Below are 143274 nucleotides of genomic sequence, written 5' to 3' on the forward strand. Positions count from 1 at the left end.
GTTAGAAGTTGCACACGTTTCTTGGTTTTGCATTCAGGTGCTGCACAGAGTCGGGGGCTTTGGATGTGGGGAAAACCAGGTTTTTAAATTGAAAGTTTCAGATATTTAGGTATTCTTTAAGGGGAAAAAAACCCCACACCTTCCTTTCTGAAAACTGAGAATATACTTCAGGGTAGGTTTCTGCTTTCCGTTCTGTGCTCAGATCACTCTGTCATGCCTGTCAGCAGTTCACTGACATTCACTGGGAATGGTTCCCAGTCTTCACTGTCAGGAAGATATGAAAAACAAATAAATAGGCCCCATATCCTGTTTACTTCTAGACAATTTTGCAGTGTGGGGCTGTTATAAGTATCTTGTAACCAAATACATTCATTTTATCTGTATTTGTTATTCAGTTCTGATGTAAAGGGGAATTTTCAGTGTGGTGAGTTTGAATTTTGAAAATGAATAATTTTCCAGTTATGAAAAGTAGTGGGAGACAGCAAACTGGGGGTTAAAAATACGCTTTTCATATCTGCAGTGCTTTAATTCTCAAATCATACCTTACAGAAGTTTGTAAAGACACCTGCCTTTTTTCCACCATATTACCATTTCCTCATAATTTCAGAGTAGGGGGTTATTCAGTAATGACATTCCCATAAGAGATAAGCTCCAATCCCTGGCCCTGCACTTACACATATAAGTATTTCCGTATAACTTGGTTCTATCTCCTTTGCTAGGAGCAAGTGCAAAGGCTGCTAGTTATTTCCAAATCCAAATATCCTTCAAATCTTGTCTGCCCTTTTCACTAATTTAGCCCCTGCTTCAGGAGGAGTTCAGTTCAGATTCAGTCTGTGCTGGATGCAAATCTTTGGCTTAATAATTAAGCTGAAAATGCAAGTCCTTCTAGCAGCATCCAGGTACAAGGGGACCTCAGTCTGCGCTGGAGGTGAGCTGGTTTTATACCAGCATGCTTGACTCGGATTTCTGAAAGGGAGGGCTTTCAGTTTTCAGGGAGCTCGTGTGATGACGTGCCTGCACTCAGCTGCAAGCTGCAGTGACACTGCAATGGCTGAGGGGCGGCTGCTGGATCTTCGCAATGAGCTCATTCTCCCCGGCGGGAGCAGGATTTACAGTGCATCACCCAGCAACTGCAGCCTTCTTGTGAAATTCATCTTTAGCTTCTCCTCAGTTAGGCTGGTCTGATTCTTCACTTTGGGGGTGTGTACCTGGTGAGCAGATTTTACTGTATGGTTGATTTTTTTTTTTCTTTTTCTTCTCTGTCCTCTAAATGCTTCCCCGGACTGATTGATGAATCATTTCTCATCCGATTCCACTATTCAGAGGATAGAGATGGAAAATATAATCTTATGCAGCAGGGATGGATTTTTTTTTTTAGCCTTTTGCAGCGTGAATTATAAAAATCCTTTTAAATCTGTCTGCTAGGAACAGCCTACAGGTTTTAAAATGAAGTGCACTGCATACAAGGAATGGTACTATCCTCAGGTAAAGCAGACAAGCAGTGTGCATCATGATGGAGCATGCCTGTGAGGTTAGTTCCTATATGTGTTTATGCATAAATAAATATGTACATAATGTGTGCTCTATATATATCTATATGTTACACATGAATCATCTACTACCTAAAGGATTTGTATAATCCATTTTCAAATGTCCTGTTTTGCATTCTATGTTTGGGATTTTTTCCCCCCCTAATACCTAGTTTCGCTTTGGTGTGGTTAATAAACATACCTCTGATTTGCAACAGCTTTGCTTTAGGACGCCAGCAAGCCCATGGAAGATAATGTCTCTGCCTTTCATTGGTTAAGTGGGCTGAACCTTCCTGCTCCATTTATTCATCAGGATCTTCATAGAGTCTCTGTCATACGTGACTGAGTTGAAATGTCAGGGCCTGTAATTGTTGATAAATGTCCTCTACAGCTGTAAATGTCGGTGTTTCAGGGTAATACAAGTTATGATGAATTACTGTAACAAAGTAATCTGGTTTCTGTGCTCACTGAGTAACTGATTTGGACATTTCCTATGTTCTGAACTCCAAAGCATATACTGCGTATCTTGAGAACTGCTTCCTATTCTGTGCTCTTTAACTTGTTAGATCAAAAAAAGAAAGATGAGGGTTTTTTTCCAGCTGCGTGCTCCCTTGGTGGTTTTAAATGTCATTTATCTCATTGAGGTTTCTTTTCCCTTCACTTAATATAGCTGTGCCCCTCTACTGACACTGTTTAAAATGCAGAAAGAAATTAGAAAACAAATACATTGGAGTCAGATTGACTTTTGTTTGTTATTTCTCACATCATGATACTTCCAGAGAAATGTGTATAGTATGAAATAATAATTTACTGGCAGGAGACATTCACTGCTGTCAGTCTAGGCTCACAGCTCTCAGCTGATATACAGCATTCTTAATCTACCATCTATTCTACACTTTTATTCTTCTCTGTAGGTTTAAGTGCATGGTACGTGCTTAAAGTATGCTCAGAAATGGAAAGTTTGGTGTACGGGCTGTCTTAATACTTTTGCAGTGGACTTTCTGTCTGTTTTGTATTGGCTTTTGTCAGCTTTCTGAGTAGTAACTGCTTGTTCTTCACCTGGAAATATCAGACTGGTAGAAAGTTTAGCTTTTGTAGTGGTGAATTAAAAGGCAAGTGACACTGGTATGAGGATACAAGAACGCCTTGACTAGAGGAAGTTGCATTGTCACTAGGGCCCTGATAGAAAAAATAGCATCCCATTTTAAGATGACATTTAAGAATGTGCTTAAGGCCCATTGGTTGTCTTGAAAAGCACTAGTCTTGAATATATTTGTGGAACTGTGTGCCTATAAATCTTTCCCTTATTATATGCTCTGAAAGTGACAGTTGTCAACACCTCCTACTTGGTGAAGTTTCAGAACATGCACTGTCAATTTACATGAAGAATAAAACTTTGCTTCACTTCCCCCCCCCCCAAATGCATCTCTGAAATATTACCTTTTATTGTGGATGGCTCAAATTCAAAATAGTGTCAGCAAATGAATGGAAGGCCTTTAAATAATGATCTTTGTTAACACTTTCCTTTAAAACATCTGTCTTCTAGGTTTATTACCTTTTCTGGTGCAGCTCTTCACGTACAATCAATAGCAGATGTTCAGCTTAAATGGAAAAATAAAAGAAAAAGAAAGTTCTAAAAATTTTACACAAACCAATGGACTGGGATGTAGGATTTGAACACAAAGCTATTCCATCCAACTACTCTGGTTGTGAGACTCTAACAGGACTGAGTAATTTTAAGACAGATAACAGCATTTGTACTAATATATGTTGTGGTAAAAGCAGCCAAATATTAGCCAATACTTCAGAACTCCGAAGTAAATCATCCCTGTAATCCTATCTTTATTTGACCACAACTGGTTAGTAGCATTTACCTGCACGCAAAGGAAAAGGGGAGCTTACTTGTCCCTAGAGCATCAAGCGTTGGCTATTATTGGTAGCAAAATACTAAGCAATTTCTACCAGAAAGATAACGTAGAAAGATAATTCCCTGATTTTCCTTTGGCACTTACAGCCAAGTGCTCTTTAGTCAAATAGACCTAAAACCCCAAAAGATCTCAGGAATTTAATATAGTTCTGTAGAAATTATTCTAATGGAGATTTTTAAAAAACTTTTTCATTCTATGCAAATCCACAAATCGTTATTTCCAGGAACATGTGATTAGGGATTTATTATTCACTGATGATGCAGAATCAAGATGTAGGATCAATAAATTCCATCTGTGTAGCTTCCTATATCCTCCAGCGTGACCCTCCCTTTTGTACTCCATAAAAACAGAGGCAATGTCTGAGGAGAAGTAGTTGGGAAAGACTTGAGAAAATGTCTGGAGGACAAAATTTGTTTCCTCAAACACACACGCAGGCGGCAGGGTGTGGAGTGTTGTCTTTAAGCCCAACAGATACCCTGTTGTGCTGCTTTTTCGATTTACTCCACCGGTGCCATGGTCGTTTGACCTTGACAAGGTCATGTGCAAACAGGGACCTTGTTTTTCATGGAGCTCGGGTGAAAAGAAGAGTCAGTTTAAGATGCAGCATGTGTATTTTCTATCCTTTTAACTAATGTTTCTGGGTTCTCGTTTTCTCCTGTTGTTGGTTCCAGGCTCCGCTGCCATTTCATAACACAGCTTGGGAGGCCTGGCTGCTTGGTGAGGCTGGCTGCACGTCTGTGTTTTGAAGGAGGGCAATGCCCCCTGAGCTTTCCCAGACTAACTGGGATGAGGTGTCCCTGAACTAACTGAAACCTGCAGCTGGGCCGGAAAGCTGCTGCCCAAATGTTGTTGGATATTGCACAAGGCTGATTTTGTCAGAGTCCATAGCCAGAATTTACTCATCTGGAAGTAGGTTGGTATTGATTGCAGAGCAAACTGTTAGCTGTGCAAGGCTGCTGTGGTGTGAGATGCTGTTCAGACTGGCCATCACTCTGTGGCAATCCTGATTCCTCTATTTCAACCCTTTGAAAATCAGCACAGATGGAATTGATTCAACTTGGGCTTTTAATACCAAAGAGACTTCTCATCTTTTTGCTGACTGCTCTGTTTCATCTCGCATGACCCTTAGTTGCATAATAGATTTGTCCCCTGGCACATACGGTAGGTAAAGGACACCATTAATGAACTCCAGATGGCACATACTATATTTTACTGGGATGTAAATCTGAAACAAACTCCGTATTAATGGTGTTTAATTAAAAAAGATATTGCACACAAAAGGCCTGATTCTGATGCCACCGAGTCAGTATCAGAAATCTTACCGACTTCAGGGATTCAGGATATGCCCAGAGGGAGAATTTTACTAAATATCTAAAGTGTCTGAAGATTTACTGATTTGCACTAGCTTCTAGTAGGATTCTTACACTAATATTCCCATGGTCCTCCTGAAGAGTTTTTGTTACATTTTGCATTTTAACTAATTCTACATTAAAATAATTATTTGATTAATTTGATATTGGATTATTTTTCTAGCTGCCTCCATAACAAAGGAATTCTAACCATGGTTTATAATAAGAATGAGTCTGGTTTGGATGAGGACAGTGCTTTTAAAGCAAATCTCTTGATTATACTCATTTGCACTTTGGTTTGCCTGATGGTATGGTCTCAACATCCACAATCTGTGTTCCTTTTGGATAAAACTAAACCAGGTGTTTTCCAACCAGTAACTGGTGCTCACACCACAGGATAACACTAGATTTTGAAGTTCCATCAAAAAGTTCCATAAGATTGGCTTTTTATAGATACAGGGTTCATTCTTGTATGTGGTATTTTCTTACTCTATGTGAAAAGAAATATTGGCAAAGAAAGTTAGTAAGAAACTTGAAGGCATAGTAGAAATCTAATATAACCATCCAAACCACAGATTTTTCTTTACCTCAAAGGCTAAGTTTCAGATTTTCACATAAATAGGAAAAAAAGTTCACTAAATATAGTTGATATGGTTGTATGTTGAAGTAGACAGTAATTTATAGCCACAGCCTTTGTCACTTTGGAGAATTGCAGAGATTTGTATACCACAATGTGATATCTGAATTTTGCCCTGATTCAAAAACAGGAGCTAGCAAATACTGAGTATTTGGTCCATAGCAGTAAATATCCATAGTAATTTATGGGACACTTGTTGGCATTTTTATCTTCACATGTTGCTTGTGTTGTTAGCAAAATAAAATGATTAATCACAACTCATTATTTCATTATTGTCTAATTACTTCTTGCATGCTAGGAAAGGCCAGATTATCCTGACAGTATTTCTTGGGAAATGCTTTTTGTGTTGGATGGGAAGGCAGATTATACGTATGGTTCAGTTCAACAAAAAATGGTTGGAGTACACATTAACGTCTAAGGGAGAATGAGGCAGAGCACGGAGTACGTGTCTGTGAACACGCAGGTGCCGGTGCAGGTGACCACACTCATTGCTCAGGTCTTCCACCCACTTTCCACAAAGCCTTTCCCTGTCTGGAAAATGGTGGTAATACACTGAGCACGTTGAAGCTTGCTGTCAGTGAAAGTTACATGAGAGTGACTCAGATCTTGCTGCTGTGACTTGTGATGATCACTGGAAGTTTCAAGATCTCTAGTTTGCGTTCAAAGCAAAGTCAGAGGAAGCTACAGGCGAAGGAAGTATTTGCATGGGGTTTGCAAAGTAAAAATGCAAAGGGTCTTAAAGGAAAATTTATTAGCTTGATCTGTAGTAATAATAAAGAAAAGGAAAACACACTGACTTAACGGTCAATATTAATCCATTTTATCTCAGATAATGCTTGCAATTGTTAAAAGCCTTTTCTCTCCAATCAAAGCAGTTTTGGGATTTCTGGTGTTTTGTATGGCTTCTTAAAAACTTCACTGGTGGATCACATCTTTTTACTGCATAAGCTCTCTATTTTACCAGTTGTCCTTGAAGGAATCATTATGGATTTTGCTTATGTAAACAAACATCTAATATTTCCACAAAGACATTCGCTCGCAATGGCCACAACTCAGAGCGCTGCTGGGAGCTGCAGAAGACTTTCCTTCGCTCCAGTGGGTGCCTGCAGGTTCTGGACCTGGAAGGGCTAAGGCAGTCTTGTCACACTGGGGTGAATGACTTATTGTTTATGTTGCTTGCAGAAGGATTCATTATACGTTTTGACACTTTCACCTTTTACTTGTGTCTTCCTTTTTCTCAGTATTTTATGCAAGGCTTTGTCAGGTGCTGTTTGGGTTTGCCTACAGAGGTTGTGAAGGGGACAGGGAGAGGATCGCTGTGCTTATTACCCCATCAGACACTGCTCTGCGTCTGTCCTTTTCACCTCCTGGCTTATTTTTTTCCTGCTCCATAATACAGACTGTAAATTCTTTTGGCATTTGTTGTTGAACAGCTCAAATAACAATGGGTTAGGCATTGAGAAAGACTAGTTCACTTTAAAAAGTATAGTAAAGGCTGATTTTTATCTCCCGAGATCACAGATAGCAACATTTAGCAGCACAGTTAGAGAAAAATCAAAACAAGGTTTTGCAACAAAGGGAGGTATTTTGGTTTAGTTTCCTCTCCTTTTCCCAAGCTTTCCTGAACACGTGGCTGGTTCCTGCATTTGCACATGCAGAAATTCCAATGCCACATACTGCTCATACCTGTTTACGCAATTTATAGGGACAAAACGATCACTGCCAAAGCTTTGGACTTCACTGGTTTGCAAGCTTGTAGTGGAAGGGAAATCTCATTATGCTTAACTGCCCTTAGGATACATTCAAGCTTAGCAGGAGTTAAAAAATTAGTTGTTTGCTCACAGGTGCCCCTCATTACACTGTCAATTAGCCCAGCAGGTTGAGAAGTGCTGACCTGGTTTTAGGTAGAGCCCAGCAGGGATGTCTGAGAGAGCTCTGCCAGGCAGCTTTTCCCAAATAGAGGCAATTTTGTTGCTTTCTTTGGTTTGGGATTTTTTTTTCCCCTCCTTGAACTAAAATATCTGTGTGTTGCTTAAGACTGGCTTATGGTTTTGGTCTGATAAGATTCTCTAAGCACAAATTAAGCAAAAACATAGTGGAGAAGCAAGCAACCCAGAAAATGGGAGTTACCATGGATTTGAAGAGGAATGGAAAAGAGAGGAATGCTTGATACGCTCCTGGAGTTGTCCTGCATGAAGTAAGTGGTGGGTAAGGATGTCTGAACCGGCTGAGACAGGCAAAGCAGACAGTGCAGAGGACAGAGAGAGTAACTGAGTTTGTCAGGCTCATCGTCGAGAGTAGGAGCAGAAAATATAACTGCGCTCTTTTTCTCTCAAAGTTTGTTTTGTTTTGGTTTTTTTATTATTATTATTTTGTTCATTCAAAGGGAAAATCTGATATAGGGAAGTGTGTGAAATGACTTTCTTCAGAAGTGCTGGGTAACCAGCAGGATGGCAGTAGATGGCCGGAATCAATTTGGTATTGACAGAGATGGCACATCCAAACCCACAGGAGAGCAGGAAGATGAAAAAACCCCTCAGAACACCCACAGGCAGCTGGGAGTGAGCTCTGCTGCTGTGTAATGTGCCGCTCAGTAAAGGACTTGTAAAAATTTGGGAAAAAGCTCTAAGCATAAAACTTTTTTCCCTCCTTTGCTTGTAAAATACATACCATTATGAGAAATACAATGTGAGATTTTTTTTTTTTTTTTCTGCCAAAAGTTAAGCTGAGGTGGAGGAATCCCCATTGCCCTTCTATTAATGGTCTATGCTGTGAATAATGCTTTACCATGTGAAAGCCCTATGAAGGCCTTGGGGATGGCAGAATGAGTTAATGCTCTACCTGGTGCACCGGTCAGTGCGGGTGTGTGCAGCTGTTGCTGGGCTGGTGTCTTCTTTGGGTAGAGCCTATGCCATTAACAGCCTGGGAGAGCTGAGAATCTATAATCTCAATGGAAAGTCTGGATTTTGCTTGGGAGAAGGAAACCATAGATATTATACTTTTTTTCTGTTTTCATTCCATTATCACCATCTATATTTGGCAGTGGAAAGAGGCATGTATGGCATGGGAACGAAGTAGGCCTTGGGGATAGGAGCTGGCCTTACAGCATGGCTTGTATTTGTTCTCCAATGTCTCTAGCAACCTCTCATGAGGAACATCAGGAGTGTAGAGCAAATGATCTTCACAGCCCACGATGCATTCCCTTTCCTAGATAAGAAGTTGGGCATTTTCTGTGTGTACAGAGTTCATGTGGGAGAAAAAGATGTAAGAAGTTTCTTCCATCAGTTAAAGCTAGAGGCTGGAGAGCCAAGATACTCAGCAGGAGCAGACTTACACCAGCACTGCGTGCTTTTGAAAAATCCAAAATGGCTCTGAACAAGCAAGACGCTTATTCATTGGCATTGGCCTATTTGTTGGTATTGGCAAGGGACTGGGCATCATTAACAGGTCCGGTTTAGCTGTAGAATCATAGAATCATTAAGGCTGGAAAAGACCTCTAAGATCATGGAGTCCAACTGTCAACCCAACACACCGTGCCCACTACACCATGTCCCTAAGCGCCTCATCCACATGTCTTTTAAATACTTCCAGGGATGGTGACTCCACCACTTCCCTGGGCAGCCTGTTCCAAGGCCTGACCACTCTTTCAGTAAAGAAATGTTTCCTAATATCCAATCTAAACCCCCCCTGGCACAACTTGAGGCCATTTCCTCTCGTCCTATCGCTGTTACTTGGGAGAAGAGATCGACCCCCACCTCACTACAACCTCCTTTCAGGTAGTTGTAGAGCGCGATGAGGTCTCCCCTCAGCCTCCTCTTCTCCAGGCTAAACACCCCCAGTTCCCTCAGCCGCTCCTCAGAAGACCTGAGCTCCAGACCCTTCACCAGCTTCGTTGCCCTCCTCTGGACACGCTCCAGCACCTCAATGTCCTTCTTGTAGTGAGGGGCCCAGAACCGAACACAGGATTCGAGGTGCGGCCTCACCAGTGCCCAGTACAGGGGCACGATCACCTCCCTGCTCCTGCTGGCCACACCAGTTCTGATACAGGCCAGGGTGCCGTTGGCCTTCTTGGCCACCTGGGCACACTGCCGGCTCATGTTCAGCTGCTGTCGACCAGCGCCCCAGGTCCTTTTCCTCCGGGCACTTTCCAGCCACTCTTCCCCAAGCCTGCAGCGTTGCCTGGGGTTGTTGTGGCCCAAGTGCAGGACCCGGCACTTGGCCTTGTTGAACCTCATACAGTTGGCCTCGGCCCATCGATCCAGCCTGTCCAGGTCCCTCTGCAGAGCCTTCCCACCCTCCAGCAGATCAACACTCCCACCCAACTTGGTGTCGTCTGCAGTTGTTGTCCATGTCAACATAGTAACTGCTTTCCATCCCCTGATGCTGTCAGAAATGTTTGGATGTATTTTACTGTAAGAGCAGTAACAGTTATGTGAGGGGGAAAAAGTTGCTGATTCTCAGTGTTGTGAATAAACATGTGAAACTAAAGAAAAATAGGTGCTTCTGCTAAAAATATCATTACTGTCATTTAAAAATAAGTCACTCAACAACTGTATTTGACACTGAAGAATATTATACAGACATGAATATTTTTCTTCTGCTTATATTTCTATGTCAGTCAACAAACAGTGGTATCAAGTAGTGCTAGTCAGCTCAAGAGTAGACATACCTCCTGGGAAGGAATGTCTACATGGAAATAGATGTACACGTAATCTCCAAATCATGAGTGAAAGATAGGGAGCAAAAGATGCAAGGATTTGTTAAAACAACAAATGCATCTTTGGAACAGAGGTTGAAGGTATTACTGTATACCAGCACTAAATGAAACCAGGTAATTCAGTTACTAATAAAAACTGTCCTAGAAATGATGAAATACATCGCTCCTGCCTCCAGCCAACTCTGGGGCTTACCGCCTCATCTTTTCATTTGCCTTAGCATCCATTATCTCTTTATCATTTCTTTAAATACTGCTGTTTCTAGGAAGGTATATAGTAACTCTGCGTGTGATTTAAGAGCATTGGAAGTATCTTCTGTCTGTTTATCATCATTTTAACCCTGTGTTGCAGTACTCTCAGCTCCAGGCACATCGTGTCACATATGGACCTAACAGTTTAGAGGTGGGGCAGGCGTTTTCAGTAGCACTTTCTTGACTAACTCAGGATATGTAAGCATATGCTGAAATGGCCACTCCGCGTAACCCCAAACAGGTAACTCCAGCTGCCCCCAGTGCTGGGCTTTGCCTGTTTCAGCAGTGGCACAAACTTGCTGACTGACTTTGCGCTGAAGCTGCTGAGGGCCTCTCAGCTCTTGTTTATTGCCTCTTACTGTTAGTAACTTGCAGCACAAAGCCTGCTGCCACGCTGCTGAGCATGCGCCTGCATTGCATGTTTAACACAGTTACCAGCAGGATGAGCCATCGACTGATAATTGGGTGTATGTTTTACTGTCTCAGGCTTCCCTTGGTGCTGCTGCCATCCAATGCTGCTCTTCGAGCATGCTACTAATTAATTAGAGTGAATTTTGAACAAAGCAACTGGATATTTAAAATTGTGGATCAGAACCCACTTCTAGGCATGTAAACAAATGCAGAAGCAGCCTCAAGGCATAATTCCCTGGGGTACCTGAGAAAATCTTGCCTTTTGAGATTCTTGTAAAAATAATCTGGGTGTGACCTGTATGTTTCAGATTGCTGTGATTGATTTATTAAGTAATGCCATACCAAAACCCAATTATTTTAATATATATTTTTATATATGCATACACACACATAAAAATATGTGTGAGTTTATATCTATATAAGCTCTCTATAAAGAGTATAAACTCTTTAGGAAAAGGGAAGTCCAACTGTACAAAAGAGGAACTAATTTTTTCTCACAGAGGTTTTTTTTCCCCACTATCATCAACACTAAGGATGTTAGGAGCTGAAATATTTTATCTTGTTAAGAGCAATAACTACTATTTTGCCCAAAGGACCTAGACATACACATCAGTTACATTCACTGATATAAACAGAGATGTTTCCTTACATGGAAAATAGGCAACAGACCCCTTTTCCCAGGTGAGCACTTCAGGTGCAATAGGTGTTAGCATGCAGAATCTTTGATGCTATTTTAAAGAAAGGCTACTTTTGTTTGTCAGTAACTTTTCATAAAACTTAGCTTTGGTTCTCTAGTTCAAGGTTGTGATTATGAACATCATTTCATGCATGCTTATTTCATATTCATGTGACTCATCTATTTAAAGTAACATAAGTGCAAGCTTAGGTCCCTCAAGTTTCCTTGGAGTTTTGGATCCAGGCATTATCTTGACTCACTTTGAGTCAAAATTTTGAGACATTATTTCACGCTATTTACAGCCAAAATCAGTTTTATTACATCTAAATTTAGGCCATCAGTCATGCAGGTGGGATTAGTAGCAGTTATTTGTTACAAAAATATAGTTATCTCATTATTGTTGTGTTTTCATACGGAAGTTCAAACCAGTTTCTGGATTTGGATAGTGTCCTGCCTACCGCCTGTCTATAAAGTCTGTATTAAACTTCAGAAATATGAAGGAAGTAGAAAACTGAATGGCCCCAACTTGCCCCTGGAGATTAGAATATTGCTTCTTACCTCTACAACTCATAACAGTTTTAGGTCATTGTTTTCAGATGTTTTCATTGTTTTCTAAAAATGCCTTTGTGCAGTAAATCATAAGCACTTTATGACTGCTTTTCAGAAATGTGCAGCTATCTTAATTGCCGTCTCATTCATGAGAAGTCGACTAGAAAGGACCTTATAGACCCAAAGCTGTATGTAAAATATCACATTTGGCAGACTTACAGTACCTCTTCATAAAGTTTAATTTGGATTCTGAAATACTTATAATATTCTCTCTGGGATATAGGTTTTGGGTGTGGTGGGTTTTTTTAAGCATTGTACCATATCTACTTTGAAGATGAAGCATGAAAATTTATTTTTAGCATTTGCTGCTAAGTCATCAGAGGTGATGATAAAGGACAAAAAAGAACAAAATGTATAGGTCCTTTCTCTTTGGCAATAGCAGGGAAAAAAACATCCTGCTTCCTGGTTGAGTAAGAAGCTTTCCTCTCCAAATCCCTCTTGAATCAGTTTGCTGGAGCTGACTAGGTTAGAGCAGGAAGAGATCCATTCCTCATCCTGCCTGGGTTTTAGGGAACAGTTCAGGGTTTGTGTGTTTCTTTAAAAAAGAAATAAAGCACAAATTGCATGTAGACTGTTCTGTGCTTTGTGGATTTGCTCCTAACCTTGAGCTCCTCAGATGCAAGCTACTGCCACGCAGGAGGAGATGGCATCGTTCACGTGGTGGTGTGCCTGTGCCTCTGCTGCTCTGTGCCAGCTGCAGCACCAGGATCCAGCTGGTCTTGCAGACTTGCTGGGATCAGGTTGGATTTTTGTCTAGATTCCTTTGAGATTTTGGTTTTCCATAGAGGGATAGCCTCATCTAACACATGACAGTGAAAACTATTGGCTTAGTTCATGCACTAGCCTAACTGAAACATCTTGGAAATGTTTTTCCTTATTGGGAAACTTCTTTCACCCTTTAAGCCCCTCTCAGATAGAATAAAAACTTATCACCTGACACAGATGCATTCTTCTTGGAAGAAAATGTTTTACAATAGGGCTTTAATTAAATGTAAGCAATTCTAAAAATTCAAATGTCATTCTAAAACAGTTTAGTTTCACTTTTTACATCATCATTGCAATTTTTTTATCTTAATATTTTGACTAAAATGATTGAGAAATAAATCCATCATAAAAATTCTTCCGTCAGCAAAGTTCATCACAGTAGCTGTGTGCTTCAGATATTGCCTTTTGCCTATGGCCCTTTGAGGTCTTACTGTAAATATAATTTACTGATCTGCAGCAGAGTTACTGCTCTTCTGTTTAAAAAAAAAAAAAAGAGAGAGAATATGAAAAGGGAAAGTACAGGGCAGGGATGCAGTCGCAGTCTGCTACAAGACAGGCAGAAGACGGTCTGAAATAAAGCAAAGCACATCAAGGGCACGGCTGCGCGGGCAGCCCGGGCTCCATAGCAACTGCAGCTGCTTCCATCAGGAGGGATACGAGGGTTCTGCTGGGCTTGGGGTTTTTTAAAGCTGCTGCGTGGGTAAGTTGTTCCTGAGTATATATTTGTTTTCAAAATCTTGTTGGCTACAAGCCCATTTGCCAGCGAAGAAAGTAGTCTTTTCTTTCAATCCAGTTGAGCAAGAGTGATGATATTGCTGCAAATGGATTGAGCGAGTCTTGCTCAGCCCTTGCAGATCACATCGGCTGGGCTGTGTCTTCCAAATAATTCCACTGGGGAGGAACACAGCTTCTTGTCCAGTGGGGAAGGATGGGGTCTACTTGCATCTTGGGATATGAAGTATGAGGTGAGGAAAGAAGAAATAGAAATTTCCAACTGGTAGCAAGGCACTAATACTTGTGTTTTCAAAGGCCCATGATAAAACTTGTTTTCTTTTTCCTTTCATATGGCTGTATGCTAAAAAGTTGTCGAAGTGTGGGTCAAACCAAAATAATTTTTTTTTTTTTGCCTTAACCTGTGCTGTAAAGAGAAGCAGGAGGGGAAGAAGGGTAAGACAAGGCAAACTTTGATCACAGAAAATGCCTAATTAGCTCAAAACAAGATATTTTATTTCCATTTTAAGGATATTATAACAAAAACAAAGCAGTGGAAATCAGGAGCCAGTCTGCATACAAAATCAATAAGGAAGAAATAGAGATTTTCTCCCTTTCCTCCCATCTTTCTCACCCCCTTTCAGAGACATTACCATAGTTAGTGTACAATTAGGGTGAATCTGGTGGGATTCTCTCTCCTTGTGGGAGGATTCAGACTGGTGCCTCCCACTGCTTTGAAGGAAGGCCAGTGTATTGACCAGCTGTGAGCAGAAACTTTTGCAGCAGGAGCGGGCAGAACAGGCTGCCCAGGGAGCTTGTGCAGTGTCCTCGGGGGTTTCGAGTCTTGCTATTTTAAATTGTGAGTCTGTAGTGCTTCAGGCTAATACTGATTTTTTTTTTTTTTTTAATTTTTTATTCAAGTCTTCACCTTATGTCTCCTGTTCTTCTTTTCTTACTCATTCACCCATTTAATCCATTCTAAAGCTCTGAACTACCTTTTATTTCTCATTTTATACTGGTGTCTGCATCAGCTCTGGGCCAGTGTTTCTATCTGCAGAGTTGTTTAGATCTACAGAAGTTGGTGACAGAGCCAGTAGAAGATTTATGTGGCTATAGGCAGGTGTTCTATCCACTGAAGACAGCGGGTGACGCTGCCCGTGCTGCAGCCTGCCCCATGCAGCACTGGGTGTGTGGCACAGGCTCTGCAGCACAGTGCTCCCAGCCAGCACTTCCCCTCCCAGTAAGGGCCTGTCATCGCCAACGGGCATCTCTTGGTTTTCTCTTTGAAAAATGACACTTATAAGTACAAGACCTGTGGCGGTGCGGCTGTACGTGTTTTTTTGGTGTTCTCCATGATAGTGTGCTGGTGTGGACAGATGGTCCTCAAAGGCTTCCTGCTACCCCCCTTGTCCGTCTTCGTGCCCTGTGGCACTGGTGTGTCATCTCTGACACAGTGTTGGATGTGGGTCACAGTGAGAAAGTGCCAACTTTGGAAATACTCACTCCTGGCAGCAGACAGGGCCCAGCCCCAGGGCAGCAGCAGCAGAAGTTTTTTGGAAATCCACAGGTCTCGGGGGGATTGTGAAGTTTTCCTTGCTGCTTTTTTACTCCACATCCCTCAACCATGGACTATCCCATGGTATGTGCAGAGTCAAGGCCCTTTATTAGAAGAAATATTTGAAGTTCTCACTGGTAAACACCTGCCAAACTATAGCTGATGATCTTTAATATTTTAATGATTTAAACAGATTTATGGCTGCGGGTAGATGTAAAAATTGTATACATATCTTTTCTGCACCAATTTTTGACTGCTGCTGCAGTACCCTGTACCTCAAAAGCCTGATGGTCAGAAGTTTTGTAACCCTGAGGACTTTATTAAATCCATGGAGATTTGCAGGGTATGATTGGGATTCAGTTGTACTAGCAGTGGAAGAAAAACAAGAAAATCCTTGTATGTAAATGACATCCCCATTCTTGCTTCTAATTAAAAAATTGAAGGGAAAGACTTTATGTAATTAAAGTACGTTTGCTAATTTGTCACAGGCTGAACTCTCAAGCACTTCTTGGTTAGATGCTTCTGGAAGTAAACTTTTAGCTTTCATTCTCCATAGTAATGGGCTAATCATTCATCTGAACAATTACACTTACTCATGGTTTTAAATTCCAAGGGCCAGGTCTCAGGGAGTGGACAGGGACAGGGCTCCCCCTGGCAGCGGTGGAAGCAGGGCTTGGGCTGCAGGCACCCCTCTCCTACGGGCACTTCCCAATCTCCCTGCACTGAGCATCGTCCACGAAATCTGGCAGTGATCCCCTGCCTGCAGCACCCAGAGCTGAACAGGGCTGGACCCCTGAAGCCTTTGCTTTCTCTCTTGTGCTTGCTTTTGCGAGTTATTAGCAAATAGAGTTTATAGTGGCAGTGACAACATCTTTCTTGCCTTTGTTTTAAAGTGAGATACTAAAAAAAAAAAACATTGGAAAATAACCCTGGGGAAGAAAAAAAAGTCAGTCAGTTCTCTATTATCTGGTGTAATGGGGAACTGGGACATCTTGGGTAAGGAAAATAATCTTGTAGGATCGATACAGTGGCACTGGGAGCACCCCAGATCCTGCCTGGGAGCTGCCGTGGGTTCATGGGGCTCAGGGGAGCCCTGTGCATCCCGTGAAGTGGCATCCTCTTGGCAGGGACCATAGAGGGAGAGGAATACAAATATGAGATGAATGATTATTGGGTTTGTGTCTCAGACCTGATGGACAGCTGGCACTTCAGCTGGTTTGGAGCTGTGGATGTTCAGCATTTCTGAAGACAGTTCATTATACCTGAATGCATGTTGCCATGTGTTGCCTAATGATGAGGTAGGCTGCTTTGGTTAGTGTAAGAGGTGGGATCTTAAAATATTTATTAGCTTTTTTGTCCCTGAGCTGTTGGGGTTCACAGTTTCTTAACAACGAGAGCAGCACAGCCGGGGCAGTACACCCTGTACCTGCAGCACCGTCGAGGCACTGCCGCCTCACGTAGGCTCGGCCTAACAGAGAGCGATCTCAGTCTGCACAAATCGCCCGAAATCCTATGCAGAGATTTCCACGTGCAGTTTCTCCATGGTTTCGGCAGTGCAGAGCAGAGAGAGGCAGCGGGGTCTGGCCTGCGAGCAGGGGCTGTCGTTGAGGTGAAAAGCCCTTTCCCTACGCACTCCGTTGCCCTGCTGTGTGCCAGGGCTCGTGTCCAGCCCACCGACAGGGTACGAGGTGACCACCGACCCTCCAGCTGATCTGTGTCTGTGGAAGGGCCAGAGGGATGCTTTCAGTGGGCAGAGACAACAGGGCAGGAATGGAGGCAGCTGCCTTGCTCCCGGGGCGCTTCCCACCTCCGTCAGCCTGCCTGGGGGCTTCTCGGGCAGGAGGCTGTTCTTCCGCCGAGCTTCAGCTGTGTCGCAGATGCTCGCAGATCTAAGGATGTCTGACTAGGAGCAGCATAACTCCTAGGCTAATAATAAGACGCCACCTTTTCTTTTAAATACAGTGTAGCTAGACGTTGGGAATTTTTTCTTTCTCGCTCAGCCTGATTCCCATGCAGGCTTGCATTTGATTTTTCCCCAAAGAAACTGTTTCCTATTGTCATAACGTAACCAGATGGGGAGGGTTCAGTGGAAATATCGCAGGAGAGGCTGGCAGAGAAGTGGATCCAGGAAGCAGATCCTCCCCGTAATATTGGCACGGTTTGGTAAGTTCCATCTGAAAAATAAAAAGCTGCTCCCTTTGCTGAGTCACAGCCCCCTCGGAGCTGGAGCTGTGACAAGCCGGGAGACGCGGCGCTGCTGGAGTTGAGGCAAAGGTGAGGAAAGGCTGTCCAGAATCCTTCTCAAGTGCATTTCTTGTCTGAAATGATTTTTAAATCTTATTAAAGTATATTGTAAGTTTAATTCAGTCTGTAGAAGTGTACAGTTACATTCCTGCCTTGCAAGGCTTGGGGTTGCATGGCTCTTCTAAGGCAAATGCTGGTCAAATCATGGTGGTGGCTCCTTCCCTCTCTGAAGGCACAGTGCAGTCCCACATCGGGAAACGGGCTGTGGCTGTCACTGCTTTTGTAGTGCCTTGTTCTGGATGCAGCACTGCATCTTCCCGTATCCCCTGGCATGGGCATTAAGCACCGCAGGTCAGGGAATCCCGTACCTGCCAGGGTGGGGAACAGGAGGGGCAGTAGCACACAGAGCGGATCTGCTGCTTTCATGGCTGGAAAGCTTTCTTCTTGACGGAAAGGGAAATTCTGTTTGTTTTCCTCTGGCAGATCGAATGGTGAGGTGGTGGGTAGCCAGGTGCATTGCTTCCTCCACTGCTTATATATATCTTGCAGTAAAGCAGTAATGATTTTCTGTTTGAGCGGCCTCTTTTAGTGTCCCAAGTCTATTCTGCTTTCCTTGCATTTATAAATCTCTCCATAGCTAAAGCCTGGTACTTTTCCAGGCTTTGCATTGTTGTTTATTTGCTGGAGTTGTAACAGCTTTGTTTATACTTGCTTCTATACGGTGTTTCAGTGGTTCAGATGCACAATCAAAGATTGTTTGCTTTCTGAAGCTTTTTCATCTTTCTAAGTCTACAGAACCGGGTGTCAAATCCAGAGAACAAGTTTATGTGGGGAGGAGGGAATTATGGTTGTTGGAGGAAAGCCAGCTAGGTTTCCTTACAACAGAGAAGCTGCAAGTAGTACAGGGACACAGGAGCATTCACTGATCACCATGAAAGTGTAGCTTTTGACATTTGAAAGTAATTCTGGTTTTGTTGAAATGCTGCTAAGGTATATATTATCTAGATGGAAAAATAATCTTTGGCTATTATTTCAAATATATACATGGACATTTAATTTGTGGTCACTTGTAAATTGCAAATTTTTTTTTAAGAATAAGAACATTTCAAAAGCAAATATTAAACTTAAGATGCTATGACTGAATATATGTTTTCCATGTACTTTTTAATAGGTTTTTAAAAAGTAAACAAAAAGCTCAGCAATATCTTTAGGGGCTGTGATTTTGCTGCTGTACGGGTAATCAGCCTCGCTCAAACTTCCTATCCACTGCGCAAGGCACCATAGCATGAGCTGATATCCAGTGTGTGCATCAGCACAGGAGGTGGCAGAGATGCGTTGGGCTCCTGCATTCTGCAGGCAGAAGAGCAGCGAGGCGGTAACCCATCCAGGTCCAGAGTATGTGTTTGGAAAAGCAAACAAACTTTGCTGCGGCTGCTGCACCATGGAAACCTGCACCTCTACTCTTTCGTCCATATAATCTGCAGTTTTGTCCCACCAGCTCCACCTGTATTCCTCAGCCAGGTCTCTGCCTGGCCTCTGAAATCGGTCTCGGTGGGATGCAGTGCATTTCCTGCACTTGCCCGTCAGTATCGGCCGGCTCCTCCACTTGGCCTGTGCCTGCTCCCCTCTGCCGAGCTGGTGCTGCCCCGCTGCTGCTGCCTCTCCTCCTGGCCCCCTTTCCCTCATCCCTGAGTCCCTGGCCTCCTTTTCCTCTCCTCCGCACCCAGGCGGGTCCACTCCCAGGCTATCTTACCAGGATGTCTGTCCTGTCCCGCTGGCTTTTACACAAAGCAAGATGAGAGAAGAAACTGTGCGATTTCAATACAAAAATTAAAAAAAAGTAAACCAGAAGGGCAAATATTCTCACTAAATGGAAGGGCCAAGACACCTCATTGTTTCAGTCCTAATGCCTGGCCTCACCCTGCCAAATGTAGTTTGTGCAAGGGAAGTCGGAATCTAAACAAGGAATATAGTGCTGCTGTGCGGGGCAGAGGTCACATACCACTTTGTACTGGGCACTATGACCTTCTCTGAAAGTTCATTGAAGACAGATTTTTTTGATGTATTTTGCTGCTAAAATGAATTTCCTAGACTTTTTTTTTTTTAACCAATCAATTTTAGCAAAAGGAAAGGCAGAGCAGTGCATAGGGGCTGTCCTGAAGCTGCCCGCTGTCAGAGCGAGTGAGAACGGTGTGTTGGAAAGGGCATGTGGAGCTCAGGGTGGATGGATCTGCATGGCCTGACAGCGTTTGTGTCACGGGGGTGCGCTCTGCTTCCCATTCTGTGGGGCTGTTACGTTCGTAATACATTATTTATTTTATTGTGCCCACGGAGAGGGGGGATTTTGTCACTGACTTCAGTAGGAACAGGATCATAACTTTAATTACATTGCAGTAGCACAAAATTGTCAAGGAAAAAATACTGTCTTGGACATAGCATACATATTCTTTATGGCCATGTAAATATTTTAATTCTTTCCTAATTATAGCCTGATTCAGGGCAATGTTGAGGTAAACTTCTGAGCCTGATTCTGTGCACATGGTGTTCTTTTCTGTCCGCGTGTCAAAACAAAATGGGCTTGAAATACCTGTAAACTCTGTTCATATTCACATTCTCCCCTCCGTCACGGAGTTCCATGGCCCAAAAGTGAAGTGTGCATCCAGCCTATACTTGGGTCCAACATTTGAGATTTTAGTATAAACGTTTTTAAATGCTATTCTGAGTGTCGACGCTTGTCTGAATCTGGATGGGGAACTCTGAGGTGATGTCGGTGCTAATTGGAGGCCAGAAAAGCAACTGATCCAACCCAACTGCAGCTGGGATGCTCCTGTGCTGCTGGATAGCGCAAAGAAGGTGTAACGTAATGTTTTTTCTGTTGGGTGATTTAATTGAATACAAGTTTAAAAACAGATGTAGAGACATGTTAGCTCTGTAACGCACACTTCATGAGAGCTGGGATTAAGGTGAGGCATTACCAGAAATGAGGACGATCTCACTGTACTCCTCATTGCGTCGTGGTTAGACTGTGAGGCTCCACAGTCCTATTTATAGACTGTAATAAAGCAGAATATTACCCTGCACAGGCTCCACAGACTAAGAGTCAGCTTGGGTCAGAGGGGCCATTGTCCATCCACACACATCTGAGCTGAACGGGGGGGGTGGTCGTGCGTCATCCGTGGTGGGTGAGAAGTAGAATTAAGAGTGAAATGATAATCCTGATTGAAACAATGAGGGAGGCTGCAGATGGAGCACCTTGATGAGCTTTGCATTCAGAGTTATTTTCTGGAGAACTCTTGGTTATGTGGGGAGAATGCTTTAAAGAAGTGAAGCAATGTGGAAGTTTAATTGTATGCCCAGAACTGTGTAGAAATGATAGCTAACTATGAGAAATGAAGCTGTATTTTACTAATTATATGTGGCTGATAATAAAGTGAAACTGCAGTCATTTTTATTATAGGCCTGTTAAAAAAAAAACACGAACAACAACAAACCCTGTGCACTACAAAGACAGGCTGTATAATTTTAATGATATTTCTTTTATTTCTTTTAGCATCCTTCCACAGTCAGAGTATGTAAAAGCCAGAACAGATTGGAATCTCCTAAAGCTTTGCCTTTTAGGGATGATATAGGTGCTATACCTGAAAATTAAGATAGTTCTTTCTTCCATATTCTGCTTTACTGTTTCCAGCAGGTCACCTTGGAGAGTTTGTATTGCAGGATGTTTTGTGATCAGTGTAGCAGAGGCTCCATTGCTAACCCCACGCCAGCCCAGGGAATGCTCTGGTTCCTCATTTGTAAAGAATTTGTGCAATGTATATTCAAAGCAAGGGTTTCAGAGAAATACAGTCCTGCTCTTGACAATACTTGGGAGGCATTTGCAGCAAAACCTGTTGCACTGCTGCTTTAGTTACTGAAACTGAACCTAAGGAGACTACTAGTAGTGTTGCTGTTGTACCTTTTATAAATGCTGTTACTGGTCATGTTGGGGCTGGGTGCTGCCAGTTCTCTCGCTGTCGCCCTGCACCTTGTGACTCAGAGTGGCAGCATTTTATTCCCGCATTGTATTTGGCTTGTGGTGGTTTGACACCAGAAGCAGCAGAATGATGGAGAACTGCTGCCAAGGTTTGTGGTGTGTGATACAAAATGGAAGATTCATCTTTCCACTGGGAAAATCGTGTAACTACTTCCTGCCAATGCCCCATAGGGCGGCTTCTTATTCTTGCATTAGTGTGAAAAAGTAAATGAAACATCCTTTTCGCCTACACAATATCAATCATTTTATAACTGCCTGTTTAACGTCTCTTCAAAAAATTCACAGATCCTGATTCTTTTATTACCTGGTTGTACCTATTATGTTTCTTTTAGATGAATATGAGTGTAATAATAAGTACTTACCACTTATCTTTCTGCAACATTGTAATGCTTTTCATCTTATTTCCCATCTCCTGCTATTACAATCTAATATCTTATTTACCTAGCTGCGTACACAACAGATGTCCTCAGTGATGACTTGATCTTTCCTTCTAAATATCTATGTGTAGGATATGTCAAATTGTATTTTTAAATATAGATTATCTTGTACTTTCCCATATTGAATTTCATGTTGCTTAGTTACCTAATTTTTCTAGTTTGAGGTTATTGTTGGTTTTTTTTCTTCCTTTTTCTTGTTTTATATTCCTCTATTATTTTGATTGACCTAAATAATCCCCTATTATCAGCAGATTTTGATATTACTCTTTACTCTTTTTTACAGGTCGCTAGCAGAATATCTGGTCCTCAGAGCTCGCAGCTGTGAATTTCCCCATTTTAGTAGTAATTCTTCCTTTGTTTCTATCCCCCATCCGTGACTAGACTTTCTTACACATCACATTACTAAATCTTCTTAAGCAGTTAATTACATAAGCATCCAACTCTTAAGTGTACACTGAGAAACTGAGATTCAGATTTACATTTGCACATCCTTTACACATTTACGTGCAAGGTTTCATTGACGTCATGTCTGCTAGCCCAAATGCAGCTCACATTTTAGGCTATGAAACCCTTCTGCCTGCTGGCAAGTAGCTATCTGTGCAGGTGGTCACAGGAGCATCAGCGCGTCTGCTTGGGCATGGACTTCTCTTATGGCTTTAATGATCTGTGTCTATTTTCACAGTTCTTACATATTTTTTGTCAAAACTTTAACAAACTCAGCTGTGGCTGCTCTGCTCCAGGGTAACCTATTGCGTTATGTTGCATATCTCCTATCTTTGTAGACACATAGTTCCACCCTCTGCCGCTGCTGGAGAAAATGCTTGGCTGCAATGCCAGCAGTTGGTAGGGACACAGACCCCAGCAGGCAGCATTTCTTGTGCCCTCGGGCACCCCGACTGGCTTCTTGCAGGCAGAATCCAGTGCCTCCATTCCCAGTGCCAGCTGCTCCCCGCCTTTAAGAGCAATGATCAGCTAGAATGTCAGAAGCCAGATGGACGCATCCTCTTAGCTAAAGACCAGTGTAGTGCAACCCATGCAAGGAGCAACTTTCTCTGAAGGAGTGAGTGCAGAAGACTAAAAGATTGGAAAATCCTGAATTCAAATCCCAGATTACCCAGATGCCACACTAAAATAACTAGGAGAGAGCTCCTCTGTAGCTGTTTCCCGTCTGTAAATGGAGATGTGTTTGAGAATGTTATTCCAGTTCTTTTATATAGCGCTTTCCACAATGAAAAGCAAGGCTAGCACTTTTCCAAATCATCTGAACAAGTCTGAGAGGGAGATACCTGCACGGGAGGAAGTTCCCCCAAGATAAGATATCAGCAGGCACTGCTGCCAGAAGATGCCACTCGGGAATGAGTGACTTGGCCACAGAAGTGAACTCCAGCAAGTAAATTTTAGTGACACAATAGAGAGCATGAGCAGAAGCAGCTGCTGAGGTTCCCCCTTTTCCTTTTTTTTTTTTTTTTTATCCCCCACAATAGAAAAATGAGAGACTTTTCCATACACTTACGTATCCTGAGATTGCCCCAGTTTTGCCCTTACTAGAACCAGCAAACTGACCCGAACTTCAGCTCTGCAGGTGCCAGCTGATGTTGGTGCCAGCATGCTGCCCAGGAGTGTCTTGTCCTTTTATAATCTCACAGCTGGTAAGCAGCAAAGATCAGGAGAGCTTTCAAAGTTGCTGTTCAGTTTTAGTCAGTCACATGAAACTCTTATGACAGCAATTATGCAGTTGCTGTTGTGGTAGGGGTTTTTGTGGGTTTTTTAAAAACAATTTCTATATTGGTCCCTGAATGTCCTTTGTAGGCAGGTAGAGGCCACATGAGCCACGTGGTGCTATTGGAGATTTAATCCTCTGTGTACATTTGTCATTCTTGGTTCTGGTAGCAGGAGGCTCTGTAACACGGTATAACTTCTGTTAATTTTCTCATCGTAAACACACACACACTTGGTTTAGATGGTCCACCTTCCGAATTGTTCATTCCAATTATTTTTATATTTTAAAAAAAATTCCAATTATACTTCTATTCAATGTAATGCTTATTATATTTGGTGTAGCTTTAGAGGGATCAATTTATGTTATGCTTGTTACTAACTGAAATTATATCTTGAGTATGATAATGTATACAAACTGTGGTTTTCTGTGAAAGTCAGCCTGTCTTCTGGTTGTTAGTCTTGGTTAAAAAAAATTATAGAGCTCTTGTGTTGAAAATAAGATTTTCCCAGAGGAATGGATCCTTTGCCTTCAAATGTTAAAGCTAGGCTGAAACAACTGTTACCCTTTTATCCCCCATAAAAGCCTGAAATATTTAAGAATGGGTCTGGTTTTGCCATGCTGAAAGGAAGTCTTAAACCCCCTTACTGATCTGTTCTGTGAAACTACAGAGAAATGGATATCTGCATGCCAAGCAAATTGACTAGAAAGGTTGATACAGCATCTCAAATCAAATCAGCTTTAAAAAATCAGATTATAGCTTAAAAATTCTCAGCCATGTACATCTGGTTAATGCACAGGCACCTGCTAACAGAAATCACTTTGACAAGGTCAGCAGCAGTGAAACACCATCGCATCTGCATATCCTCAGCATGGCAGTGACTCGGTTATCAGCCTCACAGACAAGAGGGTTTGTTTCATGTCACACCCAGCATTTCTTGCTCTTCGGTGTGTTATTTCCTACATACCTTCAGCATTTTCCTTCCTACTTGTTGCTTTGCCTCTCCTTTGAGAGACATGAGCTTTGTTACTGCAAGGTTTTTTAGTATTTCTGTTTCGTTATCTGGGAGGGCATTTTACCCTTAGGATTTTATTCAATCATCTTCCATGGGCTAGGTTGTTTTTGTTTGTTTGTTTTGTTTTTAAAATTTTTTTTAAAAATCTTCTTTAAAAGTGGATCTTTTCTTTATAGTTTGAAATATGTACTTAACCAGATAAAATTGGAATACTTCCCCCTTTCTATGTAAGTACTTCTTTGATACTTGTCATGGATTATAGAATCTGTTGGTGCTTGCTTTAGAGTTTGCTTCATAGCACAAGTGTCAATAGAGTCCTTCTCTGTGTACCTCAGTGCCTGGGTCAGACTGTGATTTACAAGAGTGTGTCTGAGTTCTGCTCTCCAAGCTGACAGCTCATTTGCCAAAAAATCGTTAATTAGAATGGGCCCTGTACGTACCAATAGCAAATACAAAAATATTTATTATTACCAAAGGGAGGTTAACTTACTCATACTTGGTACAGCCATGGCTAAATATGAATTTGCTTTCACATATAAAATTCTTTCAAGGTGGCCATATTTTTCATGGTCATCTGGAAAAAAACTCATCTTATTCAGTGTCTTAAGGATTGAGTATTATGCTTAAAACTTTATATAGTGCTTTTCTTCAAAGCACTCAATTAACTCTGCTGTCCACATTCTCCTTGACTACTTTTCTGTTTTTTCCTAACACTTCAGCTATACTTGCCCTTGAGATGAGTGGGCAAGGAGAGGCCCCTCTGACTTGTGTCCGTGTGCGGCTCAAGGGTGTCATCCCTCTGCCCCTAGAAACTGGAACAGATTCTTAGGAAAAGAGCAGCGACCTCGGCATGGCTGGCTGCAGTGAATCATTCTATTTCCAGCTCTGAGGATAAATAACAACTTGTTTCTTTTCTGGCATTTATGCTGACACAGCTGTCTGTCGTTCCTTTCCCTCTCCATGGCACAAGGCGGGCACAGGTACGAAGGAGGACCAGCAAGCGTTCCCGGGAGCTGGCCATGCACCATCAGTGGGATGGGCTGCCCAGCCTCCGGGCAAGACCACTTCTCGCCTTGCCTGGCCAAGGCTCTGCTGCCATCTTTCCCTGCCCAGAGGAGAGCTGCCGGGGACAGTCCCGCTCCTGCGCTGGGGTCAGCACGGCAGTGCATTGCCTCCCCTGGTGCCTCACTGGCACCTCCTCCTCTCCAGCATTTTACACCATTGAGGGTTTGGTCCACCTCTGAAGAGAGAATCTTTTGCTTTTAAATTGAAGGTCTGGAGAAGTGGCTTTTAGGCACTTATTTTTGACTTCCGAGTATATTAATGACTGGATCATTACAGTGGATGGAAAGTTTCCTGCTGACTTAAGTGGAACTTGGCTCAAGTGCCTCATTCGTAATCTAGTGGAACAGATGGAAAGAGCCTCGTTTCAATGGGCCATGGGTGAGGCTGCAAAGGGATACGGCTGTTCCCAACAGCATCGTTCTTCTTCTAGCATCCTTATTCCTTGCAGAGATGTGTTCTTTCTAAAGATGTATTGGAGCTCTTGTATAAAGTTGGCTAACAATATTTTTTCCTTTTTTTCCAAATCCTTTTCTGCTTGCTATATTTCTGTAGAAATATTTCTATATTTTCTCTTAACATGTATTTTATTCAGTGCATAAATTAAAATGTGCAGTATCAATGAGCTGGGTATTGTGACGTCTTGTTTCTTCATAATGTTTATTAGCTGTGAAAAGATGCTGCCCATGTGCTGATTATTGGGTGAATTATGAAATCTGTGAAAACTTACAAAATAATTAGATATGCAGCAATTCATATTAAACAGTGATCTGGTGTCCCTAAGGGTACTAGTGGTAAATTCAATACCTTTTCTGATGTTTTTTTTTAAAAAAAAAAAATTCTGTTATTTTGTAGCCAAGTATGTAAGCTAAATACGGCAGTTTGATGTCCTGAGCAAGATTTACAAATAAGTGAAGGTTTGGTTTGTTTCTTTTTCTTAGTGTATCTGTTAGTAATTTTTAGCAGAGAATTTGCCCAGACACGTGGGTGAGACACAGAGGTGCTGTGGAGGGAAGCCTTGTCTGGTTGGGCTGCTGACCTATAGCTGGGATGCTCAGGAGGTGTTTCTAGCTGTCATCAAACCTCTGCCATACTTCAGGTGTGACACCTGGCCCGTCCCATGGCCAAGATTATTTTCATTGGGACCCAAGCTGTTCGTATAACTTTACACTCAGTAAATTTGCCTGCTGTAGCTGCCACAGGGCAGCGGGAAGCCCCAGTTCTACAGGAGAACAGTGATAACTTGCTGTTGCTGAAGTTAGTGCTACTCCAGCTTAGAACTGCAGTTCTGACTTGTGAAAACCTTGGCTTTTTAACTAAAACTGACAGTAGGAACACTCTTGTTTTGTCTTTTGTATCTGTGTATGACTTAGACCTCGTGTGTGTGTATGTCTGCAGCTCTTTCCTTTAAGAATACAAAATCTTACGCTATTGTCTTGTTTCCCAATTTGTTATGAGAGGTTGTACAAGTACATGGATGAACACCTATAATTAAAAAGCAGGATTTCGCTGAATCCTGCAGAGCTCTGATACATTGAATTGCCAGCTTCCTTCAGGAAGGAATATAAGGCTGAGTTAATAATCCCCAGAGCACATAATAATTTCCAGAACTGTTTTTTATTTCTCTTCCATGTGCTATGATGTTACCATATGATAGAAATCCATGTACCTAAAATAATTCCAGCTAATTGTGTGACAATACATATAAATGACCGTTACGTTCATTACGGCTTTCCCACCCTAGTTCCAGTTCTCACACCCAGTGAGAACACCCAGAATTTAGTGCTGCCCACTTCAAATGTTAAGAAGCCCCATTGTGTGATACTGAGCACCAAATCTTAAGTGATGGTAATGTGATATTTGAACAGCTCTCTTTTCTGAACTTGTTTGTCATCTCTAAATTGGGTATCTCTCTCGGCTTTATCTTCTCTAGCAATGTTCTTGCCAGAAGCTTGCCCAGTGTGAAAAGGAGCATGTTGTCTCTTCGGTTACTATAATGCAAAAGATCTCCCTTTCACAGAATTTACCTAAAGCTCTCTTGGTCTTTCCCAGGGACCATCTTCCCATCTGAGATCATGCTGGAGGGCTCAACTTGATTCCATGAGATTTTGCACCTCCAGCTGCCACCAGGTCAAGCAGATGTTTGTGGGAGAGGAATGGTGTTAATCCCCAGCACTGTCACCTTCGGTGGGTACTGCAGCCTGTCCCCCTAAAGCATCGTCACAATAAATCTCCAACAAGTCTGTTAGTTTGATCATATTTTTGCTTTCTTTCTAAATCAGTTTATGGGCCAAGGGACATGCTTACTATTAAATAAATGGGCAGAGATGGGCTGAAGTTAGGGACAAGAGTCTCAGCAGCTGTCCTGAAAAGCTTATTTAAACTAGGATATTTAGTAATGAAAAATCAGATTTGAAATAATCTGATCCTCAGTTTTTTCAGGCTGAAAGAGCAGCATTTCATTAGAGCTTGATTTGCATCTAACAACTTGCAACTGTTTTCATTTGGGATATTATTCGACTTTCCATTCAAATTCTTGTCTGTTGCTGTTACATGTAAATTTTTATCTTAGTTTAGAACTGGACACACATCTACTGAGAAATAAAACAAACTGTCAAATAGAAATATCTTTTTTTGGATAACCATGGTCAGTCTAAAGAAAGGTTTTTCCTCTCGACAGTGTCCTTGCATGCTGCCAAGTTCCTCAAAGCTGAGTTTGATGAGGATGAGTAATTCTGGAAATTAGTCTTAATTCTGAAATCTAAAACACAATGTTTTTGTTGCCCCAGTAGAGTCTGTTATTTTCAAGCTCATTTATAAATTGAATAATTCCAAGAACTGAAAATCTTTTATAACAGTGTTGCAGTTAAATACTGCCTTTTCCACCCTCAAATCCAGCTGTGTTGTGTGTTCATGCAGAAGAGGGTTGGAGAGGTAGTGTTAAATAGATATTTAGGGATGTTAATAACATGCTTAAAATGTTTCCATAAAGTGCTTTTGGATCATACGATGCCATCTGTGTTACAGTTGATTGTAGTTAATTATACAGGCATGAATTCCTTGGGAAAATGGATGGCATTACTCAAACAGTTTGTTTGTGATCAAGATAATGGAATGACACAATATTAAGCTGACAGAATTAAGTCTGAAATACATTCCTCACTAATAATCCTCCACAAATCAGTGGAATTATTCTGAGTTGCTCCAGTTTAACTGAGAATTTGGATAGGTGCACTATTGTAATAATATTGCAATAACTCTAATGTATTTTTGTACCTTCAGTGTTGTGGAGTATCTGAGAAAAAAGAAAAATTAGCTTCCTACATAACAGCCACTGTTTCTAATTAATGATTTCACCTTCTGCAATTTAGCCATAAAAGATGTAAAAATCAAACAGGTGGCATGCTTAGGTGACATTAAACTTGTGGTGTTAAAATATACATGTTGAGATTTAGTAGCAATTATGTCTTCCAGTACTGAAATTCTATTAATTTCTTCTGTTTTACTATAAACAAGTAACTATTCATGTAATTGACACCCAGCTATGTTTTGCATTTAAAAAAGCCAACAAACTGTGTAAAACTTATGATGAAATATCAGTGGATGTGATTTAGATATGTATGCATGTAATGCAAACAGGTAACTATACACACACATGGTAAATCTGCATATAGGAAACTATGTAAGCTACATATGTATAGCTTACAACATGCAGGATTTTGCTTGGGTTTTGTAAACATGGTCCACCCATCAATGAGTTAAAGCTAACTATGGTTGAAGGATTAATCTTTGAGGGAAAAATTCAGGTCAGTTAGGATTTGACATGTGTCTGTTAAAGCTGCTGTTGGAATTGATCTAATCCTAAGCAAAACTTTGGCTAGACTTCCATCTGCAGAGACTCATTACTCTATGGTGGGGTTTGGGGGGAGGGGGTGTTTGTTATTTTTAATTTAAATCAGATATTATTTCACCAAAGATAAATTTCAGAACTTATTTCACACTGGGAAACCTTGGTTGGTTGGTTGGGGTTTTTTCCCTTACGGAAACTGAGATTTGCTCTAAACCAGCCAACTGTTGGTAAAGGAGTATGTTAACTTTGCAATATGCATAGCCCACGAGGGATTTGCTAGCATATGGTAGTGCATGGTATTTCTGTTTAGAGTGGAAATCTTCAAGACAAGACGCTATTTCCCAGTGAGCATGGCACTGGATTAAAAGCAGGGCCCTGAATGCAAGCCTCTCGCATTCTGAATGAGTGTCCTGTGTACTTGGGCTTTGCTTACACAGGTGTCTTCTAGTTCCAATGAGAAGTTTTGTTCTGAACCTGAAACTTTCTCAGCAAAAGTGTGCTCAAGATAGATATGCTCCTTTGGAAGTTTGGGTTGAGTTACCCAGATTTGGTTGTATTTAAAAAAAAAAAGGTGTTTTATTAAACTAGTCTCAATTTAATCATTATCTAAACAGCACATAGAAAAAAAGTCATCATGGGATGTATACAGGAAATATGCAACATAACCATATGTACCTGACAATACATGTCTTGGCAATTATTTCTTGATCTCAGCGCTTTCAAGACTTGCTACCTGCTTGCTGTATTTTTCCACGTGATTTCCAACAGATTTTCTTCTCCTCACTGAGTGAATAATATACTATTTGTGACAAATGTTTGTACAGGAAAAAAAAAACAACCACAAAACCAGCACGTGATGTGATTACATTGGCAGAGCACTTTGGCTTAACATAAAATAGCTTCTCAGAGGAAAACTCATTTTCTTGCATTCAGATCTATAGACTACTGAAATCCTAAATGAAAAATTGAAATTACTCAGGAAGAGCTTCCCCATATGAGGAAGTGGGAGCTCAGCCATAGACAATATTACATTTTCTTTCTATTGTAATATTTTGACACTCAAAAAGGTTTGTCTAAACTAAATAATTACAACAATTTGTCAAAAATAGAAAACAACAGTGTTCACAAGGCTGTATCATACATTTGAAATTTTCGGTATTTGTAAGAATAGTGTTTTGCTTAAGCTATGTTTTGCTTAAAATATTGGTACTCTGGGTAGGGATTTATTAATTTATTTTTAAGTGCAATGAAACATTGATTTCAGAAACTACTATCTAGAAAACACATTTTCCAATTAGCCTTGATGTCTGAATTGTAAGTCAGGAGGCAAAAAGAATGATGAGTCCTGCTAAAGGCAGCTTATGATGCATTATTAATGCTATTTTCAATATCAAACATGCCAGGAATCATATGCATAATATATTCTCCCAGAATCGAAAATATGAAGACATTTCTGTTCTATTAAGATGATGTGTCTTACAGATGTCCCCCTCTACATAACTCATCGGGGAAGGGAAGAAAAAAAAAAAGTAAAAACACAAAGGCAACTTAACTGGTTTTATAGGAAATGACTTCTCTGCACTCCGATGATGGTGTCCCACTGAGTGGTCTGTTAGCTGTAGAGGCTTGGACTTTTTAAGGGTCTATGGTCAGTTTTGGTGTCTCAGCATTAGCCTCCTGGACTTACTGCACGTTAGCTAGCTATCGGAGCAGAGCACTGAGCACCCTGGGAATGGCAGGTTTGCATTCCCTCGCCAGCAGGACAAACTATCTCTTTGCTGCGTTCTGCATCAGCACAATGACGTTGGCTTGGAAACATTTTTTGTGGAAAGTTTTTCTCCCAGTATTTGGGACAAATATTCTTTTAAGACTGGCATTTGTCCACCAGTCCCCAGATGGCTTTTCTGTGTACAGGCATGCACCAGCAGACACTGCTGTCTCTGTATTAGAAGACCAGCACTTTTATTAATACAAATAACTGCTTTCATAGTTCCCAACAATGATGCTTCTCCCATTGCATACACAGAAGCTCATGGTTTTCACTAGAAAGCTGTCTTACTCTGTCCAGTCTAATTTCCCCGTTATTATCCCTGGGAATAACAACCCAGCATACATCAAATGGACTGATGACTCCAAACTGTAAATCCCATTATGGTCTGCAGGACAGTGAATAAGGGAGGGTGCTTCTGTGTGTATCACCAGTTCTTGAAAATAAAACCATTGCTTTCAGGTTTTTCCCTTTCAATCTGTACAGCAACCTGGCCATTTGAGAAATTTTGGTTGGGAGTCCTGGCCCAAAATGATTCTGCAGTTATTTCCCCATGCGGTCTGCTGCAGCCCACGTTGCTGTGATGTATACCTGCAGCCAGAGGCGCGTCTGTGGGTGGCAGAAGGGAGCTGGCATTCCCTTCTCTCTGGTTTGTGCCCATTCTTGGCGGTATTTTCATCCTCTGCGATGCCCAGCTCTGAGAGAGATGTGCCATTTAAGGATGAGGAAGCCACAGCCCTCCGGGCCGTGCAGGAATACCGGGGCAGAAAGGCTCCTGCGCCTCCATGTCCGCTTGCACCCGTCCCGCTGCTTCCTGCACCAGTGTCTTACCCCCAAACCAGAAACTAGTGCTGCCTGGTAGGAGCCGGGCAGGAGGACAGGAGGCAAAGCTTGGTGCAGAGGGCCGAGACCTCCAGAGGAAAGGCAGAGCAGCAGAGGAACTGTCTCACCAGAAATGGTCTTCTCCCGGGGAGTAAATTACAGGTCGTGTGTCAGACCGCAAGTGAGTGAGTACCTGTCTGCTACCTGCTTTTCTTTTGTTTATCCGTCCTGCAGCTTTCTTCAGCATGGAAAAAAAAATGATAAGTGAATGGTGCATGTAATGTGTTTATTGAAGCTTTTATTCTCTGACACGAAGTCTCTGTGGTAAATACTAATAATGGTTGCTTTTTTCTGGTTTTGCCTTCAAAATCAATGTCCTTGCAGGTGAACAGCAAATCTGATTATATTTCTTGGTTTACCAGCGATAAATCAGCCTGGTCAATAATAATATATGCTGCTCACACTGCATTTTAATGTTTTCGTATTTAGAAGTTCAAGAGCCTGTAGGCTTCATTAGTTTAAGTTTTCATAATGCCTTTGAAACCAATGGAGTTTCATGAATGTAGATTATCTAAAGATCTTTGTATTGTTACTAATCATTCATTAATTTGCATAGAATAAAGTAAAATTACAGGTAAACCATTGAAGTGAGCATTTGGTAACACTGAAGCTCCTCAGTCCTAGGCTGACTTTCCTTCCCCCTCATCCCCCAGGAAGGACAGAGTCGGGTCTGTAAGCACAGAGGCATTTGGTCCCTGTCTCGCTGGGAGGGGAAACGGGAGCCTCCTGGGCCCCAGCCGGGACCCCAGCAAGGGCAGGGGCACCTCCTTTTCTGTCATTCTCGAGCGTGTGCCTTTTCTGCTTCAGGAGGGATGTGCAGGGCATCTCTGCTAGCTTGGCAGCTGCCAGCAGGGCCTGAGCTTTGATGTATCCAGGAACAAACCCAGTTGTAGCATCACTGATGGGCACTGCCACTTCTTAACCAGCACTTCCACCCCCACTGGTTTCTAAATGCATGTGGAAAGGCTACCACAGCCACCGCCTCCACAGGCTCCTTCCCACTCCGTATGAGCAAATCTACAACTAACATAGACCAGTTTTGCCTTGAGAAAGGGGAAATGTACTCCTTTCTTGCAGGTCTTCCTCTGAGAAACCTTCCCTGCCTCCCCCACAGGTTTTTGGAAACACAGTGTGCAGAGCGGTTTTTCATTGTTCTGCAGATCTCGTTGCTGTTAGTATGTTTTTGCAGACAGACCATTACCAAGGCTGATCAAATTCCTATTATCTGGATCTCTTAATCCTTGGATGTTATTCTTGGCTACATTCAAGTTTTATCATTATGTCCCTTTTCATCCTTAAAGATTTAATTGAAAGTGTCCTCAGCTAATTTCTGTGTAGTTGTTTTTGAAGCAGTCTTATTACTTTAAGTACAGGCAAGGGAGCTGATTTTTCTCTGGGAAAATCTCATTAAGGCTTCAGCATTCCAGTCTGGAAGACGTTTCTGATGTCAGGCCCTTCGCCCACACTGCACTGATGGGAGCCTGTAGGATCTGAAAATCAGTGCTGTCCCCTTTCCTTTGTCACCTCAAACTTACCATGGGACACGTAGACATGAGCGCCACAGCTGAGCTTGCAGAGGAGAAAGTCTCCTGGCATTGATGTCTGGTGGGAAGAATGCCGGACACAGGCAGTGACTTTGGCTAGTGAAGCCTTAGCCAAGCTTGGCTGTGGGTTGGCAACTGCAGCCTCTGGCAGGCGTTCAGCTTACTGCACTTGGGCTGCTTTTATGGGACAACAGGGAACACCTTGCTGATAATATTTCAGATCATCTTTAAAGGTTTTGTAGACCTGTCCAGAGCTTGCAATACAAGCCTTTCCTTCTTGAAATAAGCTAAATAATTTTAAATTTTATTTTTTAGCAGAGAAAAATCAGATTTACGCAGTTGTTTGGCATGAAATGTGTCAACTCATACCGTTAAACCTTGGTAACATTTTAAACAAAATTTAAAAGCTTGAACACTGAAAGTATGAGGACACATGGTGCTACAAAATTACCTCAGACATAATTCCCACCAAGCGAACTGTGCTTAGAAACCATTAGGTCCCTAGCTCTGCAGGGGAGGTGCCAGGACGGTGTGCTCCTCTGCACGATGCTCCTGAGAGGCTCTCTGAGACAATACCAGCACGTGGTAGCGAAATGGTTGATCTTCTGCTACTTGGATTCACAGGGACGCCTGGGGAGTGTGTGCGCAGGGTATCTGACCGCTCTGCGCGATTACCATGCACTGTCTCCCAGAAAATCAGCTGCTGGGCTTGTACTCCTCCTGGCATGCCTCTAATAACATTTTTGCCTTTCAGTTTACTTGTATCAGTTCCTTAGTTTTATTTTCTGTAAGCAAACAAATAAAAATTCTCATAGCCCTTATCTGTCAAAAATAATCATTCTGATTGAAATTACTTCCACAAATCCCTGAATTTCATTCAAATTATTATTTGTCTGACATTCACATGCAAGTAGTTAAAAGCTTGTATTATGCAGAGCTAGGGAAGGGATCATCCCCCTGTACTTGGCACTGGTGAGGCCGCACCTCGAATCCTGTGTTCGGTTCTGGGCCCCTCACTACAAGAAGGACATTGAGGTGCTGGAGCGTGTCCAGAGGAGGGCAACGAAGCTGGTGAAGGGCCTGGAGCACAAGTCTGATGGGGAGCGGCTGAGGGAACTGGGGTTGTTTAGCCTGGAGAAGAGGAGGCTGAGGGGAGACCTCATCGCGCTCTACAACTACCTGAAAGGAGGTTGTAGCGAGGTGGGGTCGGTCTCTTTTCACAGGTAACAAGCGATAGGACGAGAGGAAATGGCCTCAAGTTGTGCTGGGGGGGTTAGGTTGGATAGTGGAAAAAATTTCTTCACCGAAAGGGCTGTCAAGCCTTGAATAGGCTGCCCAGGGAAGTGGTTGAGTCACCATCCCTGGAGGTGACTCAAAAGACATGTAGATGTGGTGCTTAGGGACATGGTTTAGTGGTGGGCTTGAGAGTGCTAGGTTGATGGTTGGACTCGATGATCTTAAAGGTCCTTTCCAACCTAAATGATTCTATGATTCTCATTTTCTCAGGTTGTGAAACCTGACTCCACCTGCTGCATCTATCATTGTAACATATTGTTTAAGAATATAATTGTAATATGCACAAATGCTTCATTCATCACAGTAGGTGGAATTCAGTGCCTGTGGCTATAGACTGCCCCATTTTTTTATCTGTAAAGAAAGAGGGTTTTTTTAAGACCTCCATTGTAGAACAATCACTGATGTAGTGCATCTTCTTACACAAAGAAACAAGAATCTTAAATGCTAAGGACATCTACTCCTGTTCATAGTTTTTTCAGGCAATAGCTATAAAATTGTATTTATTTCTATTTCTTTGACCAACCAAACACTTTTTTTTTTTTTTAATCAAAACTTCAAGGCTACAAAGTCAAGCCTGACTGAGAAACAACAGAATTAAGACTGTTTGCATGACCTTGGTTCGGTCAACTAATATCAGGAATTTTATTTTTCCCCCTCGCTTTTTTCTCTAAGTCTCAGCCTCCCCACTCTGACCCAGTGTAGATTTGTAGTGACTGCTTGTCCTACTTGATTTCCTTGGCTCCCAGCAGCTTTGCCCAGTTACTCCCAAACTCCAGCCACTTCTCCCGGGTGCTCTCAGCCCTCTCCCAGCTTCATATCCCATTTATATATCCCCCGAGGTGGCTGCCTCCCTCTGCTCTTTTCTCCCTAATGGATGCAGGTTTTTGCTTTTAGAATTCAATTCAGGCTGTTCTATTATTATTATTATTTTATTGTACTATTATTATTATATTGTTATTTTACTATTATTATGTACTGTTATTTAATTATTACAGCTTCCCTGAACTGTTAAGCCTCTTTACTCGTGCTTGGACAGGGAATAGTGCTGCTCTGTTGTGGTTTTGACTATGAGTCAGGATGAATAAACCAATGCATTGAAGGTCATCATCCAAAAAGATTGTTATCCACATTAATAAGGTTAGTATTAACAAGGTTGGAAATATTTTCCCAAATTTGAGCTTTTTTGTGTATTTTTATAGTATAACTTAAACAGATCTTTAAAACAAGGATTTACTTCAAACTAGAAATGTAATGACAGTTAAAAATGAATCCCGCTAAGTTTCTAAACTGAGAAATACATGTAATCTGTTCAGGATATAGTTTTATCTAAGCAAGTCAAAGTTTTCCAGTGAAACATTTTTTCATTAGATTTTACATTCTTCTGTAACTTTACATGTTGTTGTAAAATTCCTAATCTCTTCTGCTGTTTGCTCCAAAACAATGAAACTGTGTTGTCTTCGTCCTTGGGTCAGAAGTTGGCTCAAGTCTTGTCTGAGAACTTTGTTGAAAGACAGAGTCTTTACACCACTGGATTTCACACCTCCTCTCTCCCTACAGTCTTTAGGATCATCCAGTTCTCTGAATATTATTTTGATCCTCCTCTTTGCTGATGGTGTTTCCCCATTTTGCATTACCATGAGCATGTATCTTTTGCATGAGCTTGTTAACTGGTCCTCTAGGCATTTCATTCATGATTTCACTCCCATTAATTTTTTTCATAGACAATTATAAAATAAACTTTGATAGTTTTGTCTAGAGAAGCAGAGGCAACTGTTTCTTTGTGTGTGTTGCTGTTTATCTTTAAATAGGAATGAACTGGGTTTTCACAGCCATAGTCTGTATCCACAGACTGAAAAATTGCACGGGATAATTACCAAGGAGTTTGGCGGTAGCGTGGGCTTTGACAAAGTAATGTTGTTATAAAAGAAGATCCTTCAGAAAGTATACAAAGTGTGAAAGAAACATTGGGGAAACATCCGTCTTTTGGGATAGAGCAGACAGTACCTACATTCCACTGCTCCGGAGCTAAACAAAGCCTCCAGGACACAGCGTTTTGCCCAGAATTTCTTGCTATCCTCAGGTTTCTATTAAATTAAATCTGTTCATGCTATTGATGAGCACTGAGTTGAATACTGATCAGAGGAAGAATTGACAGCAACCTGAATGCCCTCCTACTGACTTGTTCAGCACAGAGTGATCAAGAGCATAATATTAATGGACTGTCTGTCTGCATCAACAGCTCTAAGAAATGAATCAAAGTAAGGACAACCTGTGATACCTTCAGTCAAGTTCACCTCTGTGCAGACAACTCACGGATCACAGAGATTTAATTTGATTTGATGAATAGTTTAATTATTTATTTTTACATAGAACTCTGATAGAGTTTTCTGAACCATGGGATGGATGCAGCATAAAAATGGCATTAACAGATAAAAAATACTATCTTTCTCCCTACTTTTATCTGTCTCTGTCTCTTTGGAGTGAGTTTGTGTCTTGCTCTTAGACTCCCTACGCCTGACAGTTATACTAAGCTAGAATATGTTTTTTGCAAGGATATGCGTTTTCAATAACTCTTATACTCTTTCCTTGATAGTAGTGATTATAAAGGACCTTTGAGTTTCATTGATAATACAATGTTCTAAATTTGGCACGGCCTCTACAGACTTTAATTCCAGAATGCTGCTGTTTATTCTTGGGCAAAATCTCTGTTGGAGAATTTTGAAATAAAAATCAACAAATGTATGTAGCTTTTAGCACTGTACTTAAAACTATATGTTTTGTTGACAAATCTGAAGTTATCACTATAAATTGTGTATGTTGTATAGTTTGAGTGTGTTGAGATTAATGGGTAGACATAGAGTGCAAACTATAATAATATATGAATTTTGTGAAGTTGGGTCCACTTTTGCCCAGTTCTCCACTGTTCAAGAGAATGAATTTGCTTGTCTCAGTTTCATTTGCGTAGATTTGACTCAAAACGTCTTAGTGTGAATAAAACTCCTATATTGTTATCAGACTTAGATAAACATATATAGAACTTAATTGCTGTTTTGATGATACACTGCACACTCCTGTATAGAAAGCTTCTGTTGCCTTTGGGTAATTTCTTCTTGCTTCTGTACCTTCTTACTTTTTTTTTTACTTTTATTATTTACATCATGAATATCTGAAAAGTATTTGTAGGAAACCAAACATTGTTTTTCTTAAGACTTTTTTTTTTAATGAACATAAAAGTATTCTGCCTATACTGAAAATAGTTTTCCCAGCTGCTGCTGTCTCCAAGCCATGACAGTGCCAGGAGATGGTGCTTGGACATCCCTCCTGAACATCCACATCCTCTGCGCTATGTGAATTCCAGTGCAAATGAAGTGACAGAAAATGTTTATAGTTTGTGATTTAAATGTTTTGCTCTATACAGGTGTAATACAAACTATTATTACACCTGACAATGCGTCTAGCTCTTACTTAATCCAGGGAAGAGCCACTTTAGCTGGCTGACATGTACCTCATGCTTTCTAGAAATGTCTTGTGTTCTCACCATGCATTTGCTGGGTATCGCATTGCCTACCCAGCTCCGGCGCTCTGACAGTGCTTATGTGATTTCCCTCCTTCCAGGCAAGTAAGAAAATGTAGTGGGACGGAGGCAAGGACGAGAAGCCCCGAGCAAGCGCTGGGACAAGGGCCTCCGGGCGGGACTCCCCTCCCTGCCGCGCGGCCTCACCATGTCCAAGAAGGGAGCCAGCAGCCGAGCTAGGGGGGAGAAGCCGGACGCCTTGGCCGCCTTGCAGACTGCCAATGAAGAGCTCAGGGCCAAGCTTACTGACATCCAGATAGAGCTCCAGCAAGAAAAGAGTAAGGTGTGCATCTTTTCCTTTCCTCCCCCATTAATTAAAATAAAGGTAGTCTGCTGTTTCTGACTGCTAACCACTCTTCGGTCCACTTGTAGCTGACTTGTACGTGACTTCGACAATAAATCACCAGAGTGCATGCACCAGGAACTAGCCTTCTGCGGGAAACAAAAGGCAATTGTTCTTCTTGTATTTATAACGTGAATGGGGAGAAAAGATCACGGGTGAAGGCGAGGGTGCTTTGGCAGTATAGCTCTCAGTGGGAAAGCCAAGCAGTGAGGATGGCCAGTCCCTGGGCAGGCAGGACTCAGCTGTGGGCAGCACGCTTGCTTCCGCCATCCAGGAAGAAATGAAGTTGAAAAATCGCATAGCTAAATGCCAGCAAAAGATGTGGAAAAACAAACATCTGCTCGAAACAGATGGCATACTCGTAGTGGTGGGCTGAAAGCTGTCCATGGCCTTTGTTTCTCTTGCTAGAACTTTTTCTAGTAAATATTTACCTTTTACGAGGATGTCTGCATTGAGGGTTTTGAATGCAATTTTGTGTTATTCAGAAATTCTCTTTGCTTATTATTCTCTTTCACATTTACACTAATTTAATTTGGCTTTTATGGTCAAAATCCTTCAAACTGGCTGCATACAATTTTCAGATGTGCGGTAATAGGCCTCAGCTCTGCCTCCCCTTGTGATTGCCAAAGTTTAAGGAGACACAGTTTTACCCTGAGCCTTGGAGAGAGCGGCAGCTGATGCAGCTTGAGCCTCAACTTTTAGAGCTTTTAGTATAGCCTTCAGACCACTTCTCAGTGAGGGCATGAAAAATTTATTTGCTTTTCCATAATCCCCCAAATTAGTTTCCACTGATAAACTTTGGGGTTTTTTTGTTCCAGAATGCTAATAGAGACATGCATTATCATGCCAGGGACAGAATGATATTCTGCATTTTTCCATTAATTTGCATCATTATCAAGTATTGTAGACTATGAATCTAATTTTTAAGAAAGCTCGTAAGGGGATGTATATATATATATTTAAATAGAACACCTATTAATCCTTTTGTTGTTAAGCAGTGTTTGCAGTTTTAGGACTGAGGATCCTGTTTTCCTTCCCCTTGTCCTCCCCAGTCCTTTTGATACAACGCTTTTCATCATGGCTCCTCTTGAGTTTGTGGTATGGTTTTAAATTGAAATATCATTTGACCCTTCTGTGATCAGATACATTTAGTTATCTGTAATGCATAATTCATTGCTGAAAAAGCATCTGATAAAATGCAATTGTTTGGAGCTTCGCAGTAGCTTGCACAGAGCTTTTTCTGTCTTGCATATGCATGTGCGCACAGCGCAGTTTGGATCTGCAGGCCAAAATATTGGCTTAGCATCTGGTTTCTCACATATTCTTTTGGAGATGCAGTGTAACAGCTTCTGCAGATATCCAGTTGAAAAATGAAGTAAGGACTCAGACTTACTCCACGAGATACTGGCTAATTCCTAAATGTGTATTATCTTAAATATTAGGTTTTTTCTAGCAACTACTACAAACACGTTAGGCTAGTTTCTGAGCATACACTTCGCATAGTGTATGGATATTGATGGCTAGTTCGGTTGGGTTTTGGGCTTCTTGCATAACTTTATGATACTTATTTATTTTGTGTTAACTCATGCTATTTAGGGCACTGAATTGGGCAAATTAAAGAATCAGTAAGATTGCAAGGCATTATTATTTAATTATAAAAATAGAATATGGTGCTAAAATCAGCTTTGGTGCCTAGACTTTTATCCTCAATATCAATAATTTGCAAAATGACAATGATACATTTTTGTTTCTCTTTTTCTAAATATGCAGATATTTCTGCTTATGCTGATCTCCAGTGAAAGAAAAGACTTTTCTACAAATTTGTCAGGGTTCTTTTTTTTATTTTCACAAATTACTTTGCCCTTAGAAGACTTCTCGAAGTTCTCTGTAATGTCACAGCTTTTTCTTTACACGTGCATGGTTTGGTTCTGCAGTGTTCTCATTTGTGAGGCAGGCTTAGGCGTATTCTTAACAAGGAAACCTTATGGTGTTAACTGGGGACGAAAAATGCATCTTTAGTAAAGAGAATTGACCTGAACATTTTTTCCCAATAAACACTTCAGTAATTAATTACAATGTAGGGAATATCCATTTCTTAATTTTAGCATTTAAATATGTGCATAGGCTGTTCTGATAAACATTACAGGACAGAAAAGACAGAGCAAACAGACGTGCACTCCCTGCCTCGGAATAAACCTCCCCAAAGGAGAGGGTCAGCTATGCAAACACTGCAAATGCTACTGCAAATATATGCTGGGAATATCTTCTAGTGCAATACCTGCCATTATGCAGCAACCACTTCAATAAAAAGCTGAGGTGGGTCATTTTTCCCCTAAGGCACATGATTCTCATTTGTACCCCAGAAAATCACTCATAACCTAACTCTGTCGGCTCTTCTGGTGTGTATGCACAAATGTAACCTCCCAAGCAGAGATGTATAGTCACTAGTGCAATGGATAGAATCATAGACAGTAAGCTGTACATTAGTGCCTTACTAAGTGCAGTGGTTCATAGCCATAGCCACCCAGAGGACAGGTTGTATCTTAGTCGTTGTCACTGTTGATTTCGATTATGGGGAGCTGCAGTGGCTACACCAATGACAAGGTGAACACTTACTGGTGCTTCTGGAGAGAGGATGCGTCTGCCAGGGCTAAGACAGAGTTGTGCCCAAAGTATTTGTAGTAGATTTAGAATCATTTTTACAACCCCGAGTCCTCCTGACTGCATTGCTAGATCAGCTGCGTTACTAAAGATCCCCACAGGTACCTGCCAAACCTTGAGTCCGATGACAACTGTGACAGTGCATTGAAAGTATTTGCCATAAATTGCAAAAAAACTTTTCCCTGTGAAAATGTGTTGCAGGGGTTTGTAATGTGTATTTTCTTAACACGAAGTGTTTCAAGAGAGGAAATTACTCTTTCGTAAGTCTACAGCATGCAGGCTGTGCGGCAGAGCTCAGTGACCCTAGTTTTACCTGGAATCTCCTTAAAAAAGGGATGTTTAATATGTAATAAAGTATTAGATCATAAAGAATCAATAAAATGCCAAATGTGTAGGTCTGCGTGTGGTAATACTAACTCACCAGGTTGGGCTTTTGCTCTAAGGCACAGACAACACAACCTTAAGGTCTAATATTGTAAAGTGTTCCATACCATTCTTAGATAATATTATAACTTGTATTAATCACTGTTGATTAAAAATACTTTTTTGATTTTCCTTGTAGGTCAGCAAGTTGGAAAGAGAGAAAAATCAGGAAGTTAAGCAGATCAAAGAGCACGAACAGCATAAAAGTACAGTGGTGGTAACAGAGCTCAAAGTCAAACTTCATGAAGAGAAAATGAAGGAGCTCCAAGCTGTTCGAGAAGCACTTTTGAGACAGCATGAAGCTGAACTACTTAGAGTAATAAAAATTAAAGATAATGAAATCCAGAGACTACAGGCCCTTCTCAATGCTGTACGCGATGGGGCTCCTGACAAGGTGAAAACGGTGCTGCTCACAGAGGCGAAGGAGGAGGCCAAGAAGGGGTTTGAAGTTGAGAAAATAAAAATGCAGCAAGAAATTTCAGAGCTGAAGGGGGCTAAGAAACAAGTGGAAGAGGCTTTAACTATGGTCATCCAAGCTGACAAAATTAAAGCAGCGGAGATAAGGAGCGTGTATCACCTGCATCAAGAGGAAATCAGCAGAATTAAGAGGGAGTGTGAGAGAGAAATTCGTAGACTGGTACGTGTTGCTATCTGCATCTATGTTTTTACTAACACTTACGTTATTGATAGTAAGTAAATTAAAGTTCGGTGCTGGACTCAGATGAATGGATAAGGATGGGCATTCAAACTGGAGCTTGCTTCAAATCGGTTTTACATTTACTAGTAGAGATGTCAAAAATTTTTTTAAAAACGATTAGGATGTTTTGTAAGGAGCTTCTTTATCCATGTCACTGCCTATTAATATTGTTCAGATTTCAAATGTCAGGAAGAGGCCTTGGGTTACCAGCTGGTTAGGGGAATTTCTATTTCCCCACCATTGTTCCTTGCTGATCCACCTTGGTCCCTCCTTTTCCCTGCCTTTGCTAGTTCCCGTAAACATCACATAATGAGCTTTACACAATCCCAAAATGCTCTCTCTTCTGCATCCCATAGTGAGTCCTATACCCTGTAGGCAATGACCCCCTTCACTCTGCAAGGCGTTCAGGAAGGGGTTCCTCTCTGTGACCCACCTTGGTGGCTTTCCCCCAGGACAGGCGCTGGTGCTCTTCCTTTGGTGGCCCCGCGAGCAGCGACTCAGCAGGCTCCCGACCTCAGTATGTTACTGGGATCCCTCACCCATCATTGCTCATCTGATCCTCACTGGGTCTTTGCGTGTGCTGATCCACCTTCAATCACCTAATCGAACCATTTGAGTCTCAGGTGCAACAGTGTGACTCTCAAAGGCAATAGCTACATACTTATGGCTTCGGAGTATTCCTCCAGTGTGTTTGGAAACTTGTTGGAGAGATTAAATTGGATCACGTTGCTTGGAAAAGGGGAGAACCCCCTGTGGGAGCGAGCTCCCTCCAAGAGGGAAGTCTTTGCTTGAGAGCCTGGCAGAACACCAACACCTTCTGTGTTTTAGGATGATTTCTTCTCCACTGCCATCTCGGACACTTGCCTTACGATTCACAGAGTCTTATGAGTGCACAGCTAATTTGCAGGACTGTATCCCTTAACTGTTGCTGCCATTCCCAAGGACGTGGGAACAAATGTAACATCCATACTTTCATGATGCATGTTTTGGGTCTTGTCTTAGTTTTATTTGAAGTTACCATCTTTTTGTGTTTACCATGCTTTTTTAGAGCATTCAGTGTCTCAGTATAAACTCATCCATGTCTCTTCTAAGTCATTATCCCTTGACTATTATCCAAATCCTAAAAAAAAATTAAAAATGCATAATCAGCTTGCAGACTGGCCCCAAGTCAAAGCATGGCAGTGTAGCCATGCTTCAATGAATGCCCTGCAGAACCAACCCACTACAGAGTTGGTACAGCATCGTCTGCGTCCTAACGATCCAAAGTGACTGACAGCAACTGACACACCGTGCACTGCTCCATTAGTCAGTGGAGCATTGCGTACCCTTTATTTAGCCACCCCTTCTCTCAGACTTTAGGCTGTTAAGTTTTCTTTCCCTTCATAGATTATTTTATTTTTATGAAGAGGATATTAAAATAATTTATAACCAACTGATCTATTGATACTGTTCAAATATCCTGCAGTGTAAGTACTTTCTTCTCTAAACATACATTACTAGATGCATTGATTTAATACATCAGAATGAAAGGATGGCTAATGTACGTCCTAAATAAACTTGCTGCATTACATGAAAAGTCCACGCTAATGGCCTCTAATGTAGAAGCTATAAAATAAATATGTTCTTAGTTATAAGGAACAGAGTGGTTTGAGGTTGTTTCCTAAATTGCCTTTGAAAATCAAACTTTTTTTTAATTCCTGCTTGAAAGAATCAGATTATCTAACTGTAGTAATTAAATTACATGATGCCATCGTTTTACCAAGCCCTGAGTGCTTCCTGGATGACTTTAAGTACTCTCAGCTCCATTGACTCGACTGTAATTGATTTCAGTAGGAGCTGTTGGCTCCTGGCACCTTGCAGGGGAGGGCCCTGCCATTTCAGGGGGGAACGGCTGGTGCCACGTCATATGATAAAAGCTCTCCTCTCTATGAAAATGAGGCAATTCTCAAAACACTTAAACTGTTACTGAAAACCAGTGCTTTTTCCCCTTTTTAAGATACGGGCCATCAATAAAGTACACTCATTGAGCCTCACTGGGGTTGCAATGAGACAGAGAGAAATGCAGAACAGCCCGACGTGAGTGGGTCCATCCATCCAATGGAGCGATGGGATTGCACCTTCATGTAACGGCTGTGGCAGACATCCAGCCCTGAATGGTTAATGGATTCAATCAGGATTTTAAAAGCTCCGTGATTCATGTACAATGCATTATTTAGCCATTTTAACCAAGGGGGGGGAGTAACCTTCGAGCAAATTATTATTTCACGCCAAAAAAATACTGCTTTTTTTGTTTAGTCAGAATAGAGGAAGACAAGTTGTACTCATTCATGTTTAGTTTTGTAATGATGTGAAGTCCTTTAACATAAAGTAATTTTTTGGAGTTATTTATCTCTGATAGGTACGGTTTTTCATTTCCAAATCAAGTACATCTGTGCAGGCTTAGCTTATGGAAAATACTTCCATATATAGTCAGTCAAAGATTCTTTTAAAAAGGTGAGTTAGTACTAGTCTATTATTCTCCTTTCAAATTAAAACTAGGGTTTTTTTCTTTATTGGACAGACAGGAATACATTTGTTGATGTCTGTCTTTAGACTTTTGGAAAAATGTTAGATGGCCTTTAAAGTAACAGATGTGGTAGGAAGATACAGCATTATGCAAAAAGGAACTGTACAGCCATCAAATTTACTTCAAGCAAGTTTATTTTGGTCTTCAGCGTCATCTTCTTTTGCCAAGGGAGATGCAGGGTATATATGCTCAGGCTTTCAAAATAACCAGCTCTAATGTGAACCTTTCCATTTTGTTGACTTACTACAACTTTGAATGCAGTCAAATTGTCGCATCAAGCCAAACCCAGTGCCAGTGACTGAACTTTGTCGTCACCAGATTTCTAAGGGGAATCCCTGCTTTTCTGCCCTCTTCCAGGAGAGAGCTTGGAGAAGGCACAGCTGCACTGCAGCCTGTCAAACCAGCTGTGCCTGCCTGAGTGCTGTACTCATCTCCAGCAGTAAAACTAAATCCAAAATATTCTTGTGGTCAAAAGGAGACTTCCAAATGCAACTGCAAGCTGGCTCCCCTCCCACTCCCGTGCCAGGACACGTTTTCAGCAGACCCTACATACACAGCAAACAGGCTGTTACAGTAGAGGGGCAATATTTGCAGGTGGTAATTTTGGTGGTTTTGCACTACAGGCATGCAGAGGCTTGCAGATTGTAACAGCTAACAAGGTGTAATCTCTCTTTAGAAACAGTTCCTGCTTAGTATTACCAAATAAAAATTCTAGTTATTCTAGTTATTTTTCAGGTGCCTATTATTTTTCAGGATAAGTATTACTCATTGATGCTGATGGCTTTGGACTAATCCTATACAGCAGAGCTGAGCATCTTTCAGTTCTGTTAACAGCATAGGAAAGGAAATAACATGTTTTGCAAAAGTGTATGTTCAAATTATTCTGGCCTCGTGGTTTCTGTTTGCACATATGGCTTGTGCTGTTTGTGTCTGTAAAGTCTGAGCGTGATGCTCTCCAGAGAAGTACAACTAACCCAGTTAAGCTATTGCTGGCTCAGAAGCTTACGAAATGTTAATGTAAAAGATGAAAGTCCCTTGCAGATGGTAAGAAGTAAGTATGGCAACGACCTTCTTTCTAAAGAATTTCTAATTTTAGTAAACTTTTTTTAAATTTTAATTTGTGCATTTTAAAACAGCTTAAAATACTACACGAATGTATTTAATTACATTTGTATGTCTCCCACTAATAACAGCACGCCCTGTGTTAGTGTATGCACATGCAGGGAAAACAGCCCTTTAGTCAGGAGAATTCCCTGAGATTAACTGGCCTTGAATTTTGCTTATGGGGACTAAAATTCAATGTGGTAAAGAGCTTTTAAATTTTACTTAAATGTAGATTAGTCAGAAAGGTGAAGTGCTGAACAGCAATGGCCACTGCAGCCTCCCTTCCTCCTGTCTTGTTTATAAGGGGACTAAAACAGAAAAATCAGAAAAAATGAAGAAATTAGATTTGCTACAGACTGGAACGTGTTTATTTTCAATTTAAGAAACTTTGATTGATGATGACTACCAAAAGGTTTAATAACCTGCTCTGATAGTTCATGTCAGACCATTGTACATTGGGACCTTCATGGCTTCTTTATGGTAATCCAACACCACAGACAAAGAGGAGATCCATCTTTTCAGTATCCCTCTGAACCTCTATGTTTACAGGCACTTCCCTGAGATTTCTTTGTTAGGCAGTGGTAAATCAGTGAAGATGTGTGATTTAAAGGATGATATCAGATGAAAAGTGTAGGAAGCTGACTTTTTAAATATTAATTTCATTGGTGATTGATTTAGTCTTTATCTTCTTTTTATTCCCTTATATGGTGAAAAAATACCATATTTGGTATTATAAAGGTATTTCAGCAGTTATCCTGTACTGAAAGGTAGACAAATTATTCAAGGTGAATAATTCCTTCTTGCAAATGTGTACTGCAATTCACACCTCACACTCCAAAAGGAACCAGTTTTCAGAAACAAAAGCCTTTAGTCACCTAGCAAAGGAAATTTTTTGGTTACTTATAGCCTGAGTGGGGGCAGAAAATTACGATTTCACCTGCACCGCTTAACCTTTCTATGCTTAACAGCCTGACACTGCATCTCTCTCAACATCGTTCCAGTGATTTCAGTGGAATTATGGGGATTTGCAAGATGATAATAAGGGTTCAAAGCCTGCCCATCAGTGTCAGTCCTTTCAGCCAGTGAAGCTGCCAGCAAGGCAGCCACAGCGCTCAGGTCCAAGAGCCCGTTCCGAGGAAGTGTCGGGAGCCGGTGCGATCCCAGGGGAGCCGTGCCCTCGGCCCCGCGCCACGGGTGCTCTGCTAGAGGAGCAGTTTGCCGTGTCGCCAGGTCCCGGGTAGTATGAGTGTGTGTAACAGTTGCTGTAGCATGTTAACTGTCTGGAAATGGGCGTATTACATTTACTGGGCATGTTATAAACATTTTCTGTTTGGTTAAGTATAACTGGAATTTAATCAGTCTGAAATAGAATCGTTCTTTGGCCAAAGTTGTAGCAGAATCACGTTGCAGAATTAAGTTTTTGGTACTGCATATCGCACATGTCCTTGTTTAACTGAAAACAGATGACTATCATCTCCTCTCACGTCTGACAATTTGCAAGGTTATTGGAGCAATGATCGTGCACTGCTGACAGTGATCATCTTTTCATGAGGATTAATTCTGGAAGAAGATGTGAGAGGAGAAGTGTCCTGGGTGACCCTGGGAGGTATCACTGCACGGCTGATGAACCGCAGCTACTGCTGTCCTGCGGGACAGCGGTGCTGGGGCTATGCTGACAGCTTCCAGGCGCAGGTGATGGCTGCCAGTGTGTAAGCGTTGCTTAATTGCTTCAGAAGAAGCAATGGGATAGCCATAGGTTTTTTTCTAATGCCATCTAATGACAACTCTTAAAAATCCATACAACGTGCGAGATTCAGGAAATTCGGAGACTAGAGAGTGTATTTTTACCTTACAGCTGGGCCAAGCTGAGCACACGAGGCTACCAAAGTCCCCAGCGTGCTCCCCCCAGCTTTGCACCCACGCCACCTCTCCTGCACTGGGCCATGGACGCACAAACTGAGCCAGTCCAGTAAGCTGCCTTGGCAGAAAATTAACGAGGAAAGTGAAAAAGAACAGTTTTCCCGTGGATTGATATGATGAGCCAACATCTCCTATCGTATGACCTAGCACTAGCATAGGATTTGGGAGGGAGAGGCAGGGTGTGGGACCACCTCTTCTGCTGGGGGTTTGCTCTTGTGTCATAGCTTAACTGCAACGAGAAATTATCCTCTTGAGGAGCTGCCGCTCATTGTCATGCCTCCAGCAGCAACGTCAGCACAAAACGCTCTCAGCTTTCATCTCTTCCCTCAACAATAAGGGAGATGCACCAGTTTCTGGCCCCGCTCCGCCAAGAGGATCAGTAAAATGGGCTGGGGTGTTCCTAGGAGCCACAGCGTGGGTGTGGGAATGACACAAGTGGTTGTAAGGAGCATTTTGCTCTTCTAAAAATACATCACGTACTTTGCAATGTGCAGCTTATTATTGCAATATACGTTGTAATGTATATTGTAACAAGATGTTACAATACTGTGAGAGGTGATTACACTTTGCATTTTGTTTATCATCTGTACTGAAATAGGGAGAATTTTCCTTCATCAAAAAAAAAAAGAAATCTCAGCTTGTTCCTGTATTGTATCAGTTGTGTTCCCATCATTTGCAATGGTGGGAATCAATGCAGATTTGGTGCGTATGACAGCCTGGCTTAGATGTGTAAGCGTGTGAGCAGAGTTTAAATGCCTTGAATTAGGAACATTAACAAGTCAGCAGTATCACTCCGCAGGTATGCTACTGCCACCCCCCAAGCTACCTGTAAAACGTAAATCATAGTAGTTGATATAAATGTGTGGTATCAGAACACCAGCTTGAGTTATTCTTGTAGAGTATTTGGCAAAAACCAGTTAACTTAATCTAGCTGGCTGTTGCCGGTGAGTGACATATATCACCAGGACAAAGGGGCAATTGCTTTTATTTCTTTGAGAGCCTTAAGGAAAATGGTAGGAAAATGGAGAGGGAAGGTGAATGTGAGCACCACTGCACGCGGGGGCAGACATCCCCGTCCACCAGCCTGTGTATGTGAACCCCGTCTTTCAGGGGGGGTGATCACACCGGGGGGCAACCCTGTCTCCTCTCATCTGGGCCTTCTGTTGTCAGCCTGGGTGATGGGGGCCTGCCAGTTTCAGTCCCCTCTGTTCCCGAGGGCCGAGGCCTGGGGCAGGTCTCCTCGCATGTCCTAATTGCTGGCTCTGACACCGTGCCCGTGGGGACATGCGTTTGTCATGTAACAGCTCCAGCTGGAAAGGGGCTTCTTGTTTGCATTTAAAACCGCTGCCTACGAATGACTGGCTTGTACCCGCCAGGCACTGGTGGCTTCAAAGGCGGATTTCTGGGGCGTGCGGACGTGCTCCTGATGGCATCTGTGAATTTGCAGAGCGGCAAAGGTCCCGGGAACATCACAAGGAGAAATTCCCCAACCAGGGAACCTACATGTTGATTTTACAATCACAATGGAAATAATATATTTTAAAAGAATCACGCAGCTTAAAACCAGCTGCATGTCAGACCGTGATAGGCAATTGCACTGGGTAGCACAAGGAGGGAATAACAAATTTAACTTTGCATGGGATTATGTTTGCATAATTGGCATCAGCTGTGCTCATGGGCTGGTTATTAATTAGCACTCCCACATAAATATTCATCCCAAGTCAAGGCAGCCTGCTAGAACTAAGGTGGGAATATCCACGGCACGGCGCAGAGCATCCTCTCAGGTGGTTGGATGCTGCGCTCCTGCGCGCACTGACACCCTTTGACGAGGGCTGCTGGTGTCTGAAGCCATCAGACACACGGGTGGGGAGCAGTCCCGCCGTCCTGCACCCGCCGGTCCCGCACCCTCCGCGGAATGAGGCTGCGCGTGACAGCCTGGTGGGGTGCGCGCCTAGGGACCGCTGCCTCTTCCAGTGAGTGCAAGTTGTTTCTTTTCTTTGCATTTTCTTAATGTTACTAACACTAGGAAGAAATGTGCTAAATAATATTTTTCAGTGAAATGCTTCCTTCAATTTGTACTATTTCTACAACATTGCTATTTAATAATGGGCTGCAAACGTCAAACTGTTATGCATATTTCATGAACGTGAATTTAATCATATGAGGGGAAATGTGAATATTGATGTTTCCTTTGTTGTTTATGAAGATTATGTTTAGGGTTTTTTCTGGAAAACAAACCATTAGTGAAATACTGTGAAATCCTTTGTATTTTCTCTAGTTTCTTTGTTCCTCCTAATTTAAAGTGTTGCCTATGTTGTAACATGTCTTTGTTTTCATATAAATTGGGATCACCTACCCAATATTCTGCTTATTTTAAACAAATAATCATTTGATGGTGTGTTACCTTTTCATCTGTACATCCATTTCGATTTCTACCTGATTAGGTATTTAGCAGAAGGACCTCAGGGGGCATCTCTTTGTTTCATTCAAAGTTAGTAGACCGTTGCCTTAATGGAAATTGTTGGAAGTACCTTTAATAAAATGGCATCCAAAGTACATTTGATTTGCTCCATTTTGCTAAAAGAATCTACATTTTGCATAACCTTGAAACACAGTTTCCACGCAGGTATTTACGGGTTGTCCTGTGTTGTCTTTTGGCAAAGGCTGGCTCTTTCCCAGGGACAATGTGGGATCTCTTTGGGTTTGTAGCTCGGTTCTTCCTCCCTGCAGCTACCGAAGGGCAGTGCGGCCCCTCGGGGAGCACCTTGGCTCTCGCCGATGGCTGGAGCTGGAACCGCGGAGCTTCCCGGGTGCACGAGGGCAACGGGGTGACGGTGCACCTCGCCTGGCCTGGGTCCGGACGCAGCCTCCACGCTCCGCAGCGGAGGGACCTCATGCCCCAACCCGCTGTGTCCTCTCCCGCATAATTTATTTCACAGCTGTAAGCTGTAATCAACCCCTCCACCCAGACACACCTAATGGAAGTAATTTCCTGATATCGTTGCTGGGTGTGTGTAAACTGCCATCCCTTGCTTTTTCCCTGGGTGGGCCATTTTTGCAGTTATTGGAAACAAAGTATTTTGAGTGATCTGTTAATTCACAATGTCATTTTCTTCCAGGTTTACAGACAAAGCTATCAAAGACAAAAGTATCAAACGCTGTTCTCACAAGGCAAATTGTTCTTATTTCAAGCAGGCCACATTTTAAAAACTGATTATTTAAATTAAATGTCTGAAGTCTCGAAAACTTATGCCAAAAATCTCATGCATGTATGGTGTCTGAAACCAGATCAACAGACATTTTAGGGGATGTATATGATTTCTTTCTTTCCATAGAATCATTATCTGTAAGCACATTTGGCAACCCTGTGGCGTGTGAGCGTAATTAATATTTTATATTCATGTATAATGTATATGTATGCAATCCAGCTGGGAAGAGCCTGAGATTCTGTTGCAGTGCTGCGCATCACTGCAGACACAGAAGAAGATTTCGGGCTGTGCTCAGTAATTTTTCGTTATTAGGCAGGGCACAGGCCACCTTGTCTAAACTCTCCAAACAGACTCTAAGGGTCTGATCCTGGTGTAAGCCGTGGCACGTGCACCCAGCCTGCAGCGCGAGCCACCCCTCTGGCCCCGGCACACCCCCGAGCGCAGCGCTGCGCACGGGTGAACGTGGCTCAGCTCCGTAGAGAGGGAGGCTTTAATTCCACATTAGCATTCAGAAAAAATATCCAGAAAATATTCCTGGAGCACCTGCAAATTCAGCATGCCCGCTCCCACGGAGATGAGCACGGCTCTCTGAACTCAGCGAGAACAGTGCAGGCAAATGGGAAAGAAGAGCATTAGAGATAGCTGGACATTTGTCATTTAAGCACTTAATGATTTTGCATCATGTTTATTATGCATAAGTAAAACCTTTCATGGAAAGGGGATAATTAAATAAATGCTTACATGGGAGGGAGACTTTTGGAAAAAGAATTTTAAAAATTTACATTCCTTCTATATTTTGAAAATTAAAAGGGTATTCAGGTTTTAATATTTTTCTTTTAAAATTATGAGTCCAAATTTTCAAAAGATGATGTCCAAGCAAAATGCTGCAAAATGCTGCATCGAAATGTTTGAGTGAACTAATCCAAATTGTGATATGAATATTAGGTTTTAATTTTTTTTAAGATATTCTGAAATGGTACTAAGAATATGAGTTATTTCCCAATCATTTATTCCTGCTGAAAAAAGGAATGTGGCCTCCAAAAGAAGAGTAATATTCATGAGTTGGTTAAGAGATTCAGTTCATATGTTCACTGTCAAATATTTGTTGCTGTTCTATTTCCAAGAGAGCGTTGTTGTATTTTCCATGTCGAGGGGTGTTGGCTCTGTGCAACTGTTCTGGCTGCATTTGGGGTCATAAGATGCTCTGTTGTTGTCAAGCCGCTGCCTGCCTGTGTGATTGTGTTCTGTTCTCCTTGTAGATGGAGGAGATTAAATTTAAAGACAGAGCAGTCTACGTGCTGGAGAGAGAGTTAGGGGTTCAAGCCGGGCATGCTCAGAGACTGCAGCTCCAAAAGGAGGCTTTAGATGAACAACTTTCCCAGATCAAAGAGTCTGATCGGCATCTGAGCAGCCCCAAGCGGGAACTTCCTTATGCAAGTGGTGCAGGAGACGCTTCAGATCATTCGGGAAGCCCCGTAAGCACTTTCACGTGGTTTCACCTACACAAACGAGCAGACAGAGTGACAAAATGGCACAAAGTGACAGAATCTTGATGAGTGCACCCTCGAGCAACAGCTTTCCCATAGCCATGCAAGGGAAACCCCAAGGCACCGATTTCTTGCTCTCGTTCGTTAGCCAAACCTTTAAGATTTCAAATCAAAGCTTGTTATGGGAGAGCTTTTGCTTTTTTGTTGTTTTGTTTCCTGGTTTGTTTGGTTTGGTTTTGTCAGCAGGGTGAAATTTTTCTGTTCTTTTTCTCTTCCTTTTCCTCACTGTACCATACTTCTGCCACCTGACCTTAATTTGACAGTTTGACACAATTTTGCCAACAAATGATGCAAATGCATTTCTAACCAAGTAATGTATGTGTGCTAGCTTTTGGAACTGCAACAATGGATTTTGTGATGCAAAAGGCCAGTTTACAAAGGGAAATGGGGAAGATAATCGGTGCATGAAAGTGTGGGAAGTCCCACAGTCCTCCTGGAACACCGCGGCTAGCTTGGGTTTTCGTGCTGCTAAGTGCTCTCGCTTTCAGTGGACCAGAAAGTGAATTAAACACCTGTTAACTTATTCTCTCCTATTTCTTTTCTACAATGCAATATCCAGAACATTAAATTTTAGTCACCCTTTCACAATGGCTTTTTTAATATAACTATGGCACCTTTCCGCTTTTGCCTTAATTTGCTAATATTAAAAAACCCTCAATTAAGTGACCTCATATATCTGACGTATGCAAATTTTCTTCATTGCTGATTCTCATCAAGATTTCTTTTGCAACAGCCTTAATTTTCTCGGTAGAAGTGTAAATACTTGTACATGAGCGAACCAATCTATTTTATTCTTTGTCCCAAGCCTCTCCTGCACCTGTTGAATGAGGAACCCTCCCAAAAGTGCCACCAGCACTATGGACACTAATTTGCTTGTTTCAATTTGTACTCAACTTCTGCCAAACATCAGAACAAGTCCTAGAGAAGGGGAAAAAATCTGTCACGTTTGTAAATAGATGTAATTTCTCTCTGATTCTGAATGAGAATATGTCTACCTATATTTCTATTCGTTTATAATTTGATTTAAGCATTTTCACTCAGATAAAGTGCTACCCCTTTGGCTTTACGAGTGACCCTCTAGAACCCAATAAGGGCCACACCTTTATGGAAGAGGAGCTTATGCAATGGTATAATTGCATGGATTTTCCCCATTTGTACTTCAGTATTTTTAATATCATTTTCTTATAACAAAGTCCTCAGAGTGGGTGATGTGTCTGAAGCACTCAGTTCAACAGTGGCATACATTGGAAACATTGCCTTAATTTTTGATGTTTTCTTTTCTATTTCCAAGTTTACCATTTGTGACTTTGTATTTGCATATACATACTTTGCATTTGCATACTTTGTTACATTTTCACTCCTAACTTTCTGTTGGTCTCATCCTGCAGTTTTCAGTGGTCAGTTAGGTTACATAGGTCATACTCTGCTGTATAATGTTTTGAAATGTTTGGATTTGGGATAAAAAAAAGTTTGAGCTTTGAAAAATATTGATATTGCGTGTACACTTATGAACAGTTATTTGCAGTTGATCTTTGTTTTAGGAACAGCAGTTGGATGAAAAGGATGCCCGGCGTTTCCAACTTAAAATCGCTGAGCTGAGTGCCATCATCAGGAAGCTGGAGGACCGGAACGCGCTGCTGTCGGAGGAGAGAAATGAGCTGGTGAGTGCAGCAGCAAAGCGCGGCGATGACCGCTTGTGAATGCGCTGCTGTGGCCATGCCTTACCCCCAAAGTATCAAGATATTTTCCCGTGTGCCATTGCAGGAGTAGTTGGCTCTTCCTTATGCTCTCTATTTGGTGGTATGCCACATTACACTCATCTTTGCTTATATAACAATGAATTTTTAAGATGGCATTAGCTGAACTTATTTTTATTTATTTGTTTAAATAAATACATTCCCCACATGGTATCTTGTTGCACAGACTGAATACCTCATCAAGGAGGAACGATCTGCTTCCCAATGGAAAATACCAAGAATTTTTGATCAATTCTGCTTTGCATTAGGAGAAAATACCGCTAGTGTGATAGTTAAAGAAAATGATTAATATATTTGATGAAAAATAACAGCTCCGGAGATGTTAATTCTCTCTTTATCTTTCAGTTAAAACGTCTTAGAGAAGCTGAAAGTCAGTATAAGCCCATTTTGGACAAAAATAAACGCCTTAGTAGGAAAAATGAAGAATTGTCACATGCCTTACGTCGAATGGAAAATAAATTAAAATTTGTAACACAGGAAAATATAGCTATGGTAAGTCTCTGTATGCTCCAGGAAGAACATGTAATTTAGTACTCACAGAGCTGATGAAGTCAGGCATCATCCCAAACTTGCAAGTTCGATAGGAAACTTTCCCCTTTCCGGTGCTTGCTGAGATGTTCTGCAGTGCACTACTGAGTGGTTTGTGACTTGAACAAGTTTTGTTTTATATAAAATGTTTTATTTTAGCTTTAAAAACAAATAGCTCTGAAGAAAAGAAATTGCGTGAGCTTTGCACATTTTGATCAGACTGCTCAGTCACTGGCTGCTCAGCTTCCACGTGAGCACAAATCACTCCGCTTCACCTTTGACTTTTGTACCAGAATCACTTTGTAATCCCTAGGAAATCTGCTCTTGTGACTCTCTTCGCTTTTTTTCAGTTGAATATTGTTAGTGGGTGACAGCCAGTAGCAAGTAGCTGTGGCATTGCATGAATGTAAGAGGGCTGGGGTCATCCCTGTGGCTGCTGCAGCTCCGGGACTGTTGCAGATCAAAACTAATGAGAGGAACCCAGAGAGAAGCGACATTGGTCCCAGCTCTCCGAATTCCTTCTCCACCCAGAGCAAGCCACTCGGCTCTTGGCATAACTAAAGAGCAGGTTCAGCTAAGCTGCTCCTAGCCCCTCTCTTTGGTGCCATGGCCCCCCATGCCCGCTGTCCTCCCCGGTGATTGCGAGCTTCACGTGGTAGTCTGAGGAGCAGGAACACCCGGTATGTTTGCAGTCTAGCTGTATCGCCCAGCAAAAGGGGAGCAGGATAGCTGCCAGAACAGCCATTAGATTAGATGCATCACCAGCTGTAAGAGGAAGGGTTGTGTACTGTCCTTGGGCAAAGCCTTCTAGTAATTTCCTCTTCTGCCGTATGGGTTTCTTTTAGAGGCAAAGAGCTGGAACAATAAGGAGACCAAGCTCTTTAAATGATCTTGACCACAGCCAGGAAGAAAGAGAAGTTGATTTCCTGAGGCTGCAAGTTATTGAACAGCAAAATATCATTGATGAACTCTCCAAGGTAAGAAATAATACTGCCACTCTCACGTGAGGTCAACTAAGGCCATAGCAGACGAACAGGAATGCTAAGCAAGGGCTGCTTGGGGTTCTGTGAGCTAACGGGCATAGCTTGCATCAGTGGAACATGGTAGGCATTTCTATGATTACTGGTAATTGAACTGAATATAAATTATCTGTGGCATAGTATTTGGAAAAATCCTTTCAATCTGTATTGCACTTACATGACAGAACCATTGCAGCACGTCCAGTAGATATGCTGATGGCCGGATCCTGCCCTGCGAGAGAAAATGTCAGAGCTCCTTTAGCTAGAGACAGCGTCAGGGCTAAAGATTGCTGTGTGAAAGGGAGGTGTTCTGCAATGTTGTGTTTGGGTTTTTGCTTCTTTGTTAACATGTTCTCAGTCTTTGGAAAGAGAAAATACTGACATCATAATACTCCTCAAGAAAATACCTTCTGGTTCATTTTTTATTGGTTTTTTTGTTTGTTTTTTTTTGTTAAGTCTGTGCACTTACTGACATTATTTCATTCTTTTTCATTAGACACTGGAAACTGCTGGCTATGTGAGGAGTGTCATGGTAAGAATGACGTTAACTTCATCCTCATCTTTGTATGCTTTAAATTGCTGTTCATGAAAAGCATGCAGGGTATAATAATATTTATTATCACTTACATCTTCATTCAGGCAGCAAGCTAACACAGTGTTCTTCTCAGCGTAGCTGTTGTCAAAGGCCATATCAGCAGAAGTTGTTCACCAGAGAAAAATATAGTGATAGTGGAGAGGAAAACTCTGCTGAGAGAGGAAAGCATTTTTTTCGCCATTAGGATGACCTCAGAGGCAAAGGCCAGCGTGGTGACCCTGTCCTGACGGCTGATAGCGAGTGTCCTCCATCTCTGGCACAGCTCTGCCATGTTGGAGTTGCATTTTTTTTTAGAGTCTGATTACCACTAGCTTTGTCTCGCATGCTCTCAGCCACTGTCCTTGCCTGACTCATCGCTTTGTTGTTATCGGTAAAAATTTTGTGAAGTTAAGATCCTTAGAGAAGTCAGCTGAGACTGAAAGTGCTGAGTTCAGTCTCTCAGTTTTGTGTAGTTGGGCTGTTAGATGTGTGCACCTTCCAGAGGGCACGAACAGCCACGGCACCAAGAGCCAAGGGCAGGAGTCGGCCTTTGCTTCTCACCCCTGGACAGAGAGCCCGTCTGCCAGGGCAGAGCCATGGCACGGGCTGGAATGCGCGTGCTTGCTCGCGGAGCAGTGCTGAAATGAGGCCTGAGCTGTCAGTGTGTTGTGTTGGTTATAATCAGCTTTCTTTTGCTATTTTGATTTTCATGAATATAAAGAGCAATTGCTACTTGTATACGGCAAACTTGGAAGATGTTGGAGTAAAACTAATATTTGACTGATGAAAACATGGTTATTTTATTTTGAGGCAGTGGCCAGTACTGACATCACTATTTCTTGATTGCCTAATGACTACCAGTACTGACATAACTGATTTAAGTAACAGCTCTCTGAAAAAAAGCTAATGTATGTATCTGATTCTTTCAGGAACGTGATAAGCTGTTAAGGTATAGGAAGCAAAGGAAAAAAATGACAAGAATTCCTAAGGTAAAAAAAAAGCTTGTATCATGACTGATGTATCATGCCGATGGGCATGCTGGCTTCCTGGGTGCTCCCAGCACCTCAAAGCCATGCAGGGGGACGTTCTCCTCAACAGTCTAGAAACGGGTCCTAATCTTAAATTTGGGTTCAAGGACATTCATAGACAGTATTGGGATAATTCCGACAGGATCTGGTAGAGATAGGGGAACCATTTGCATTGCATGTTACAAGCATTAGCATGCTCTGCGGTTACCCTGAGCAGTTTTGGTGTCCCGTGGGACTTCTGTGGTATGTGATTGTCTTAAGATGAGGCAGATTTTGTGAATTAACACATCTCAAAATGATCTTTTAATGGCATTGCCTGGAAACATATGTAGGTTGTAAATAATTCATCATGAAGTTTAGTAACGTGCAAAAATTGCTGGTGACAAGGAGCAACAGTTAGAGCTCAGGGAAAAAGAAAATGTTAGTTACTGAATACTTGGCAGGATGTTAATATAAATATTAACACTGTAACGACATTATAAGGTATAATGTCAGGGACCTGAGAGTAAGCTGTGCTCTACATATGAACAATTAAGGCGGTGATGAAGCTAATGAATCCATAAACAACGAATTGCCATCGATGTGAGATAACTCCTTAATTCCTGTCACCCTGCAAATGCCAACCAGGCTTTTGAAGGAGAGTTCCATTTTGTCTCCTTCAAAAGTTATCCACTGCAAATAAAAAAAAAAAGCCAAAATCTAGATATGTTTTTTGTAAATCAACAATTAAAAATATCTTTAAAACTGTGTTTGAAATGTCATCTTTGACTTTCAAGCATTTAACAATAAATCTTTTTTTACCAGCACTACCCTCATTGTTTTAAACAGAAAGCAGATTTCAGTGGAAAAATGGATTTCTTCAAACTGTAAAAACATTGCTGTGGTGATCAACTTCAAATTTTCAAGCAGAATATTTCTTGAAAATCTAACTTTTCATGTGACAGTGTGGTAATGGCAGGAGGGACATCGTGGTGATGACAATGGATTAACAAAGACATTTCGATGCACAACTCCCACCTCACGCTGAGACGAACACACAAAGAAGTGAAAAGGGTGATCTGCCTTAGCTAGAAAAATCATGAGGAAAATACATTAAAAAAAGGCAAGGGCTTTGAGGTTGCCTTTCATACCTAATAACAAATACGACAATTCCATGATATGAAGTTTTAGCTATTGTAGAGCACTACCATTGGGGTGAAAAAGCTTTACAGAATACATGTAAAGAACTGGGTGGTTTTTCAAAAACCAATAGAGTGAAAATTGCCAATAATCTGGAATTCAGGTTCCTCCAAAGGTGTACGTGTTCCTATCCTACAAAGGCACAGGGTTTAGCCATGCGTCCAAAGTTGTTGCTGTTCCCCCTATGCCGTCGGGCTGGCGCAGCCGATGGCACCGCTGCCACGCGGCACGGCTGCGCTCGCTGACACCTTGTCTCTGTCAGAAGCCGGTTGTGGAGACGTTTTTCGGCTACGATGAAGAAGCTTCCTTGGAGTCTGATGGTTCCTCTATCTCGTATCAAACTGACCGGACAGATCAAACTCCTTGCACTCCTGAAGATGACTTGGAAGAGGTATTCATAAAAAATATGTGTTATTTTGTTTTGAAACCTCACTACTAATTTTTAATGAAATTCCTGGTCTGTTATATCATTCGTCACCTCTGACCAGAAAATTAAAAATTTACGTTAAATTTAATACTGTGCATGTTGGTTAATATCTCTGGATCTCAAGTCTTCAGTAATTTCACAACTTTTAGCCAAGTTGGAAATATTATATCCTAAGAATATTAGATTTATAATGGGTTTGTAGGTTAGGGGTCTAAAAAGACTGAGAAGTTGGACAACCCTAGGAAGATCTGTTCACACTGAGATTTACTGCAGGTTTATGCACATGTAATTTGGTTCTATTTGTCATTTTGACCTCGGCACAGAGTGCAGCCTTAAGCGATAAGGTTTGTGTTTCTGGGAGGAGAAGTAAGCAATCACATAAAGCACCAGTCTCCAGAGGAAAGGCTGTCTCCTCACCAGTATATTGAGGTCGTGACTTTTCTGGAGGCTCTGAATGCAGAGTACACAAAGGTAGCTGGTAATACAAATAAAAGTGATTATTCCTGGTGTTTTGCAGGGCTCCCCGACAAATGCATTCCCGAGTGTGTGTCAGATCACTGTGCCATTACACGTTTCTGGGTTTAACAAGAATCTTGTAACAAACAAAAAATTGCTAATGATGACTTGCAGCCTTTTATGGTATGGCTGCAATATTTCATCTGCCATTTCACCTCTTTCATGGGTTGTAATTAGATCTATTAGAAGGGAACCTAAAGAATTCCTATCTCCATCATAAAAGATACATGACTGGTTGCCAGGTATGTGCTGCACTGCAGGGAATCTGAATGTATTTTTATATGTATGAGCCTATTTTTTTTTCATTCCTGTATTGATATTTTTCTTCCTGTTCAGATAGTACGAAGTTTATGCATGCAACCAGCAGTATAATTTTATTTCATGTCGAATGAATTATTCCGGTCAACCTGACATGAAAGTATTCAATGCTGGATATTGTAAGGAGAGTGAAGAAGATGGAGGGCTCTTTTCATGTTGATGTCATCATTTCTACAAGTATTAACTCTAGATTAATGTTTTAATAATTGAGTGAGACTGTCAGGCTTGGCTTATTCTCCAGTTTGGAAAACTTTTGCTGTTTCAAGAAAGCTGTATTTTCACCTTTAAATGTGCTGACTTTGCCTGTTACAGTAATAAAGGACAACTCAGTCATTAGTATGTTAGATGGCAAGATTTTATCTTTCCAAGGTGGGGGGAATTCTCTTGGTTTTTTTCCCTTGCATTTTCTTGAAGTAAGTGTATGCAAGGAATGTTTAAAGGACAAAAGAGAAATAGTCTGAGGGCACATAAACAAGTACGGTGCTTCCCAAATTGCATTTTGAAAGTACTAATTTTGGCGCTTTTTAGAGAAAGCAAACGTAACCCACTCTTATAATATTTTTTACTTTCATTGCAGAAAAGCAACTGGTACAATGCATATTTGTTTTTAATTCCAGGGCATGGCCAAGGAAGAGACGGAACTGCGATTTCGGCAGCTAACGATGGAGTACCAGGCTCTGCAACGAGCATACGCCCTATTGCAAGAACAGGTCGGAGGAACATTGGATGCAGAACGAGAAGTTAAGGTCTAAATGGCTTATATTACATGAAAATAAAGGATATGTAATTGTATGATTGTAGTTGCTCAGGTTGTTTCCAAGCTAAACTGGGGTCAGCCAGCCCCTCCAGCATGCTGCCAGCTGGGAGTGCAGGGCAGGGGACTCCGCTGGGCTGGCTGCCACAGTGGGCTCTGGGATCTCTAACTCCAGCCAGCTTGTCTGGCATCCCCCATGAAGTGCTGGTTGGCTGGAGGAACCACCATTACTACGGTTTAGTCTTTTCACCTCTGATCAGTTTAAGAGAAATTCAGAGAGACTTTATGGGAAATCCTTAAAATTAAGCTCTTTTTTTATAAAAATCTAGGACAGATAGCCTTAAATATATAATGCTTGGTATTTAATTCCTTCTGGATTCTGTAAGATTACATGATTCCTCATAAAATGTTTAGAAGGCTTATAGCTAAAATTCTTTTTCTTAATTAAATTGCAAAGTCTGCTATGCTATTCTGCCTGCCTATCTGCCTCACATAGCCCATGTGGCTTCAAACATCTGGCATAAAATGTTACCTTTATTATGAGTATGTTGTATATTGGAAGGAGTTGGCCAGACACATCATGCACAGAATGCAAGGGTCAATACAGCAAATAAAGGGACAAATTCTGTTCTGAGCTAACAGTTTAAAGTTTAATAGGAGAAATGTAACTGCAAAGTCTTAATTTGGCTCTATAACTATTGTGTAAACGTGTTATCCAGGAACGCTTACAGTAGTTCGAGGTAAGGATGACAATGCTGGGAGATACCCGTATCATCCAACCTGGTGCCTCTGGTGGGGACACCTCCGGCAGCTGCGGCACAGCACCACGTACCACCGAGCTGTGACTGTCCCAACCGTGGGCAGTTCCCTGGCCCCAATTAGACATAAAACAAACGGACAAATTCCTCTAGCTGAAGCCCATCATTACAATAATATTTTGGCTTTCCTAGCTATATAACTAGTCTTCAGGTTTTCTTCAGCTGAATTATTCAAAGAATTAACTTCTAATTTCACTGCTATCTCCACTGGTGAGTACCTCTCAGCCACCCAGATTTAGCAGCATCCCTTGTCTCCCAGCGACCTCCCTGTTTGGCAATCATAGATCCCCTCACACTCTCTGAATGCTCAAACTGCATTAAAACTAACGTTCCCAGAAGCATGCGCTCTGCTCTGAAGTGTTAGGGATTGCACATGTAAAGAAAATTGTAATGAAACAAAACATGCCCAACTTGAAAAGTTACTTGATTTTACTTTTTCCATAGTGAGACAAAAAGAGAGAACAATGCAGGTAATGCAAACATTTTCATTGTAAATTACAAGATAAATAGCAGATAAATGGTTTGAGGAGACAAAATGTTCTATAAAACAATATTTAATGAATAAACCAGCTAATAATAATTACATTTATTCTCCAGAAAACAAGTGTAGGAAGGTGGTGTATATTTAAATAAGCATGAAGCTACAAGTATAGTAAAAAATTACATACAATACGGTAAGACCATAAGATAGGATACTAAATGCATAAGGAGGAATGCAGTTTGTCAGTTTGTAACGTTACATATGTAGGGTCTGTTCTGAGCTTTTTAACTCATCAAAAATTTAAAGGAATCGGGTGTGCCCAGAATTGTGGCATAATAATTTTCATTTCTCTTCATGAAGAAATGAATCTTCGCATTACACTGGCTTTTTTAAACACCTTGTTGTAGAATAGGGAAGGCTGCTCACTGGAGACTATCACAACCAGCTGTAAGAAGCCATTTATATTTTGCTGTCCTACTGTCTACCTAATGGGATGCTGTTTATGTTAATCTTCATTTAAGTCTCAAAATTATTATCCTATCTTACAAACTTCCTTTTATACTAATGACTAATGCTATGTGCCTGGCTGCAAATTTATTCCGCCAAAGAACTTTTAACATTATTTGTTAAAAGTATTTGATGTTTTAAGTATTTTCTGTGTACCTGTGTTAGCTTTTGTCTTTTAGAGAAAGTTTGATTTATTCTTTTTGTCTTTTTCCCTCGTATCCTACAGACACGTGAGCAGCTCCAAGCAGAAATACACCGGTCTCAGGCTCAGATAGAAGACCTGGAGAAGGCCCTTGCTGAGCAGGGGCAGGTAATGCATGCGGCCAAACACCGGCCCTTTCTCCAGCCTTCGTGCTGGGGGCGGGAGGGAGCTCTAGGAACGTGCGTGTTCATGTTACCGTATAATACTGCAGATGCTAGTGAGTGTTTATGTATGTATAGAATAATCCTGGTGCAACTTTTCAATAGCTGTTTCATTTCATACAAAGCAGACATACTAGGGAAGCAATCACCATCCCTGTCAACATGCGCTGTAGTGACCTACCCTGCATAACCCCCATCACCACTGCACCCTGATTTAGGAGACGTTAATATAACCTGCCGAGTACTATTTCAATAAACACGTCAATTAATTGAAAAGAAAGCACTTAATACATGTGGTCTAGTTGGTTTCAAGGAGAGTCAGGCATGCAAGGGCTTTTGAAAACGTCTCTCTCCATATTTACATGTCTTAGTATCTCAGACATCAGTCCCCAAAGCCCTGAGTCCCCATTAGTGCTTACAGGCTAACTCCTGAAGTCAACACCCATTAAAGCCCCATATATCTTTGCTGATCTCAGCCTTGATGCCTCACTTGCTCCAGTGTAATGGAGAGAACAGCAGACAATGCCTGCGTGAAAGGATCTGTGATGCACAGGTGCTACTGTAAGGGAAAGAAAAGGTCAGCTGGTAAAGGAGTGCCTGAATTCAGTACGTGTACAGCTGTGAAGTCAAAACGAGTGCGATGTATCTGTAGGACACTGAGAATTTCTCTGCACAGCCGGAGAGGAAATTAATTCCTATGCTCATTGTAACTGCCTGAAGTCCCAAAGCACAGGATCTGTTTGGCATCCAGCTGACAGCCGTGCCCATCAGCCCTCCTTTACCCCTTTGCTCTCCCTACCTTAAAATTGCTCTCTGTTTTTTTATTATGCATCTCCTGAAAATTAAATCAGTGAATAACAGGTCAGTTGCCTTATCAATTTGAAGATGTATATAACTATGAGAAAGTATTATGGTAAAGAGAGGGAACAACTGTGTTTGGCAAGAAGTTGGTCTACTTTAAAATCTCACAGATCAGCAGTATTTTTGATACCTAGGAGAAAATTGGGAAGGTAAAATAAAGGAAGAATATTTAGTGTCCAATGAAATGTTTATTTAGTGAATGTAAAAGTAAGCTTTCCTTGCCAGCAGTTTTCCTTGTAGCTCCACAAGATTTTACTTTCTTAAAAGGAGAAAAGCAGGTGTTAAATTAGAAAGTGGTTAAACATTTCAAGGGAAGGAGGAAGTGCACAGCACAGGCTGTGTATTTTCAGCAAAAACAAGGTAGTTCTCATCATGTGAAAAACCTTGCTATGAATGCTTTCTTTAAATTCAGAGTAAATTTGTGTATTAGGACTATTTGAAGTGTCCCATTCAGCTGTTTGTGTAGTTCGCCATGCAGCCTGTTCATGCAATAGCTTGTCAAATCATCTCAGTCATTCTTTCAAAAAGGATTAATTTGAAATACAATTGAATAATCTACGAAACTGCACTCTAGGAAATTTAGTCTAAATGATTAACATGAAGCACATCGCATTCAACCAAACATCTATGGAGCTCTGCCTTTTTCATCCCATCAGGCATTATTAAGATGTCTTATTTTTGCTTCGATGTGGTAAGGCTTACACTTGGTAATTTTCATTTCTGAATTCACTGCAAGGTGTCTGCTTTTGCATGACTGGCTCATTCAAGGCTGGCTCGGTAGTCCATCATCTTGGTCTGACCTTCAGATTTCACTCTGCAAAGCCAGCCCCACTCGAGGTCTTGGCAGTTTTGGGTGCCACTGCAACTTTCGGTGGGTGACATTCAGCCCCTGGCACAGACTGCATTACACTCCTGGCTGTTGCATGCCATTTGGATCCCTTTGGACTGCGGGGCTGAGATCTAAATATTTGCCATTCGCATACATCCTTGCCTACCTAGAGTTAGAAAATTCTCCCTCGTAATGTTCCCCAAACAGAAAAGGCATTATGGCGTTGGGAGTTTCTGCCTCCCTGCCTGCAGAGCCGAGTGGCTCTGAACACTCACAGTGCAGTCGTGCGGTCCTTCGGATGCAGGAGGATCCTGTGCCCAAGTCCACACCACCGAGATCGGGGAGCATCCTGGCAGCGGGGTGGCAGCTCAAGCCAACACCTCCACTCCACCATGCAACACCCTCCTCCTCATGGCTCGGGTGAACTAGTCAGTCCTGGCACCAAGGTTACACAGTCTGGAGATGTGCATAAAGTAGAATAACACAGGAAAATGTTAAAAGGAAAGTGCACCTTAAATTGGAAGAGTACAGAGTTTAAAACCACCTCGCATCCTGACGTCCAAAGGTGATAAAGAAACAGGCACACCTCCAGCCTTGGGATAGCCTTGAGAATGAAATATTGCAGACTGCAAATATCCAACCCCCAGTTGGAAATACAAGAAATGTTCCCAGGCTGCTTCTAGCTTGTGTCTTACTTTTCCAGAAAAAAAAAAAAACCAATCCCCCAAAAAAAAAACAAACCCAGAAACATGAAATGTTTTTTGAGAACTTTAAAATATTACCTTTCCAGCTTAACCTCTTATTATTGTTAACCTCACTGATAAATAATGTTCTGGGTTTTGTGGCTTTTATATATCCATCAGATTAAGAAGTTAGTTTCAAAATAAGGTTTATTTTTCTGAGTGTTCAGAAATATGTAATTTGTATTCAGTATAACTGAAATTTAATAGTAACTGCATAACTAGAAATACCCTTTAAATGCAAACCAATCTTTTATCTGAAAGTGGTTTTTTAATCATTTGAGTGTTTCTATTCCATTTGTATACTACGGACTGTTAAAATAAGACAGGAACGGTGAGCTTTCATATCATAGGAAATAATGGAATTACAATTTCATATGCAATATTATTCTGTCCCTCTTCTCTAGATGTGTGATTTAGTGAAATACTTGCTACTGTGTTTGTGCTAAACATTGCCAGCTTCACCTACAGTATTGGTCATTTCTTTTTCAAGGACATGAAGTGGATTGAGGAGAAGCAAGCATTGTATAGAAGAAATCAAGAACTGGTAGAAAAGGTGTTCAATGTTTCTATTTGTATTATTCAAATAATATTTGTATCTTAAGGAATGCAGAAGGTGCAATATTTTAATCTGTATCACACAGCTCTACTGGAAATAATTCACAAGATCCTTATAAACCTGCCAGAAAAAGTGGTTTTTTGGCATTTTCTATTGCCCCATAAAATGTCCCGGTGTGAGGTCATGTGAGGACTTGGTTGTGGGGAAAAGCCCCGTGTTCCCCCAGCGCTGTGCGGTGCCCACTTGTGCTAACCCCAGAGGGTGGGCTCGGACCCTCGGTGCTCACGCTGACCCCGGCGTTTCCCCGGCATGGTCAAAGCGTGGCGGATCTCGAGTGACACTCTGCAAACGGTGCTAACACATGTTGCTTTATTTTGCAGATAAAACAAATGGAAGCTGAGGAAGCTCGCTTAAAACATGATGTCCAGGACGTTAAGGATCAAAACGAGCTCCTGGAGTTCAGGATCTTAGAACTTGAAGTGAGCATGTGTTGCAGCCATGGTCCTACCCGCCTGCCCTGTGCTGCGCGAGTCACGGCCAGGGGCACCACAGCTTTGGGAACTCGCCCACGTTTACTGAACAAGACCAAAGGGTTTGGTACAAAGTGCTAATAAAAGAGAAAAAAAATCCAAACAAACACTCAGGGACCAATACTGGTATTCTTGATAGGTTGTTCTGGCAGTCTTACTATTTAAATAATTTTAAGATCCAGAAGATTGGCTCATGATGTAGATACACATTTTGCTGTACTCCATCTGTTCTGAAAATGCGAAGAGATAAAACCAGAACAGATTACACGTGGGAAAGAAAAAGGAACTTTTTTTTCATTGCCAAAAATCATTGCTGTGTTTCACCTCTTGCTAAACCTGCAGAGAAGGAATCACGTGGCCTAGACTGCTCTGTTTACTCCACTGAGCCTTCTGTTTTCTGTACCATTACCTGTATAAACAGAATCTATAAGCTCTTGGAAACTGTTTTCCAAATTCTCCAGAGAGACATTAACAAAGCAATCACTTACAAAAAAAAATTAATTGCTATTTATATTATACTATGTATAAGTGTATAGTTTTGTTCAAATATTATGTAGTCAAAACAATAGGTAGGTGGTCATGATCAGTGCCTAATGAAGAAGCATGGTGGGAAAATGTTAGCACTTTTAATATGTACGTCTACCTTGCTTTGCAGTGAGGTGGAGGTCTTCCCTGAGTACTCTCACCAAAGCACATGGTCTGGCCAGAGAAATGGCTCTTGCTCGTGGCTGTTAGTGTCAATAGCTACAGGGTGCAGGAGGAAGGGTTTCTGTGCTCTGTGCACCCAAAATGAAGCCACTCTGCGATAGCAATGCTTTGCAATGTGTTCAGTTAGAGTGAACCTTTTTCAAACCATATTTATCAAGTTCTTGGTGAAGCTGCCATTTGTGACATACTGTAGTGAGTAACCAAGCAATTATTGTCATTTCTCAGGAGAGAGAAAGACGATCGCCTGCCATCAACTTCCATCACGGTCCTTTTACAGAGGGGAAAAGCCCTCTCCAAGTCTACTGCGAGGCAGAAGGTGTAACAGTAAGGGATTCTCGTTTCGTATTTTCCTTTCCCTAAATAAAATCAGACGTTCTGTTGTGACTCCTGGTTTTCCATTTCTCTCTTGTTAGGACATAGTAGTAGCAGAGCTGATGAAAAAATTGGACATTTTAGGGGATAACGCCGTAAGTGTATGTTCCTTTAATAAATTGTGCATGCTTTGGTAAATATTTGTCCTCATGTTAAGTTAGCAAAGACTTCTTGGTTTGCTACTGCACAACCTGTCCTCCCTGTGGTCAAAGTACTGGCCTACGAGCTAAGCGCTTCCTGGCTTTTTAAGACTGTTAATAGCCTTCTGACCAGTACCATGTGCGATCTTGGTGTCACAATATTGCTTTTAAATTTTCAATGATTTGGAAAATATTTTGAAACTTTGGTGGTTTTTTTTCCTGGTCACTGTTCACATGGTTTGTTTATTTGCTTACTCTGCATTTGCTTTGCTTTTGCATTTTAGCAGCCGTGTTTTAATTTTGTCTAATAACCCATAAACCTTTGATAGAAACCAGGATATTAAACAAAAAGTTACAACAGCAGCATGAAAAGAAGAAACAGATAATAAGAAATTTGAAAGCATTTCTGCTTTAGCAAATGGAAGTGATTAATTATACCTATAGTTATGTATATAGAAGATATATATGCCCTTGTATATTTCTTTCCTGTACTCTCATCTATCAGCAGAGCCACAGCCCGCCGTGGCTGTGAGGGGCAGAGGAGAGCAGAGGGTCTCGCAGAGCTCCTCCCTGGGAGAACCCCGCTGCAGACATCAGGTCTGCAGGAAGGTCCCCACTGCTCTCACAGCTCCTCACCTGAGCTGCCCCAGCTCTCCCCCGTGCCTCTGTACAGTTTGGATACCAGCAAAAATGCCATCCCCAGCGCCATGGGGGCAGCCTGGAAGTATCTCTTGTCCAGGTTATCCAGTATCTCTCTCCGGTTAGACCAGCTGGGTCATCATACCTCCACCGTCCCCAGTCACTGATATCTACATGCTCTGCCCCACGAAATCAAGCCAGGAGTTAGTGAAGGAGCTGAAACACATTGAAGCAATTCATAATCTTTACGACTGCTGCAGTTAATGATATTCACACTGGCAGAAATATGAAGAATCCTAAAATCTTTTGTGTGCAAAGAATGAAAAAAAGATACGTGTAAGCTTAATCACCAATGAGCTAAGACTGACCCTACTAATGTGTAGAAAGATAATACCCATTAATCTCTTAATGCCTGTGCTAATGTTGTCTTCAATGGCATTATTAATGTCAGGTTAGTCCCATGCAGAGTGTTTTGGGACAGAATCCCAAGCAGGCAACTTGGAGACAAACAGGAACAGAAAAAGTGATAGTTTTTCTCATGTTTTCTATTCCCTTTCTTTTCTTCTTGGCTTCTTTACTTATATTAATGATCTCTAGTCTATAATGTTATTTCCTCCTGATTTTTTTTTTCCTATTACATACAAGAAGTTAATTCCAGATGCGCCTCAAGGGGGACTTTGAAGTTCTCACCTCAGATAGCTTTAAGATAACTGTAAACTGTTGTTATCGCTTGTTTTTTTCTTGTTTTCACATGCTTAACATCACAGACTCAGCCACTGACGGCAGACTCTGCCCCATGGGTGCATGTTGTCATGTCTGGCTGTTAGGGAGTCTGGGAAAGTGAACCTGTGTCCCGCCTGCGTGCAAGTGATCCCATCCTTTTCTCACTTTTCTCACATTTTCTCACCTGCATTTCTGTAAAGCCCCCTGGCAGCTTCTAGTTGCTTCCCACTGAACTGTCATGAGTTAAATATTGCTTTGAGTAAGGCAAATCCTTGAGAGAGTACCTCTAGGAGTAGAGCAGAAGCAAAGGTCAGAGGGGTGCGATACATCCCGTGCAGCCCAGGGGGTCACTGGGGACAGGCATAGAGAAAGCGGGGCTGAGGAACACAGATGCCCTCCTCTTCCCCACTGTTAATATTCTGTGTGGATGGGTTCATTTTTAATGTAACATAACTTGTTTTAAAAAAAAAATTACTTGCATTTATGGAAGAGACAATTTTCAGGGGTCCTCAGGAAAGGTCTCTCCCATCCCTGCTGGATAGCACTTTCACTGTCCTCAACCTTGTGTGTTAAAATTGAAGTTCACTATAGTCACCCTTCTTACCAACTTCCTAATTACCTCGTGGGAATGATAACACATGGAGACTGGCCCATCTACCTGTACCTGACAGCTGTGGGTCAGACTCAGCTCTCTGGATCTGAGCAGATGTGGTCCCAAACTGGAAAGATTCACTTTTGCTACTGTAGATGTGGCCAGAGCAAGACCGAGGTTTGGGATGAAATGCAAAACATAGTTTCAGTATTTTCATTTAAAAAAAAAACAACAACAACAACAAAACCCAAAACACAAATTGAAAAACTAACGTCTTAACAAGTGTTTTCCAAAATCATCACTTTTGGCTGTGCAGAATAGGATCATGTATTAACCTACTATGCATATAACGGAACACAGAGGACTTAAGACTGCATCTCTTTTCTTAATGGCACATTGTGCTGAGCTTGATTTTGTCTTGTGTAACTGTGTGTTTATTCCCAGTTGGGGAAAAATAGATCCAGTGTCAACATCTTTTTTTTGGTAAATGTCAGAATTTTTAGAAGAATTAACTATATGTATGATAACAATTCAGCATGAATAGTTACAATTGTTTTTAAAACAATGTCATTACAATGCTAATTTTCTTTGCCTTATTGTTTATTGTTCCTCGAACATATTTAACTTCATATTTATTTAACACAGCAGTAGCCCAAGTAGTAGATTAATAACAAGACACTGGGATTTGTTGTAATTATATTCTGCTTTTGGTGCAGAATCTGACCAATGAAGAGCAAGTAGTTGTCATACAAGCGAGGACAGTTCTCACGTTGGCTGAAAAGGTAATAACAACTGCATCACTCATCAGTAAACGCGTGTCATGAAAGCATCTGACCCTCTCAGAATAGCTCACTTGAAGACACTGGTGATGTAAATGATAGTTTCATCACAAAATGCCCTGATTCTTTATGTGAAATTACACTTACACTAGTTTTTGTCAAAATAAAGGCAACATTCAGGCAATACAGACAGACGTTGCTTATTTTGAAATGTTACTTAATTAGCAAAATGATGTTAGAAGGTAAACAGCTAGGCTTTGAAATCATGCTTTTTTCCATCACCGGTATATATAAAAGAAAAGATGTAATAATAAAGTTAGTTTTTCCTCTTTTATTTAGTGAATGTAAATAAGTACTTGCAGTGTGTGCTGACACACCCTAATGTCACAGTGAAAGCTGAATACGCAGGCGTGCTGCCTCTGCTCTTCAGGCTTAAGCACCTGATCTCTGTTTTTGTGCACAGTGGCTACAGCAGATAGAAGTGACGGAGTCTGCGCTGCAGCAGAAGATGCTGGATCTTGAGAATGAAAAGGTACAGAGAGACAAGGGGAACGAACTTGCAGGAGAGGCAGCAGGAAGAGCAGTCGCGTTAGGGCCGTGGCCATTGCACTGATTGCCTCTTCCTTCTGTCTCCAGGAGCTGTTCAGCAAGCAAAAGGGCTACCTGGATGATGAGCTCGACTTCAGGAAACAGTCCTTGGACCAAGCCCACAAGGTGAGGAAAACCAGTCTTGACTGAATTATGCCATCTTGATTAACTTATATTGTGTAATATGTGTAGTCTGTTCTCTATAGAAAAACTCTCTGCTCATGGAGTGACCCAAAGACTAAATAGGCTGAATTTTAAACAAACTCTCTATACCTGAGCTAACAGTGAGTTCCTTATGAACCAAGTTCCTTGTGTTTGCATGTTCCTTGCAGGATTAGGACCCAAATACTGATTTAAGAAACACAAGTTGTAATTTAGAAGTAGTTTTGGTAAATGACTGTTAAGAAAATGATGTTTTCAGTAATTTCTCTTTTCCTTCCAAAATAGAGATTTTGACCTAGACATTTCCTTACATTACAGCCTCTGTAACCAAAACAGCTGGAGATATTATGTGATTCTGTAAATTTGAAATGAAACTGCTTTTAGGTCAGGTTCATCATTATCTGATCCTAACCCATTTCATCCATCGCTTTAGTCATCGTGGTCTTGTTCCCTTCAGTCAGAGAAAAGTTCAATATATGCTCATGAAAGACTTAAATGCATAGATTTTCATATCAATTTATCTCATTCTTTCAGTTCCATTTAAATCTTGAGCACAGCTACACTTTCTGAGAAGCAATGAGTATTTATGCCTCTTTTTCTGGATACCTGTTATCTATTCGTATCCCAAACCATTTGGGGGAGCTTTTACTCAGTACACTTTCCGTTCCTGTAAGGATGATTTTTAAGACTGATTTTGCCAAATGCTGAGCTATATCTGGAACCAATGTCTATGCACAGTGGAAACCCTGGAAAGTACACAAGCCCCTCTTACCTGCGGTCTCAGCCCTAACGCCAGATTATCTCCTGCAGCCTTGAGCTGTTCTGAGAAGCAGTTTAGTGCAGCCAAAGGCTGAGCCTGTAGGATTCATCTTCAAAGATAAGCCCTGAGAGAGGTGATCCTCTGGGTCTTGGGTGAGTTCTGAAACAGATCCATAAATCTGAGTATGCAGAAACTTGCAACAGCAGCAGAGTGGGAAAAATCGTATGGCATCACTTGAAATTCCTGGTAACATCATGGAGTCGGCAGAAGATGCAGAGCCGTGGCTGTCGATTAGGGTGTTACTCAGCACCCTTGCGGCTCATAGCCAGCCGCTCGCTCTCCATCCATGAGATGGATCTCCAGTTCCAGGATCCCAAATTTGCCAAAGGGTCCAACAACAACTACCTGCTCCTTGGCAATGCTGCTTGTGGAGAAGGAATGAGCATAATGAATGTGTTGCAGCCCATGCAGAAGTAGCTGAGGGTTATTTGCATTTTCCTGTATTCTTTGAATGTATCACATGAGTGTCCCCAGGCAAAGTGATGGGCTTCACTCCCAGGCACAAATGCAGCCTGAAAGCAGCAAGAAAGCTTTGTCCTGCCCCGAAATTCAAATGGCAAAAGCTCTTTTGATTTCTATAATTTGTTTCACTTCCATGTTTCCTTTGTGCCCCATGAGATGAGGAGTCGCTAATCTTCCCCCGCTAACTGCATCCAACAAGATTACCAGCTGTAACTGCTAAGCTTTTTGCACGGTTTTCACTCCCTTTAGTTGCTAGCGAGGGATTTTGCTCCGAGAAGCACTTGGCTCACACAGAGTCTCCTGGCACTGCTGCCCCTCTGGAGACCATGAATTTCCGCAGGCTCTTCTTTCTTCACAAGTCAATATAACCAGAGAGGGATAACGGTTGTATAATCGAGGTTTGGGGCCCAACAGAAATCCATGTTTCAGATAACAGCATTTTGTTGAGACAGTTACGGTTAGCAAGGATGTTGGCGTTATTTTTAAAAGTGAAAGCAGAATCTTCTTCTGAGATCTGATCTGATCTTCCCCACAGGGATGCCATGGTTGTTGTCTTTCAGTTATCACCAGTATCTATAACTCCTGCCATGATGTTATTATTCTTGTAAATGCTTGTATTCTTCTGTCCTGACTCTGTTAAAACATAGTAAGAAAACCCACCAGCATCCTCAGGTGGAAAAACTTGTCAATTTTTAATTGAGCTGAATTATCACAACAGACATCTATGGCATTTTCAAACACCCTTTCTAGAGGTTCAAGCCACACTATTGCAGCAGTCCGGTTCCCCTGAAGCCACAGAGAGTTCTGCAAGAGGCCACCAGCTTTGGAGAGAGTGTGAGAAGGGGCCATCATTTGCTGCTTTGTCTCTTGCTCTATATCAAACTTGCTGAAAAAGATTTTGTCTTGGTTTTGGCTTGCGTGAAGGAATAGCATTCATCTTGGACTTTGAAGGAGAAGTCACCTGCCCTAGGAGGGTACCAGGCTCGGTGACTCTGCGGAAATGTTGCCAGTCTGTTTCCTACACTCTGCCATATCTCAATAAATCTAGAGGGTACATCCGTCTTTGTGCAAGAGACATCCTCTGATGCAGTGAAGTAAAGGCTCTGCAGCCTGAGACTGCAGGAACAGAGCCCAGCTACCAGATATATTTTTCTTGAGCATAAAGCCTCTTGGAGTTGACAGCTCTGCCAGAGGAAGTGCTGGAAACGCCTTCACACGGAGCATTTTAAGCTAGTTGGTACAAAATGCTGCAAGCACACAACAGAGAGTCATTCCTTTCTGGCAGGAGTATGACCTGGTGCTGCCATATCCTCTGCTGCTGTGAACAGAATAGCTGGGAAAGGTGAACTGAGAGACTGAACATTACATTTAAAAAATATCCGTAACTCACAAAATTAGTCTTTTATGAATCTCTTTCCCTCTTCCCTTTCCTTTTCTTTTTTTCCTTTTTCCCTTTGCTCCCCACAGCCATCTCCCCATCTCCAGAAAGAAGAAGTTGTCACCCATGTATTTTTTGAGAGGCAGACTAGGCTAGGCCCAGGGGCTGTCCCAGTTCCAGTGCTGCTCAGAGCCCCACAGGGTAAAAGCAGCCTGAAGTATTTTCCCCCTGGATTAAGTTTTCCGCACTGTCCGGTGTGGGAGGCTCAGCACACAACCCCTGTACTGCTCCCATTGCCTTACCAGGGTAGGATTTTCAGTTCCTCACAAAATCCTCATCGGACCAGAGACAAGGTCAAGCTGACAGCCTTATATTGTTTTTGATTAGCAAATTCTGGAATTAGAAGCCATGCTCTATGATGCCCTGCAGCAAGAAGCTGGAGCCAAAATTTCCGAACTTCTTTCAGAAGAGGAGAAAGAGAAACTGAAGAGCGCCGTAGAGCAATGGAAGCGGCAGGTGATGAGCGAGCTCCGGGAGAGGGACGCCCAAATCCTGCGAGAAAGGATGGAGCTCATTCAACATGCACAGCAGGTAGGCGCCGGTGCACGGGCACGGCGAGATTCGGGGTGGGACGGTCCCTCAGACGGAAACGTAATGAACTTGTGAGCACCAGCCTCTCCTCATAGAGCTGTACCAGAAATGGCTGGTCCTGGGGCCAGATTTTTATTTGCCTTGGATAATCCCTGCAAACAGGGCATTTTGATTTTTATAAATTTGTCATGCATAGTGACATTCACGGAGGACTCACCTACAGCTTAAAACCCAATTTATTTTTTTTAGAAGCACAGCACATACAACTTATATCTCCAAAAATAATGCATCTTCTGGGTACATCTGTATTTGGTTGGTTAATAAATATTTTTTTATTTGAAATCTGACAGAGAATTAAAGAGCTAGAAGAAAGAATTGAAGGCCAAAAAAGACAAATAAAAGAGTTAGAGGAAAAGGTAAGGTAATGCAGATGAAACAGTTATTGTATGTGCACATGACCATATATTCATTTCACCTTGGCTAAGGAAAGAATCTTATAAAAAGTTTGTGTTTGTTAGTGCAGTGAGCTAATGTGAGAGTGCTCCGGGAAACCATTTTGCATTTGCATTAGTCCCTCTGAGAAGGAAAGGTTACCAGCTTAAATTGAGTCTTTCCTTCTGTTACCCTTCAGTAAAGTCTGAAATACAGGACTTGGCAAGCATGGAGGGGTCCATCTGCCCTGGGAAGGGAGTGATGGAGAGCTGCTGGATGGCAGAGGGGTGAGGTCTCGCACGTGCTCCGGGAAGGAGCCAGGGATCTTTTCTCCCTGCCGTCTCCAGCATTTGCACGTGCAACTGCATTGACCTGCCTTCCCCAGAGGGAATGAGGAGGGTCCCTTTCCCCTCCTCTCCTCTCCTCTCCTCTCCTCTCCTCTCCTCTCCTCTCCTCTCCTCTCCTCACCTGCAGCCACAGCAATCACTGTCACCATGGTTAATGTCATCGAACTTTCTCCAGTCAAGCCATAACTGTTGAATTTTACCCTAAAATTACCCTCATCTGAAACCATCTATTTCTAGTGAAATTGCCATGGGAGAACTTGTTCAGGTACAATAGGGACTGAGCTGGACTTTCACCTGAAACTAAGCCCAAACCTTAGCAGTGTGGGTTTGGGGGTTTTTTGGAGATATCAGAAGAATTCAGCTAATTCTTTTCCTCCCCGTTTTTCATGACCTCTTGGCTGCAACTGGGCTGGGCTCCGCTGGGGCAGGAGACGACTCTCATCAGTCTGAGGGTTGCTGGGCTCTGGCTGAACTGAGCTGAGCCCTCAGAACTTACTTCACACTTTATATTTCTTTTCAACCAAGAGTTTTGTTGCACTCTGTCTGTAACCACGGCTTATTTCTCAGCTAAACACACTGTAAACTCTTATTCTCTTTCTTCTCTTCCATTTTTTCCTCTCCTCCCTCCCCTTTTCAGTTTTTATTTTTGTTTTTATTTTTCTCTTTAGCTTTCATTCTTTGGTCATAGTCCTTCAGGCCACACACAAAAGGTAAGCCCTTGGATCACCTCTGGTCTCCTCTCTTCTTCTTGTAAAGCATCAGAGCCTTCCCCTTGCTGCTCAGACTTCAGCGGTATTGAGGGGGGTGTCTCCTGGGTGCCCCAGATAACCCAAAAATGGAAATCTCTAAAGCCACTGCTCCTTCTCCCCGCATGGCTGGGCTGTCTGACAAGTTCACAGATGGATTAAACCCGTTGCATTATCTTGTCCTGTCTTCAGGCTAAAAAACCAGAATGCCTTGGGTGGGGACATGTCATTTATAAATGTGTGCTTCTCCCAGCATCATGCCTTAGGGCACTAGATATTGCCCAACCCCACCTTCTTTCCCATGTCAATAGGAGATAAAATGCCAATCTGTTTGTGCTTCCAGAGACGGTAGAAATTATCATGTCATGGATGGCATTAAGGGGAACATTCCCTATTAGTCATCAAAGTCAACAGAATACAACACAAATTCTTTTTTATCAGTTGTACAATTCAAACAGATGGTTATAAATACAAACTTTACAGAAATCTCATGCATGTTATTTTTGCCCAGATATACTTTTTTGGATCCATGTTTTTATGTATTTCTCTTGTTTCAGCCTACTGAGGAAGCTAGAATTGCTTCTACTGTTATTAACAGGAAGACAGCACTGATTACCAAGACAGAAAAAGAGACATTGCCATTTCAAAAACCCCAAATATCTCTCATATTTTGCTACTGGTGATGGAAGATGCAATATTTCTGACCTTTTCAGACTGAAGCTGAACTAGGGTATGTGGAAATTTCTGCACAGGTGGTGTCTGCACCACTGAAACCTCTGACTGAGCATTTTGAAAAGCTAGAACTAAGCCGACAAAGAAGAAAGCCAAAAACCCCCTCCCTCTCCTACAGCCACAGGCTCCTTCCTGGAGTCCTGGCTCTGCTGCTTGAAATAGCTCTCAGCTTTACATAAGGAGCAGTATTCTAATTCAGATAAACTGAATATATTTTGATTCCCTGCTAAGCAGGTAGTAAATTGCTTCTCTGTAGAAGTGACCGTGTCCTGTTTTATATGTCACACATTTATATTTGTTATTCATAGTTATTTAAAAATCTGTCTTGAAAGAAGATTTTAGGAAGAGATGCAGAGGAGTAACTCATGAAAAAATAATGTATTTCTTCATAACACAGGGTATGTCCAATGGTTGGTTGAATATCCCACAAGCCCAATTTTAGGGAAAAACGTGACGCTGTGTTTGAACCCTTCAAGAAATCAAGTTGTAATTTTGGGGGTAATTTTCAGTAGACCATGGCCCCCAGCATGATGAGAAAAATGGCACAATAATTTATAATTTGCTGTCCCTAAATGATGACAAAAGACTTAATATTGTCCCAACAAAAAGTTCAACCTGGAAAAGAGTGAGTGGAAAACACGTTATCTCTGATCTGCACGCTCTGGGCTGGGGGAGGCAGCAAAAGGGAACAGAAGATTTTATCACCTTGAGGCAAGGGAACACAAGTACCACAGAGCCCGAGCCCAGGAGGCTGGCGCAGGAGCCGGGAAGGAAAAATGGATCCTCTAGAAAAACAGGTGAAGGAGGGAAAATCCGGAAGAAATCCCACCAGTGTGAGTCACAAATGAGAACTGCAGCTGAGCGCACAAACCTGGGGCTGTCGAGGAAGGGCAAGAGCAAGCTCCCGTCCGCAGCTTCCCATGGCTGCGGTGTCACAAAGGTCCTCGAGGCGCAGGATGCGGGTGGGAACTCCCCGTCCCTTGGAAGCACAAGGCAGGAAGCAAAACCAGAGCTCCTGACAGGTAAGACTGATTAACTGGAAACCAATTTATTGTAGAATTATATATACTATGTAACTTCCTTTTCATGGCTGTTAGTCCCTCTTGCTCAAGTTAAAAAGTTTCTGATGATAATGCAGAGAAAATTTTGAAATGAACGACTTTATGTAAACATTATTTATTTATCTATCTTTTACTTTAGTAATTTAGGTATTGAATTTCAGTATGATATAATCACAAATGCTAACTTTATTTCTTTAGATCAGTGGTCACTCTTAACAAAAAAGCACTAGGTAGGTAATGAAATACACTGTCAAATTTGTATGAACAGCAAGCAGTCATGCTACTTTAAAAATGTATATTTTAAATGCAATAGATTAAAATAATTTTCATTTTGGACTGAAAAGACAAATAGTGTTCAGAAAAGTATTTTAATTCACAATTTCACTTACTTTTTTTCTAATTTATGCTGGTAATGAGTTACTTGACTGGTAAACATGATGGGGACAGTAGCAGCAGTCAGTGGATCTGCTTTAAAGGAGTAATTGTCTCTCTGCACTTCATCCCATCAGTTTTCTTTTTTTTTTTTTCCCCAAATAGTTTTTCTAAGCAGAATGTCTATCAAATCTGAATTTGAACATCTCTCAGATCTTAACTGTTTGACTGCAGGTTATCGATTTGCTGCTTTAGATAGGATTGCTGCTTTTAAAATCAATCAGACATAGAATGTCTACATACAGAGGGATGCATTCAGGGAGTCTTAGAAATTATTTGTCTTACATGGTGCTCGCTGAGGTAATCTGTGGCTCAGGGTCAGATTCAACAATGCCCGCTTTTCTTCAAAACTTGCAGTTGTACATCTCAGCCCTGCTAGTTTTTAGAGAGGGGTCCAAACCCTTCGTGTCTGTCAGTGTCATGCCAGTCTCCAAGGGGCTGGTGTTTCCTGGGCAGTAAGATCAATGAGATCTATGCATTTAGTAACCCAAAAAAGAATCTTAATGCAGTCAAAGGAGGGAAATAATTTAAATCAGGAAATGGTTGAGATGAGTATATGACAATGGGAGGGCTTTTTAAAAACCAGAACAGGTTTACAAAAACAGCAAACTGAAACCAAGAAGACGTGGCGTGAGCCTTTCCGGGAGCGTTGGCAGGAGGGTGGTTAACCTCCAGGTCTCAGACTGCTCCGCCTTGCTATGTAGAGGCGTTTCAGACACTTGCTAAAGCAAAAATTAAGTGCTCACACATGGGGGACAAACCTATAGGCTCTGAGTTGGTATATCTTAATGTGTGCTTATTATTAGAGGCTTTCAGGATAATAATACCGTTATTATACCCTTAACACACCTACACATCCGTGTTTCAGCAGTGCTCGTGTGCAGTGTGAATCGCACCGCAGCACAATCTCCGGGCTACGGCGAAGGGCTGAAGCTGTGGGTGGGAGCTGGTGCGGAGCAGGCTGTGGGGGGCTGCGCCCCAGCCTTTCCCAGCGGGGTGCTCAGTGCAGCCCGGGATGTGCTGGAACGTGCTCCGGAGAAATGGGAAAGGAAGGGAGAATTACTGAATGGGGATCACAGGCTGTGAGCGACACAGGGTGCTGGGGACAACGTAGGACAGTGGCATCGGACTGGCGCAGGAGGCCAGTCAAGTGCCCTTTTCTGGCTTGTCTTAGTTTATGACTGCTTTATGCCAAGCTGTAGAGAAACCCATCAGCGGGATCAGCCACCGGAGGGTGCTGCAGGCTAAAGGAAACTGGAAATAGTGTGTGCTATAGGGTGATAAACTGCTGCTTTATGGGCTGTTTTGCTGTTTTAAGCAGTTTTAGGAAGTTGCTTTAGGCAGTTATCTATCTTAGTTATTTTTCAGTGTATGTTTAAGTCATACTGGAGATTGGACACTCCCAAGGGTAGGTAGCACTCGCATATTTCCAAATAAATAAGTTGTCAGTTAAACTAAGAGAAACTTTTCTTGATACTAACTTTTGCATTTATAGAAGGGCTTGAACATCCCAAAATTTGTAATCTTTTTCCTAATTATCTTATTTTAATAAAAGAAACATTTATTATAACTCTATTTGATATTTGTTTATTCAAAAGAAATAACATCTGATAAAGTAAGTAGCATTTTTAAAGAATTCTACTTGGAAACTGTACATTACTGTTCTGCCACACAAACCTGCCGTTTTTTCTCTTTATGTCAGACATAGAAGTAAGTTCTGCTGCAGCGGCCATTAACTGACAAATGCAGTAATTAGTGTCTCCTTTTTGAAATATGCAAATAACAGAGCATTAGGCTCTAAGCTAAAGCAAATGCACATTTTCCTGAAAACTTGGACCTGAATGCTTCTGCCTTTCTGCTTATGTAGGTTATGTCTAGAAAGATGTACATTTCTGTTGTTCTGTAATGAGTTGAACCACATACAGACATCTCAAGAGTTTCCAAAAAAATGAGACACGACTTGCTGAAGCCCAGGTTTGCATAAGGAAGATCTGTGCTTGATGCACAAGCTTGAATGCACATGCTTTGGGAATTCAGCAGCACGTGTCTAAGCATATATTCAGTCAAATCCTAAATGAACGTTGGGAGTTACATCCCAGCATTAGACTCACATTTCATATATCTGGCCAAAAGTCATTCTGGCTTCAGGAGAAAACCCATAAGACCCTGCATATCGTCAGAAGGAAACCTGTCCTTCAGGTTGGAATGGCTCAGGACATAATGCTATTAGGTTTCAGAAGATAATTTTCCCCGTTCCCTACTTTTTTGCTGTCTACAGGCTTGCTGTCCTGCTCCCCTCGACCTCACCCCTCCAGTCTGTGGCCCCATCCACCACCCCGCAGGAGGTGGCTACTGACTGTGCCATTCCCCGAGCCTCTTGGGGGAACACCCCATGGTCCCAAAGGCTTCCGGGGCCAGCGGTGCGGCATGAGGGGGGACCGCAAGGACCCGAACAGCATGGGAGGTCAATGCGGGGGTGTCCCGCTTCCCCAACCCTGCAGGGAGCCATGCCCCTGGAAGAGGGAGTTTCGGTCCTTTCCTACCCCTCCCACATTGCCTTTGCTTCGGGGGGCCAGAGAGACAAACAGACCCGAAGTCCCCGTTCACCCCCAGGCCCTGACTGGGACTTAAATAAACATGAAGGAAGAGCTCCAGCACAATGCCGTTGCCCACAGCCAGCTCTGCCGAGCAGGAGGTGGTCACAGACCGAATTTCTCCATGGTCAGGGTGGGCAGCGCTTTGTAGTAGAAATTATGGGGGTTTGTACAGTGTGGGCAATAATCCCTCTGCTCTTGCTGGCAGCAGCTGTTTGAGTAAGAAAAATGGTCCTGAACACAGAGTAGGCTGTTAGGTTGTGGTTTCCAATGTATCGATGCAATTATTCCCTTTATAGCTAAAAAGTTTTACCTAGTATCATATGCTTTGTGTGTGTGTACACAAATGTAAAATGGAGAGCTGTGAGACTGGTCCTTGAAGGAGTCCATAAATGTGTGCGTTCGAGGAAAAGGAGTAGTTGCCCATCACTACCACACAATATCTTTTGTAAATAAATACCGTCTGATAAATACATTTGAGGTGTATACATTCATGTTAACCTGGACTGAAGACTGACACGGATAAAATTGGAATGACAAAAATAGGTCCTGTGTTCACCCTTACAAAGAGAGATTCCCTCCGAGAAGAAGGATCACATCTGGGCGATGATTCAGTTTGATTCATGACTGTAAGGTTTCCTGTTGGTGATAGAAGATAGTACTGTAATTACAAACTTAATTATTTTAATCTTAATTAAAACATTGAAAATATTAATATTAAAAGGAGATTATTTACATTTTTTCAGTGATAGAAGGATGGAGAGAAGACCTCAGTCTAAAAGAGGGTTGCCATGTTTAACTGGCACCTGTGGAAGAGCACATGCTTCAGGAGCATGGGGAAATGCCTCTCCCCAAAAAATCATCAGTGATGTTGACCAGCAGTGAACCAGCGTTAGGCTCATCATGGGCAATGATTTCAGCCAGTAACCCATGAATTTTCAGATCCTCTAGCCCTTGTGTTTCTTACATCAGTATAATTCCTTTTAGAAGTGGTCTTAACATTTTTAAAAAAGAATATACAACCTATTTCCTACGGTACGCAGCAATTAGAAATACCAACTTCAAATCTTCAGAATCTGATTTTTTTGTTTAACTGTGGGTAGTATGTGCGAGTGTGGGGGGCATTTCTCCCAGCAAACGCCTACAGCGCTCCCGCTGGGGTCACCTTCTTCTACACCAGTGCTGGATCTGTCCATGCGAACCTGTTTGGTTTGTAGATTATTACTTTTCTTTAAATTACTTTGTGCATTGATCCCATAATCAAATTGCTTTTTTATTGGTGTGCTTTAGTTGTCAGAAGAGGTTGGGTTTTTTTAAGGTCAGCAGCACGTTTTTCCAGAAACGATCCACAGGGGAGATGATGAGCTACTGGAGCTTAAATTTTCCTGTAGTGTTCTGTCAGCTGCCTTCGTATATATATATTCATGCATTTTGAAAGGGGTTGTAAACGGCCTTTTTAACAGGGGTATGGAGATAAGGCTAATCAGCTACATTATTAGAATACTAATTGGCAAGTCTTTGCTGTGCAGGATGACCCAAAACATCTTTGTTTAAAGTGAACTGTGTAGGGGGAATTCAAGCCTTCAAAAAGCCTCCAGTTGAGCCAATGTCATTCAGGAGAAGATATAAAGGAAATGACTCAAAGGCTGCTCATTTTTACTGCGCTGTAAATTTTGTGAACCTTTCTTGATCTCAGCAAAGAGCAGAATTTGGCTCAGTAATAATGAAGTGATTTCCGGCACATTAATAATCGTCAATTTATATAAAAGCGTAGGGTGTCTCATTGCACAGTATTTCTGCTTTAATGTTTCAGGGGTTGTTACAAACTGAAATGTATAGAAATGGCAATGTCAGTCTGAATTTACAGATGAGATGAGGTGGAGGTCCTCGGGCAGGAATAACGACATCGCTGGTACTTAAGGATAGCTTCAGCACAGTGCAGATTTGAGGCGCATCTGGGAAGGCTCTTTGATCATGGAAAGGTCTCAGTTTAGAAAGAGGCTGCTATTTACTGTTTCACTAACTCCCACAGGAGAACAATTTGAAGCAGACCGGCTGAGATTTTCCTTCTAAGCAGAGCATCTGTTTTATTATGGCAGTAACTTTCTGCTGTGCTTCCTGGACAGGTTAAGAAAGGGCAGTACCTGGGACAATTCTTTACGTTATCCTTTCTACGATCAAGAAGCCCACATTCCTATTTTGTCGTAGTGATATCTGAGATACAGCATAATTAATAGGGGTGTTCTTATATCTGGGAGAAGTAGCGAAGAGCTTTCTCAGAGTGTAAACATCCTCTAAATTTGTGCACAGCAGCAGCAATTCCATGTCATGTTTGCTTCTTCCTCAAAACCTTGGGAGCTTCCATCCCCTGCCTTTCTCTCAGAAAGAAAATTACAGATATGCTCCCGGCAGAGCCCGGAGTTTGGAACAAATCCCCACAGACACATTTCTACGTAAATTGACCATTTCCTGGCGTGCCTCACGGACTAGACACGCTCTGCAGTGACTCTTTGTTTCACATCTGTATCATATCAGCAATGTAGGGTTTTTGTTAGGGAAAAACAACTAATCAGTAATTATAATGAAAACACACATTCAGCATAACTCAGTACAGAACTGAGATTTGCATTGTAAAAGCCTGGTCCATGGAGCTGTTTTTAAAGATAATCATTCATTTAATCATTTTCCAAAGTATTCCCGGGCATAGCAGATTCAGTTGTCATGAAGTCTAAAGTGTTCTTCGCCTTAATTTTATTCTTGCCGAGTTCTTGTAAATAACAAGAACACAGATTTTTATAATGTACCAAACAGTATTAGCCTGAAGAATTAATTAGCTGGAAAATCTATTATAAAGTGAACTTTTTTTAAAAAATGCATTATATTTGTAAATTAATATGTTTGTGTACACACACACCCTACATATATATACAAATACATTTATACATGCATAGCATTAATTTGCAAGGCTTGCAGCAGTCAAAACCTTTGGGGAAGTTGTTATACTGATACATAACAGCAAAGGAAGAAGAAAAATATATTTTTGAGCATACTCTAGCATAAATAAGCAGGAACCTTTTCTTGGTTCCTGTCAGGGACCTCATCCTTCACTTCTGATAGAGAGCCAAGACACACAACAAAACACTTAAATATTATCTGGAGAATCAAATTTTAAGCGTAAATGCAAATTAGCTAGATTAAACTTAATTTTTTATGACTGGTTCCCAATGCTGTTAGGCACAACTTTTTGGGAATTCGTGCTCTTTATTCATAAAGATTTCACATAATAGGCCTGAAAAAGTGGTACCACTGTTTGATAGTTTCATGTCATGGACATTATGTATCCTTTCCAATGCTATTATAATATGCATATATAGAAGCATAAAAACATATTGTGAAGATTTTAGTTTGAGATGTGTTGGGAAAAGTCACAATTCTGAAGATTTTTGGTTAGATAATTAGGTGAGAGTAATGAGTATTTTACTTACTATTTAGCATTATTAGCTATTAGGATGCTGTGTTATCGAGTCTTAAACTTCTAGTTTTATGGTTTTAGTCTGGTTTTGCAAAGACACAGAAACATTTTGTGTCTGCCTGCCCAGCTAATCCCGCTGAATGCAGATTTGGGGCTCGGGGGTGCTGCCTGACGGTAGAGAGGGGACAGCCTGGCCCGGGGGTGGATCGGACGCGGGATGGCTCCAGACTGGCTGTGCCAGCGAGGTTAATGTAAGGGTATACGTGGGATGGTGCTCCGTTTCCTCCATAAAATTTTGCTGCTTATCGGGTTTGGGTGTTACTGTACTCCACTAAAATCAAAGAGGACTTTTGTGCTGAATCCAGGGAGCAGGATGTCTCCTTACACCTCTTACGTGTGTTGTGTCCAGCTTGCGAGGTCAGCCCCTAATCCACCTACATGCCTCCAGACCTGCACATCCCAAGCCCGCCACGTTTGCTGCACGTATGCAGATGGTCTTCAGCACATGTATGCAGCGGGGTTGATACGCAAACTGGATGTGTCTGCACTTCTGGGTTGTTAGAAACCCCAGATAAACCTCCCCCAGGAAAGGAGAACATGTCCAAAAAACTAAGACCTATAACAGCCTTAAGCAGATCTGTAGAGACAGATGCAGGTAATTTTGTTCTGTCAGTGGCTTTTTCTAAAGACAGATTGCCCCAATGGCTGGTTTCCTTCTTGTTACAAACAAGAACACACCCTAGGGATACAACAAATTGATTAAATTAGTGTCAGAACGGCTGTCAAGGAGATACTATAATACAGAGCAATGCTGTGATGGTCACGGAGGTAAGAGGACTGTAAAATATCCACACATCACCGAATCAAAGCAACCTTTTCAACCTACGCTAATTGTACCAAGAGAGTGACTGTAGAATCCTAAAGGCTGCCAATTTATAACTTAACAGATTTCTAAGAGTGTTAATGGTAGCTATGTTTCCTAAAAACTGCCGAGAAAAGGTCGTCTAGGAAAGAGAGCTATGTTTCAGTACGATTAAGCAGCTGCCTTCAACCCAGAGGACCTAGGGGTTCCTTGTCAGGGCTGAGATCGGGGCTGCCGTCTTGTCCTGAACGCTCGCTCTTGGGCTGCCTTTCCCCCAGGAGCAGCCCGAGTTACGGTCGGGGTGTCAGCCTGCATTTTCTGCATTAGCTCCGCATTTACGGCTTGACTAGGTTCCCCACCGCTTTGAAACCCTTCCTTTTTAAATGTCATATATTACTGCCGCAGCTGATCTCGTATTTGTGACCTGGTGATCTATAATAAGAAATAATGCTTGTGAGCAACTAGGTTCTTCACAGATTGTCATGTTTTTGTTATTTTTCTATCTTTCAGAGCTGTTTCAATTATTTGTTTCAAATTGTTTGTGTTGTTGCAATTGTCTGATTGCCTTCAGAGCCGATGTAGCACAGAATAGGTGAACCAGGGGGATGTTTTTATTCCCTGCTATGTTGTATAATTATGGTTCTCAAACAGTACGGAAGACTTGGCCATGAATTCAGCAGCGGAGCAGTGTTTTCCTAATGCAGTGGAAGGGACCATTGCAATACCTGCTTGTGAACGGATCTGGACGGGGTCGATGCTGGCGCTCAGCCCCAGGCCTGGGCAGTGGCCAGTGCCAACCTGCCTCCCCCCACTGCCAAGGCGGGGAACTTAGCTCTGGCATTGCCTGTTGCTGCCATCAAAAAGCTCCATTTTCTGCAGATTAATTCTGAAAGCACAAAAAATCCATTACTAACTATTTGACTAGGCTGAGTGGGGCTGAATGGCTTCTTTGTCTGCAGTTTTCACAGGAGTCCCCCAAATATGAAATTCCCAATCCCCAGCTGCCCGAGGAGACGCTCGCAGCTAAAGGCTTTATTTCCCCATGGGCCTCTTCAGCCCTTCCAGCCGTGGCAGCAGATGGATGCATATGCTACATAAGGGATTCCAGTCATAAACTTACTGCTTATACATTACAAATAGAGATTTCTGTAAGGGTTGAGTGTTAAGAAAGTTTTTTAAATCCACATTATTGCAATTATAGAAGACGAATATTTTAAATTATTTTCTTTAGTTGGAAAACAAATTGATGCTATTTATGTTTTCTGGGTATGTAACAAATAGTGATATTATCTAATATTTTACATATAACACAACATGTAAATGTATTTTGTAGCTATCGTACCATATTTTCCAATACCATAATGACTGTCTTCTAATAGATTTGTCTTTTTAAAAAGCATTCTAACATCATTTACCAATTACATGAAAAGTATACGTAAATGTATTACAAATTCACTCATAAGCACTATCTACCCAAATGAAATACCCCAATAATTAGGGGATGATACCAGCAATTAATGTAAACTAGGTTTCTAAAGGGCAAAACAAATAGTTTTCAGTGCAGAATCAGCCATTATTCTAAAAACAATGCATGATTAAAACAGATAAATTTAACCTGTTCTGGTGGGAGTACAAGAACCGAGGCCATGCTATCATGTGCTGCTTTTTGGATGGTACAGGAGTCATCAAATAGTTTTAACTATAAATCTTCTAATTCTCTGTTACACACTGCTTCAAAATCCAGCATGAAAAGAAAATGCTATAGACTACTTCTATGCACGTATATGTGTGTGTGCAAATTGAACAGTATCCAATTTATTTCCAAAATACTTTATCACAAATAAATCATTTGTAATGGAAGGAAACAGCTTTTAAAAACCTTGCTATTAAGCATCAAAAGATCAACGGGTTTTTGTGCTGTAGCGTATCTGTGTCGGATTTCCTCCTATCTTCATCAAAGAAAGATGGGTAAGCCTAATTGTGCTGCAAGAGCCCCTGGCATTCTGCACTTCATTCTTCATTCAACTTCATGAGTGTGTTGCTGATGCCAGAAACCCAGCTTTCCCTACATGTGGGTCTGTTTGTGGCATAAAATTTTGAAGAAAAGTAAACAGAAATGGTTAAAAATCAGACGTACTGGTTGTTACCCTCGTTAGTCACCATCTCAGCAGAGCTCCAGTGATGGGAGGTGAAGGGTGGATCCGATCTAGGTCAGGGCTTGGCGCAGGCAGCTCGCATTAGAGAGGTGATGCCTGAAATCCCCAACCCGCCCTGACGGCAGCGCCGGCTCCAGCCTCGCCCCAAGCCCGTGAAGATGCTGAAAAGCTTTGGGGGGTCCAGGGCCCCAGGAACAGCGTTTCAGATTCCAGTCCTATAAATATTTATGAAGCGAAATGCTTTTATGCTCATGACTAGTTCTTTTGCGTAGCATATGTTCACAAGGTTTATCAACATAAATGGACCATGTCGAGTAATTTTCCTTCAGTTGGTATATTTGACTATTTTAAGGGGGAAAAAACCCAGAATTTTCCAGATCAGTATAGTCGGGAGCAAAATAGGTATATCCACTGGGATGTCTTGCAAAAAATTGCTCTTAATTCTTAAACGCCGAAATCGAAGTAAAAATTAAGAATTTAGTAACAAATTAAGTGGACAGTAAAAGACTGCTGATTACCGAGATTCTTGGAGCTAGTAACTGCTACTCGTGCCACAAAAGCCACTTGAATGAGGCCTTCAATGCAGTGGGTCCTGCTGCCCGGTATTTATTGCTGGCCTGGCAGCTGGCAGGGCGGGCAAACGGCCAGGGAAAGGCAGGGCAGGGACTGCGGGACGCTGGGGCTGCCGGGGCTTGGCGGCGGGCGAGCAGGTGAGGATCGGGCTCGCTCTTGCACTGCAGGAATCGGGCGGCATCAGATCAAGCTTTCACATAAAGGGAGAACGTGGAAGTTGACTGCGAGCGCTGGTTCTCACGGGAGCTGCTGCGCTCACAGGTGAGCACTGCAGGCAAAAGGTACAATGAAGTTTTTATCGTCAAACTAGCTTTGCCCACAGCACTTCTTTTTGTTGTTAGCTTCAGGCAGGATGATGCTCCTGTAGAAGCCTCTGAATTTTTGCAGAGACTTATATGCACTCAATAGAGAATTAAACTAGGGAAATTGCATGAGGGGTCTTCAACCACTCATCTGGCTCGCACAGTCAGATATTACGAAAAATAACATCTTACAAAATAAGGTGCGCTTTTTCCAAGCTGTGGTTGCAGCTGTAATTTGTGTAAGTATTGAAAGATCCATTAGCCTGATCTTTAGCTACTGTAAATCACCATAACTTCGTTGGAACTAGCAGAGAGTTTCTTCTTTCTCATCACAAAAAAAATTAAAAAAAAAAGGAAATAAGAAAAAAAAAAAAAGGAAAAGAAAAAAGAGAGGTTGTCCCTTTTTCCTCACCAGGGATCTGCCCCATCATCTTCCCTGACATAAAACGTTCACCATTCTGTGGAATCTATTTGAACTAAATGGCCACTTTTGTTTTCTATTTGAAGTAGTTAAATATCCCCCGTCAATATTTCATTGTGCTCATGATTTCTCATCTTCCTGGTTTTTATGACCTCCTCCTTCCCACGCAGTAGATGCCAATGGGTTATCTGCACTTATAAGAAGAGGGGTTGAATATGCCATAAATTTACACATGCGTGTGGATCTAGAGGGAGAGGAAGGGGAGAATAAAGAGGAAGCCAAGCCTAGCCCATTTTTCTTAACATGAAAATGAAATTCCACCTTTTTATTCTCAGCGCGGATGATAAGTGGGAAGATAGGGGAGAATTTGCATTCACACGTGCGAGTGACAAAGCTTGTGGTTTCCCAGGTGAGGCTGGGATCCAGCCCCCACGCCTGCAGTGTTTGTGCGAGGGCTCTCTAAAGCCGTGGTTGCTCATAGCGTACGGAGACTGATTCATTGGCCCACCTACCTCTCGCAGAGGGCAGCTGGGTTCCAGGCATGTTCAAGTTTCACAGACAATAAAGAGCCTCAGGCTCGTACCTGCGGGCTCTCCATCGGGAGAGAGAGGTGATCTGCTTTAGAAAGACGCCTCCAGCATCTCTTGCCCTCCCTGCAGTGCCCAGGGTGCCGTGCCCGAAGGACCGGCCGGCAATGCCGCTGCATGGCACCAGGCTGGGACGAGCCCAGGCTCACGGAAAGGCGTTCAGCTGACGGGTGCTGGGGACTGAAGCCACCGACTCAGGTTCATCCTTCTAATTCCTGGCAATTCAGCCCTAAGCAGAACACCTCCGGACTAGAAATGACTATTTTAGTCCCAAATTCACTGTGTCTTTGACCTTTTCAGCAAGACAGCCGCCGAGGTTACCAGCTGTGACAGTGGGCACACCATGAAGCACACCTCCCGGTGACATTCCCTGCACATTGTTGGGGTGCTCAAGCAAACATTATTTCACGTTTTCAGCCAGTTTAAACTTGCACCCGTGTTTCAACTGATTATTAACTCCGGTTAACGTAAGCAGAGTGAGATAGGTGAAGTATTAAGTTGGCGAGTTGAATTATGCCTATGTGTCTTAGTTGGCTTTTTGTTATTCTCTGACCATTTCTCATATTTTCCCCAGCAATTGTAAGAGATGCACGTCCGATGCTAACGCTGCCTGCTTCTCTCGGCCATATGGTCGCTCGTGCTGCTAATGCGCGGGTCAGTGTGGCTGCAAGGGCAGATGGCCCATCTGCTGAGCATCACTGGGGATGGCCTCATCCATAACCGCCAGCCTCCTCGCTTCCTACCGGGGGCACACGACAGGCAAGATCATGCGAAATGGGATTTACAGCTCAGGGTGGTGTGTTTAAACAAACTTCCAGCAAATCCCCTTAGTACCATTTATAAATAATGAAACATATATATCTCTCTCTATATATATATATCTCCTTCCATTGCAGTCCTGGTAAGAGGCTGTGTGTGATACTAACAGGCTAATTAAGGCAATCATTCCTTTTCCATATGAAATTTTATCCACAAACTTTGACGAATTGCATTTCTGGATTGCTCTATTTCAGTGAAGCTGCAGTTTTTCACAAGCAGTGAACGCTCAGGTGCACAAATATTACAGCTCCATCCATTACCATTTTTGAAATGCTTCTTTTGTCCCATTTTTACAGCTTTCTGAAAAAAAAATCTCTTTGGTGGAAGATTCCATGGTGAGGGAATGATAACCGTGTTCCTTTTAAAATAAGCGAACATCAGCCCTCCAGACAGTGCCCCAGACAGCATTTAAGTGACATTTGAAATGGCAGCGGACGTGATCTTGCGTGAGCACACAGCACCGTTGTTTGCCTTCACATAAACTCGTTGTGACTTACCCTGCCCCGGCGCTGCGCACCTGGTTGCTGTTTGGAGTGACGTACTCATGCATAAAACGAAGTGGCATCTTTAAAATTCAGTATTAATTACTCTTGATTTCTCTAAGTTCTGTGTCTTTTTAAGAATTGCTTATTAAAATTCTTGAGGGTTTATTTTCCACGTGTGAGCAGTGCAGCCCGTCTCGAGGCCGCTGGGTACCTGCAGGCTGGGCAGCCGGGCGGGCTGGGAAGGGTCAATTCGTTCCCCGCACAGCGCAAGAGGGCCGTGCTGGGGTTCGGTGTACCTACCGGTGAGGTTGGGGGGAGAAGGGGTGGGAAGGGGGGTTTCGCCTCCTTTCTAGTCTTTGGCTGAACTATTCTGCTTTCCATGTGTTTGCCCTAGAAATTCCTGTCCTGTCTGACGTTGGTCTCGTAGCTAAGTGTGAAAGAGAAAACGATGAAGAACGGTCCAAGAACGGAGCACACGAAGGGACAGAGCAGCTCGAAGGCAGCCTCCCTTTCCACCTAAGGGCGTGATGTCCTTTTGTGCCATCTCTCCTCACCTGAGGAGGTCAAATTTGGCTCCGCGGGTTATTAACTTAACCTCTCCATGACACAACTCCTTCTTCTGTCCACTCTACTGACATAAAACTATCAGTAGGGACCAACTATCTCTGAAGTACCTTATACTGCTGCATTGTCTCTTTGACGTCCCCCGTGCCTGGCAGTAGAATTTAGCATATATCGCTATCCTGGCAACGTATGGAGATGTATATCCACACAGGATGGCCATTGAATCCCGGGTTTGGAAATGGAGGGAGGGAATCGTTTCTTCCTGGAGGGCACGTTCTGCCACCAAATTAGGCAGCCTTTGTCAGCTCAGAAATGTAGCTAGACTTGTCTTAGCCTTCCTTCCTTTAATTTCTGATAGGAGAATAATCTGTACCCCTCCCTGTAAATAATAATCCCCAAACAAATCATCTGATTGCTATTTACCGACTGTAATGCAGACGTGGCAGTGTCTCAGCGTGTTGCAGGTCGCTGCTCATGCACTCGCTCTTTTGGGGTCCCGATCCGCAGCACTTTCCACGTGCTGGGAATTCTCTTGCACCAGTGGGATGCTCCAAAGGGGAGGGATGTGGGTGCTGTGGGAGGTGGCGTTCAGGAAAGGCGGCCTCAGAAGTTGCATGAAGCTAGATGGGGCAAATTTTAAATTCACCATTCATCGGTATCATCATTATGTTCTGAGTGTTACCTGAAACCTATTAGGGGAGATTGCTTAAGAAAAATGAATGATATAATGTATGGTACAGCCTATAGAAAATAGTACATTTAACATTTAATAAATTACCTTTTTTTTTCAGAGACCAACCAGCAATTGGATAAGCCTACTCCAACTGTAGACTTAATTGAGAGCTACTTAACACAATCTAGTAAACCCCATGAAATGGAAATGTTGCAGTGCTTGGGACTAAAAATCGTGTGCTGGAGAAAGAATCCCAGTTGTAGTTAACCCTGATATTTATTTTATTCTGTAGGTACCTGGACCGCTTTCAAAACTTGCGTTGAGTTTATAAAGCTACGAAGAAAATGCCTTGATACTGAAATTCTAAAACCTCTCCTTGTACATCAGTCGTCTGTTTTAAACCGGACAGTGTAAACAGCACAGGGAGCTAAACTACAAAAATGTAAGAAAATTAATTGTTCGGAAAAGTGTTACCCTTGTACTGAAGTAATATGACATTTTAAGTCAAAGGTTATGGATTTTGATATTAGCATATGATTATATTATAAAAGTAATGTAACAAATTCCAGTTCTACCAGATACAAATACCGATACCGGGATTACATTGATGAGCTACATTTTTACTTCTGCATTTCATGCTTAAAACATGCATCCCATTTCGAGTTCTACTTAAATACTTAATGTCTTAAAATATTTTATTTACTTGGAAGAACTGCAAACAACAGTTGAGGTAACTGCCTGCAGCCTAAGGCACTACTGAACCTCGCGGGAGATCCGCAGGAACGTGCTTTGCTGGCATCTCTGAAAATGCCTTAGCTGAGAGGCCTGACGATGCAGCACGGGAATTCGGGAGCTGCTGGGGGTGTGAATGTGAGAGATCCCCGGCACAGTGCTGGGGACTGGGAACGGCGACAGCCAGTGCGTTGGGACTGGCCTGGGTACATGTCATCACTGCTCAGGCCATGCTTTCGCACCTTGTGTGTATGTGTCTAGAATTTCAGTTCCGTTTTCCCATTAATTAGACTTTCTTAATCAAGTTTTTTTTAATTAAATGTACAGGACAGGTACATGTGTAAATAAGGGATTATGCTTATGTATATATTAATATTTATATGTGAAAAGATATGTACATAGGAAAGAAAAAAATGGCTCCAAGAACGTTTTCAAAACTGTTTCTTTCTTACACATGCACCAACAGGAAATTCACATAAATGTGCTCCTTAATTTCAACATGAGGGTTTCTGCTCAATTTTCAGTCACTTTGAGTTTGATCCCACTGGGGTTTTGTACGATGAGTTTGTACGATGAGTCCTTGACCGTGGCATGGAGCCACTCTGGAGAGAGTGCCACCCTTCATCCATGAGATGAGCTGTGTCAGATCTCGTTTGCTGTCTTCTCACCTCTGGGTCTTGCACATCTTTTAAAAGCAGGGTCTCAAAGCCACAGGGACCACGGCGGGGGGCATTACCCTAATCTGGGTTTTTTTCCTGCAGACCCTCCGTCCCTCAGTGCAGGTGTAAAGCGCCAGAGGAAAGCCGGGGTTCGCGGCCCGGGCAGGGACCCCCAGCCATTCTCAGGCTGGCGAGCGCCTGCTCCCCCTAAGGCGGGGGCTGCCAGCCACTCCAGTTTCTCACCTGTAAGCATCTTTTATAAATTCCCCAGATGTCCTTCAAACGACGACAAGGCGGGGCGCAGATAAACAGGTGTATCACTGTGCGTTACTGACACGGCACGATCGCTACGTTTCGCTTAGGAGAATTTGAGCAGTGTGTGTAGATGCGCTCGCCCCGGCACCCAGAGCTCCTGAAGGAGCGCCGAAGGGGTCGGGGACGCTCCCTGCCCGGGTCCCGCAGCCGTGCACAGAGCAACACGTCTAAACTGAAATCCATTGGAACTGCAGCTTGCTTTGTCAACAGCCGTGCGTCGTGTATTTCAGGCCTGTACTTCTTGTTCAAGCTGTTGGAGGACTGTGGCTATTATTTAAAGTATTCTGCTCCAGTAATATCTGTAGCCTTCAGTGTACCCTCGAGTGCCTTACACAGCTTGTGAACAAAACTGCTGACCGTGAAGAGAAAATGCACCCGAGAGTCGCTCTGGGGGGACCGATGCCAACTCCCTTTGCATCCCGAATGCCACCACCACCACCTCGCGATGGGCAGCGTGCGTTAGCACAGAAATGGATTTAGTTTAGACTCAGGAAATCGTATTGTAAATAATGTGTATTAAAGCCTGTACTTACGTATTGTACATTTTATAAAAAGGAACTATTGTAAATTTATGCAAAATGTAAACCAGAGAAAATGGGGTTTTTTTTCCAATGGCCAGTGTGCCGTGACTTGTGTTCTCTAATATAATCTCCTAATAACCATATCCTAAATACGTAATGTTTGGTTCAGTGCTGAAACAGTAATTGACAGGCCTAAAGTAGGGCTGGATTGATCAATTACAGAATTTTACACATATTTTTGTATTGTGATTCATATGATATATATCAAGAGACTTTCTATTCATTTGTAAAATACATAAAGTATTGTAAACTTTTAATAAAAAGATCTGTTTTAAACCTTCAAACGAGATGACTGTTTTGGTTCTTTTCCCAGGTTGCACAAAGGAAGCCTTCGATCAGTTACTGTAACTTTGCTGACTTTTGTTTTGTAATGCAATAGTTTTGAACCACTTTTTAAGGTCTACCTGAAAAACTGATTAAATCTTGAATAAAAAATATCCTGGCAAACCCACAGCAATGTAACTCACCTCCTGCTCGGCAGAATATTAACTTGTTCTCCCGTCGCTTCACTGCCGGTGGGGTCGAGCCCCTCCAGCACCCGTCGCGGTGGAGGGGCGGCCGGTGCGCGGCGCGGGGCGACCCCGCGGGGCCGTGACACCTCGCCCGCGGCCAGCCCTGCGCCAGACCGCGCTCCCGAGCGGGAGCCCACCCCGAGGGGCGACCAGCCCAGCGCTGGGGACGCACCCGCCCCGCCGAGGGCCGCTCTCCCGCGGGGCAGCCGCCGGCCGCCAGCGGGGCCGTGCCACGGGTGGATGGTCACGGCCAGCCGGGCGGGGCGGGCGGGGGCGGCTGTCGGTCCCCGGGCTGCTTTTAACGCGCTTCGCTCTTCTCCCCAGGCCCAGCCGGCTGCGGGAGCGCGGCGGGAGCGGAGCGGGGCGGTGGAGGCGGCTGGCCCATGGCGGGGCGGCGGGAGGAGCTGCCCGCCTGCTTAGCGGGGCTGGGCGCGGGCAGCCCGCGGCCGCGGCAGAAGCGCGGCGGCATGTTCTGCAGCGTGGAGGACGCCTTCGACAACAAGACGCTGGACTTCGCCTCGCTCGGAGCCCCCCGCCCCCGCTCCGGCGGGCCCCGCCGCGCCCCCGGCCCCGGCCCCGGCGCGGCCGTGCCGCCCCCAGGAGAGCCGCCCGCGGGCTGCCCGCAGGTAAGGGGCGGCTGCGCCGGGGCAGGGGCCGGGCCCGCTCCCCCTCTCCCCTCCTGCCGGCCCGGCCCCGGGGCAGGCACGGAGCCAGCCCCGGCCCGGCACCCTGCGCCCCACGAGGGGTAGCGGCGGCCCTCGCCCCTTCTCCTTCCGCGGGTCGCGGAGCCCCGGCCGGAGCCGCCCTGGCCGAGACCCCCCGGGAGGGCGAGCGGGGGCCCGTCCCGCCTCTTCCCATCCCGCCCCGCGGGAGCCCCGCGCCCGGGGAAGGCCGGCTGACCGGTGCTTGCAGGGGACGGTCCGAGGGGTGGCGAGCGGGCACTTCTCCGTCGGGGGACAATTTGCACCGGCCCCACGACCCCGGCCCCCGTCCGCGGCTGCAGGGCCGCTCCGGGCGGCAGCGGAACCGGGCAGGGGCTGCGCGCCCCGTCCCGCCGCCGGGCCCGCGGGGCGGCTGGGGCTGCGGGACTGACCCGCGCGGCTCCGCTCCGCTCCGCTCCTTTCCCCGCCGGGCCGGCTTTGTCTGCAGCGCCGGGAGCGCGGCCCCGGGCCGGCGTCGGGCGGGGGGAGCCGGCGGCAGCGGCGGGGGGCGCGCACGCAGGCGGGGACGTGCACAGACAGGGACACGCAGGCACACACACACGCACACACACACAGACACAGCCACGCACACGCACGCACATGCAGGCGGAGCGCGGCGGGAAGATGTCGCACCAGGGCAAGAAGAGCATCCCCCGCAGCACGGTGAGGGGCTCCTTGCGGGGGCGCGGGAGGGCGGGACCCCCGGGGGCTGCGGGCCCGGCCCGAGCCGGGGCCGGGGCTGGCGGGTCCCTCCCAGCCGGCGGTGATGGAGCGGGGCGGTCCCCGCCGCCCGTGGGGCTGGACACCCGGGGAGCGTCACTTGGGGTTTTGTCCGGTGCTGAGGGCCGGGGGCCCGGCGGTCTCGGCGCCCGGCGGTCAGCGCTGCCGAAGCAGCCGTCCCTCCCGAGCAGGGGATGCGGGCGGTGCAGCCTCCCGCCCCGCGGGCTCCGCCGCTCCCTTTGTTGGCCGCGGCCCGGCCTGAGCCCGCCAGCCCCGGCGCTTTGTCTGCCGCTGGCTGGGACGCAGCCGGGGTCCCGCCGGCAAAGCTCGGCTGCCGCGGGACAAAGGCAGGCGCGACCCTCACCGGGGCTGCAGGGCCGCCCCGCCGCCTCCCCAACTTTCGTTTGGGCGCCGAAAACGTGTTTCGGAAACGCTTTTTTCGCGGGCTGGGCTTGGCGGGGGAGAGGCATCTGCCTGCCTTGCGCCGTGCCCCGCTGCCCGGCGCCTGGTCGCCCCCGAGCCCCGGCCGTTACGGATCTCGCCGCCCGAGTCCGCCTTCGCGCCGGGTCCCGCGGGCGGAGCTGGCGGCGGCGGCTCCCCGAGCCCGCTGCGGGGGTCTGGAGCGGCGTGCGCTCCCCCGCCGGGCTGGCGTAGGAGGGGATTCCCTTCTCCTGCTGCCAGGGCTCCTCAGCAGGAGGAAGGAGAAATCGCTAGATAGCCATGCGGTTTTCCCCCTCGTTTTGCTGGCTCATGGCTGAGTTCCCTTGAAAACATCCCGGTGGCTGCCTGGCGCTGCGGGAGCGATCTCTGGGCGCGCGGGGCTGGAGCTGGTGTGGCACAGCTGGGACGGGGATGGGGATGGGGTGGGGATAGAGATGGGCATGGGGTAGGATGGGGATGGGGATAGGGTGAGGATGAGGATGGGGTGGGGATGGGGTGAGGATGGGCCCCGCAAAGGGAGGGGCCGTAGGGCTCTCCCGTGGGGCAGCCGACACAAGCTTCTTTTGATTGATTTTATGGGACAAGGGAAAACAATAAAAACGCAATAAAAACCTTGATAGTTTTAAAAACACAATGCAATTCTTTAACAGTTTTTTTAATATGACCCCAAAATGTTTTCCAGGCTGTTTGCATCAGCACACATTGCTGTGTTGTAAGTCATCTCCTGGGCTGTATTGCCACGTGCTCTTGCATCCCTCAGTTGTTTTTGTTCTAAGGCCACACTCTTTGTGTTGCCCATTTTAGCCTTGGTAATAATTTTTCTAGCAACACCAGAGTGGGAAAGGAATCCTCTTAAATTAGGCTGCAGTTCCACATTTACATAAATGCCACTGCTTTCTAATTATTCTGGTTAAAGATTCTGCAAATCTGACAACTGTGCCACTGTCTTGCTTTGAAGTGAGGGAAGTCCTCGAGGCATTATCTGCCTCACAAGACTGTGAAAGCTAATGAACGTCAATAAATGACCAGATTAATAAGATGCACTTAAATGTCTCTGTAACCGGAGCTGATGGAGGAGGCAGATACATGGCTGAGGTGCAGGATGTTATCTTGCAAGCCTTTTAAAACTGCTGAGAACTTCAGTCAGTCTCTGGACCTGCTCTGAAGGAGCTCTTGGTGGGCCTTCGGGGTGGCGGTGTGCTTCCTGCAAGGCAGGTCTGGAGCAGCGAAGGCTGGAGCACGCTCCCTTTGGCCGGCTCTGCTCAGAGATGCGCGGCTCAGACCTCTGAAATGGGGGGCATTCTGGTACCCTGAGCTGTCAGGCTCAGCTCTGCTGCCTGTACACCCCCAGACCGGTACCGCACTTCGTAGGAGAACATACGTTCCTCTCAAACGACAATTGTATATAGTTTTCTTTGCAAAATACAGTTGGGCTTTGGTGTAGCATAGTTTTTGGATATTCAACTAAACTTGTATGACTGAAGGGCAAATATTAAGTCCTAGGCTTAATGAAAGCTCGTAATGAGTAAAGTAGCATCTAAATAAAGGAATCTTTTAAAAAAGTGTGTTTTTTTCCCATTAGAGTGACCGACTTCTAATCAAAGGAGGAAAAATTGTCAACGATGATCAGTCATTTTATGCAGACATTTATTTAGAAGACGGTTTAATAAAGTAAGTTAAAAATTTATATTTTATAATGTAATTTCCAAGCATGATACAGTGCCATGGAATTCGAATAAGGTTCCTTTCCGTCATTTTTCTCTTGGAAATATGTTCCCTTTTTGAAAAACAAGGACAGCTTTTTAGAATAGTGTCAAGGCGGAACTACATTAGTGTACTTTTGTCCTGGCAAGACGAATAAAGTGCTGACAGTTTGTGCTCGGTTGTAAGTTGTGCGGGAGACGAGCGAGGAGCCAGGTTAAGCTCTGCAAAGGAGCACGTCAGTAGTGTACAGGGTCCGGCGCTGAGACCTCAGCAGCTCCTCTGCTCTGAGCGGGGTCCCTCAGGTGGTGGCCTGATGTGTCCCAGCGCCGCTGGGCGGGTGCTGGAGCCGGGAGGGGTGGGAGGGTGCTGCTGGGCCGGCGGGGCGGGACCCGCGGGGTTCTCCAGCAGACCCCGGCTCTGCTCCTGGCGCCGACCGAGCAGCTGCGCTCCCTGCGTGCCGCCGCTTCTGCCCCCGGGGAGAACCCGGCCCCGCGGTGCGAGGAGGCCTGGGCAGTGCACGCCTGCGTGCCTCGAGCAGTATTAGAAGTTGGGTTTGCATCTTCACTTAGAAGTTGTGGCCAATTAACAGGAGATCTTAATATCGTTTTCAGACAAATTGGAGAAAACCTGATTGTTCCTGGTGGTGCAAAGACAATTGATGCCTACGGCCAGATCGTGATGCCAGGGGGGATAGACGTCCACACCAGACTGCGGATGCCCGTCATGGGGATGACCTCTGCTGATGACTTCTACCAAGGCACGAAAGCAGCCCTGGCAGGAGGAACCACAATGATCAGTAAGATGGAGCAGCATTCGAACAGACTCCTGAGTAGAACACTGTTTAGCAAAATACATTGGGCCTTTTATCCTTGCAGAGGTTATTTACCCTCATAGCAGAGAAATGTTAATTTTTGCTGTAGAAATCAAAGCATTACAAAGCTAATTAAAATGCATTATGTGCCTTTCAGAACCTCCTTCCGTTGCTACACCCATACATAAAAGTGCATAGTTGCTCCTGCTTTACCTCATAAGAGAATAAAATAGAAGAAAACTTTAAACACCTTTTAATATGCTTTTAATAGCTTTACAAGTGTGTTTTTCTAAGAGTTTTTCAGCTCTGTGAGCATGGGTTCCGTTTTTGTGTAAATGTAAAATAATTTTGATTTCTGTTTTGTTCTTGTTCTGGTCCCAAGGCCCACTGTAGCATGTGGCTGAGGGACCAGTCTCAACAAGTCCTGGCGTAGCTCTGTACCGATCCCATAGCCAATACTGTAGGGAATAGGAGCAAAGATAAGAGAAGTGCAGTAACTGATGGGCTGTGCGTGACTGCACATGGAAAATGCCCAGGAGAGCTGTGCAAAAGTGTGCAAGGACACGGCCTCTCTCAGCTAGGTAGGCTGTGTGAAAAAAGACATAATAATAGCCGTAACTTGGAGTTCGTTTGTTCCACTTGTTTCACTTTATCTGGGAAATTTATTATCCTTCATCTTTAATCAATGCTATAAAAATGAATTAGTATTAAAATGTCTCCTTTTCACAGCAGTAAAGTCTTGCACAAGAATATCGGTGGCTGCTGCACTCTCCAGGTATTTCTCTAGCCCTCTCCCTGGCACGCGTGCTAACGCTGTGCGGTGTTTCCTCAGTTGACCACGTCTGCCCGGACGCTGGGACGAGCCTCCTGGCTGCCTACGAGCAGTGGCGCGGGAGCGCCGACAGCCAGGCCTGCTGCGATTACTCGCTGCACGTCGACGTCCCTCGCTGGCACGAGAGCCTGAAGGAGGAACTGGAAGCCCTGGTGAAGGACAAGGGTAAGGACAGAAAGAGCGGTATTCTGGCAATAACCCCACAAAACATCATAATTATTGCAGTACAGGCACATAAGCAAGTCGCCGCAGGGTAAGCTGTGATAGTTAGTGCTGCTCTGCCGCGCTCCTCCTACCCAGTGATAAATGGTACCTGGAGGGGACCTTCGCTGTTGAGGTGTGACCTGCCCGTCCTTCGCCATCGAGGAGAAAGGTGTGGACAGGGGTATTGACATCGGATTCATACCGCGACGCCTTGTTGTGTCTTCTCACCTTTGGGCAATATACAGCCCAGTCATGAAATCTGATTTTGGAAGCTGAAGGAACGGTATCGGGCACCCTGATTCAGGCTGCCTGATGTACAGATAAGTATTTAAATAAAAACATTCAAGATGCGGCCTATAGAATAAAACTAAGGTTTAGGCTTTCCATAGAGACTTCATTTGTGCCTGTAATTCCTGCACATCCTGAAATATCTGCGGGACGTGGCTTACTGGAAAGCAGGCCATGCGTCAGGAATTCATGCATTTCATTAATACTTATTTCCATGTGTGGAACTACATTTTGCTTTCAGATATGCTAATGTAGAGCTAAATGACTTCAGTGTAATTTGCAGTCTTGCAAGCAAGGGCTTTGTTGGTCAATTAACATAGAAATTTGCAGTGAATTTCCTATTAAAATACAGAGTGGCTGGAGTAATGTAGCTATTCCAAGCTTATACCAGATGTTTTTCGTATGTACATTCACATGAATTAGTTTATTTGTAATTCGATTGTGGTTTGGGATTAGTTGTTGCCTCTATCCATATAAAATGCAGCAGCAATTCTCTGGCTTTGACTCAGTGCTTCATGAATCATCCTTTATGTCAGGTAGAAATGATAGAAATTAGGATTACGTGCAATGCTGTATGCTAAGTACTGCCCGTCTCTTTCTCTAGCTAAATAGCAGTGCACTAAATAGCAGTGCTCTAATATTAGAGTCTCATCTTTTGCTGTAATTATTAGCACTAATACACTAATTCAAGGACAGTTATCAGAAAGAAGTTGAGGATAAACCATAAATTGAAATCACCACTGGAGGGAAGGCTCAGACTGGGAGCAATGCGTTTGATTCTGTGCATTCGTTACAGAGAGAACCTAAAATCAGAAATGGGCAGTGGGTTGGGTTTTTTTGGTTCAGGTGCCTCCAAAGACAGGGGTGCATTGTCTTTCATGGCTCCCAGGCTTTGGGGTTCAGTTCTTGTGGGGACAGTTCCCGTTTCAGCCCTTCGCCTTGCTTTGCTGTCAGTCTAACCTCAGCCGGCACAACCCCCGCTTCGAACGCCCCCTGCTCAGCCCGGACCGGGGCCCCGAGTTCTCAGCCGTGACAATAAACACACACACACGTCATTTTCTTTTCTCGAGGTGTGAACTCCTTCCTGGTTTTTATGGCCTACAAAGACAAACTGCAGTGCACCGATGCCCAGGTAATAGAGCCAGCCAGTGTCCAGTGAACGTCATCACCCACGCGCTGAGCGTGAGCTGCGATTTCTCTGATGTTGGGCAACCCACTGTCTCTTGGCAGATGTATGAAATATTCTGCATTATTCGAGACCTGGGGGCCATTGCCCAAGTGCATGCTGAAAACGGAGACATCATCGATGAGGTACGGTATTTATATTCATTTAAATCAAAGGGTGACCAGAGTATTTTGATTTAAGGCAAAGTGCTGACTTCAGCAGATGGGCTGTAGTGTCTCGTGGAAGATGGAGCAGCGCCAGCGCGCTTTTAGCCTTCAGTTGGTGCTGCAAATTCGGTAGGGATCGGTCCAGACGCGAGAAGGAGGAGCAGCCTGCTGTGACACCGGGTTGCTTCGGGGAGGGGAGCAGCGAGCACTTTGCAGTGTCTGCGGTCCGCAGGGCATCACCCCGGTCGCTCACCTCTGAGATCTCCGGCCAGAGCCGAGCCAGCTGAGCGGCCTCGGCCGGTCCGTGCGCGTGGGCACCGAGCCTGGCGGCAGCCGGGGGGATGGAGAAGCGGTGCTCCTGCCTCCCGCCCTGCGCCTCCGCCCACGCGCCGGGGGATCTGCTCTGCGGGGTAAGCTGCTTACCCCCGCCTTGGAGGGAGAGGGCGGGCAGGAGACCCTGTGGTCTGCACGTGCAGGCAGAGGAACGCGCAGGAGGATCGGGGGCACCTGCTGAAATCGGCAGCATCCTCCCAATTCCTTGCACGCGCTTGGGTGTCGTCACAGAAATCTTTACAAGGACAGTTCGTGGTTCCCAACAAGTACGTTTTGGGGCTTCTTAAAGGATGACTGTCCTGGTTTCGGCTGGGATAGGGTTTAAGTGACACTTTATCACATTATGTATCTTGTTTAGAAGTCTTGAGTACTTGAGAAAATAAAGAGGTTTGGATCTTTTGAAATAACGTACATTACATTTGGCAATATTTATCTCCAAAAATGGTACTCGGGAACCTCCTTGGTATTGCAGACTTGGCTTACGTTCATTATTTTTCCTTTTTACCTTTAGAAAAAAAAATCTTAGATACGTACTGCGATGAGATGATGCTAGGTAGAACTAGACTTGCAGTTCCTTTTAGCTTACGGTCACGCAAGCGTTCGGTCTGGTGCGGGAGGAGAGTGTAAAATGAAAGCAGGATCCCAGTCCTTCAAATGGGCTTATTTGAACAAACAGGGTAAAGGCTAATTCCCACCTCCCCGGGATTTTATCTGAGAAACCTTTTCTTCAGCTGGCTGTGAAACATAATGTGATCCCAAGCAGTTCAATATCTTCAGAAGTATTTCTTTAAGCTGCCAGCGTGATGACACTCGAGCCCTGGGGACAAACTCAGAGGGTATCTGCAATAGGAGTACAGCGGGTGGAAAAACATCCTCTAAGAGCAGGATAAGGCCTGCGAGATCTGGTCCGCAGTGTCGAATAATGTCCTTGCATCGAATGCCAGCTCCGTGATGATGATACAGAACATGATACAGAACATCACAGAAAGGGAACTGGATGAGGTGTGTGCTAGACATCTGCTTGCAAAGACAACGTGAGTGACCTGGGTGCAACCCAGTGTTCATTCCAGTGTCTGTCACCGTGGGGTCCCAGCTAACGTGGAGTCCCTGCAGGGACTTGATTTGTGCCCAAGGTGACGTGAGGCGGTGGCAGCGGGGACCGAGTGCGTCGCTCTTCGGGGGAGCTGGCGCTGCCGGCGCAGCGGAGCCGGGTGGGGAGGACGTGGGCGCAGCCGGGTGGGCCGCTGGCCTTCAGCCCGTCTGCTGGGGCACCAGCCGCACAAAACCTGCCCCCCGCTGCCCCCCAGCACTGCGAGGGGGCGAGCAGCAGCAGCCGCCTTTCGTCTGAGCCACGTCCCCGCAGCGGCGTGGCGAAGTGCACCGGGGGCGGGGAATGCGCGCGGCCAGGCGAAGCTCTGGCGAGGTGGCACCTGCTGCGCCCCGCTGACGGTCTCACTGCCTTGCACCCATCTCTGCTTCCTCCCTGGGCTTCTCGGGGCAGCTCCATCAGCCTCAGGTCTGGGGGAAACATCTGTTCCTTTCCTGTAGCCGTGCATCGTGTCTAGCACAGCCTTAGAGTAGCGGTTTAGAATCCCACATCCTCCAGAAATATAGCTGGGTTTGAAGAGAGGGGAAGGGCCAAAGGTACCACTGGGACACAGCAGTTCCCAGTCCAGAAATGCTCCCACAGCATGAGGTGGGTCTGCTAGGAAGTAGCTGCAGCAGTTTATGGAGTGTCACAGGTATAAGTGGTATCGCCTAGTTGTATTCCTGGACTTCCATCATCCTTCCGATACTTCTGAAAAGGTGTTTTATGTCCCGCATCCCTTCGGACAGGCTGTTCGTATCACTGACTGCTCCTTTGTTCATCTTTGTCCACCTAGGAGCAAAAGAGGCTGCTGGAACTTGGGATTACCGGGCCAGAAGGGCACGTCCTCAGCCGCCCCGAGGAGGTAACGTCTCCAGTCCTTCAGCAGAACTACCCGGGGGTTTAGAACAGCCGCTGCGGCTGTAGCAGAGGTGCCCGGAGACGGCTTCTGCCTGTGTTCTGGTGTCCACAGGTGGAGGCGGAGGCGGTGTACCGTGCAATTACCATTGCGAAACAAGCCAACTGCCCCTTGTACGTCACCAAAATAATGAGCAGAGGTGCAGCAGATGTGTTAGCTCAAGCAAAGAGAAAAGGTAAAGCGTTGTTTCATATTTGCATGCTAATTGAGCCTATTAAAATATGTCCAGGAATATCATTCCAGCTGCAAGGTTTAAGAACTCGTTATCACCCAAGTTCTCTCACAGCTTAAGGGTGCTAAAACTTGGTGTTGGCTTTTCTTCAGAGTGTGGCAGAGCTAATTGCTCTGAGCTGGAGAGATTTGAGGAGATGTGCTTGAAACTTTGACACCTGAATCTCAGTAGACGCAGCTGAAAAAAAGGAAATAATTCACTTGCAATCATTTGTCGCGAACTAAACGAAAAATGGATCTGGAGCAAGCTCCAAATTCAAACTGGGGGTAGAGTGGGAAGAGCTGGAAGCAATCCTGCAGGGAGCAAGACAGAAGGCCATGCCCAGGGACAGACGGGGGTCCACAGCCACCTCTGCCCCCAACCAGGAGACTCTGCTTTGTTTTAGAGGAAGGCGTGATGGTTTGCAGATATGAATGTATGTTTGGTCTAAGGAGAAAATAGATGGGTTCAGAACTTGTTTTGACAGCATTTCCCAGTCAAATGAGATAATATCTGAGGGATTAATGTGAATTTGAAAAGCTGAAATACTGAGAACACTGAAAAGAAGTGAAACCATCTTGTCTTGTTAACGGCAGTAGTTGTCCGCACTGTCTGAAAAGAGGCCGCAGGGCATGCGGCGCGTTTGCACTCATTAATTGATTGCTCTGTAGGCGCGGTTGTGTATGGGGAGCCCATTACCGCCAGCCTGGGCACCGATGGGTCGCACTACTGGAGTAAAAACTGGGCCAAAGCCGCAGCCTTCGTCACGTCTCCCCCCATCAGCCCAGACCCCACCACGCCGGATCATCTCACCTCCCTCTTGTCCTGGTGAGTTCCGTGTCGGCACGGATGCCTGAGCGCGTCTGTCGTCTTTGCATCCCGCCTGCATTTGTTCGAATGCCATTTGCAGTGACAGCACCGCCTGCGGAGCAGGGGCTGGCCGGGGGGGCCGCAGCCCCTGACCCCCTTTCGCTGGTGGGTGACAGCCTCCCTGTTCCGGGGGCACCCCCAGCCTTCTCCCATACCTGGGCACTGCAGGGTGCAGCAGCAAAGCAAAGGCTGGCGAGCGATTCAGCCGTCCCCTTGATATTGTAATCAGAGTCGGAAAAACAACCTATCGATTGTTGCACTTTTCCATATCAAAAGAATAAATCTCCGGGTTTTTGAGCAAGGAGCCAGGTGACTCTTTCAAAAAGAGTCTAAATTATGTTTTGATGAAGCCAGGTAATAGTTACCACATTTCCTGTGTAAAAACCAGGCTCCCGCTGCCCGGTTCCTCCTCCAGGACCGGAGCGGGGGAGGCGCAGCGTCCCGCGGGGTGGCCAGGACACCCCAGCGCAGGAGGGACAGCCGTCGCTGTGTCCGAGGGAAAGCCTCCTGCGCTGCCTTCGCATTAAAGCAAAAAGAAGGATTTTATCGGAAGCAGTGTTGGGCATTTGCAAGATTTTAAAATGTGTGAAACAAGCTTTTAGGGCACGTCACCATGTGGAGTTGTTTCGATGTGTTGAGTTAGGCAGCAAAGCCCCCGGGGCCGGCAGGAGCGTCTCTGGAGCCGTGCACGGACCAAGCGGGTGCTGGCAGCCCAGACCGGGCAGGGGAATGCGAACGGGCAGGGGAACGCGAACACCCATGTGCTGGGGCTGCATGCAGGGACGCAGCCGCCAAGCTGTTAATCACGCTGGAGCTTTGCCACGGGCCAGGGTTTCACATTGCACAGCAAATAGGCACCAAATTTGTCACTGCCGCCTTGCAGAAAGCAGTCGGTAGAAGTGGGGATTCATTCACAGCGGAGGGTTTGCATGCAGGTGCCTACAGCTCGGCCCTAGCATCTTCTCTGCATTAACTGCAGTTTGGTATGGGTGGAGTTAGAAGAACCAGGTCCAGAAGTAATGCATGAAGAATTTTTGAAGTGGGGTGAGAGATGTTTATGGATACAGATAATTGTAAAATAATTGCATTCAATATATATTTTAAAGAAGAAATAAACTTTTCTTAGAATTCCCTGAAATGTGATTTTTTTTCCTAGAAGGATAAATAGTTGTTAACAAGAGAAAAGTGTTTCATGTTAGTATGTTTTACATAGTATGTAAAGATATCTCAATACACGTAATGTTTTCTTAAAAGAGGCAGTCAAATACAAGCATAGTTCAGGCTAGCACAGCTTTGAGATGGAGGCATGCTCCCAGGCTCGCCAAGCTACACATGCTCAGTTCTCTTCTTGCCCTGCCGTGCCCTGCCCGCCAGCATGGATCCAGTTCCTCCCACTGCAGTATACGATAGTACCTAACATTTGGGTTTATCCAGGATCTTGTTTTACTTAACCGTATCCTTGTTTTAAAAGAACCTGAGGTTCAAAAGGAAGGTGCAAAGATTAAAATGTTGGCTTAAATAGTAAAAATAACGGCCAGTTTAGGAGAAAATATAAATAGTATTATGAGACTGCTGCATCTTTTCGATGATTCCAGTGCTTAATTCTACTATAAATTAATAGAGTGAGGTGCCTCTGCGTACCTGTAGAAATTGCCTTTTAACTTGACTTCCCTTGGGATTTACGGGCCGTAAGTCGCCTGCCTTTACAGCCTTGGTTGGTGAAACCAGTCTGTACCAAACAGAGGGAGCACGAAGCCCACCAGCCATGAGTGCCACACGCGGTCTTCCAGGCGAGGGTGGCTTTCGCCGGCCGAGCGCCGCGGTGTCAGAGGGCGGGGAGGAGGTGGTTGTGCCGCCGGGTGCCTGCTCTGACCCTCTGCTGCGCTTTCCTAGCGGGGACCTGCAGGTTGCAGGCAGCGCTCACTGCACCTTCACCACCGCGCAGAAGGCAGTGGGGAAGGACAACTTCACCCTCATCCCCGAGGGAACCAACGGCATCGAAGAGCGGATGTCGATAATTTGGGAAAAGTGTGTGGTAGGTACTAAAATAACGCTGATTCCTTGCGAAGCTATGGATGCAAGCGCACGTGAGCAGTGCTTGTGCTAGGCGATGTCAGCGTCCTCGTTAATTCAGACGAGCCAGGAGGTGTGACATTGTCTAGACTGCTACTTCAGAGGAGCCTGCTAATGAGAAAATGTGACACTCGAATGCCTTCAAAGTGGCTTCAAAGGCCTCGGTACGGGGCTCATCCACCCCGCTCGCACTCGCAGTCACAAGAGAAGGTCTCTCCAACGCGTTTTCCTAAGGGTAAGACGTGACGTTCCTCTTCCCTGGTGCTTGCAGGAGGCCTGGGGAGGTGGATGGGGACAGGGCGTCTCTCCCTTGGTGGCCGTGGCTGTGGCCGTGCCTGCCAGCTGCCCGGTCGCCCCCGGCCCCACCAGAGGGGACAGGTTCCCGCGGCAGCTCCGTGTCTGCCGGGCAGAGGAGCTGCCGAGGGAGAGCCGCGGCACACGAGCGTCTGGCCAGTGGGACCAAGTCCCGTGTCCCTGCACACCGGTGCACCCTGCTCTCCCAAGGAGCACCCCTGGGAGGCTCGAGCCTGCATCCCACGGAGCAGACACCTCTGGGCGGACTTCCAGGAGCTTGGGAACCAAGCCACCCTGAAGTCTCTGTCTTAGGTAGGCTTTGAACAAAGATAAATAGAATTTGTCTTAAGATAATAAAGAAAGATGATAAATGGCACTATTTGTGTTCACTTCCAGTCTTTATTGAAATATCCGTAACCGTCTTTAGTGAACGTACAGGGAATTGGAGCCTACCAGTGAAGGTCTTGTTTTTCAGAGATCTTAAACTTCAGAGTCCAGGAAAAATAAAACCCATCTATTGACAAGGCTCAGCCCCCCCTGTCTCTCTTTTCCCCACAATTGCAGCCCTGTCGCAGTGCGGATCCTCACACCGCACGGTCATGGGGTTGGATCCTGCGATTTCTTCTGCTGGTGCCTCGTTCCTGCTGGTGGGAGAGCGCGGGACTGGCCTTGGGGCCGGGGCTGCTGCCTGCTGGGAGCAGGGCGCGTCTCCGGGGATGCTCCTTCCTTCCTCCTGTTTCCCAGGTCTCCGGGAAGATGGACGAGAACGATTTTGTAGCGGTGACCAGCACCAATGCTGCCAAGATCTTCAACTGCTACCCCAGGAAGGGGCGCGTCGCTGTGGGTGCTGACGCGGACTTGGTTTTGTGGAACCCCAAGGCTACTAAAATCATCTCGGCAAAAACCCACAATCTGGTAAAATATTTCTTAAGTTATTTTCTTGGCCTGGTTTTGGAGTCAGGAGAGTAAAGCAATATGTTTCTTCAGATCAGAAAGATCAGATCATTCAGCAAGGGAGGAGCTGTTTATGTGGATAAAGTGATGAAGGACCTTGCATTTGCTTTTAAAAATACAAGCAAATGGAAATATCCTTTGGCTACTGTGAAGGGTAGGATTGTAACCGAGCAGCAGTGACTTCTCTGAGACAGTCTGCGCCTGGTACAGAAATTTTAAGATCAATGTATTTGCTGTGGACTTGTAAGTGCTGAACTTGTCTTGTATCGGCTTTATATCTGTTTAACATATCGGCATCCTTCCCGAAGAGCCAGACCCGTTCCTGCGCCGGCTCCGTGGGTGCTGCCTGTCCGTAGGGGTCACTCAGGAGAGATTTGGGTGCATCTTAATGGCATTTTAGCCGGGGTTTTTCAGGCCGTGGACATCCCCAAACTAATTTCCAACATGAGCCTCGGGCAGAAAGCTGCAGTTGAAAGAGGGTGAGGTGTTGTGAGGAATGTTGGCAACAGAGCTGGTTGAAGTTAATGTAGAAACATTTTGACCCATGCGGGTTTTTTCACCAAAATGTTTTTTGTTGAAGAAAATTATTATTATGATCGAAATATTCATGTCTTTTCTTTAAAAAAGAGGAATAGGTTATTTTTTGGTCCAGAAAAGTTTATTTTTTTGATAGTTTGTTAGTGATAGTAATGGGAGCATTTGAAGAAAGTGGCACGATTTTTGCATTTCTCACAAAACAGACCTGACTTTCCGTACCTGTTTTGGTAGAAGACTTGAGGTGACTTGGAAGAAACGAAGAACTTCTGTCCCCAAATGGAGAACTTAACCAGAGCTCTTCTGGGGCTTAGAGGGAATTAATTGTTCGCGTATAGTAAAAGTCTAGTTTGCTCCAGGAGTGCTGCATGTCTTCTGGGCAAGTACTGAGTGTTTTGAGGATTTAGTTTCTCCATTCCAGTTTGCTGAAGTTCATCCAATTGGAAGAACCTTACTATCTGAAATGTAAAGGGTTAGTTAAGAACAACTCATTGTGCACAAGGAGCAATGTACAAAAACGGGGGCGGGGGGGTATAGTTGGCCAGACTGTCACCTTCTCTTCTTGTATCTTAAACATATTGAATATCTTGGTTTGGTCTTTCCAGAACGTGGAGTACAACATATTTGAAGGCACAGAGTGCCACGGGGTTCCTACCGTGGTCATAAGTCAAGGAAGAGTGGTTCTTGAAGATGGAAACCTGTTTGTCACCCAGGGGTCAGGTCGCTTCATTCCTAGAAAGACATTCCCTGATTTTGTTTATAAAAGGATAAAGGCAAGAAACAGGGTAAGGAGAATTCTATTTGCAGTAATCCCGTATTTTCGTTGCGATCTCTGCATTGTTCTATTGCAGTCACTGTGGTAGTAAGCTTTCTGATGGAATAGGCAACAGAAACAAGAATATTATTATTTCTTCTTAGGCCTTGGAAATTTGTAATGTTGTCATGTAACTGCTTTGGTGTGTGGCTTGGCACATTAATCAATAATGCCTATTTTAGTATTATAATTAATAATACTAGTATTATTAGTATTATTTGCCTATTATAAAGTTATAAAGCAAAAATATGATGTCTAGCAAATCTGGTTTTGTTTGTTTTGCATTGAGGTAGAAGGGAGGAATTCCCCTCCTGCCTGTATTGGAAAAGTTTATGTTACTGTATTACCAGTAACTGCTTTGCATCTGTCAAAGACTAACGGATGTAGCGTTCGGTAGTTGCTGGAAATACAGTAAGATAAATCCTTCAGTGTGCTAGCACAGCTTTTTTAGGAGATAGGAAGGAGAAATGAGCCTCTTAACAGCTCTGCCCTCCTTCCTTTTCCCGTGTGTTATTTCAGCCATTTTCATTATGCATTGTAGATGAAGGTAGAGCAGAAATCATTAACCCCAAGTTACCTGCAGAGGCAGCTGCAGCAGTAACCCCAGCTCCTGGGGTGCCTCGGGGTGCCTGGGGGTGCCTCTGGGGTCAGGGTGGGATGGGGATGGGAGCTGCCAGGGCCCTGCGGGATGGGGATGGATGGGAGGCTGCCAGCTCCCTGCGGGAGGCCGGGTCTCCCCCGCGGCCCTGCCCGGTGGTGGGCAGACGTCCCCATCCCCCCTCTCGCACAGAGGAGCGGCGGGGCGGGCTGGCCGGTCCCGTCGGCCGGGGCAGAGGGTCCCTGGGCTCCTTGTTCATGGTCAAGCTGCATCTCTGTCCGTTGCGGAAGCAGACACCCTGAAGCAGACACAGTGCCGTATATTTTATCGTAAAGGACGGAGTTTGGTAAGCACAAACCTTGATGCACAGCGAGCTGAAGCCCCTGCTCTGGCGGGCTGACAAGCGGCTGTCAGCCCAGGCGCCAGGGTTGGTTCGCGCAGTTAATGTGTTCGGGCAGGCGCGCTCGGCACTTTGCAAACAACCCGGAGGCCTGCCCGTGCCAGCTCTCCATCCTTGATTTAACCAGAGTTTTGACAAAAGCAAAGGTCAAAAAGAGTGCTGAGCAGGGTATTTTCTTTACAAGATATTCAGCATGATGAAGACAAAGGTCACATAAGAGAAAATTCTACAGAAAATGCTATATACTTCTTGATAACCTATCGTCTGTGCCTTTTTAATTTGAAACCCAGCACTTTTCATCTTCAAAACAAGTCCCTTCTGACCCTGTGGTTGTCAGAGGGCTGTCACTGCTTCGCCTGGGAAGAGAAACAGCCTTCAGGAAATCCGTGATGAAACACTGGTAACGAAGTCGTTATGGCTTCGGCTCCCCCAACAGTCGTGAGCGCCCGGGCTGAGCTCAGCCCCTGCGGGAGGACCTGACGGTCACACCGGGTGACGCCGGCTGGAAGGTGTCCCTGACGCAGGGGAGCCCGGCCCCTGGCACGGCGGGCACCCCCGGCCCCTCTAGGAGCCCCTTTTCCCGGGGGGACGGGGCCTCTGCCTGCATCCTCCGCTCGGCTTTGAGGGTCGAAGTGCCGCCGGCTGCCCCGTCCTGCCCGGGCTGCCCCCTCCCTGGGAGGCATCTGGCCTGGTCTGTTTGGGGGTGCAGTCTCCCCAAAAGCCCTCAGTAAGGGGTTAAGCACAGACAGGAGGTCAACGAGTCGTTACCCACACGTTGGGCCCGGTTCTTGTTCACCTGCGCTGAAACGCGTGCCTGACGTGTCTCTCACCCCCTCCCGCAGCTGGCGGAGGTCCACGGCGTCCCCAGAGGGCTGTACGACGGGCCGGTCCACGAGGTCCTCGCCAGCACCAAGGCCGTGGCCCCCACCCCGGCGTCCAGGATCGCGCCCTGCGCGGGCAAAGCCCAGGCCCCTCCCGTGCGCAACCTCCACCAGTCGGGGTTCAGCCTGTCCGGTAGGGCCGGGGCCCCCAAAGGCGGGGGCTGCAGGCGGCGGGGGGCTGGTTTGCGTGGGCGTCACAAAGTCCCGGGCGTGGTGAGCGGCGGGGCAAAGCTGAGGAATAGGAACTTAACTTTCGCTCGGTAAAAAGCGATCCGTACTGTTGCAGCAGCCGAGGGGCTAATTGCAGCACAGAAACCTCTAGAACGTTTTACGGTGTCTATGTAAATGCACTGACGCACGTATACGGCAGAGCCTGGCGGGGGCTGCGGGGCGGCTGTGAGTACAGGCTCCTGGGAGGATGAGGCCGAAGGTGAGGGAGTCACCGCGGCCCTCCCGGGTCCGGGGGACGCTGCCGCGGGTGTCGGGGGGTCGGGACTTCAGCCCCAGCTGCGTCCCCTGCGAGTCAGGGGCTAGACTTGGTTGGGTTTGTAGAGATTAGCCAAATAACTCCATTTTCAGGAGCCAAAAAGATAATTTCTTCAGGCTTTTTGTGTAAGCAGGCAGCGATTCAGCATCGCCCCACTCGGCATCCTGCAGAAATCTGCCCAGCAGCTTTAGGGTCCTTGGAAAGCCAATGCTCTGCCATAAAATGACTGTCGTAATTTTGTTTTCTTAGCTGGTTGAAATCAGATGGATCACATACTGTTTAATGAATGTACAAGGTCCCACGTTTTATTGTATAGAAACTGTTTATTTGCAGGAAAGCCACTTACAATGTCTTCCAGAAAGAGGCAACAAAAAATAAAGACGTTCAGGCAAATAAAGCCATTCCAAACTGTGGTATGGTAACATAGTGTCCAAAATTATATATAATGAAAACGCTAGTATTTCCCACAAAGGGAACACTTCATGATTTGTGCATTTAAAGCAGCGGGACTCCCACACCGTGCCGACACCGCGCCCCTCTGTCCTCTTCCCTAGGGTCGCAGGCAGACGACCACATCGCCAGACGCACGGCTCAGAAGATCATCGCCCCGCCGGGGGGTCGGTCCAACATCACCTCGCTGTCCTGACGGCCCCCGCGCCCGCGGGGCAGCCTGGGCGCTGCGCTCTCCCCCCGCGCTGCCGGCGTGGCTGTCCCCGCCGCCGGGGCGTGCTTGGGTCCTGCCGGGGCCAGGTCCAGCCGGGAAGGGGACGGTGGGTCGCCCGCAAGCTCAGGATGAAAATCGAGCGTTCGTCAGCTGCCCCGGCCCCTTCTTCTCGTAGGTAGAAAATAGAGTAACCCTCCCGAGAGGTAGCGCTCCCATCTCGATTTCTCCCAGTCTGTGTTTCTTCACTAGCTCCTCGGAAAGCCCTTACCTTGTGCATGCGGGCACCTAGACGTACGCTTGGCAGCGTGCTCAGCCGTGCTGCTGGCTGGCTTGCGGCCAGGACGAAAATGAAGGTGCATTTGGCTGGAATACGCTCCTTTCTAGTAGCATCGACTGCCCTTTTTAGTGAAGGGGCTTTTAACCGATAAACACTTCCGAATCTGTATGGTTTTAATATGGTGAGTTGCATCTCGTCTGTTTTTAGCATCCCCGAGCAGATCTCTACACCGTCTCACTGCGCAGCCCTGGCCGTGCTCCGGGATCACCATCACTGCGCCCGTGAGCCAGCGCGGCTGTGCGGGACGGCAGGACGTCCGTCTGTCCCTGCAGTGGTCACAGCGTCAGTGGGGCGGGCGCAGGCACCCCGTGTCCTGTGGCAGGGTGGGTGCTGGCTGCTCCTGGGAGCCCGAGCCGCGGCGGATGTGCTGGTGGGCTGTAGTCTTTCTGTTAGGCTTGTTTTTTAAAGATTATTTATACAGTTTTTCAAGAACCAAGTGTAAGTCTTATAACCAGTAACAAGGCTCATTTGAAGGCCAGTTGCATATGACAAACTCTTTTATAAAGGTTATTATAGTCTGTTTATTATATTTAAAGGATGTACAGTAAAGGTGAACCACAAAGCTATGCATGTACCTCTAACAGAATGGCTCGCCATTCATTTTCTGTTCCTTGCTTTGAATAAAGTTTGTTGGAAATCATAAAACAATCCAGCTTAGTGAATTTTTGTGTTTTCTTCCTTTGGGTTTTTATGCATGAAGGTTTGTAACATCAGTTCATGACTTGCAGGTTACTCTTCTCCCCTTTGACAATGAAAAGAGGCTTATTATTAGCTGTGTAGGACTAATGGAGAATCTCACCCTTCTGCTTAGACCTGGCACGCCTGCCAAGAGCTGCTCGATCAGATTTGGTGTCACACAGCCAGCCTGCCTGCCAAAAGCCTTTGGTTTGCAAATAAAGCTAAAATATCTTGAGGGTGATCCGATTTTTCCCACTAGGTTAACACCACTTCCAATGCCTGCGAGACGCAGATGCAGTAAGCGATGCTGTAACGTGTCTGTGAGATGCAGATTCTCCTACTGTGGTTTCCAGCTCTGTCTGAAAGCAGGGAGCAAGAAAGGGAACAAAATGGGTTGTGGAAACATGAGCAAGCATTTGCTCCATAGGTGAAAGGTGAAATGATGCGTTGCAGCTCTGGATACATAAGTTTGATGAAAATAAACGTCCAGTACTGTAAACGCGCCAGACGTCTGTAAGGGTTATAACCCGTTCCTCTGAGGCAGCCCACGAGTAGGCAGGTGATACCGGTAAGGGAAAGGGGACGGGGGGGCTGCAGAACGCGCCGGGGCCGTCCGCGTGCCGAGCCGCAGCGGGGACGGGCCGTCCTGCAGACCTCGGGTGGAGGGGGGCGGCGGTGACCCACCACCCGCCCAGAGCCGCGTCCCGCAGCAGGGGCTGATCAGAGACGGCACGAAGCCTGATGGGCGTGAGGCCTCCTTACAGGCTCTCGTATGCAACCCATGAGTTAAATATGAATAAATGCATTATTATCTGAATTCACACATTTAAACCATGAAGGGATTTTTTTGGTGGTTGGTTTTTTTTTTTTTTAAGGTTGGAAAAGACCTCCAAGATCATCGAGTCCAACCGTCAACCCAACACCACCATGCCCACTAAACCATGTCCCTAAGCACCTCATCTACATGTCTTTTAAATACTTCCAGGGATGGTGACTCCACCACTTCCCTGGGCAGCCTGTTCCAAGGCTTGACAACCCTTTCAGTGAAGAAATTTTTCCTAATGTCTAATCTAAACCTCCCTTGGCGCAACTTGAGGCCATTTCCTCTTGTCCTATTATTAGCTGATCTGACCTACATCTTATAGCTTAATGGAATGAGCCGTAGTAATTCCTGCATCAAACGTATATGGAAATGCATTTGTTCATATATTTTAAATTTAATTTTAAACAAATTAATTTCATTTATTGGTTTTCTGTTTTTTTCCTGCAATTGCACCAAGACTATTGAACATCTATTTATTTTCTTTCTAAATAGAGTTTTAAAGTGATGTGATGGCAGTGGAAACTGCATAAGGAATGGGAAAGCTAAAATTTACAGTCTGCCGGCAGTGACCTCTGCCAGCCGCCCAGACATCCATGGGGTGACAGGGATACCCCCAGCACCCCCAGCTCAGCAGCACTCAGCAAGGGACGTTCTGTCACGTTGTGCCCTGGAAGTATCCCTGCCTCCAACAGCCGGGCTCGTTAGTGAAAGGTACCTTGGGACAGCGGGGATGCTGTCCCCTCTCCCAGCATCGCCCTGCAGAAGCCATTTGGGCTGGTCCCTCCGTTCACCCCGCCAGCCGAGGGCTGAAATCCGGCTGCCCCTTCCCCTTTGAAGGGAGGGTTTACATTTATCTCCTCCATCAGGGAGCCGATTCCCGAAGATGGGGCCCCAGGAGGTGCGGAGCCGGCACTGCTGCGTGGTCGCCCCAGCCTCCTAACGCACAGAACGGGGCTGAGACCATTTCTGCAGCTCTCCCTGTGCCAGGAGATGCTGAGCAGAGTCCCGGCAGAGCCAGTCACCTGCTAACGCAGCCGGAGCCTCCGGGAAAGGAAACCATCCAGGGCACAAACACGGTCTCTGTTTGGCAATAATTTCTTTGGACAGCTTTCCTGCAGGCTCTGGGTCAGGCAGACACAGGCGAAGGGGTCCGGGGAGACGCTTCGTGCCCTTGACCGAGGGCCCGTGCCTGGCTCGGCGGCTGTGAGGCACCGCAGCCACGCTGGAGGAGCCCCGAGGAGCCCCAAGCCTCCACGCCCCGCGTTTGGAGTGGGGATGAACTATTACTATTAAAAAACAGTAAAATTCAAAGACAACAATTGCCCAGTCCAAAACAAAACAGAATATGCAATGCACCATATTGGTCTTAAATGCACGCACATTTACAGGCAGCAGAAAATTGCGCGGCGCTAGAATCGAGAGCGAGGGCACCCTGCAGCCAAGCAGCCTGGCCGAGGGCTGCCGGGAGGTGCCGGGCCAAAGGTCCCCGAGGGCTGCAGGGCCACGGCTGCCCCGGCGTCGTCATCTCCCCAGCCGCAGCGGAGGAAAGCGGGAGAGGGATGCCGCAGGGCTCACGCTTACTGCGTGAAAACAGTCCTGACACTTCCCTAAGTGTGCAAATCAGCTGGCAGACACAAAATCATCACTGCGTTTCCACGTTCTTTGCTGCTTTTTTCCCAGCGTGTGGCAAATCTTGCCTTGACGGGCTGTGCTGGGTAACCGGGCTCCTCCCCGGCCCCCCCGCGCCGGCAGCAGCGGCCGGCACCCGCCTTTCCTCCAGGTCCAGCCCCCCGAGGCAGCGGCACGGCACATCTCGGCAGGTAAGAAAGGCAAAGTCGGGTGGCGAGCATGGGGAGGGCCGTTCCCTGCTGGTCCCACCCCGAGGGCGAGCCCCGGCAAAGGCCGTTTGCAGCGGTTTAGGCACGGCGATAACGGGCACAGGGCAGGCAGCCGGCTGCAGAGCCGCCTGCTTTTGTGGCTGCCGTGGTGGGTTAAGTCTATCAGCCTTTTCACCCCTGTAATTTAAGGGCTGTGTGTGGGGAACTGTTACCTTCGCCTTCTCCCCCCTGTACAGGGGGTGAGCGCCCCAGCTTGCCGGGTGCCCCACGTGCCCTCGGCCCTTCGGGGACGCCGCGAGGGGTCACGTCAGAGGCATCAAATCGGTGGCCAGGCACAGCCCTGCCGAGGCCGGGGCACGGGGCTGCCAACCGCCGGCAAAGGGCTCTGCAGAGAGCGCCACGTTAAGGCTCATACATTGATTTGCCTCGTTCCTTTCCACTTCTTGTGAAGTCAGGAAGAGCCTTTGTAGATGCTTTCTACACTGAGATAAAGCAAGCAGCACATTGCGCCAACAACCGTAATAAGTAATTCCAAGTACTGAGGGATGAAAGAGAAAAAATGCAGACCTCCTGAAGTTCCCCGGGGCCATTTTTATCGAGTTTAAGATACAAAATCCAGGGTTGTGCAGTGAAATACTAAAACGCAGCGAGCTGTAGCTGTCGTGCGCTCCCCACCGCAGCAGGGCCAGGGGCTCCTGGTGGCAACCCCCCACTGCCCGCCACCTCCTGCGTATGCCCAGCCCCGTCCTGCTGTTTCCAAACCACCCGCCAACGTCAACGGGAGTGCAGTGCGGTGCCTTGATGGCGGGCGCTGGGCACCAGGACCCAGCCCTGGCCCCAGCGCGGGTGCAACCCAGCACGCACCGCCCCGCTCCCCTGTCTCATTCCCAGGCACCAGCCCAGCACAAGCCCGTTACGAACCGAGTGACGTGTGCGTCCCCCCGGGCAGGGGCCGGCGTGGGCAGAGGTGACCCAGGCCAGTGGCCATGCCCAGGGTGCTCCTCCTCCTCACCGAGACCCCAGACCCACCATCGAAAGGGCCCTCAGCCCCACCGCTGTCTAGATAAACTCTCCCTAGGGAATTATAAATACCCTCTGACACTGGAAAGTGGGACGCTGTAAAACGTCTGGATTCAGCTGTTTCCCTTTTAACGCCTCTTCTGCAGTTTTTACGGAGTCTCACGGCCGCGTTCCTGCAGCTCTCGTCCCACCCCGGCTCTGCGCTAGCAGGGAGCGTCCCACCGGCTCTGGGGTCCGGCTGGGCTTCAGAAAGCTTTCAGCATTTTGATGCTTTTGTGGTTCATGCCTTCACAGCCACATAACCATCAGCTTGCAACCGCCCAGCTTTGCCAGGCACCGCGCCGCACCACGCAATTTGCAGCAAATGAAGAATACTTGGCATATTGACCCGCTCGCTGGGCGGCTGCGCAGAGCTGCCGCTGCTGCCGGGAGCTGCCGGCGGCGGCAGGCAGCGCACACAGCAGGCTGGTGGTACCTTCTGGCTGTCACATCAAGGCACCGCTGTCACACCAACTGGTGTCATTTGGACGCTAAACAGCTCCAGCCTGTGATGTGTAAACAAGAAATGTAATTATAACATCCACTTTTTATAAGATTCAATGTTTTTTTCTACAGTTCTATAACCTAGAAAGTATGACAAATACTTGGCAATGTTAAAAATACACATTTATTACTCCACATACGCAATGGCTTCTCGCAGTATCTGCAAAAACACAAACTTGTCATAACTTAAATATTCTGTGACATGGTAGAATTTTCATGCAATAAAATTAGAGAAATGTATTAACATAAAATACAAAGATATACTTTACATATATTTCCACTGAAATAATTTTTAAAAATACCCTACCAAGGCATCAGGATTTCAGCACTATCCAATGTCAAGTTCGTATTATTGGCCTTTTTGCTGTTATTTTATTATTCTTATTCTCCTTTTGGCAAGGTATAGAGTAATAAAGAATCAGCAACAGAAGAAACATCAGGACCTGATCTGGCATTTGTTTTCTACGCAAAATTCCCAGTGAAGTCTGTGGAATTCAATGGAAACACTTAAAAATATGCAACTTTGCAAAACTTCATAATACAACAGAGATAAGAAAACAATCTTATGGCAAGGAATTTAAGGAGAGTAATTTATAGGCGATGTAGACTTTTCACAGCGAATAATGACACACCCTGTATAAATCTGTCATACAAAAAATACATGTTTTTAAATATTTATATACAGAAAATTATTGTATTCTGGTTGTAGTGGAGATGTAAACCAGAGCTGCTATTGACTTCTCTCAAGCTCTGCCTGATGGGGTTTGGTTACCAGGAGTATTTCACGACTTCACTGCGAGTTTTGCTCACATCTGGAGCTGCGTCAGGCTCTAATGCAACAGAGAGAATAACAGGAGAGGAGCGGTTCAGAGACTTTCAAAGCCATGTGTCTTTCACCGGGACCAGCCCTTTCGCAGAGAACAACCCTTCGCACCAGCCCGGCGTCCTCAGCGGCAGGCATCGTGCCCAGCATCGCTAGCTCGGCTCTCACCGCGGGAGGCGGGCGGCAGGGCTGGCAGCTGCCGGTTCATCCGCCGGCCCCGGCGAGCTGCCGCCCGGCGCCGCGTGCGCCGCCTCGCCAAGGGCCGGGCAGACGGCCCTGCACGCTCACACGGACGGCAGCAGCACAGGACTCCTTCAACACGGCTACAAACGACACCGGCGCTGGAGGGCGGCGTTGGTGGGTAACCCTGCGCACCCCCAGACACGAACTCCCCGTCCCCACCCCGCTCCGTGCCAGCCGGTGACAGCAACTCACCGCTGGAGCGGCGCGGGGAGGACAGAGGCTCCCCTCGCCTGCCAGCGTTCAGCGCAGACGGGGGTAGCTTGGCACAGGACGTCCCTGGAAGGAGCCACGGGGATGTGCGGTGCCGACGGGCTCAATCAGCACAGGCTCGTTAGGGGACACAGAGATGGGGACGCGACGCAAAAGGGGCCCAGAGAGCAGCGGCACAGCTGGAACGGAAGGGCCCGGTGCACTGAAACCCATCAGGGGGATTTTGACAATGAAGCAAACACGTATCTGTTTCTTACCATTTTTCCATTTTCCAATTACTCTTTTCCTGTAATTTCTTCTCCAGGGACTAGGCATAAACAGGCGTCAATAGATCTGGTCCCCAACGGGCACTAGTGAAGTTAACGCCTATGCATTATTTAAGATCAAAAATGTCCTGTCACTTTTCTCAGTGATTAAGGTTTAGAAATAGATTGAGGCAGAAAGCAGAATTTCCCCAGCGCATCCCTGGGAGAGGCGTTGCTGGATTTCAGTGGTGCTTCCCAGGCAGCCAGAATCTGCTCCAAATCATTTCACCTGGGAAGGAGCAATTACCTGGCGTCTCCCCAGAGGCTTTCCCGGTTTCTGCCGAGTGTTGCTGAGGGTATTTTGCACAATTTATCCAGGAAGAGCAGTGCTGAAAAGGGAACATAAATGATCAATGCAGAAGGATTTGGGGTGAGAAACATCCGTTTCAGAAGTGAGCCAGCTCCTCCCTACACACACTGACCTCGACCTCAAGGGCCATTTGTCAATTGTCCTAAAGAAAGCGATGAAAACGTCTGATTAGACGCGTCCTACCAAACTGCAAACATCTCTCCTGGCCCGCGAGCTTTTGGTCGAATAGGACCTATCTGCATCTCATATACGGGACGTTTTGGTCCAACAATAAGTTATGCTCCTTGTCCTTCGATAGTTCAAACTTTTCTCATTATTTCCAGAAAGATGATAAACAGTGAGATGGAGTTTACTGAAAAGAAAACTATCCATACCAGTGGAGTAAATAATCCCTAATTTATAATTCCTGAAGAAATACTTGGTTTTGACCCTCATTTTGCTTCTCTTCCTCACCTGAGTCCTGGCAGGCCCAGGGGTGGGTTCCTCGCCCCTCGCGCAGGGGGGTTATCAGTCTGCTCTAATCAGAAGCAAACCAGAGTCGTCTTGATGTGGGTTTGTGACTTGCGATGGAAGTGTTACTACCGCACTGCAAAGCTCCCTGGCCATCACTAGTGGCCATCGCCGACAGGCACCGTTCCGAGCCCAGCGAGGCAGGCGGCCGGCAGCGGAGCCGCAGCCGAGGCGCACCGCGCTGCGCCGGGACAGAGCCGGCTGCCCGGCCGGGGACGGGGGAAGCGAGGCGAGCGTGGGGCGCGCGGGGGCGAGGACCAGGCTGCCCACGCAGAGAGCAGGGGCTGCTCGCCGGCAGCAAACGGGGCCAGAGCACGCAGGTGGGCTCCGTGTGCGGGAGAAGGTAATTAGGTGATCAGGGTAAGGAGGTTACCCTGGTACCCCGTAATCAGACTGGAAGTTTGGCGGGGCAGAGAGGGCAGGTCGCTCCCAGCGCAGCCCCGGCTCAGAGCCGGGGTGCGGGTGCCCCCCGTAGCTGGGGAAAAGGCACAGGGGAAAGCGTTTATTTCAGACCTCGCTCACTGAGCGGCTGCAGCTCCCCTCCAGCCCGTCATTAACGCAGCTCCTAACGAGGCGCTGGCCGTGCCTGGGCAAGGACCCGCGGCCGGCGCCGGGGCCCCGCGGTCGGCCCTGGTCCCTCACCAGGCACGGCCGAGGGGCTGGATGCCCACCGCCCCGGCAAGAGCTGCCGTTTCTGACAGCGTTTTCCTGGCTCTGTCCTGAAAATAACTGTGCAACTGGCACCAAAGCTTTGGCTTCCCTCTCCCATACAAGTTGTGCCTGCACACCCAAACACTTCTTTTCAGGACTTCTATGAAAATTTGGTTCTGCACAATTTTAGCCACGTACTAATTTCCACATAAAACTGTGGAAAATAAATGTGTCGTGTCATTTTTCATATAAAATTGTTTCATACCAGTTACGCCTTTCTGTTTCATTCGCAGAAACTGAAAACACAGCAAAATTTGTCCTGAAAGAGTCTGCATCTGTTAAAAACATTTTCTATCCGGTTTTGCATTATGAATATACAGTAAGGATGCAAACCCTGCAACCTCTTAGTGTCTGGCAGCAAACAAATGTTGACAGTTTGAAAGTGAATGCAGTTCTAACGAAACCCCTGTGTATCACGATAGCCGTACGTTGCAGCAGAACCCATGGCTCATTTTTAGCAATAGAACCAAAAGCCACTCTACAGCAGATTAAGCAACTAATATAGTGAAGGCTTCTGAAACAAGAAGAAAGGCAATATCCACAGCTGGAACAAGTTAAGGAGATCTCCTGTCTTATTAAGAAGTTAAAACAGGTATTGGTAAATTATATACAGTACTTTTACTTTACACTGAAAATAAGTAAATCAAAGGGTGAAATAAGATATTCTCCTCTCTCATAACTGAGCAGCATTGCAAGGCGGGTGCAAGGCCACTTTGTCCCCAGTAACATCTGAACCTGTGATAAACTGTGTCCTCCAAACCTGGACAAACAGAACCAAACCCTCCGATCCGTTCGCACAGCTCCTCGCCACTCGCAGCAGCTATGTGAAGAAAGCAAATATTTTGAATACATTCTGCATCTCAATTACATGTTTAATCGCTACCCAGCCCCAGAAGAATCCATGGAGTGCACAAAAAAACATTTATTTGCCCCGAGTCGGGAAAGAAACTCTGACAGGTGACGGAGGACAAGGACGTGCCTGGGATGTCCTTAGGCTGCAGGACCCAAACAGCTCGAGGCTCCCAGGAGGCTGGTGCCGCCTGCCACAGCCCGGAGAGGCCCCAGCGCTGCTCAGATTTACACGGGGTTTGCTTGTCCCTACGACAGCCTTTACGAACAGAGAGTGCCAGAGTAAAATTTAGACCACCTATTCAGCCTTCCTCCCGCTCCACACCTGGTCGGTGTCTCCCCTGGCTGTACCCAAGGACGTAACGTCTTTTCTTGTCATCTTACTGTATTAAAAACATGTGCAGGTCAGCAATCCGACATTAAAAAAGAACAAGTAAAGAAGTTAAACTACCTCCTCCGGCAAGTTGCATAGCAAGTATCTCTACCCATGACAGGCAACCAGTGTGCCAAACTGGCGCTCTGTTAAATCCAGGAATGCAGTTCTGTAAGAACTCTCTCTTTTGCTACAGCTTTGCAAGACTAGTTGTCAGTGCTCTCCGGTGGTATCGGAGGACAGCCTGTGGTGCTCAGCGCAACCTGAGAACGGGTTATCGGCGCGGCGCGGGCCGGCGACCCTCGCCCGGCGGCTGCAGCCTAGCTGCTGCCCGCGGAGGAGCAGACGGAGCTGCACATGTTCAAGTTGGAGGTCTCAGACTCGGCCTCCGTCTCCGCTTCGTCGGTGGTCTCGGGGGGGGACATGGACTCGCTCATCTGCTCCTGGCTCTTCTTTAGCCTGTGTGGAGCAGAGGAACCAGGCGTTACACAGTCATCCCCAGATCAAATGCCCCGCAGAAGGAGTGGTGTGAAGGTGGTCTACAGCAGCCAGCGTGCCCGGGGCTGCCCATGCACCACTCCTCGCGAGGTGCCTACAGCAGACCCATGGTAAATGAGAGGAGTCTCTCCAGAGCACACACAGAGCACATAAAAAGGTCATGACAGGGACCAACCTATCAGCAAAACACACCGAAACACACCGAAATACCCCGCAGTGACCTCCTTCAGCTTTCAGGAGCGCTGCCCACCCAGACCTCAGCCACAAGCGCCCTGTGCCGTGGCCAGGCCAGCAGGCTCCCGGCCACGCACCACCTCCTCCACGGAGGCTGTCTCCTGTTTTACTTAGGAACCAAACACTCCCATGTCAACGTGCTCCAACACGGGGGAAAGCAGCTGCTTTAACTCCAGCGCTTTCACTGCCCGCTCATGCCCTGCAGAGATTTTAGCACGTTCCTGGCATGCCTTCATTTTCCAAAACATCATCCTCTAAAAGCAGGATGGATGAGAAGATGCAATGGGGGAAGCAGCGTCACATACATATGTTAAGCCCTAGAAGTCTCTCTGCAGCATATTTTATTTAATGGCAGTGATTAATAATCCCTGATCTTGTCTCCCGTTTTGGTGAGAACTGCTTTTCATACAGAGGCTGCACCTGAGCTCCTCAGCTGACGGCAGTCACCCGGGGCTAAGCCCGGGCTAAGCCCGCGGCGAGATGCTCCCCGCCGTCAGGCACTGGCACTCTGATTCCTAAGGGAAGTCAGGAAAAAGAGTATTTTTTCTTTCAAAAATATTACCCCCGCACACTCACTTCTCTCTGTTAAAGATGACAAAGTCTTGCTGGATAGCTTCAAGGCATTCTTGGAGATAGTCATTTTCCTGTTGAAGAAAAACAATACATCCATAAGCAGTCCTGCTTGCATCTCATTGCTGCCTACAGCACCGCTGTATGCACAGAGCCTCCCAGCCAGAAACTTCACCTGAAACAGATGATGGCAAGAGCATAGCTGACTGCCTTCGTGGCTTTCACCGGTGGCTTGTTTCATCTGTGGTGAGCACAGTTTTCCATAAAACACAGATAGCACACAGTTTTCCAGACAAACACAACAGGTTTATCTGTGTATTCTGGTTTTGGGAGTGCTATCTGCCCATAGGAAGGAAAGCCAGCACGGGGGAGAGATCAGCAGAAAGCCTGCGCCTGTGAGTCCTTGCAACAACAAGGCACAAACCTGCTGCCTTGTCCCACAGACGGCTGCTCCCCCGCGGCCGGCTGGCCCGGCCCAGGGGCTCTGCAGCTACGCTGGCTGGACGCGTGCTGCGAAGCTGACAGCACCCACGGGGCAGAAGGGAAACGCGGGTGTGCAAACAGCCCACGCTTTCCATTTCTGCCTTTATTTTACCTCCCGCATCACCTCTGTCTAGGTGCAGAGACCTCCTCTGAAGCCAGATGCTGCTGCTCCACTCCACCTCCAACCGAAGCAGGGACGCCTGTCTCCTGCCCAGGCAAAGTCTCGCCCAGCCCTCGCGCCGCCCACCCGTGCACCCCCAGCCACGGGCCACGGCCACGGCGAGGGACAGGCTCCTGCAGGCAACGTGCCCTTAACTCTCCTGGCAGCAAAACCTCGGAGAGATATTTGCAAATTTGCTTATTCTGTTTTTTCCTCCCTTGCTTCCCATTTTATTCTTTAGCATTTACAGTAAGTCTCATTGATCGCAGCATTAACTCCTGCTGAAGAGGGAAGGGATCCATTGCAGCTAATTGGCGCAGACAACGAGACAGGCAAAATCCTGCCCGGCGCTCCCTGCTGCTCTCAGACAGCGGATGGTCCTGACCTCGCTGGGGGGAGCAATGTTTGTTCCCTTAGCCTGGGATTTGCGCAGCTCAGAGGCACTGCGCAGGGGAAGCAGCGACAGTGGGTGACGTGCGTTTGCTCCCACAGGCCTCCCCGGCACACCACCCTACCTGCAAACACCCCTTACGAAACTCTGGTTTCTGCAGGACCGAGCACCTGCTCTGCTGCGTAAGGAGCTGGTTTTACTCCCGAGACGTGTCTGCTCTGTAAAACCGAGATTCTTCTATTTGTCTCCCCAGTGACATAAAAGCACCGTGACTCCCACAGTGGAAAGAAGAAACAAATGCATTTCATCTCTAGTTTACTCTCCCAGCTAATGGATCCCTCTCTGCAGAAAGCGCCCGCGGGCACTCTGCCACACTTCTCCCATGCTCACGTGCCGGCCTCCCCAGCCGGCACAGCCGGAGCTCGCCCCAGCGCAGGAGCCTGGCAGAGCCGCAGGCCTTACCCTGCCGCACAGCTCATGTGGCGAGAGAAAACATGGGATAGTTACTCAAAAATGGGACTGACTGGCCAGATGTTTCTGCATGGCCATCATCAGTGCTTGAATAAACCACTACTGTGTAACCCCACCGACAGCGGTCGCAGACACTGGGCAGCGCCTCTCGGAAAGGTGACGATCGTATGGACGTGTGTTTTTTTTTAGTTTTTCTCTTGACAGGTGTGCCCAGACCTCTGTTTCTCATTTCATTTTCCAAAGTACAGATTACTGTGAAAGAGTTTTATCAAACTTACCTAAGAGAAACATACGGTGGTCAGGAATACTCCATCGGGCAAATGTTTTTATAAAAATAAATCTGCAGTTACTGCATTGTCTCAGTAACTGCTGCTAACATCCCCAATTTCAGCAGCTCAACCTTTTTTCCTGGCCAGCTGTCACCCCAGAAAGCACTTACAGACTGTGAGCTATCTTTGCTGTTATCCCTCGACTTGTTCTTTGCAAGCCTCTTCTTCTTCTTGTGCAAGGGCCTCGACTCCAGAATCATCTCCTCCAGCTCGAAGGTGGGGTCGCAGTGCAGGCGGCCCTTCTGCCGGGACACACGACACGACACCACGCGCGTTAGGCACAGCAGAGACCCTCTCACAGCAAATACACTCAGAAACTGCTTCTCTGACAGAAAGCCTCTGCTGAACGCAGCGGTTCCTCTAACGACGAGAACCGACCCTGCTCGGGGCCGGGACACAGGCGGCTCCTACTCACATTGGGGACGAAGCCCGGCTCCACCCGCTTCTCGCAGACGTCGCTCCAGACCACGCCGGACAAGTACGCCGAGGCCTGAACGTCAGCCAGGCAGGAAAAGCGATGCTCAGGGTTCACCGTCAGCAGCTGGGGAGAGAAAAGCATTCCTGCCAGAGGAGAAAGAAAAGGATCCCAGCATCATCCTGCCTTTTGGATGCGCTCGGATGGTTCAGCCATGCAGCAACCTTTCTGTCATGGCAAATATGTAACAGACTGTAGAAAAAAACCACATTAGAAAAATGTTCTGGAGGTTGTGGAACCAGACAGACAAAAATTCGGCACCGTGAGCTGTGAGCACTTGGACCAGCGTGGGTTTGCTCCCTCCGTGCCTACCTACGATGCACGACCCTTCACCACGGCACCCGGGCACTGCCGCCCCGGCGCGCTCCTCCCCACAGCAGGGACAGACCTTACTCCCTTGTAAAGACGTTGATTCCCCCAAAGGCTCATCGTTTCGGTTTCAACCTCCGCATGTCCTATTTTCACACCACTTCTGTGACACCAGGGATACTACTTCATTTATCACACACATGGATTACTAAGCACAGAGAAAAAAAAAATGATTGCTTGATCCACTGAGACACCAGACTGAGGACTGATTTTTCAAAGAATTCAGCACCGTGTACCACGCTGTATGCTCAGCTGACTTGAGTTACAGCTTCCAGACCGCTGGAGGTACGCCTAACGCGGAGATATGTCTAATGTGGAGATACGTCTGACACGGAGGTATGTCTAACAGGGAGCTAGGTCTAACGTGGAGGGACGTCTAACGTGGAGGTGTGTCTAACATGGGATCTGGGTAGGGCTTCCAGAAAATTCTGTGCCTGGTCTCCCCCCTGTGAAAATCTTCACCGAAGCTCGGTTGATGCCCCCTTCGCAGCGCATCCTCAGAGCCCCGTGCACGTCCCTCCTCTCCCAAGTGCAGGATGCTCGTGGCGGGCGAGTTGCGCCCACCCTCGCCCCCTCCAGGAGCTGCCCCCCTACCTGCCCGTGCCACTGCCTCCGGCGCCGGAGCTGCACCCCACCTCTGGACCAGTTCTTGCCATTTTTCCAGAGCACTTAGAATTTGAGTCCTGACCTACAGCTGCCCCAGCTCGGTTTTGGGCATCCGCAAACTGAGCACATACGGTCTCCCGACTGATGGACACCTACGGTAGGACCTCTACAAAATGCCCATCTAGGACCATTTCCTTCAAAAAACCACAGCATAATTCTAGGCACACTAATTATAGGTGGCTACAGCCTTTTTGCAGGAAATAAAGTCAGCACTGAGTATTTTTCCAATGCCAAAGGTAACTATGCAAGAAGCAGGTAATGGTGACCGTACTTAGGGTCCCCTTGGCCCACCAAGTGCCCAAGCAGAGGATGCTTGTGAGAGGCACGGGGTAAAAGACCGCCTCGACCAGCAACTGCCGCCTGGGGAAATTTTCAGGCACTTTTTCACAGCATAGAATTATCTTAATCTTTAAAATGAAAAGAGAGGAATTCCCAATTCCTGAGCAAGGCTGCTGCGACGGCACCAGCCCAGCGGGAAGGAGATGCAGGGCATGGATGCCGGGCGCAGGGAGCAGAGCTGGCCCCGGCGGGCGGGTGGGCAACGCAGCGCCTGGCATCGCCCCTGGGCGCCAGCAGAGCCCCCGGGCTGCCCCAGCGGGCAGGGCTACAGAAACCCCAGCGCTCCGGGGGGACACGGGGGTCCTTCCGCTGAGGTGGCTGCTGGCATTTTCCTGGTGAGACATTTAATTCCCGCCCCGTCTCTAGAAGCCCGACTGCTGGCAGCCCAGCAGATGGCAATGTAAACTTGCCAAATGCTCCGCTGCAGTTGTAACTAACGCTGCTTCTCATTAAAACAAAATCTAATTATGTAAATTGTCCATCCAACATTAACTTACATCGGAGTCACTTAGTTGCTGTCAGCACTGTGTGTATCTTTTTTATGGCACACTCATCAGCTACTTTTCTGAGTTCTCAAGCAAGCAGAAGCTGAAACTACAGCCTCCACACCAGATCAACAACTTTCTCGTAACAGTACAAGGAAAGCAGCAGCAGACTGTCCCATAGATATGGAACCCCCCCCGACAGTCCTCACAACCGAACACACCGAATCAGACCCTTCGGCCCGGCAGAACTGGTGAGAGGTCAGCTAACGCAGCAGGGGCAGCACACGCTCCTCCATCTCACACGGCCGTCTCGGCCACGATCGCTGCCTTTTTAGGTTACGACGATCACAGAGGGGGATGCTGGAAGGGCACAGTTCTAACCCAGGTAAGGATTTGATCGTCACACCAAAACCAGCCTTTTTCCTTCCCTTGCTGTCAAAAATAATGCATCTTATTACAGGGATAATAAACAAACAAAACACAAGATTAATCTGTGCTTAAGCCTGAACAAAGTCATAAAAATGAGTCCTATTTCAATTTTACATTATTTATTAATATGCTGAAAATTTTCCAGCTAGTCTCACACGCACTGCGGCTAATGTGCAATGTAAACCATGCCAGCAGGACTATTTACCTTTCTTAATAGAGCAACCATTTCTTTTGACCATGCAGACGAGTACTGAACGCTCACAGTGCTGAAGAGCTGAATTAAAGACTCCACAGGGTTGTTGGAATGGATGTCGTACGGTCTCTGGGGGAAAAAAGCAGAAAGATGAGAAGAAGTTCCCTCTCCTCTCTGCGGTCAATCAGAAAGCACGTTCTTAGGCCTCGGCCCGTCCGGGAGCCCTACCCAGCCCCGCAGCAGTTCGTAAGCCATGATTCCCAGCGACCACCAATCAACCTCGAAGGAGTAGCCCGTCCCGCCGTTCAGGAAGGAATGGAAAATCTCCGGGGCTGAACAGAAAAGGCAAAATGCAACAAGTTATTCGCTGACTTCAGTTTGTTTCTATTTCAATTTCATGTAAGTCATTATGTAAACCTTACGGTTATTTTTATGCACTACTGCCCGAGGGGAGGCTTTGCAAGCCGCAGTCAGCAGCAGCAGCAGCAGCAGCAGCAGGCCTGCCCTCGCTGGGCAGCTGGGTTATCCGGCGCACACGGGGAGAGCCCTCCCAGCCGAGCGAGTGAGGGACGGCAGAAACCCAGTGCCCGCCGGGACGCACCAAGTCCCAGCCCGGGGCCACTGGGGAGGGCAGGGCGGGATGGGGAGGGTGTGCTGACAGCGATTCATTCACCCTGGGAGTTTCACTTTTCAAATGATCAGGCTCTGCTGAATGACTTGCGCACATGCATTAACGTGCTAAATTAATTCAGTGCCTTTGTCACAGACAGGGACTCTCAGGCGGCATGCGGTGAGCATACTGAAATGTAAAATACAGACGTAAGGAACAGCTATTATTTCTTACCCATGTATGGCTTTGTTCCAGCTAATGCAGTTGCTCTTTCACCATCCCTAATTATTGTTGCAATATTAAAATCTGTTAAATGTGCATGACCTTAAATAAAGACACATTTTAAGAAGGAATTAATCGCAGCGCAGAACATTGGCACTGTAGAGTCAGAACACATTTCTTTTCATAAGCTTCTGCCCTCAGACAGTAGCATGGGTGCAGGTAGGTCAGGGTTAGACCCCACCGAACGGCCATAACAGATCCTGAAGCTTTCCCAGGATCTCAGGCTGGCCAGGTGATTAAATGGTACCTAGCTTTGGGTCTTGATTTTAAATCGCACTTGGAGCGAACTAGTAACCTATACCAGCTCCAGCACTTGGTCCAATTGCTCTAGCCAGAAACTACAGCCAGTGAAGAAGACAACAAGGGAAACACTATACTAAGATATTGCCTTGGTCGCGTTGATTAAACCCTAGAACCATTTTTGATGAAAGCCATTGAACCACGACTACCCCAAAGTCCCAGAGCTAAAACACTCCACTGCCACTCTGTACCAGACCACAGCAAATTTGGACATGTCAGTTGAATGAAATCATAACAATACTTCCCAAACCCTAAGGCTGTACGAAGAAATCGTCAAGATATTTCTAAAAAGTGCTGGAACACCTTCTCTCTGTTCCTACTTTCTCTGTCATCAGGATTGAAAGCTAAAATTCAGAAAAGGTCATTATTTTCAAGCCAGCCTGGTGTACAGAAAACCCACCCACTTCCCCTTCTGGAGCTACTTTCTGCTCTCTACCTACAAGGCAGCTATGAAAATGGTGTGTAAATCACAGACTGTCTTGTCCTATGAAGTCCTTCCTTACATCTCTTTTTTCCCTTTATACCCTGCGCTATTTTCTAATGAACTTCCATGCAAGTGCAAGCTTTGGTTTTTATGAGGCTTTATGATAAAACTCAGATGGCTTGGAGCCTGAGAGACTATGTCTTCCTTTTATCAGATCTACTACCGGAATGGAGGTCATTATAGGATCTGCTATGGCATTTCTCCTATGTAGCCCACTGAGACAACGTTACCAACAGATGCTCTCATACAGGTTCCTGGGCTCACTCCACCTGGCTCAGCCCAGATCCATCCCCCAGGAAGACATCAAAACTGTCCTAGAAGTGCATGTGCAGGTCACTCACTGTAAAACTCAACAACGACAGTCCGTGTGCTCCGTGCCTCCCGGGATGCCAGGCACCGCACCTCTGGCGCGGCGACCCGCGCCCCGGGGCACTCGCGAGAAAGGAGGCAGAGCGCGGGCGAGGCCAGGCGGGCTAAGGGGAGAGGGGCCCTTGGCGGATCTTCCCTGGCATTACGGTGCACAGGTACATCCAACCAAGCACTGATCAGTTAGGAGGAGAGGTGCCTCTTCCACACTTTTCCCAGATAAAAAGATGCAGAGTATTCAAGACTGTAACGAATCTGTCCCTCGAATGAAGGAGGCAGACAAAGCAAGGCAGGGGGATCCTACCTTGCTCATCGAGGAGGATGTTGTCTGGTTTTACATCTCTGGGAAAAGAAGCAAGGTTACAGCAAGATGAAATCCCAGTCAGATCAAGGATGCAACACAACAACAAAAAACCTGCAACTTCTTTATCTACCAAAAATTAGAAACAAATAAAACAAAAATACCCTAACATGAGAGAAGCCCCTTTATGATGGACTAGAAACATGCTTCTCCTGGGCAACTGGGCAAAAAAGTGGGAGCATCTGACTTGTTTGGGCATCATTTCTAAGGCAAATTAGTGCCACGAGGCTGGGCCTATTGCTGTGAGATCTCTTTGAAACCGCCCCGGAAGGCGCCTGCAGCCGCCGGCGAAGCGTGAGGCTTCCTCTGAGTGACGGGGAGCCGGACCCGCAGCCGGAGGGTGCCCAGGCCCGGCACTGCTGGTGCGGTTTAACGCCGGCAGTTCCCCGACTTGGGGGTACCGATGGGGCTAAGGGCCTCACTGCAGCAGAGACAGCGTCGCCCACCCCAAACCACCCACGGGCAGCTGCCGCCAGCTGCCGAGGAGGAGACACGTGCTTACCTGTGGATAATATGCTGACTGCGTAGGTAGTCGAGAGCCAGCGCCATCTCACAGATGTAGAGTTTGACCGTTTCTTCCGTGAACTGCACGTTTTGCTGCAGATGATAGCGCAGGTCGCCACCGAGGAGCAAGTCCACCACCATGAACATGTCCTCCTCGTCCTGGAAGGAGTACCTGCGGGAGCGGCGGCGCGTGAGCCAGCAGGCTGAGCCTCACGGGAGTCACAAAGCCAAGTCAGGCTTCTTCCCTCTCCTAATTACACAGCTCCTGTGAAAACTGGAAACATTCCCACTACGAACATATGCCTGCTTCGGTGTTTACACCTTTCTAATTAAGCAAGCGCAACTCAAGATGCTGTCTTGTTTTTTAACCTATTGCTACACTAAGCAGCACTTCCTTTGAAGAGGCAAGTGTCCCAATTAACTTCCCCCCGCTCGTCCTGCCACCGTCACCTCCCCAGCGCTGCCGAGTAACCCCTCCAGCAGGCAGAGCTGCAGGCAGAGCTGCAGGCAGAGCTGCAGGCAGAGCTGGGGCTTTGCTGGCCAGTCACTTCAGACAAACTTCGCATTTTCAATGGTAAACAATCTGATAAACCTATTCTTAAAATATCTCTGCCTATCCTGAAAAAGAATTGGAAAACACAAGTGCTAATTTAACCATATAAACCAGAAAAAGAGATTTATATTTACTGTAGAGTAAAACGCCTCTCTAAATCTGCAGTGGATCCCGCAGGAGACTGGCAGCAGTGAGGATACACTACAAAACAACGTTCAATTGTTATATTTGGCGACAGTATTTCTAAGGAAAGAGCGTGTGGGATTGTATAATACTTATGAATCACACGCTTCTGCTCTCATCTTAAATGTAGGTTTATTCGAAAAGTACGAGCTGAAAGGGAAAAATTTGCTACGAGAGCAAGTTTTCTTAAGAATTTCATTACTGTTGGGAAAAAAAATTTGCAATTGCTAAAATGCTGAAAAAATAAATGTTACCTTATTTGGGTATCCTGGAGCAACAGATCAACAAAAAGAATGTAAAGTGTTATCAACTTTGGATACAAAACTTTCTGAATTTTTAAAAATCTTCCCGCCGTCCAGCCTGCTGCGCACCCAACATGGCCGGAGAGGGAGGGGAGGCCCGCGGCCAGCTGCTGCCCACGGCTCGGCCTGTCTGGCCATCCGAGGTGTGCTGCTTCCCTGGGAAAAACTGCCGCTTCTGCCCCTTTTCCGTCACTATGAAATCAGGGAGCCTTAAAAACACACTTCAGTAGTAACATAACCCTTGCAATCTCTGAAGAAGATTACTGTGCACCGTGCATTGCAGATGCACTTCATTGCATTTTTTACATAATATATCATTTTTGCTTACCCATTATTTCCCACGTAAGCATGGCCTTTATTTCACGTTTACTATTTTCTCCTTGTGGTTGTGGCTGCACAAAACCGCTGGGTTGGCAATACTGCCTACCTGCCTCAAGGACACCCTAAGCCTGCGCAGACCCAAACACGGTCAGGACAGCTTTCAGTCACCCGCTAAAACCTCTTGAGTTAGGACCTACCGCAGTAACACTCTGCTGAACACACTGGCTACGGCCGAGAGCAGTTCTCTTTATTTAAACTATTAGACAATCTCTGCGAGATCGAGTTCTTTGGATGGACCAAACACCTTCTGTGTGAAACACTATATATTTTGTATAATTTTTCTTCTATAGAAGTTATAAATCATCATCTCTAAAAATGCTAGTTTCTTTGACTTTTCAAGCTGTTATTTGCTACAAAAATTGGCCCCACGCAGTATCTGCTTCACCACAGACTGTCACAGTTCTCAGTATCTCCATGCACGTGAGATGGACTATTTCTTTAATGGCAATCATGGGGAGCATCGTACTACCCCAAGACACCTTAGTCAAACTGCACACACCAACACGCCATGGTACAAAAATACTTTACGGTTAAATTGGCAGGGGGTCCCTTAGGAGGGACCTGGTAGTGGCATCTGCAAGAAGGCTGTGAAAAACACCCAACAAACACATAAAGGTTTTTGACGGAAAAAGAGAAGCTAAGCTGTTTTAAAATGTTTGATGCCATAACGTTTGGATAGCTTCTGTGTAAAGCAAGCTATGTTTCCCAAACGCATTCCACATTACCGTGGACTTCCATGGAAGCAGCTCACTGGGTTTCTCCCACGGATGTCCATGACCCGCAGAGGATGGGGAGAACGTGGGTCCGCGAGCACCTGAGGGCAGGCGGCCCCAGAAGGCAGAGAGGAGGAGACGCTCACCAGAGATTCACCAGGAACACGTGCTCGATCTCCTGCAGGATTTCCAGCTCTCTGAACACATTGCGAACCTCATCTCTTTCGATGCACTGCTGTTTGTTCATGTACTTCATGGCATACATCTTCTCAGTGTCTCTCTTCTGCACAATACACACCTGAAGTACCACAGAAGGGGAGGAGAAAAAAGAGATTTAGTAAAACGTTCCATATCCTCACTTGCTGCTTTACCTGGCGGAGACCCACACCACTCAGCACTGCTACCCCGCTGTCAAATATTCCTGATCCCCGGGCTGTGACTTGGGAGCTAGGAACATAAGCACCCCTGCTCCACGTGCAGTGCCTGGGCACTCCCGTTTTGGGCGCTGCACCACCCCACCCAGTATTTAACTGCGCAGACGCACAAGAGCTTCCTCTAGGATGTGATGGCCAGCTCTGGGGAGAGCTTTCCAGCAGGGAATGGTGTCCGGGAGCTGTGGGAGAGAGCTTTGTGCTCGCTGCCTCCGAATGGAGACCGGCTTCGGGCAACCGCGGGGCTGCTCTCCCAGCCTTGACTCCATTCTGCTCACATCCGCTGGCTGCCAACCTCCAGCAGATTGGTTTTAATCTATTGCATACATAGCTGTGCTCTGAAAGTCAAAATAATGCCATTTGTTTCAGCAGGAAGCGATTAAAATGTAAATTCGTTAAAAACAACCACAAACTGCCCCTAGGAAGGCAGCAGTACTCTGCCCTTGCAAGACACAGACCCTCCCTGCCCGGGGTTTCAGGACCCCAGTGCCCCTCCTGCGCACCCAGCCCAGGCTCCAGCCTCCAGCAGCACCAACCCATCGCCAACGGGGACGCGTCCTTCCCCGGGCGCCGGCCACGCTGCCGACCAAGCTGCCTGCCGCCGGCCGGGTCCTCCCGCCTCGCCCTGCTGCCCGAGGGCGAGCAGGAGGCCGCGGCGGGTCCCCCTCGCGAAACATCAGCTTCCCGCCGGCTGCTCGCCGGCACGCAGAGCCAGGCCGCGCGGCAGCCGGCAGCCGGCAGCCCCTGGCACCGGCGGGATAACCCGGCACCTGGCCCCGGCACCTGCTCTGCCGACAGGCACGAAGCCTGCTGGGCTGGCACGGGTTTGCAACCCGTATTGCCTTCGGCGTGCCTCCCTCGGTTCTTCTGAGTAACAACGACACCTTAATTGCCAAGGTAACTATATTTAAAAGAGCTAATTAGTTATCAAGGTAACTATTTTTAAATGAACTAATGAAATTTCTACATCTGGTATAATTACATCTGTCCTCTTTTAATTATCAGACATGCCCATGATTACAATGCGCTGGATGTATTTTCTTTGAAAAAGAAATAATCTGGCATTTTGGTCATGCAGCCTTCACCTGGAGCGGCGCAGGGAGGCTGACCGGGGGGCGGCTTCAGGCAGCTCGTTAGCGAGCAGGTCACATTTACACAGCACGGGAGCAAGTAAAGGGAGCTCCTGCGGACGGCAGAAAACATCGCAGACAGACGGGAGCCACCGAACTCTTCTGCGCTTCTAAAATACTGCCATTAATAACCATTTGCAAGTGCTAATGGCGCACGATATAATATCATCAAGGACACATTACAGCAAGAAGGTGACAAAATAATAGGTGGTTATCGTTAGCCTGATAAAAACATCCCAATTAGCGATGCACACTGAAATTACGGGGACTGTTTTGCAGTCATCATTACAATTACGGTAGGGACGGAAAATTATGTATTGAAATAACTCCAGGCACACCTCAGGCCTCACATTAACGGCTCACTTCTTGGGCAGCTTGACCTGAGCAATTTTCTCTGGGTCAAACTCGCACTTTGCCCAGAGGCAGGCACGGCTGGCAGAGCCCGGCACGGCGGGCGGGCCGCATCTCGGGGTCACCGGACCCCGGCTCAGTCCCTGACCGAACCGCCGCTGCCGGCTGCCCGCCGCTCGCCTCTGGCAGCACCGGCAAGCCGGACACCCGCCCGCGGCGCTCGCTCCCGAGAGCCCTGCCCTGCGCTGCAGCTGCGCCGAGGCAGGAGGGCCTGTGCCCCCGCGCCTCAGAGCTATCGGGCGAGAACGGGTGTCCCCAGCCCCGTCCCCTGGCTGGCACGGTCCCCTCCGGCGCCGGTGGGCGTGCAAAAGCCCATCGGCTACAGCTGCCAGGGACCGCTCATAACACAAAAACATCAGGTAAAACCCCTGCTTTGTGCAAACTTAATAATAATGAACTACTAGCGCAATGCAAAGCACCAGCAGAATCCAACCCCTGCCTAAAACAGACTAAACTGGTTGTACGTTCAATAAACTAGGCAAAAATAACTTTGAATTTTATAAACTGTTTGAGCAGAACAGACCTAACAATAGCCCTTTAGAACATGGTCATTGCTATGTAACTTCTCTAAAAACAAACCTTTGAATAACAGCCATCCAGGCACTGAACAACATTCTTTCCTGATGTCAGTTTACTTCACATTATGCTAATTAATTTCTAAATGTCTAAATTTTTTTTTTAAATTGTGACTTGCAATATCTTAACAGGTATTGCATTTTATATTTTTGTCACTTGCTTCTTGTTTCTCTGCAGGGAAAATGGAAACCTAGTATAATAAATGAGAAAATGATGAAAACTTCTTGTACTCTGTAATCACAATAAATAGTTTTCTGAAATGGAACAGCATCACCGACATACAAAGCAATGCCAGTTTCAGGCGCTCTGGAAATATTTGTTCTATGTTTTCTGGAAAAAACCACCAATGTGGGCGTCGATGGAAATGTCCTTCTTCCAGCCAAGCCTCCCAACACACCAGGGTGGCAGGGGCAGCCACGTGGGACGAGCGGGCGGTGGCTGACCTGCGCCCGTGGGCAGCGCGGGGTGGCCTGGGGCGCGTGCCCGCGGGTGGTGCATGGTTCTCACCGCGGCGCTGACCGACGGCACGGCTCCCGGGACGGCGCACCCCACAGCCGATGGACGGCCGGGGCGAAAGCACTTCTCCGGTGCCCCGGGTATGCTCTGTTTGTACCGCTGTGATTACCACAGCCATTAATAGTTAACGATCACGTTAATACAGCTCTTGGCAGGGATCTAGCGTGAGTCGAACCAACGTCAGGACCGGTGTTCGGTGCTGCCCCGGCCAGGCTCGGCTGCTTAGGTCCTCTGCCACAGGCAGGAATCCTTTGTAAAATGCTCCTGGTTACAGAAATGCCCCCCTCCCCAAAAGGTCAGTGCCCCAACACGGATCTTTTCCTTTTTGTGCTTCTCCATTCATGCATCTGTTCCTGGGGAAGGAATAAACATCTACTTCGTGACAAGTCAGAGTGGTTGTTTAAATTAATCTCAATCCATTTTCAAGCAGATCTACAATGCGAAGCAAGGCAAGAAAGCAGAAAGAAGAGAATACTTTGTCCTCATTCTGCATAATGCGGTCCCTCGCCGCACAAAGGAAATTTTCAGTGGTTAAATACAGCCATTAGAAAAAATTGTGTGTAACGCTGCCAGATTTGTGAAGCAGAAGGCAGGCATCAGCTGGCAGTATATTGCTCAAGACATGGCACATAAAAGATTTAATAGAGTCCCAGATACCCTGAACATTCAGCTGCTGCCAAATGGTTTGTATACAGCTGCCTTTGCTTTTATTGCATTAAAGGCATAAAGGGCTTGCATTTGCGATTCAGGACATGAGATGTGCATTTAACATTTCCCAGTTCGATCTCACTTTATGGGGCCCCAGACAATGACAACACCTGTATTGTCACCATAGCTGGCAGCTTCTTCTCACCTGAATCTGGGACAACCTCGGTCTTGACTCAACAGCCCCAGCTATCTCATTAATTTAGAGGGGACTAAGGAGGACCATTGACCTAGGTGATATTAAAAAAGTAACGGGTGGGGAAAACTGACTCGTGGCTTTGAAATACTCGCCTTTCTTTAAGGTAAGAGTTATCATTAAAAAACGCAGTACATGAACAGAAGTGTTCAGAGCCGCCTCTCTGCTTTGTGCACAAAGTTTGTTTTTATCAGCAAAAGCAGTCAAGGAGTTAGCCTGACTTCGTTTGACTTTCATGAGCACCCAGGAGATTCTCGTGGCTGCCTCTCCCCAGGGCAGATGCGCAGCGCTGCTCCCTGCCATCCCTGCTGTCACGCAGCACCGCCCGGAGAACATTCCAAAACCCCGTTTGCTGCAAAGCCGTCCCTGCAGATTGCCAGTGCCAAAACATCTCACCCTCTGTTGAGCTGACAGTAAATCCATCCGTTTAAACTGTTCTGATAATCAACGAGAGAGAGAGAGGCGCAAGAACAGCCGAAAAGTCAAGGGGTGGGAAGCCAAGAGGAAGCCCCGCGGCAGGAGCCGGGCATCCCGCAAGGCGTTGAGCACGGGGTGGCAGGGCTGCATCCCTCCGCCATGGCAGCGCCGGGCGCTGGGAGGACTCCTCCATGCCGTGCCGTGCCGTGCTGAGCTGTGGCAATGCTCCCCCGGGGCAAACAGACATCACACGGAAACACGGCACAGCACCCAAAACTGACCTCATTTTCCCATAGTGCCTGAAAATCAAAGGAGGGGACAAAAGGACCAGCTTTAATTTGAGAACGAACAGCAGCCTCTGGAGCGGGAACAGCTGGCACGGCTCTGAACCGCTGTCCTGGAGTCAGCTTGGCGGTGGCTGTTTTCACCAGCTTCCAACTGATCCAGGGAAAATATTAAGAATTTCAAATATCAGACCACAATTTAAGGTTTAGAAACCAAAACAAACCAAAGAAATTAATACTAGGACTAAGTAAGTAGAACATATCTGGGGGACTTCCACTTTTGACCCGCTTGTCTTCTACTACCACCCACACCACAACTGTAATTTGCCGGGATGAACCTTGCTCTTTTGGCAGGAAGCATACGCACCATTTACACTCTCACACAAACCTGACCTTAGGATAAAGCCTCAGGATAAACCTTATTCTGTAGGTTCAAAGCACTCTCTGTCACACCATGGACTAAACACCAAAAGCAGAAACAAAGTCCATAACCCGCCAGGAATGATTTGGCTTCTTATTCCCCTGCATCACGCATTGAGCTGTTGCTTAGAAGAGTTATTTTTATTTTCCATCCAACCGTAGTCTAAGCTGGCGTGGAAATAGAGAGCTGGGATTTGGATGTTTTCTGGTGTCCAGGGGACTCAGACATTATGTCCTTTTTGGAAGTTTTTTGTGTTCTTGTTAATTTAGGATACTTTCCCCAATCGTCTAAAGTTTTGCTGCTCTGTACATTTTTCAGTCCAACTTGCTCTCTCTTAGGCAGGCTTTGCCTTTTCTCCTTTAGAAATCCAGTAACTTTTTTCCTGCTGATTCTGAAGGAATCCAGCGGGCTGAAATCCCCACTCAGATGAAGGGTCATCTAATCATTTAATAGCATGTCCTGACTTATCTCAAACTAATTATAAAGGGGCAGCACCATTTGTCTGGGCTCAAACAAAAGCAAGCAGTTTGCATTCTGGGCAGGATCTGTGGAGCTGATAAATACTTGAGATTGCTTGATCTTGGCCGCACAAAGATTATTTTTTCCTTCTGTAAATGCAGACGTCATCTTAAATTAAGGCACCCGTGATCCTGTCCTCTGCATCAGATGCAAATACCCACAGCTGGGTTCACGAGATCTTCTTTTTGCTTCCGAGCAGTAGGTTTTCTTCTCGAATCTCTCAGTGGCTTCAGCCTTTGAAAGATGAGACAGACGCGCTGTAATGCTTACATACATAGACACTTTATTGACGTTGGCTGAGAGCCATCGGGAAGTTTCAGCGTACAAAGCTGGATTTCACTTATTTTGTTTTTATAGAGTCAAGGCTTAGCAAGCACTACGCACCAACATCGAACACCTTAATCCTACACGATAGTGAACCACAGCCGAACACTGCTCTAGCTTATAAAAATGCTTGTTTGGAGTGGTTGCACCTTGCCCACATATATTGATTTCTCTTCCAGCTTCTGCTGACTTCCCTTGGGTATTTATGTCTGGAAAATCTACAAAACTCCAGTTAGATATTGAAATGGTTAAAAAAGTCTCCATATTTCCCAGAGATGAAAAGCAGTTGTAAGCGGTCATTCTGGAAATGGCTGTGACTCTGGGATGATGCATCGATCCCTCTGGAAGAGCTTATTTGATCCCAGCAGCGCTCTCCAACCACCCGGAGCAGCAGTTTTCAGCCCTCAAAAATAAGCCAACCCTGATGAAGTCATGAGGAATCATCATGAGCAAAAGCACAACCACTATCTGGCCCTAAGCTCTTACCCAGCAAAGGAAATACCAGTCACCTCCGACACCAACCACCTCCTGTGCTGGTGGCCTGGGACCAGGCACTGCCTCCGTCTGAGAAGGGCAGTGCAGAAGACATGAAGTGTTGGGCAAAAGCCAGTCCAGCCTGCAGCGCTTCTGCTGTGCAGGCTCAATGAGACCTAGCAGTCGCCAGGCCTGCCGGTGCCACCAGCACGATGTCCCAGCGCCGGCTCCCACCGAGAGGCAGGCTGGAGCAGGGGACCTGGCTGGACCACCGGCGGGGCTTATTCTCCCCTCTCGGGCTGCTGGAGCCAAATCCCTCCCTGTTTTCCCCAATATCGATATAGCTGCCATTTCACTTGCGAGGTTGAAACTGGAAATGTGAAGCATAAACATAAAATTGCCTGTGGCGCCCAAAAGCATCCGTAGGCTTTGGGACTGCCTGGGGAAAAGTGGGGAGCTCGACATCCTGCCCCAGCCGCTCACCCCTCGCTGCCGGGTACCGGCCGCCAGCCGTCAGCGTGGTGAAGGGCGCTCGGCTCCGTCTGCAAACGATGGGCTCCACCTGGAGCCAGGAGGGGTCCATTCCCAAGTCCTCCCTGTCCGGCCAGGGCATGGGCCCCTCAGGGGTCACCAGCGACTGGAAGTGGCCTGTGCCAAAACCATCTTCTGCCTTCCCTTGGGGACACTCCCTTGGTCAAAAACTCCTCTGATCCCCGTAATTACCATGCTGGCTCCCAGCTACTGCCTTGTGACAACCCACGGAAAACAGCACCTCCTACAAAGCCACAAAAGCACGTGAGTTACAGGTGGTATCAGGTGTGAACCTCCACCGAAAATCACCTCAAATTTATCAAATCAGATTTGCCTAGTCAAAAGCGTTCTCAAAAAGGCAGTGTTGACTCTGACAAAAGCAATGACTTGGCAGCTGGGTGCTGGGCATCTGACAACACTGCCAGGCTCTGCAGACGTTCTCCTCTCCCAACACCCAGAAATGAGCAAACGAGGGAGGACAGACAGACAGACAGATGTGCTCTCTTGAGCACAGCTGCAGGTGCAGCTATGGGCAGCACGAATCTGTGTGCCTCAGGCAGGATGAATTGTGAACAAAAAGTAAATTGATAATTACCTGATACACGGGACAGTAAAATCAGCTGATCTGAGAGGAAAGGGCTGGGGCTGAAGACCACAGGTACCCCCATCCAGGAGCAGCTCCCCTACAAGAACAGGCCCAGAAGAGGCACCCAACGTCTCAAGGATGCTGGTCCCCCAAAGGTGTTCCCCCTCCGTGGTTGCAGACCCAGAGCTTGGCTCAGTGAGCACAAGAGGCTGGAAATGCTAAAGGAGCCTGTGCAGCCCCTCACCGTCCCGTCAGGGCTGGTCCTGTTGGAGGGCGTTCTGGGCAAGATGGAAAATTTCAGACCCATCCCTAGAAGAGCTCCTCTGGTGATGCTGGTGACCCAATGGGCAATGGGTCTGGTCCTGTTCAGAGGGACCTCGTGGCACCCTGCTGTGACCCCGCAGCCCCAGCAGCCGAGACGCCCCAGGGAGGCTGCGCCGCCACGGCTGGAGGCAAAGTCCTGGGAGCAGGACTGCAGAGTTACACACAACTTACCCGTGACGCTTACCCCACGCTCAGCGGGGACACGTCACTATAATACTGTCTGATCCTGAATAAAAACATACTTTGAAACAATCAAAAACCTTCATTGCTTGATTATGCAGCTTATTTAACCAGAACTTTGTTCTGGGAACAGTTTTGACAGCAGTGTCTCTGGCAGTGTTTTTCCCAACTATTATCTCCAGCACACAAAGACCCATTTAAAAGAATGGGACATCTGCAGCTCTGGTCCCAGCGCCAATCTGCACAGCAATCTTCTGTATTATGCCATGTTGACGAACTAGCTCGGTGACACAAACAGGCGGGTGGCTGCTGGCCGTGACGGCAGCGCTCCTCTGCCTTTCCACACCTCTCCAGCTTTCGGCCGTGCCTCTGGACTGGATCAGGCCGAGGGCATTGCTCGGGGCCAGGCTTGCACGGCGAAGCCCCCCTGTGTTTGGATGCTCCCGGGTGGGGGTACCTGTGGTCTTCAGCCCCAGCCCCTTCCCCTGAGATCAGTTGGTTGTGGTCCTCGAAAGAACAAACACTTCCAGGTGTAACACTCACATCGCTGCTCCTACCTGCTTCCACAACCAGTCCAGGTGAGATGCTGGCGCTCACAGACTGGGGGACACATGGTGCAAACAGGTACCTACTGCTGCTACCCTGCTGTCTTCTGCAAATACCACCACATCTTTGGGCTCCTGACAGGCACACCAACTCCGTACGGCCGATCTCCAGCCTCCGTGGAGGAGTCCGTGCTGCGCACATCCGCTGGGCTGCACCCAGGCACGGGCACCGGGCCTCCAGAGTGGTACTGGAGGTACTGGTACTGCAGCAGCTTTTCTGCAATTAATCGTTTCAGCCAGTTGGGACCACTTTATAGCTACATCTCTAAGAATAATAGCAAGTATTTTAATAACTCAATCTCCCCTTCAGATGCAAAGGTCAAAACTAGAACCTATGTACTCAGGTATAAAGCAAATTAAAAGGTGTAAAGTTGCAATGAATGGAAAATGACTGCAATCCCCAGGAGCCGTGCTGAGGTTACCAGCTCAACAAATCTGCGTTCGTGCCTTCAAGAGCTGATTTTGTTTTCTATTCCAAACACCTCGCCATATTTCACTCCTTATGATATTTTTCATGCAGTCTTACGACTTTACTTTTTCCCTGCTGAAAAGTTATGCTTTATCACAAGACTGATGAAGGTCTGGTTTGTCAGAACACCATAAATCATTAAAATCTCTTTAATTCAGTACTGCTGTTTGCTACAGCCAACTTGTAACAGTAGTTGATAAAACTTTTATTCATAGCAAGCCTGTTGGTGTTTCCAGGTCATGTCAACACTTCCATTAAAAATCCCTTTCTCAGTTGCTTATGCTAAAGACAAAAACCTCTTCTGACCAAAAATAAAACCTGCTGTTCGAGATCGCACCTCAGCATGCCATACATCAGTAATTTCAACTCGGTAGCCTGAAGAATGTGTTCATGTTCTCGTCTCATACACATCCACACACCTCCTTGAAGCTCAACAGACCCGTACAGATTTATATCATCTACGAACATGGCCAGCCCTCTGTACCGGGAAA

General features: G+C 45.6%; 3 protein-coding genes across 4 annotated transcripts; 2 read left to right on the plus strand and 1 right to left on the minus strand.

The window, feature by feature from the left end:
- The first annotated feature begins 1075 nt into the window (after window positions 1-1075).
- Window positions 1076-92465, plus strand: JAKMIP3 (Janus kinase and microtubule interacting protein 3). Its single transcript, XM_075155315.1, has 25 exons — window positions 1076-1531; window positions 27698-27832; window positions 38601-38842; window positions 42126-42623; window positions 52742-52957; window positions 54571-54690; window positions 55132-55278; window positions 56160-56291; window positions 56830-56865; window positions 57837-57896; window positions 59377-59505; window positions 60993-61085; window positions 63162-63245; window positions 66222-66284; window positions 66668-66766; window positions 67751-67849; window positions 67939-67992; window positions 70708-70773; window positions 71234-71302; window positions 71407-71484; window positions 74568-74771; window positions 75122-75187; window positions 76219-76260; window positions 76854-78050; window positions 92322-92465. Exons 3-24 carry the CDS (start codon window positions 38708-38710, stop codon window positions 76977-76979), a joined length of 2616 nt encoding a protein of 871 aa, XP_075011416.1. The 5' UTR covers window positions 1076-1531; window positions 27698-27832; window positions 38601-38707; the 3' UTR covers window positions 76980-78050; window positions 92322-92465.
- Window positions 92466-95211: 2746 nt separating this feature from the next.
- On the plus strand, window positions 95212-113082 carry DPYSL4 (dihydropyrimidinase like 4). 2 transcript variants are annotated; one of them, XM_075155492.1, is made up of 14 exons: window positions 95212-95454; window positions 98273-98361; window positions 99006-99190; window positions 100038-100202; window positions 101600-101661; window positions 101760-101840; window positions 104078-104146; window positions 104255-104375; window positions 105083-105239; window positions 107175-107316; window positions 108393-108563; window positions 109742-109921; window positions 111791-111962; window positions 112871-113082. In XM_075155492.1, exons 1-14 carry the CDS (start codon window positions 95212-95214, stop codon window positions 112960-112962), a joined length of 1929 nt encoding a protein of 642 aa, XP_075011593.1. In that variant the 3' UTR covers window positions 112963-113082. The 2 variants fall into 2 exon arrangements, with proteins under 2 accessions (XP_075011593.1, XP_075011594.1); XM_075155493.1 differs by lacking the exon at window positions 95212-95454 and adding an exon at window positions 96070-96192.
- An 8805-nt stretch (window positions 113083-121887) lies between these two features.
- On the minus strand, window positions 121888-133964 carry STK32C (serine/threonine kinase 32C). Its single transcript, XM_075155494.1, has 10 exons — window positions 133831-133964; window positions 131551-131724; window positions 130992-131029; window positions 129490-129579; window positions 128874-128977; window positions 128658-128774; window positions 126105-126230; window positions 125800-125931; window positions 123862-123929; window positions 121888-123012 (listed from the first exon to the last, which is right to left on the minus strand). Exons 1-10 carry the CDS (start codon window positions 133947-133949, stop codon window positions 122874-122876), a joined length of 1107 nt encoding a protein of 368 aa, XP_075011595.1. The 5' UTR covers window positions 133950-133964; the 3' UTR covers window positions 121888-122873.
- Between the last annotated feature and the right edge of the window lie 9310 nt (window positions 133965-143274).

This window comes from Calonectris borealis, chromosome 7 (assembly GCF_964195595.1).
Source record: "Calonectris borealis chromosome 7, bCalBor7.hap1.2, whole genome shotgun sequence".
In the NCBI taxonomy this organism is placed as follows: Eukaryota; Metazoa; Chordata; class Aves; order Procellariiformes; family Procellariidae; genus Calonectris; species Calonectris borealis.

Excerpts from the sequence above, each read along its gene's own strand:
- JAKMIP3 (XM_075155315.1), top strand. The coding sequence starts at position 38,708 with ATGTCCAAGAAGGGAGCCAGCAGCCGAGCTAGGGGGGAGAAGCCGGAC. Across the intron at positions 61,086-63,161 it reads ACGCCCTATTGCAAGAACAG|ACACGTGAGCAGCTCCAAGC; the intron begins GTCGGAGGAACA and ends CGTATCCTACAG. Across the intron at positions 67,993-70,707 it reads ACATTTTAGGGGATAACGCC|AATCTGACCAATGAAGAGCA; the intron begins GTAAGTGTATGT and ends CTTTTGGTGCAG.
- DPYSL4 (XM_075155492.1), top strand. The coding sequence starts at position 95,212 with ATGGCGGGGCGGCGGGAGGAGCTGCCCGCCTGCTTAGCGGGGCTGGGC. Across the intron at positions 100,203-101,599 it reads AGCCCTGGTGAAGGACAAGG|GTGTGAACTCCTTCCTGGTT; the intron begins GTAAGGACAGAA and ends TCTTTTCTCGAG. Across the intron at positions 101,662-101,759 it reads TGCAGTGCACCGATGCCCAG|ATGTATGAAATATTCTGCAT; the intron begins GTAATAGAGCCA and ends GTCTCTTGGCAG.
- STK32C (XM_075155494.1), bottom strand. The coding sequence starts at position 133,949 with ATGTATGCCATGAAGTACATGAACAAACAGCAGTGCATCGAAAGAGAT. Across the intron at positions 126,231-128,657 it reads TGGTTGCTCTATTAAGAAAG|CTGCTGACGGTGAACCCTGA; the intron begins GTAAATAGTCCT and ends TTCTCTCCCCAG. Across the intron at positions 125,932-126,104 it reads AGCCGGGCTTCGTCCCCAAT|AAGGGCCGCCTGCACTGCGA; the intron begins GTGAGTAGGAGC and ends GTGTCCCGGCAG.